The sequence below is a fragment of the Lutjanus erythropterus genome, chromosome 23, assembly GCF_056507025.1.
Source record: "Lutjanus erythropterus isolate fLutEry1 chromosome 23, fLutEry1.hap2, whole genome shotgun sequence".
NCBI lineage: Eukaryota > Metazoa > Chordata > Actinopteri > Lutjaniformes > Lutjanidae > Lutjanus > Lutjanus erythropterus.
This window is the reverse complement of record NC_139339.1, coordinates 11,798,031-11,941,268: the sequence shown is the minus strand read 5'-3', so window position 1 is coordinate 11,941,268 and position 143,238 is coordinate 11,798,031. Positions and strand designations below refer to the sequence as shown.

At 40.0% G+C, this 143,238-nt stretch overlaps 9 protein-coding genes across 10 annotated transcripts in view; 5 read left to right on the top strand and 4 right to left on the bottom strand.

Annotated features, from left to right (window-relative positions):
- The window catches only part of rell1 (RELT like 1), a 32,036-nt gene extending 9,986 nt beyond the window's left edge, over positions 1–22,050 (bottom strand). The window contains exons 1-4 of one of the 2 annotated variants that reach the window (XR_014769105.1): positions 21,844–22,050; positions 11,093–11,310; positions 5,702–5,773; positions 530–584 (exon numbers count right to left, since the gene is read on the bottom strand). Coding sequence is in view for 1 of the 2 variants with exons in the window: in XM_084712579.1 (XP_084568705.1) it covers positions 530–584; positions 5,702–5,773; positions 11,093–11,310; positions 21,844–21,872 (374 nt within the window). In the remaining variant the exon portion in view is untranslated. The remainder of the gene's footprint in view (positions 1–529; positions 585–5,701; positions 5,774–11,092; positions 11,311–21,843) is intronic. The other variant, XM_084712579.1, reaches the window with a different exon arrangement.
- A 5,146-nt stretch (positions 22,051–27,196) lies between these two features.
- Positions 27,197–54,485, top strand: per1b (period circadian clock 1b). Its single transcript, XM_084712308.1, has 20 exons — positions 27,197–27,377; positions 40,562–41,495; positions 41,590–41,834; positions 42,145–42,266; positions 43,151–43,352; positions 43,561–43,755; positions 44,833–44,911; positions 45,099–45,205; positions 45,412–45,565; positions 45,827–46,103; positions 46,320–46,428; positions 46,564–46,723; positions 46,812–46,924; positions 48,157–48,303; positions 49,043–49,441; positions 49,970–50,757; positions 51,962–52,148; positions 52,569–52,782; positions 53,115–53,265; positions 53,354–54,485. Exons 2-20 carry the CDS (start codon positions 41,074–41,076, stop codon positions 53,648–53,650), a joined length of 4,368 nt encoding a protein of 1,455 aa, XP_084568434.1. The 5' UTR covers positions 27,197–27,377; positions 40,562–41,073; the 3' UTR covers positions 53,651–54,485.
- A 2,935-nt stretch (positions 54,486–57,420) lies between these two features.
- pcolceb (procollagen C-endopeptidase enhancer b) lies at positions 57,421–67,780 on the top strand. Its single transcript, XM_084712609.1, has 9 exons — positions 57,421–57,548; positions 60,271–60,379; positions 63,445–63,703; positions 64,005–64,129; positions 65,282–65,418; positions 65,744–66,411; positions 66,553–66,633; positions 67,057–67,227; positions 67,400–67,780. Exons 1-9 carry the CDS (start codon positions 57,463–57,465, stop codon positions 67,528–67,530), a joined length of 1,767 nt encoding a protein of 588 aa, XP_084568735.1. The 5' UTR covers positions 57,421–57,462; the 3' UTR covers positions 67,531–67,780.
- Positions 67,781–75,407: 7,627 nt separating this feature from the next.
- On the bottom strand, positions 75,408–78,258 carry LOC146305690 (transmembrane protein 272-like). Its single transcript, XM_084712370.1, has 5 exons — positions 77,424–78,258; positions 76,745–76,815; positions 76,615–76,665; positions 76,291–76,473; positions 75,408–75,893 (listed from the first exon to the last, which is right to left on the bottom strand). Exons 2-5 carry the CDS (start codon positions 76,791–76,793, stop codon positions 75,703–75,705), a joined length of 474 nt encoding a protein of 157 aa, XP_084568496.1. The 5' UTR covers positions 76,794–76,815; positions 77,424–78,258; the 3' UTR covers positions 75,408–75,702.
- A 3,568-nt stretch (positions 78,259–81,826) lies between these two features.
- Positions 81,827–90,691, bottom strand: LOC146305689 (transmembrane protein 272). The gene is made up of 5 exons (XM_084711886.1): positions 90,585–90,691; positions 88,821–88,906; positions 88,656–88,706; positions 87,454–87,660; positions 81,827–82,374 (listed from the first exon to the last, which is right to left on the bottom strand). Exons 2-5 carry the CDS (start codon positions 88,882–88,884, stop codon positions 82,166–82,168), a joined length of 531 nt encoding a protein of 176 aa, XP_084568012.1. The 5' UTR covers positions 88,885–88,906; positions 90,585–90,691; the 3' UTR covers positions 81,827–82,165.
- A 2,059-nt stretch (positions 90,692–92,750) lies between these two features.
- Positions 92,751–104,698, bottom strand: LOC146305688 (calpain-5). The gene is made up of 14 exons (XM_084711885.1): positions 104,516–104,698; positions 103,704–104,014; positions 100,970–101,153; positions 98,210–98,341; positions 97,877–98,088; positions 97,252–97,444; positions 96,292–96,473; positions 95,816–95,893; positions 94,797–95,211; positions 94,597–94,719; positions 94,306–94,502; positions 93,711–93,829; positions 93,464–93,600; positions 92,751–93,366 (listed from the first exon to the last, which is right to left on the bottom strand). The coding sequence occupies exons 3-14, from the start codon at positions 101,132–101,134 to the stop codon at positions 93,190–93,192; spliced, it is 2,130 nt and encodes a 709-aa protein (XP_084568011.1). The 5' UTR covers positions 101,135–101,153; positions 103,704–104,014; positions 104,516–104,698; the 3' UTR covers positions 92,751–93,189.
- A 1,514-nt stretch (positions 104,699–106,212) lies between these two features.
- On the top strand, positions 106,213–109,058 carry cnpy4 (canopy FGF signaling regulator 4). The gene is made up of 6 exons (XM_084711966.1): positions 106,213–106,409; positions 106,572–106,698; positions 107,493–107,589; positions 107,810–107,932; positions 108,300–108,417; positions 108,703–109,058. Exons 1-6 carry the CDS (start codon positions 106,325–106,327, stop codon positions 108,834–108,836), a joined length of 684 nt encoding a protein of 227 aa, XP_084568092.1. The 5' UTR covers positions 106,213–106,324; the 3' UTR covers positions 108,837–109,058.
- A 25-nt stretch (positions 109,059–109,083) lies between these two features.
- LOC146305686 (zona pellucida sperm-binding protein 3-like) lies at positions 109,084–119,053 on the top strand. The gene is made up of 8 exons (XM_084713126.1): positions 109,084–109,807; positions 109,916–110,031; positions 110,847–110,950; positions 111,258–111,432; positions 111,633–111,750; positions 111,842–111,924; positions 112,046–112,155; positions 118,971–119,053. Exons 1-8 carry the CDS (start codon positions 109,391–109,393, stop codon positions 119,051–119,053), a joined length of 1,206 nt encoding a protein of 401 aa, XP_084569252.1. The 5' UTR covers positions 109,084–109,390.
- Positions 118,909–142,395, top strand: ntn5 (netrin 5). Its single transcript, XM_084712179.1, has 7 exons — positions 118,909–119,082; positions 130,000–131,444; positions 133,870–134,058; positions 137,184–137,333; positions 140,293–140,343; positions 141,193–141,273; positions 141,500–142,395. Exons 2-7 carry the CDS (start codon positions 130,010–130,012, stop codon positions 142,039–142,041), a joined length of 2,448 nt encoding a protein of 815 aa, XP_084568305.1. The 5' UTR covers positions 118,909–119,082; positions 130,000–130,009; the 3' UTR covers positions 142,042–142,395.
- The last annotated feature ends 843 nt before the right edge of the window (positions 142,396–143,238 follow it).

Below are 143,238 nucleotides of genomic sequence, written 5' to 3'. Positions count from 1 at the left end.
AAAAGAGTGATTGCTTGTTTTGCCTGATAAAAACACAAAGATTGTTCATTTACAGTGATATCAAACAGATGAAAGCATCAAAATCTTGAACCAGCGTACATTTTTGTTTGACTCTTTCAGCACTAATGCAGGCTGTTGTGTTTGTAACATCCCAAATATATAGAAAACTACAGTTTCTTTTCCCTATTTCCTTTTTAAGTGAAGTCACACTCAGGATATTCTGGCAAGAATCCACTAAGGAAACATGCCAGTATGCTTTAATAATCCCACAATACAGTGATATGGGGCACAGTGGCATTTCAGGAAAAGTCCCCAGCTGCTCGCCCTCAATCAAACGTTGCCAATCTGGAAAAGTATCAGAAGAGAAATGTGGCCTGATTGCCTTGTGTGTTCGTTTCCTGCCCCGGCTACTTTCCTTTCAGTCAGCGGTGACACCAACAGGCTTTACAGGAGGCTTATGCTGCCATCTGGTGTCTGAGACAGTTAATACCTCACAGCCAGGACAACAACAATACGAGAGGACACTCACCCGTCAGAGTCGATGCTGTTCTCATGAACCATGGCTTTCAGGGCATCTGAGTTTGCTGAAGAGAGAAAAGAGAAAAGAGAGAAAGTCACACACTGATACGGACAGAAGAGAGGGGCGGAGGGAGGGAGAGATAAGAGTTGTGTTGGGAATTAGCGAGGAGAACGCTCCAGTGACTTCAAAAGCACAGCGCTTATTGAAAGATGGCTACAACAGATTAACTCCTTAACACAATTAACCGGCACATCACATGCACCCACCGAACACATAATTACTGTACACAACAACCTCAGGGGAAGATGCCAAGTGAGTGAAAAACTTTTGTTGGAGCAAACAAACTTCTGCTCCTGGACAAAGTAGAATCAACGGCTCAGGCATAGATTGACACATGGTTCCTAGCAGAGCTGCATTGATCGAATAATCAATTATTCATAGATTATTAAATTACTCGCCAACTGTTTTGATCATCAATTAATCAGACTGAGTAATTTTTCCAGCAAAAAAGTAAAAATCTTCTGATATTTTCTGTTTATTTTACTCCTCCGTAACAACAATTTGAATATCTTTGGGTTAAGCTTCATGAAACACTGATCAACATTTTTCACAATTTTCTGACATTTTATAGGCAAACAAGTACCAATCAATTACTTAAGAAAATATTACTGATACTGATTAATCAACCATGAAAATAATCATTAGTTGATCTCTAATCCCTGCATAACTGATAAATGTTCATGCAAGCTCAATATCTGGTTATGCATGATACTATGTTCAAAGTATGTATGCAATTCAAAGATACTGCAGCATTTTCTGTAAACTAATTTGGCTGCAGAGGTCCAAATTTGGTTCAGTTAAGATGCTCTGACCTGCGGTTTCTCACAAAAAGTAAACACTTTGGCTGCACTGGCTGTCTGCTCCAACACCGTGAAAAACACTCTGCTTGTACGACCAGTTTATATTTTAGGAAACAGAATAGAGACAATGGTCAAAATCACATTCAATACTTTCCCATACTGCGTAGGAACCCTGTTTACATAATTTGTTCCCAGAGACAGATTTCCCTCAGGCCTGACCGTGATGCATTCACTGACACTTCCACATGAAATGAGCACACTGTGTACACAGATGAGGAATTTGTGCATACCTTCTAGGAAAGGAAGGTAGTTGTACTGAGACACAGAAATGACTCATTTAGGTGGACGTAGGAGTTTCATTTGCTGTTTTATCTAAACCTGCACGGACGTCTGACTCAAACCACTGTCCTCTTTATCACCCCGTATCATCCTCATACCATTGCAACACCGCAGGGATTTTTCACAAGAACATCCACGATGACTGTTTGTTATTTTTAGTCTGTAAGTATTATGAACCAGCAACCTTTTTGGTCATTTTAGTTGTACAAGGCTCCACTTTGAGAACTGTAGCACTGGATGAATAAATTTAAGAGTATCGTCCAAAGAAAGAAAAAAGTTTTGAGTCTTTTAAAGACCCTGAACTATGACTACAGTAATGTCATTTTCTGCAAACAGTTTATTTTTTGCATTTATTGCTTTCTCACTAGCTTCAAATAAGTGGGGCACAGATATGATTAGGAAAGAAACTATTATTGCTTTTACGATAAACCGTGATAAAGTTCCTAATGATCAGAATTACTTTTTCAGATCTCAAATTATCACTGAAACCATGTTTGATTACTTTGCTTTAAAAAACTCACAACAAAATGACATCACAAATCACATGACACCATTTCAAACTGCTGTGAGTCAAACACATATATATAAAATGGTTGTTCTGACGTCTTTTTTTATTCTTTCCTGTGCATGACGTGTGTGGACTGTGGATTGACAGGAACAGGGTGGGATGGGAGTCTTTCTTCCAGGATTGGGAGGAAGGAGTATTTTTTGTGGGAGTAGGATGACGCAGGAGCAGACGAGTGAAGTATATAATATTCTTGCAAACATAAGCTATCCTCAGAGTGGATTTTATTTTGAAGATTTTTGTGTTGTGATGCAACACGGACATCCACTGAGAACAAGTACGCTTTTATTCTGTAGATGGCAGTCTTTGCTCAGTCATAAAGACTACTACTGGTGGTGACAACTCAGCTCTGATGCTTATTTATATTGAAAACTGCTGCTGCCTGTGGAAATGTGAAATACACAGATCACTTCCTTTGTTCCAGATGATTATTTCCATGAAAAATACCTGGAAGTAGCTTTTTAGCCAGTAATGAAGCTTTCAACTTTCCTAGGTTGAATGTTGAAATGATAAAACACTGCTATCTTGAAGGCAGCAGTGAAATACACATTTTCAGTCTTATGTAATACATTTACTGACTTATATAATCAATTTTTCTAGTAGAAATGCTGAACAACGCCATGTCACCAGACTAACAATGTGAGGATGAGTCACAGTTCAACTCTACAAACACTGTTACAACCAGAGCTGTGATGATGAGTCAGCTCAAAGTTCCCCCCTCTGAGTGTGGAAAGAAAAATGAACAATGATGGACAGACACCAAGACAGCACAATGCTGCCTTCCTCTGTCATATGTTTGACATCTGGATGACATATGATGAAGGGTTTGGGCTGCCTTGGGGACCAGTACTCACTGATAAGCTGCATCTGTTTATCTATTACAATTGCAATATAATTCACAATCTGTGGGAATGATCGTTTTTGCACCACAGTTTTGAATTTCACTGAAAAAACTATTAAAATCAAGACGATGTGACATGACAGCATGCTTTCTAACATCTGGAGGCCAGGGAATCTGCAGCATGACAGTACTTCATTTTAATACTGTTTTGTCAAACATTTTTCCTTTAAAAAAAGGCAGCTTCTGCAATTTGGATATTGCACTTTGCTATATTGCAATGTGTGACTTTTCAAGTAAACTGAATAAATAACAAGACAATAAAACTGCAGGAATAAGATTTTTTGTTTGGGTTTTTTGTTGTTGTTTTTATCCTTATACTGAGCGGCACAGTTCACAATTTTCCTGATTACTTCCTTCCTTCTCCTTTCTCTTTCTTTCTTTAGTTCAACATTCAATGAGAACAGCAGACGTGATGCTTTGCTGGCAAGCCACTGATATGTCGGGGCTACTGAAGACTGGGTTTATCGATACCCCTTTCCTACAGACATGTGCTGGCTTGGCTTGACTTGGTTTGACTCGAGTATGGAGCAGTAAACAAATGCGTGAGTATAAACAGCGACGCAGGGGGGAAACTAAATTTCAAACCACAGAGATGAAACTGAGGACTGAAGACACAGTCAAAGACACTTCTGGAAACCTCTTTCTCTCTGCTCCCCTCCACACACGAGTTCAAGTCTCACAATACTCGCTTGTCCGCGGGGAAGAAGTGGGGTTGTCATGCGTTGGCCGCTGTCAGGGAGATGTCATCACAGCCCGCTTCGAGGTGGGTCGCCTTCACCTTGACCCCCACTCCAGTGAAGGTTCATCAAATCAGCGAGGCGCGGTTTGACTCAGCACGGCCAAAAGTGACAATGGATAAGACGCATATGCCTATTCAAACTGTTAACATGACCCTTACAGAGGAACCAAAAACAAAAAGGAAGGTAACATACTGCAGTGTGAGCCACAAGTTTCCTCAACTGCCTGAGACGTCTAACTTGTTTTTCAGAGGAAACAGCACCTTCAGGAAACATGCAAACATTAGTGTGTGTAGTTATAAATATTACTGCAGAGATATGTGCAGGTTTTGTTTTAACTACATGTGGTGAGTCTTAACTGTGGGTGGAAACCTTAGGTTCTGGCTTTGGCTCTGGCTTATTAACTCTTAAAATGAATGAGCTGTAGAGCCACGTTTTCAGGGTGTTTCACTGAACATCGTATCCTAAACAGCTGGCGTGGCGTACAGTAAAACTTACAGTATAATCTTCTACAGTATAATCATCTCCCTTTTCTTTCTCTTTCCTTCATATCCTTGTCCCCTCTTCTTACTCTTCTGCCTCGTTTTTTTTTTTTGCTCTATGAATAGTGGCAAAAAATAAACCAGTCACTCCAAGCTCTCCCAACACAACACACCCAAATACCTCTTTTGCATCACACAATTCTTTCCTCTAGTTTATTAAACACTTAATCTCAAATACGGAGGATGTGAGTCAATAAACTGCTTAACTGGCCTGCTGCATCATGAGAAAAAAAATTATAATTGTTTTGGACATCTCCCAAATAAAACTATTAACAGCCTGAAATAATCTAAAAGGAACACAGAACCCACCAAGCAGCGCCAAGCAAAATGTAATTCAGTAACTCTTCCAACAAACAGCAGTTCTTCTAATTCACTAAAATATCCAAGCATCCATTCTACCATTGATGCTTTAAAAGTCACATATATACTAATACGATTAACAGTTGTTGGCCTGATTTCAATAAAACTCCTGTGCCGTGGGAGTTTTATCAGCACCGAGGGAAATACTGTAATCTACACTGTCAGGAAACTAAAGCATGTGTATTCATACTACTCAACTTGATTGTATTTGACACAATACTAGTATCGATCCTTATCTCTCCTGCTGCCATTTATAAACTCAGTTGAACAAAGAAAGGCAATTACTTGGTATCATGAGGATGCTGTCTGTGTGAGGAATAAGCTCATCTAATAAGAGCTAAAACACTCCACTGACTTTCATGGGAAACTGTGATGCAACTGCCCGAGTTGTGTAAACCAGCGTCATCACTAATTCTACTTTGAATTCCTCTGCAGTGGCCAGTTTGTCCTGGTACTGAACTTCCTTGAAGATCCCCATTCCTCAGTCACACACACACACACACACACACACACACACACACACGACTACAACAACACAGAGACTGACACACACTTCCTTCCCGGATAGTGTGTGATAATGTACCTGCCAAAACAACAATGGAGTGTGAGTATTAATGAGTTCATAAAGGGAGGGCTGCTAAATGCCGAACAAGACTGAGGCTCAAACATTCAGAAAGCTTCAGTGTGAAACGGGAGTCAGTAAGAAGTGTTGAAATGTGTCCGCAGCCTCTGCACAGACGTGAAAATAGCTCTTCCTTAAATGACAGAAGCGGAAACAGAACATGTGCAATGTGTAATCAACAGTTAGCTTCATAAAAGGTGGAAAAGTAATTTAGCTCGAGTTTAATTTATGTCATTTAATACACTGGACGCATACCTTCATTCTTCATGATGTAGTGGACAATCTGTCCGACTGTGTCATTGTTTTCACTGAGGGTGTCATTCAGGTCTGGAAGATAAGAAGACAAACAGAAATACTTGCATTACTAGGTGTGTAATAAGTATTCAGGATGATAATACCCTTAAGCAGCGCTGGCGCAGAAAATGATACATGTTAAAGAAAGTCACCAGCTTGACATAAAACAGAGCGCCTGCAAATACAGACAGTAAAACAGCTAAAGGAAACTATGTAGCCTAAAAGCTTCTTTAGGTCCCAACACCCATAAATCATCATTTAAGAGCACTTGTTAATATTGCAACTCGCTGACATTAGTCCCGCAGATTTCACTGTTTAACCGAAGCAGGAATGCAAACAATGAGTTATAATGGAAACATACACACTGTTCAGACTGCAGCCATCCCATCTGAGCCACAGCAGCCTTTTCACTTTACCTCCAGCCAAACTTGTTAGCAGTGCATTTACATTTATAATGCGGGAGGGTTTGAGGAGGAGGACGTGGTCTGGTGCAGAATCAAAGTGGGGCAACAACAACGAACGTGACTCTGACTAAGCTGTTCTAAGCTGGGTTAGCTTAGTTCTTATCCCAGCTCTCTTCTTCGGGAGATGTGGTCCAGCTGGTCCGAGTCCCTGCGCTTCCTTTTCCCATGTTAATGAGTGTGTTTCTGTCATCTCTTGTGCAGATATACCTGACATATTTCACCATCCCACCGATGTTTGCTGAGATTTAAGCTAGCTTTAGCAAAGCGTCAACTGTAAAACAAATATTCTGCTCCCATGACTGAGTTATACAACACTGCTGCCTCTTTTTATTTTAACTTCTAGCAATATTTTGATTGGTCAGTGCCATGAGCCAGGAGTCTGCAGTCTTAAATTCTCTACTTTCCTCAGAGGTTTTTCTTTTTGTGGATCTGGCATCCCCATAGCTAGCCTAGAGAGACATAAGACTAGCCACTGGAAAGCTTAAATGAAAAAATACCAAGCTGTAGACATTGTCTATGATGCACATTTTAGTTGTAGTAGTCACATAGAAAACTGGGACATTTTTCTGAATTTAAGTATTGTATCAATGAGCGATATGATCAGTATGTGCACAGATCCATACTGTATAAATGTGCTTCAAGACTGTGGACTAAATAGAAACCACACACACCCCTTTGAGGCACTTCCTACAGCTTCCTGTTGATTGTTTCTTGAGTTTTTCCTCCTTTCTGATAAACCTTATAGCCTTTCAGCATCAGTAGTTATGGGAATCTCCTGGCATGCCCTGACTGATTCCTTACAGCTATCTGCACCGTGTGAAAAGCTGCTCACAGCTTCAAAACGCCGGTGAAAGAGACAAAAGCAAGACAGAGAGAGAAATAAAAGAGGAAACCTGATCACTGTGAAACAAGAGAAGACTGGAATGAGTGAATGAGTGAGTGAATGAGTGAAGCCACAGAACACACAATGTTTTTTTCTACCCCTTTGTTATGACGTATGAGAGAGAAAGGGTTGGGCACAATGAGGAAAGACGCACAGTGAGGAAAGACACAGCGAAGGACAGACAGAAGCAGGGAAAAACCCTAATGCATTTATGACGATTGTGCTGCTGGCAGGGAGCTCACATGTACTCCACAAGAGAAACAAGCTTTGCACCAATCCTTTTCCAATACCTACTCAACTTAACACACGGGGTAAACATTAACAGGATTCAATGGAGGGGTTCAGGGCTACATGGGACATAGTGGAGATGTGATACTCTGTGAGGAAAACCATCAGGACGTGCCCTGTATGATAACAGATAAGTTGGAAAGGCAGACAGCGTGGACTCTTGCCAATTTTCGCAGCAAGCCATAAACAGTTCATTCTTTCCATAAGTTTCCCATGCCTGTGACATAGCCCAGGGCAACCCAGTGAAGGCAGAGAATTCACACTTGCATGGGGGAACTACTAGAAGGAGAGGAGAGAGAAAAGAACTAACCACACCACTTTACATTGTCTGTGGAGTCGTGCCAAGTAAGGGAAAAGCAAAAAGTGACATGACAAATGCAGCAGAAGGAAAACTATGTGAGTAAAGTTCTTCCGAGAGGCCAGAAAACTCATGGTCACGCATGCACCTGGCTCAAAGCAATTAAGCACTATCTGCAGTTATCGATACCAGCTCGGGGAAATTAACACTGGCCCTGTGCAGAGAATTTTTTTGTTCCACTTCACTAAACACACCCTTAGTTGAGTCACAACATGAGCGATGTGAATGCTAAATGTCTTCCCAGTTTCTATAGGCCTCCACGCCTTACAAAGACAGACACAAGGGAGAAATATGGCTGAGATAATGCAGAGACTTAACCAGACAATCAGCCTGTTTATACCTGGTAATAACAAGCATCTTCTATCGACATATGTTCACACCTGGCATCACATCGCATCTAAAGTGACCATTTGTAATCACCGTTGTTGTAAGAAGTAAGAAGCTCATAATGTTTGTCCAAATTCAACAAATCACAACACTGGGCTATTTTTCAAGGAAGACTGAAATTGCAATTGCAATAAGTGATGCAACGAGTGGGAATGGTCATTTTGCATTATAATTCTCATTTTCACTTAAGAAAAAGAACAATTAAAAGTGTGGTTATATTATATCCGTTGGGGTCTGTACCAAACAAACATGTTTTTATTCATCTGGAGAACAAGATTTTTACGTCAGAGCATCTGTGCACTACAGTACCATTTCAACAATATTGAGATTAATTGTGCATCCTTAGTTTAATGGTAACTTCTTTTTTTTTTATTTACTTGCACTGTTGGACCTGGTTGGGCAAGTGGGTCAGAAACAGAAGTCCATTTTTACTTGCCCTCAATAAAAAAGGTTTTATTTTTTAGCAACAAAGACTTAAGTTATCAGTCACATTTAATGAATGAATGAACATAATGCTGTTGCTGAATTTATAAGAAGGCCTAAATATTTAAGAATCTGTCACATACAGTGTTTCACAGAGTCTATGAAGTTTCTCCTCACTCGACATCTCTAAAAATTGCGCGATTGTTAAAGGGCGTCTGGAGATATTGTGTTTCAAATGGAAATCAGGCAGCTGCTTTGTGTGGACTAACAGGACGTCAGTTGAGTAGGTTGCCCCGGACACATTGCGGACACACCGCTAAAACAATGTGGTCACATGGGGCCCAGACCACGTCCAAATGCGGTCGGATCTCAGAGTGTCCGCAATGCGTCCTGACGGCATTCACACCCACGCTTAGAGCTGTCCACTTGGAGATCGGATCACATAAGCCATGTTAATATCAGGCATAAACACACTCAGTGATAAGATCATTTTCAATATCACCATGTGATTGACTTATATACATGGTTAAGAGGTTGGTGATTTCAAAGGAGATTAATGACATTGAACACCACTTCTTAAATAAAATAATAAGCTTTGACATAATGTATGTAGATTTTTAGTCTGCTTTAATTTAAGAAATACTGAGAAACATGCTACTGGTTTGGGGCAAAGAAAGGAGCATTCACATCCCAACAGTCTTTTCTTATCAACATCTGTCCACACCTACAGTACCGGACAGATACCAAACTCATTAGATTCAGGAATGTAATACAGGCCTGTAAGTATTAGAGGGCAGGTGGGACAATCTAGTGATTTTACTGCATGACAGCTGACCTTGAATCTCACCACTGCATGGCAGGAAAATGGAAAAAAACTCAAGCAGACCTCTGACCACTGACTAATTTGGAAAACAACCTTAACAGAAATCACTTCTTCTGCTTTTATTTTTTCCGTTGACAGAAAATGAAACAGCATCACAGTCACATGACTAACTGCAGAGAGAACTTGGCCTGACACTGAACATCATTAATGTTTAACTTTATTGGAATTTTTCAATTCACTTGCTGCTCACTGATGAGAAGCAAAGAGGTAGACAAGGTGGAAAAGACAAGAATTTTAAGATTTTCATTCATACAGATCCCAAATTTCATGCATTTTTTCTGCACTGGACCTCTGATTTATCTACATTCTGTCATTACCTCTTGATATCGAAATCTTTTCATATTTAAAGCACTCATCTCAAGAAATATTGGACGCTTTCATCGAGAGGCAGCCAAAGGAAATGCAGAGTACCCATTTGTCGCTGTTCACCATGAACATTCATAAACAAAGAAAAAAATCTGCATTTTCTGACAGCTAATAATTTTATCAAGATGGCTAGCAATTGCATTAAAGGAAACATCAGAGAGATTTAGCATTACATGTTTGAGCCTCAGTCAGACCCAGACTCAGATGAGGAGTCTGCTGTGACCAAAACTGCTGACTTAATACAGACGTATCAGAACGGTGAGTGTAGTTGGCATCTTTTATTTCTTTATGTTGTTTGTTAGCTTGGTAGCTCATAACTGGCAGTGGCTGACACAGCTAATGCTAACTGTCCCTCTCTGTGCTCTGCACTGGAGATTTCAGGTTTGTTTGCTGAGTATATTTGAATCTTATATTTTAAGTGCACAGACATCCCCCCTTCAAACTTTGCAGAGATACAAGTCAGTATAGTCGAGGTCAGATATTTTAGGGGACGTAAACATAAGAAAAACACATTTTTGAGTGAAGACGATCTTTAAATATTGTGAAGTTTACACAGTACACCTCAAGCTCTTCATCAAGGTAACCAACTTGTCCTGCTGTTGTGTGGAGAATGACACATGTTGTGCGCTGCCTGGAACCAGATGATTGATTAACCACTTTATCATAGTTTGTCTGGCTGCACTGTTAACAAATACACCAACTGTTCTTTTGTATTTTCTGACAAAGGAGCTGCTTTGCTGATATGGTGATACCACTGGGATTGAAATCTTTGCTTAAAATAAACCTGCAACATGTAAAGGCATAAGAACACGCTGAATTAACAGCCTGACGCAATATGGTCATGATCTGCTATTAACTGAAAAGTTATAATCTTTTAAGAGAGACTGGCGATCGCTTGGGCAAGCCTTGGCTTTGAAGAAAAAAAGACATGATAAGATATAATGCTTCAATGTGACAGTGGCCATGCAATTTTGCAAAAGAGAAATCATAAACATGCATCTATATATTGACCAGATATTGTATCTTCTGCGTACCAGCAATTTGTCTGTTCTTTTCTGTCAAATGATTTCCACTTCCCTCACTTATCCTAGCTAATCTCTTCTCTATCTTGAATCAATAATAGGTCTGGTTGAGTAATGATCTCGGGTGTGTATTCTGTATATACTGTACATAGTATGTAGATGCAATAAAAACATAAAGCTGATATCAGACACTCTGTGCCAGACAATGGGTCTGCAATGACACAATGACACATAGCTCATCAAGTTCATCCATCCCTCATTTATTCAGATTTCCTCACCTCCAAACCGCTCAAGATCCTTTTCTTCTTCCTCACACTCCTCCTCCTCACCATCCTGGGGATCAGTGGTGCAGCGATAGCCCTTCCTCTTCAACACGTGGCAGATCACCACTCCCAGAAGGCCCAGGAGGAAGAAAACAGGCACTAGGACGAAGGCGGTGTAGTCTGCTTTGTTCAAACCTGGTCCAACTTCAGCTTTTCCAGTACCTGTGGTCTGATTCGCTGGAGGGTGGAGAGGGAAAAAAAAAAAAAGTAATTATTTTAAATATTGTTGCAACAGGACACAGCAAATCAAACCAACGGATTGTCATTACAACGCCCTAGATGGCAACCTGATACCCACAGTGAGTGTGTGAGCACACTCGAGACCCGGGCGGAGCAGCTGAGGGGATTTAAATGCTATCAGCTGCAACAGGACAGAGCTTTCATGTTCCCGTCCTGGATCAATCGAGTCTGTTGTCGTCTCTGCCCTCTAACTGTTCAATCAGGCACAAGCTGTCCCTGCTTTCACAGCTTTGAGGACTCATTTGGAGGAGGCACAGAAAGTGAAAGTGCAAGACAAATCAAAAACTCCAAATCTAAGGGAAGGCTGTGCAAAGGCAGTTTTACAAGTGTCCTGTTAGGCCTGTTCAGTATACCGGTTCGTACCAAAAACCGGTCTTTATTTTCATTATGATATTAATTTTTACATATACTGCAATACCGGTGAATAGCCCAAACAATGTCCGGAACGTGCACGGCGGGAAAGTGTTTCAGCAGGGACCCATTTCCCTGCTGCACACCAACACCACAGGCGTGCTTGCTTGAGCGTGTGCTCTAGGGATGTTTCTGGCGACAAAATTCCCTGTCGATTAAACGCAAAATTTAATTTAGACTAGTCTAACACTAAGAAAACACTCAGAAAGCTGTTAAAATTTAGCAGAATTTATTAATCTATAATGTGAAACACTGTCCGAAAAAAAATAGTGTAGTTCTCCAGTCGAGTGAATATAAATCAGCTTATTCTGATATGATTAAAAAAAAAAAAGGGATATGAAAATTTTGTCATACCGCCCAGCCCTATGTCCTGTAAACTGCTGGCAGTAGTCAAGGAGGGCAATCAGTGTTTTCTCTCACGTTATAATTTTTGCATTAGGCCACTTAGTGAAACACTTGGACTCCTGATCTAAAAATTAACATTCAATTTTGGGGAAAAAAGGGACAGGAGCAGTGCATTTAAGCCTGCTTCAACACAGGGTTGGTGATATGTGGTCTTTTACTGCAAGTGATTGCAGTAAAAAGAGAAGAGAGAAGAGACCATAAACCTTATCACTCTAGTTCTAGCAGCGTTTCCCTCTCCCACCTGCCCACCGGACTTTAGACCAATCAGCACGCTACAAGATTCCCTGGGAAGGTGAAAGGTGATCGAAGCAGCTCCTGAGTTTTAGGGCTGACAATAAAATGTATTCTCCTCACTGATTTATTGTTTAGTCTGATATGTGAAGACAGTAAAAATCAAAGATGCACCAACTGATTGGCCGATGACCAGAATCAACTGGTTTTCTATCTGCCATGACCACTCACTGGCCGATCAGTGTCAGATATGTCCAGTTCTGTGCTGGTCAAATTAACATGCATGCTCTGTGGTGTTCACACAGACAGCATTACTACGGCAGAGCTACTACACTGAGTTGTGATGAGAATAGTTGAAACCAGAGAGCAGTCGGTGACCCTCAGAGAAACAGAGAAAGTAAAAGAGGAAAAATGCTGCCGTTTTTCTTCCTCCCTGTCACATATTCTACAGATATAGATGATGAAAATGTAATGAAAGGTGTCATGTTGCTGGTGTGATATCGATATGACCATCAACATATCACTTTCACTGTCTATTTTTGCTGAGAACTGCACATCACATGGAAAAAAAGAGGCAAGATGCTGGATCTCGAGATGGAGCGTCGCTGCAGCCCTGCATGAGCCCGCTGCCAACAACAGGATAAAGAGAAGAGTATGGCAAAGAAGAGAGGGAGAAACACAGGAGAGAGCATGAAGAGAGGGCAATAAAATGTGAGAGAGGACAAGAGAGGACGGGAGAAGAAAGGTCAGAAAAAAGAAAAAGGTTGACAGGCAGAGAGAAGAGAGGAAGAGAGAACAAATTACCTGGAACACTTTTGGAGAAAATTAAGAACATATTTAATGTTTTATTATGAACATACAATTTAATGTTCCATTTAAAGAGAGTCAGTGTTTGTACATGCCGTCAATTACAGCTCTTAGGAAGAAAGCAAATTGGGCAAATTTGGAACCGGCAGGTCTGACTTTTAAAAAATTGGAAAGTGGAATCAGAGAATTACAACTGGTGCATCTCCAGTGAAAATGCCAATCAGCTTTCTGGAGACCAACTAACATCCTCATATTCGTTGTTTTGTCTAACCGACTGTCTAAAAACCAAAGATAATCAGTTTGCTATTATATATGAAAAAGAAACACAGAAAACCCTCCCTTTGGAGAAGCTGTAACCAACAAATGTTTGGCCAATGAAACGATTAATCGATTACCAAAATACCTGTGATTTCAGCCCATAATTCTGCAGTATTTGTATTTCACAAGACTGAACGCTCTTATTACATTTTGGACCTAATGTCTTCAAAGTGATCAGGTCAGAAAGTCAAAGGGTAGACCGTGACCTGTGGTCAGCTATAGGCGAAAGCTCCCCTGGCTCCTGCTGTTGGCGCACCACGTGAGGCATTCCAGCATGACACACAAGAGGTCTTTTGTCTGTTTCCTGTTCACATCAGTGTGTGTTTGTGTGTGTGTGTGTGTGTGAGAGAGAGAGAGAGAGAGAGAGAGAGAGAGAGAGAGAGAGAGAGAGAGAGAGAGAGAGAGAGAGAGAGAGAGAGAGAGTGAGACACACACACACACACACACACACACACACAGTGTAGATCACAGTTTGAACAGAATCTCAATCATATCACAAATCACATGTTCATGGCAGCTTTACATGAACCACAGCTCAGTGTGTGTATAGACATGTATCTGCATACCTAACCCTTTGCCTCCTGATGCACACAGGCATTTGAGCTCTCCCATTGTCCCAGTTCCCTGGTGCATCAGACTGAACACACTGATAAAGACCATTGTCCGCTCACTGACCATCCTGTGACCGACTGTTGTGTGTCTGCGTGCTTATATCCACCACACTAGTAGGCTGTCGAAGCACAGTCTGACACCTCTCCAAAAGACTCACAAGTAATCATGGGCCAATTGTATTAAAAGCATTGAAAAACAGAGACTGGAGGCTGGCAAATGGGTTGAATAGAGTCCTTGAGGAGGATTTAGAGTTGAGTCATAAAATCTCCTAGCAACCGCAGCTGGTGCCATGATGAAAGTCCTCAGAGGGACAGCCAAAAAATACAGCTCTCTGAGACACGTACAGTTCACAGGTCCAGTAGCTGTAACTAGCAAATGTTTGACATTTTTGCTTGAAAAAATGTTGCAGGCTTTCAGCCCGTTTTGGATCTGTATGAATAGGATACTTTTTTTTCTCTGGCAGATTTTTTTCCTTACCTGTACAAAGTCAAAGCAACTTTTGGGCTTTGGTAAACTTTGATTAGATGTGCCACAGTTATATCTGTGTGTGTGTGTGTGTGTGTGTGTGTGTGTGTGTGTGTGTGTGTGTGTGTGTGTGTGTGTGTGTGTGTGTGTGTGTGTGTGTGTTGAGCACCAAAACGAGAACTGAAACTTTAACTTTAAACCAGAACTTTAGTTATCCCAAGGGAAACAGTTGTACAGCTGTTGCAGTACGAAGTAGAAAAGAGTACAAAACTATAAAATATCAATAAAGGTATAAATATGTTCAAAAAGAGGGTATTTATTTCTGCCATGACGTTTGATTAGTAAATGTTTGACCCTTGGAAATGAATAAATATACTCTGGGAAAACAAGAAAAATGTAATATAAGATTATATATAGGATAAAATGTACAATATACAGAGAAATAAAACCAAAGAAAAAGCAAGTTTGGCATTTTTACTTGAAATTTTGCATAAATTATTGTTGCTGTTATGAAAACACTTAACTCTGCTGTCTCTGGGAAATTTGGCTTGTTTTGTTAAATTAACAAACTATTCAGGTATCATTCTGACACCAGTATCAGGCCTAGATATAAAAGGTCCATTGAAATGAACCAGAGAAGTAAAGCAACTGTGTTTATTTTGTCACCAGGATCAGAATATGACTAAATAACATACTGTGTTTCACACATGGTTGAAAAATCCCATGATTCTCTGGATTTTGAGATTTGTTTCAAACTGCCCCTGGCTACACGGACAACATATCCAATAGCTGTACTGAGCCATGTAACAGGTACATGCCAAATTCAACTGGACACTTAAAACTATGTCAGAACTGAACAGGGTTGGTCCTCTGCCAAACTCACTCGCAACATCTCCGAAAAGAGGTATCCCCAGAAGTATTTTCTGTCTAAAGCGTCAAATGCTTCAATTGATTCATCCTTTGGAGCTGAATAGGTCAGCATTACCGTTCCACTAGTTTAATTTCCTGCACTTTTATGAGGATTTATGCTGCGAGAAGTTCTGTCTGCCTGAAGGTTATTGACATCCCTGCTGCAACAGCCTCTTTCACGAAATGATGTAAAATCAATCTCTGCAAAAACACAGGTGGGATAGTGCTTTGCGATAGAAAAATACCTGAAAAAAATAACCACAAAAACTGAGCTGTGAGACAGTTTAGCAGTGCGTTCTTTGCTCTAGTGTCTTAATCATTATCTTCTCTTCCCTTTTCCTTACCTTGCACACAGATTTGTACATGTGAAGCACCCAGAGCTTATCAGTGGTTAGTGCTGGCATGTCAGAAAAGAGGATGTTAACATTACTTTGTGCTGATATCAGCAGAAAAGACCTCATGACACAAGGAACATTGTGTGTTTATTAACTTGAATTCTATTTTCTGTTTCATAATTTCCAACCAGTGAGTCACTTCATGGCAAGTGTGGCATTAAATAGTCATAGTCTGACCAAAATCTTTTAGAACAAGAACTAAGAAGCATTTTTTTTCTTCTCTGTGACATATGCTGCCATTCAGACAATGTCTTTTTCAGGGATGTCCCTGCTTATTTCAGCGAGACAATGCCAAGACACATTCTGCGTGTGTTACAACAGCGTGGCTTCACAGTAAAAGGTTCAGATACTTGACGGGCCTTCCTGCAGTCCAGATCTGTCTCAAATTGAAAATGTGTTGCGCAAAATACAACAACAGACTGTTGAGCAACCAAAGTCAAATATGAAGCAAGAAGAAGAATTTTGCTTTCAAGGCTTCAACAATTACTGTCCTCAGTTTTTAAACGCTGACTGAGTGTTGTTATTGATGTATCACAGTAGTAAACATGCCCCTGTCCTAACTATGTTTTAAAACATGCTACAGGCATCAAATTCAGGATGAGTGTTTATTTATGAAAAACAATTACGTTGATCAGTTGCACTGAATGTTGCATTTAATAGTCCTAGTATGAACAAATCCTTTAAAACAGGACCTCAGAAGCAGTTTTTCTTATCTGTGACTGACCTCTCAGCTACATTCAGTCAGTAATCTGATCCTTAACTAGATGTAACTGCATTATTCTCCTCCATTTCAGTTTAGGATGGAGAGAGAAAGGAAATGGGAACTGTTCGACGTCTCCTTATTGGCAGCTGTTTGGTTAGTTGATAACATCTCAACCACTTTACAACATTGCTTATCTCCACAATCTTTGGCCACCAAAAACACCACTTTATCTGATAGTGTGCTTTCATTCTCTGAGAATCTCCTGTCAATTTAATCCAGGAGGTGCAGAACAGAAAGCCCAGAGGAACTCAACAGTTACTCCAAAGCTCAAATCTTGTTTTGCTTATCAGGGAAGCCTCAAGACATAAAGTGTTAGTCACTAAAAACTTAATGAGTAACTGTAAAAAAAAAAAAAGCCGCATAGCTGCCAATTCAGAATATTAATCTCAACTGTTCAGAAAGTTGTTTGATTACAACAACATACTAGAATGAGAAGTTGTGGCCTGCAGCTCAACAGTGAATGTTAATGGTTTTAAAGGCTCTGACAGTCCGTGGTTTAGCCATTTCCTTATACGCAGGAAAACATGCTTAGCTAAAAAAGCAAATCTAAGACCGACTCACCTTTAACTAACTACATTTCATTTCAGATTCACGAGACAGCTCTGTCATTTGAACTCTCTGTCCTTTATCCATTTAGTCACTAAGTGAGCTCGCTCATCAGTGGAGATGAAACCTCTCAAAACCACTACTTCATTTGCAGACATCCTGTACATGTAGCTCTGACAATGCCAAGGTCTCAGACAGCTCATTATGCCGAATCTTCTCCCTGTGCTTTCTGCCATGTCTGCATTTATACAGCCCTGTAAGTTAGGAAGTATGTGTTATTGTGCAAAAAGTTGAAAAGACGAATTTTAATGCTGCATACTAATCAGTGGAAAATTCAAATTTCTCTCAAAGAATGAGACAACAACTGCCTCCTTTTTGTGAAGCAGAGATTCAGATTCAAACAAATAACACAGGAATAAATCAATTGCACTGTCTAAATTGAAAGACTGTCACATGCAGGTTGCTATAGTGCAAGGTAAGGGACAAAATTAAGACTACTGAGAAGGTGACAACCATTAGCCAAGTCAACCAAAGTAGTAACTCATGCATCTAACCTATTTATTATTCTAACCATTTTTTGTCTCCAATCTACCAATAAAATACAAAAGAAGAACGTGACCAACCAAATCAGTTGATAACCTAGCAAGCCTCAGCATGCTAGTAATTAGCCTTGGGAGCTAACAAACCAGCCAGGTCGGAGGGATGAGTTAAGACTGAGTTAAGATTCTCAGCAATCTTAATTTTGTCCCTTACTGTGTATTCACATTACCAGCGACACAGCTATACAACGGCCACACGTGGTTAGATGCATTGTCGCCAAGCACTAAGAAAAATTGAGGCCAGTTCAACTTTGATTTGTAGCACGTCACGCCGGACACAAAGCCACAAGTGGCGGATGTCAGTTTCTGGCTTCATGTCACTGGCTTCCATGGAAAATTACTTTTAGCCTGATGCTGCATCACCAGTAGTCCAAATATACCCTTCCTCTGTGCCATAGGTTGCAAGTTACATCTGACAGTTGTATTTTCAAAAAATCAATTAATATTTGGTTTAAAAAAATATCAGGAAATGGTGAAAATACCTTGAATAAGGTGATCTTTGAATTGCTAAATGAAGAAAATCAGCAAATTGGAAGTAGGGGATGTATTTTTGCTTTAAAATTACTTTAGATTATCAGCATTGTTGTCAATCAATTCTTAATTAAATTAATGACTTATCAATGAATCATCAAAGTGCTGCAGCTCTCACCACATGTGCAACAAGAACAGCAGCTTAATTACCAAGTAAACACAGCAGCAGAGGATCTTTTTACTGTGGCGTGTTTCAAAATGAAGCTTAATACAAGCGATGGCATGGCGCCAGGGCTTTCACCAGCCACGTAACCTCATTCATACCTCTGTGGTTTGGAGAAACATCACTTTAGCTCGAACATGTGTCGAACTGATTATTTGCAAATGCCTTCTTTGAAGAGCCGACTGTGAGCTGTGATAACAAGACAGGAAGGTGGACGCAGCTAACCAAAACTCCCACTCTCCCAGATGGCATTTAACTACTCATCTTCATTTATAAGCATCTTAAATGCACAAAGCTGCCAGCAGGTTCATTTTGAATCATTTTGGAGGTGTGAAATAATGTTTGGCATTGAGTCTTACTGTGAGCGTTAGATAAATAAAAAAGGACCGTCAGTTCACAATCTATACCTGTATGTACATGCATGTCACCACCCAGCAATAAATGTAAATATGGGTCGTAATAACCTGATGCACAGACAACCTATGAACAGGCTGATTGATCAAGTTGGTTAAAAAGTCCCATCTTTTAAGGTTTCAATGTAATGGCTTATTTTGGATAAAATCTTAAACAATCAAAAAGAGAAGATTCATGTGAAACATGGCTTTCTGTTTGTTTTTTATATTTCTGCACTATTTTGTGTTTTATATGACGATAAATATTATTATAGTTATAGTTGTAGTTCTTGTATGGACATGATTGTAAGTTTTCCTTCAGATATTGTTTAATTTGAAGGATTTTAACAGGCCCGAGGAAGTGAAAGTATTCAGGATTTTAAACTAAAAAAAAAAAAAGTTAGACAGGAGTCAGCTAAATAAACCACACAAGTATTTTTTTTTTATTTCTTTTCCAATTCATTTAATTATCTTGTGACCCTTTACATTTATCTTGGGACAACTTGGGGGGTCCTGACCCCAAGTTAGCAAACCACTGACCTCAACCACGATAAGTTCCTCAGCCTGCAAGTAAGTGTCAAGCTCCACTGGAAGGCGCTCAGCCTACATACTCTGCAGCTGTTACATGAAGCCCTGATGAATACAGCTGAATCTAACTAAGACATACAGTATGGTATGCTGGTTCGGTGCCCGCACATGACATGCATTCTTAATTCCAACCCAAGATACTGCATGACTTGGTCTAATTGAATGAGGATGACGATTCAGCCTTGGCCTTTGCAAGCCACAGACTCCTGTGGACTCTCCATGGAAAATGGAAACAGGCCCGGCATGTTAAAGGTTGGGAAGAAAAACGAAGCGTCGGCTGGAACTAACAGAGAACGTACAGTACTCTTCTGTGACACATAAGTGTCCTTTGCAGTATTTCAAAATATCCACAGCTCTTACTAAAGGCTTCAACAGACTGTGTAAGTTACTGTGAAACATTCATCCTGGCAAATAACCTGTTCAAACATGCACTTCATTCTGAATTGACAAAGATATCAGAGATCATGTTTGCTGAACATGTTTAGTGCTACTTCAATATTATTACACCTGAGCAGTTAGTCCCTCCCATCTATGTACTTAAGGCAACATTTTAAAGATGTCATTCCAAGAAAATAACACATTTCTACATTTTTAGACAGACATGCTGTTTCTCCATCTCAGAAATTACAGCTGTGCCTTAAAATGTACCTCACAGATACTGAGACTCAGTAATTAGTCAATTTGGTCTGAGAGGAAAATAAGGTTTGCTCTCTGAACAATGTCATGAGGTTTGGCGGTTAGGTTTTACATGTTTACAACCGAGAAATGAGTAAAAGTGCACAGTGAACTCTGGTGCACTGTAAAATATAGTCTGCAGCAAAAATCTCTCAGATAATTCATTAGTCTAAAGTCTTGGAGAAAAGGAGTAATTGGTTATAGACAGTCGGGGGTGACACAGGAGTTGATTTTCACTCCTGTCCCATCCCACTCCCACTAAAATACTCCTGTCCTGTCCCAGTTCCAGAATAATGACTCCCATCCCATCCCGTTCCCTTCAATCCACAGTCCATTATGTTTCATGTACTGATCAAGTCAGCCACCTCAGCAGACAGGAGAGAATAAAGATAAGATAGAAAACAATAGATGGCCATAGGATTCCTGAAAATGTCAGCCTCTAATGGAAAAGCATGAGTGCAGCATTACTCTGAGACAGCACTAAATGTGGGCTTTAACTTTGTTAGGTCAGTAATGAAAAACAGTTCACTAAAATGGGCTGACATCCCTTCATACTTCTGAATATTATAGACACGTTTCACTCTAGGGCTTCAGCTAACGATTATTTCATTATTCATTAATCTGTCAATCGATTTCTTAATTAATAGGTTAACTGTTTGCAGAGCTACAATGGTTAATCAATTATTAATGTCTTATTAAATTAATTGCCAACTATTTTGATAATCGACTGATCAATTCGAGTCATTTTTTAAGCAAAAAAGGTCAAAATTCTTTGATTCCAGCTCCAATGTTTATATTTTTTAGTTTGTTTACTCCTCTATAACAGCTAACTGAATACTTTGAGTTGTGAGGAAAAACGAGGCATTTGAGGACATCATTTTAGGTTTTGGGGAACACTTATTGACATTTTTCACCATTTTCTGACATTTTAAAAAAAACAACTATTAATCAGCTAATTAAGAAAATAATCAACAGAGTAATCAACTATGAAAATAAAGATTGTTTGGTCCATAACATGTAAGTAAATAGAGACAATATTTATTACTGTTTCCCAAAGCCTAATGTAACATCCCTAAATGTCTTGTTTTGTCCACAATCTGTAGATATTCAATTGATACAGAACTGGAAAACATTCACATTTGAGAAGCTAAAATCAGAGAATTTGGATATTTTTATCTTAGTTTACTGTCAAGATAGAGTAATATAATTATTAGCTATAAGTCATTAAGCATATTTATAAGGAAGGATTCATGTGTCTGCTGTGCTATACTGAGTTTACAGTTACATTTTAAGGCAGGTTGTCAGTTTCTTTGACATTATCTTCTTGGATTATAAATGCACAATATGTTTTTCCTTCCTTGTACACATTAACTGCATGATATCTTAAAATTTGGCACACAGTAAAAGTGCAGTTTCCTCCTGAAACTTTGCCTTCAGTTTATGCTAGCTGAGCTAACGTTAGTAGGTTTCAATAACTGCTTGGCATCAATACACTGGCGCCATCATAACTTAATAAAGACGAGCTGTTTTAAAATTAGAGCAAACTTTCCTGAGGAGCGGATGACAAGATGTTGACGACTCTGACAGTGCAGCATTAGTTACTACACGCTTTGGTTTTCACACCACAGAAGAAAAAAAGAAAAGGTTGTGAACTTACGGGTGACGACGGTTGGATGATCAGCCATTGATGGACAGGACCACTGCTGGCTGCTGCTTCTTACAGGCGGCCGTTGAAGGCTCTGGTCACCACCAACTGCGGTCAAACTAAACTAAAGGAGGGACTTCTTACCAACATCAACGTATTTCCTAATTCCCGAAGAGCGGATACGCCCTAATCTTAAAGTGGTACTCCCTCCAACAGAGAGCAGCACGCGCAAACAACTCCGCTGACTGCCTGTATACTCTTTGACACACAGCAGAGAGAGCAAGAGCGTTCACTCCCTCACACTTCCGCCTTCGTTTATCGTCGACTGCGTTTTCGTGTACCGTGTTTAAAAATTGACTTCAAATAACTTTAAATGAACAAATAAACTTTAAAACTATAAAACTTTAAAAATTCTTTATAACAGACAATATTAATCGGCATAAAGTGCAATTTTGCCCCTTTCAATACCGCATTTCAAACACAATCAGATAATTGATTTCTATTTAATTTATTTTTTATTTAATAAACATTTATTTTGTTATTGCCCCTCCTCATCTGTGTTTCAGAGTGATAATAGAGAAACTTGTTGACAACAAGACTGGATTCCCAAAGGGTGGGTTGGGGCCCGCTGGTGGGACACGAAGGCCTTGCAGATGGGCCTTGAGAGGTCATGAAAAATAAATAAGTTTCAATTTTATAAATTTTGAATTATTATAAAATATTAAAATATAATAATACAATACTATATAATGTAATATATTATAATACAATATAAGTTCAGTATATACTCATTCAATTATTATATTGTTTACACCTATTCAGTGTTTACAGTAATGTTGATATTCTTACACCTGCTGTGTGCGATCATCGTAAGCTAATGTTCTGTTATAGAGTTACACCGCTAGTCTGCACTGTTGCAGTGTTTTTGTAGTGCTGTTATTTTGGGGTGGACAACAGGGAGGGGGCAGATTAAGAGTTTTATTTATTTATCTGACCTAGTTTAACAGGTGTTACAGTGTATTTGGTGACACACCCGTCACATTAGCACAGAGTGTATCTTATATTTCGTAACTGGTACGATTAGTCTCATGTGTTGATCAGCGAAGATTTTTTAAATTTCAGATTGGCCCATGTCATTCTAAAGTTTGGGAACGGCTGTTCTGCATGCACGAAGAATACACTTTTGAGCTTTATCACAGATCTTATCATTATAGTTGGTAAATTTCACATTTCACATAAAGTAAAGTTCATTAAACTCTCTCCCACACTTTAACATATTTTTAGGTGGATTAACTTTGTCATCATGACGAACAAAAAGCGTGAACATATTGTCATATTCCAGTGTAGCTCCTGTATACTTGATAACTGTCTGCCCTTTGATGTTCAACAAAGACGTATTGAAAAAAAAAATACTGATTACATGTACATGAGTATCCTGTTGTGAGGCTTATCCTGGTTTTGTTCATATTCAGGATATGACGTTTGGAACATGAGAAACCTGGTTATTCATTTCCCCGTACACCTCATTCTGAAAGTATCGAGGTTTATGATTATCTGTGTGTGGTGGAATCTTGATCTCTCACCTTCTCGACCACAGAAACCCGAATAAGGTGTTTACGTGCCACAGTATCCTGATTTCTATAGAGTACTTCAGGTAGCACATTCAGGATATGACGTTTACATGCACAAAACATAACCATGTAAACACACTCATTGATTAAAAAGGATGGTTTCAGCAGTGTTGGAAAGTAACATTTACGTTGCACTCAAGCACAGTTTTGAGTTACTAATCAACTACTTTACATGAGTATTTAACTTTTCCTGTGGTGGAGGAAGTACTTAGATAATTTACTTAAGTACAATTAGACTACTAATACCACACTGCACTGTAAAAATGATACAGGAATTTTGTACTTTGCTACAGAACTCTGCTGGTAATCGTGAGTACATAAACATTCACTGTACAATTCCTACATATCACTACATAACCACTACTTACACAAGGAGGTTTCATGTAGTGATTCAGCTGTACTTTTTAATGAGGGCAGAGACTGGCCTTTTACCATAACTGCAACCTATCTTTATATTTAGACAAACACACATACCCATGATGCACCAGTATTAACAAGAAGTCATTTACTGGAACAGTTTTTTTCTTAAATTGAAAATTAAACATTTGCACAACAACAACAAGGTGTAGTCCTAAACAGCAATACACACCATTTAATGCTCAGGATAGATTAGATAAGAAATATGTCACATCAGATAAAATCAAAATATAGCAAATAATAAATAATGGGGAATAAAAATAATACTAATTAATAAAAGAAACCTGTACTATTCCACGGTTGCTCTAGAGGTGATCAAATATTTTCAGTTCTTCGTCAGTTCCGTTTCCCTTTCATTAGTTAACACAGAAAATGGCCTCCATTTCCCTCTATTTTGACACGTGGATGAAAAAGTATTAAGTGGTGTAGTATCAAATCACACTTAAAGTCCTATAATAATATAGAAAACTGTTTTATTCTTCCTACAGCTCGACACCTGCTTCCACTGACAGTAATTTGCAGACGAGCTGCACAAACATCACAATTAAATATGAAACCACAGCAAGACTTAGGTGATAATCTTGTTAAAAAACAAACAAAACTGCTTATATACAAATTAATCAAGCTTGGGAACTCGTGGATATAATAATTAAGACAACAAATCTAATTTTAAAGTCTAATTGCATCTTCAGTTATGATTTCATGGCTGGTTGTATTAGCTCAGTCCTGCATATCAGTGTTTTCCCTCCTATGGAATCATTATTTTGCAATGCTGCCCTCTGTTGGACACATTTTAATCTACAGTCCTCATATTAGCAGCATGCAGATTTTGGTATGTGCAAAGTTGGTTGTGCAAATGTTCATTAAAGGGTTTTAAAAATCTTTGACCTCTATGCAAGTCACCTATGTTCAAAGCATTCATGTCATGTATACTTACACAGGGGTAGGGTTTTTCCACAAGCATGACATACAGTAAATGTACGTCACGCCTGTGGAAAAACCCTAATGTGTGTCTGAACTGAAAAAGGCAACCTAATCATTTAATTTAGATCATTTTAAAGTAGTTAACGCCACAGAGCAGTAAACAGGTCTGACTGCCTGCAACAAGATGTGGACATGAGCACCTGCCAGTAGCTGGTGCCAAACACTCACAACAGACTATTGGCCAGATGGCTGAGTGCAGCTCAGCCAATGAAATGCTGTGAATTCACATTAATAACTAACCAGTCACAGAGCAGCTGCAGTCTGCCTGTCAGATGCAAGCATCATCAGAATAGACACTAACTTTTCAAAACATGTGCAGTCAAATGTTCTGCTGTTGTTGCCAATGTTTTGTTTTGCACTCAGTGTTAATATAAAAAGTTTCACTGAAAAATGTTTAATATTATGCTACACAGTAATGCTATGTTAAAACTGACACAATTCTGCAGCTCTATGCTTTATATCATTTCTGGATTGTGTAAAATATTTTTGAATGGGGTGTCCAAGAGGTGGCACTGAAAAGGACCAGGTAGTTATACATACATATATGAATGAATATTATTTAGTATATTTTACATTTTAAATGTAATTTCTATATACTTCATGTCATTGTTTGCTATTGCCTAATGAACATACTGTATAAGTAACGTGCTATATACATTGTTTACTGTATTCTCATGATGACAGTGATGTTTTCCAAAATAATTTCTACTTTGTTTTACTGTTCACCTGCACTGCGGTATAGTAATTATACTCCAATTCAAGATAACAGTGTGTTTTGGAAGTATTTGGTTATTTACACACTGGCATGTGCCCTACATCTGCACTGTTTACAGCCTCTCGTCAGCCACCCCGTCTGCCGCGTGCCTTCGGAGAGGGCAAGCAGATCGAATGACGTCACCATGTGGGAGCACGTTGAAATGTGCATGCCTGGGTCCTACCGCAGCCGTAAGTATGAAGGAAGACGCGCAGAAGAAATAGTCTTGTACAGTGCTTTGCATGGGTAAACAGAGTCAACAAAATGAGGATTTTTTAAAATCTTTTTTTGCAATATGCATCTAGTAAAAATTAAGTAGACTGTGATTGGTTTCAGTTTGCCACTTAGGCCCAAATTATCGACAAAACTTTCTGTTATCTGTATAACTTTGAGGGGATGATAAGAGCAATGTTTTATGTCCTTGTGCTAAATTTAATATAAAACAAAACTACAATGACACAAAGGTACCCTGTAAGAAAAATGGATTTAACTTGAAAGTTAAAATAGAAGGCTCTGGGGGGAGTTTTAACTCTCAAACAATGCATGCTGGGAAGTCTACTAATATGCTGATCATGTTTCTTCAGACACTTCATTTAATGAGGCGATTGAATTCTATACAGTACATTCATTCAACTCATCATTCCAAGCCAAAAGACTAAGTTAGAAGTGTTGTGAAAGTAAATAAAGTTTGATTAGCTTGAACAAATGAACTTGCATGTTTATGTTAAATTATTGAGAAAAGATTAGTTGATCACGATAAATTCCTATACGATTTTTTACTTAAAACAAACTCAAGCTCCTCTTACGAGCATTGCCATTTTCAGTGGAATCTGGAGGTTTCAGCTGCATCTCACAGTCTTCATCAGTTGGTCAAAGTTAGATATAAAATCTAAATTAAAGAAAATAAATCAATAATGAATAACAATAGTTTCACAAAAGAAAAAAAACTAAACTTAATGTGCACTTATTAGACTCTTCCAGCTTTTTTAGCTTATCTCATGGCCATCATAATCATCATAATCATCATAATCATCTTTTTTCAAATTCTCCTGTGCAAAGAGCAAGGTGATAATCAGAAAAAGAAAACTTACTTATAATTATAAATATAACATATCATCAGATTACATGTATTATTATTATTATTATTATTATTATTATTATTATTATTATTATTATTAATAATAATAATAATAATAATAATAATAATAATAATAATAATATACATTGTTCATATTCCGCAACAGCTGTTCTTTGAGCAAACTGTTGATGGGAAATGTAATAACTTTCCACACTACATCATCCCAACACTAAATGTCATTGCCATTCTCTTACACGTATTACGGTCAACCCAAGTAGGCCACATCGAGTGTGGGCACGGGCTACGCCCTCTAATGTTCCCGTCTGTTTGGAAATGAACAGGACCAGTCAGCAACGTGACCACCGAGCCCCGTGCAGCTAGCCCCGCCCCTTCCAGCCAACCAGAACGCGTCGGGGCGTGTTTGGGCGGGGACATTGCCTCATCCTGTCCAATCAGGGTGGCTCGATTCTACATTACTTGCCAGACCATGTACCGGCACGTGTATCCCTGCGTGTAAACTACTGTTGGGGGACGGACGAAAATGTCCTGAGAACAAATACGAACGGCAAAGTAAAGCAGAGACAGTCGACGCTAACAGGATTTTTGCTATTCATTTCAGAGTTTTTGCGTACCCCATCGCGGAATATCAAAGCTGTTCGTGTTCTTGAAGCATATCGAAAGGTAAGATGATCGGGTTTAGGTTGTTATCGTGTCTGTGGCCGTTGATTTCTAAGGTTAGCTAGCCTAGCATGCTAGTTTTGGCTATCACTGCGCCAGTGAGTAAAATGCAGACACCCATTATTTCGCGGTCTCACAATATTGCCATAATATAACCCTAACATTAGCTATAAACTAGCTATTAGCTATAAACTAATTATTACAATTGTGTGTAACAACCCTTTAGATGTCGTTTCATGCAAACGACCACTGTCATTATTAGAAGACGCATTGATTGACGTTAATTGGGGTGTAAGTCAACACTTTCATCCAGATTTCCAGACGTATTTTTCTTGAACTAGCTCAGTGAACTTGTAAGTTTTTGTTTCTGATGGGTGGACATGCATGTGGACATTGCACAATTTAGTATCAGTGCCCCACTGTGATAGGTTACTGTGCAGTATTTACGTTATGCTTGTTAACGATTACGTGAAACATGTTTTGAAATGTGTCTTTTGCCATCAAATTAACCATCTATTACTTGATTAAAAGTGTAATCGTCATATTGTTACATTATTAATGTTTGCTTGTCAAGCCCATGGTCACCCCATTTCTGATGTTTAACGCTTATGTTAAATTATTTGGTCAAACTTTTTGCTATTGTTCACTGAGCTATTAAAGCCACAGCAAATGTTTTACAATTTGTTGTAAGTACACCTGTTTAAACTGTAATTACATATAGCTGTAAAGGAATTCTTGTCGAGGCAGGTTTGCACAGATTGTGGACATCTAGCTGATCAAACGATTGCCTCATCATTGACAACTGTTGCCTTGTGCTGCTGCACATCACGAAAACAAGCTGCATCCCAGCATCCCTCTGTCATATCACCACTGATAGAGTCTCACAATGTAAAAAAAGACAAAACGAAGCATCACTCCACCCTAGCAAAACCTGCCTAAGACATGTCAAGTCAAGCTATTTTTATTCATATTGCACAAAATCATTACAGAAATGATCATAGGGTACTTTTCATATGGAGCTGGTTTAGACTGTGCCTCACAGTATTATAACATATTTATAAATGCCTATGGAGACCTTTTCTAGTGTGTTCTCAGTCAGCCAATTTGAATTAGGGCTGGGCGATATGGACAAAATAAACTATCACATTTTTTTTTTTTTACCAAATACCTCATATCAATATTTATTGACTTGCAACAATCATAAATAAAGTGGATATAATGAATAAATGGGTAAACGCAAATAACAGACCAGGAAGAACAGTCTAGTAAGTTTAGAAAATTAGATAACTTTACTCTAATGCAGCCTATAAAACCAGAAAAAGACAACATTTACCATATCGCAATGTGACAATAGGCAAAATCTAAGATGATAGCAAGTTAAATATCATGCTATAAGTATAATACCAATATATTGCCCAGCCCTAAAGGGACTTCTAGTTTTTAACAAGAAGCTCCTCCTAATCTGTCCATAATATACTTGTTGAGGGTGGGTTTGGACAAATTGTATGTGTCTAGCCAATCAATGATAGCTCATGATTGACAACAGTTGCAATCCACCCTGTTCTTTGCTTTGTGCTTTCTGCAATAGCTGCACATCGCCAAGAAAATAGTTTAATATCTTAATTCTTTTTTACCCTTTGCTCAGATGGACAAGAGAGTTGCCAGATTTACTTGCCTACCACAGCATTTTACTTGTCTGGGGCAAGTGGGCAAGCCTTTCTGTTGAGCCATGTCAGTTATGCCTTTGTGGACTTTTTAAGTGGGTTCTCTGAAAGAAAGAAAAGAAAAATTGCATTGCAATTATTTTAATAATATTTCCATAATTTCTTCCCCAGTCAACCACTTTGAATGTATGTATTTTACATATAGTGAGTGGCAACCATGTTGTGGCATTTATATACAGAATGATATATGTTCTGTGTGGTATATTTCCTGCTTTACTGTAAATGTTCAAGACCGTGTGGCACAACCAGCCATCAGTAACTTCAGAAATGTGCCGAAATCTGCACAGATGAAAATTTGCAGATCCTCACAGATATCTCACTCTATTGACAGGGTTAGTACACGTCTTTATAAAGCCTTAACTGTCTTAAACTCACATTGACATAGTCTTAAATTCTATCTGGGAAGTTTTCCAATATTTCTTTTTTGAATGCTGTATGCATGGTATAAAATTGACTCCAAGCTAGAATGCCTGTATGTTAAAATTTACATTTAATTTGTGTTGATATCAATGGCTTTTAGCATAGAAATTGCCTTTGCACCTCAATATAGACTAATTTCAGACTACTTTCATATTTTATTTTTAGCTTTATTGCAAAACTGGCCTAAAATTTAATTATATTGTGGTTGTAAAAAGTCTTACATTCAACTTGTTGATGCATGTCAGCATCCTGATTGAGTGCCTGAGTATGCAAAACAGCTGCATGTAAACAAAAACTTCCCAAAAGGCATGTGCTCAAAGAAACCTTCCCCTCTTCTTATGTGTGAGCTGTTCAACAGTCTCTGAAGGAGTTGTGGGCGGGCACCATAAAGATGACTCCTCCAACTAATATGCATAAGCACATCAGATTTGTCAGTTTTGACACTAATTTCACATGGATGACAGAGGGGGTGAGATGACAGGCAGTGGTAAAGGTGATGACCACATGTTTATCACCCCAGTGTGTGACCACAGTGACTCAACACAGGAGACAAGACAAGTAAACATACAGGCCATACTTTCCTTCACATTGTTACTTATAAATGAGTGGACAGATTCACCAGCGGTGTCTCAGAGCAGCGGTACACTGTTCTCTCGTATTTGGGTTCTTGACCATCGTTAGTGTCTTCACTGGCCTCAAAAAGTCACAGAGCACTTCCCACTTAATCTCTTTTCCACTATAAACTCAACTAAATTGCCTTAAAATGATGAAAACCAAAAGCCTAAGGCTAAAGCTATGGATTTGTGGATAATAATTTGGTAGTATAGAGAGTGTGTGCATCATCCATGTTCTCAGATGTCAATAAAACAATCAGGGCTACCTAACTAACCACAGGCTGCTGGGAAATAGCTCACTGGTGGCTCTTAAACATGCCTAAAGTGGTAATGGTTTCTATTGTTGATGTTAATGAGGGTTGTCTTGCACTTAAAAATTATTACCAGTAATCCCAGGTGTGATTATAGGATTTAACATAAAAAGTGGTTACTGTGGTGACTGTTTTAAGTGTTTCTCATTTAGTTTCAATCACATGCAACTGCACAGGGGTTGTTCATCAAAGCTACGTACACAACTCATGTTTGTAGCATGAATTGTCGTTACTGTGATTTAATACACTAATGGAATATCTGGTGTTAATTTTACAGTGTATCAGCATATTATTCTGCACTGAGTTTTGCTGGCAGGCTCACCAGATTGCATTCTTTATTACATTGAGCGGATGTTATTAAACGTTTCATAAGGGTAGAAAAGTTGGCTTACTCTTATATAGTGGATAATAAACAATAAAGTTAAGCTAGTCTAACTTGAGGCTTGAGACTGATAGACGCCATCCATCTTTTGTTGTCATACCACAGTTATCTACACTTTCTCCCTGTGTAAACTTCTTGACTTTGTTTGATGAAAAGACTTGTGAAGGCCAATTTGTCTCCATAGCTTGATATATTTACTACAGGAGAAGGGGGCGGGACATAACAAAGAGAGGGATTACTCAAAAGCATGAAGTTTGTAACTAGTTATGAATGTTATGAAGTTATGACACACATAAGCAAACAAGTCCATCTGCAAGAAGACTGGCTATTTCTATAAACTTAGTGTTACTGTACTTAATGTTGGCCACTGTGTTGTTTTCTGCTTGAAATTAGATGAAGCAATTTACAACCTGTGTTTACATATTCTCAGACAAAGTTACACTGAGTAGTACATTAGTCAGTTGAAAAGAAGCAGGATATTTTACTCAAATGGAAAGTTCACCCCAAAATGTAGTATCTATTGGAACTACTTTAGAATCTACCAGAACAACTTTCTTTCTAGTAGAAAGGAAGAAGCACTGGTTTTCAATATTTCAAATATTTTTCTTTAGGCACTTTGAGCACCACAAGCCATCTCTATGGCCAATCTCCAAAACTCTTCAACTCAGACCAAAAAGTCTAGATGGATATTTAGCACTGCAGGCCAGGGTATTTTGGCCTGAAATGTCCCTTTACAATCATTTATTTTTGCTGTTATATTTTGTGGTTGTGGCGATGGAAACATTAACGCTTTTGTCCACAGGGGCCTCCAAAGGAGGAATAGGCAGTTTTATTTGATACAAGGGGCAGGAGTCTTTAAAAAGTTTTACTGGTTAGATTTAGGAATGGTTACAGTTTTGTTTTTCATTACATAATCATAATATAGGGGTGTCACAATTTCGCCATGCCTACTTGCAGCATCTGGTACTTGTCCAAAGATAAAAACAGCATTTCAAAGACGACACATCATAGTTTACCGGCTGTTTTATCACACTTGATACGATATAGACTTTTTAATGAAGAAATTAAAAATGTAATTGACAGTTTTCCCGGCATAAATCCAGTGATCTGTTGATTTTTGTAAATCAAGAATCAATAGTCCAATAACGGCAAGGAGCCCCTCCTCCTGCACCACACACTGAGAACTGCACACCTCAGCATTTATAAAAATAAAATCCCCCATAAAATTGCTCAAGATTGTTTGACAGTCCAGATGACAGTGGCTGACTGCCAGTTTTGGGACAGTGTTCCAAAGCATATCAACTAGATGTCATATTTTTCATAATGTTTAACTATATAGTTGGCAACAGTCATATCTTAATGTTCATGGCAGAGATTTAGGGTTTATGTGATTTCTAACACTATGTAGCAATTTTGCATTTCATCATGTGGTCCGGACACAGCACAGAATGTGTTTTTTTTTAATAAACATTTGTACTTTATTTTTACTTAATTTCTTGTCATGTCATTGAGCCATTATCTTAGTGGACGATGGAGGAATCACTGATTTGTTGACAGAGACAGGCTGGAGGGGGAAAAAGACTCACTGTCTCACTTTCCCCTTAAACATTAAATATCGACGTTTGAACAGTTTGACAGGTCTGCATTAACATGTCTAAAAACAATCAGATCCGTGTTATATATTTAGTTGACTTCACAACATCAAACTATGTCATTTGTTATCATGATATGAGAGACACCTATTCATGACCAACTGTTCACAGCCAACTCTATCAGGATGCTCTTAATTTTAATTTTGTTAGGCCTACTAATTATTAAGGTAATATTCCTATCTATATCAGTGGCTAAAAACACAACAGAACTGTTGGATCAGCACATGCTCAGTTTTATGTATGCCAGCAAGTGGAGCATAATGCCAATTAGGGCTGCACAGTTTAAGTGAAATATTATCAAAATTTCAAGATGGCTAAGTGCCAAGAAGCCGCAATGTTTTGATAATGGAAAAATGTGTGACCAAACAGCATTTATAATGAAGTACTGTTGTGCTGCCAAGATTATCTGGCTTACAAATCTCACTTTCCTGATGTAAGAAAAACTTGTCACATCATCATGATTTTGGTAGTTCTTTTTACCATCAAAACAAATATTGCGTAACAGAAGTTATTATTCTCTCTAGTCGTGAATCATATCACTATCGCAGTATCTGCCAAAATCAATGATTGAAATATGATTTTTTGGCCATGCCATACAGCCCTAATACAAATTTTAAGGACACATTTGCTACTAATCGTATGTCTGGCCAGTCTGATCTAGTGATATATTAGGCCCATTATAACTAGAACCACAAAGGAGCAATTTGTCAGAAATCTGTGTTATTCATGATGCATGTGCCATGCAAAGTTCTTGCGGCTGCCCCTTGAACTCAGTGTCTTTAGTTTGCTGGCACCATAAGAACTTTTTAAAAAATAATTTCTGCTCAGGATAAACAGGTATAGAATAGATTTTCCTGCTTTAGATAACTGGATAGTTCCTACTTCCTTAACAAACATGCGAACATACTGGATGTCACATGTACCATTATGAAACACAACAACGGAATCTTTTTTGTACTTGGGTAGTTTCAGCCAAAACAATGATCATTTGCCTCACTAAACGAGCCTCCTGCCATCTATTGACAACAGAATACCTCAGTGGTTGACACAATAAGCTGATTGTTACAGCAGCCAGATGCAGTGATACAGAGAACGTTGGCCAATATTGTGCATGAAATGCATCATGGAAATGAGGTTATAAAATCACAAAAAAAGCAGGAATCCTGAAAGTACCAGTAGTTGGATAGGACTGTTTGTAATGTGATCACATGCCAGTGTGAGTAAACATCTGAACTTCATAATCCAAGTTGTGTTAAAACCTATGTTACAATAACCTAGTTGGCACATTATGAACAAAGTGGTTCAGTGAGCAAAGAGGAAGGTCAAAGCATATTCAGTCTACATGTACTGATTACTTACAGACTCTTACTTGATTTAAGGTTGACTTATTTCACAATCTGAAAGTTTTGTTTTTTTTAATCACACTTTTTGTTGGGCCTTGGTATCAGTACTTTAGTACTTTTAAGCAAGGCGCTGACATAAGTAACCCAGCATTGAAACTCCTCCAGTCAAATGATACTTACATTCAATCCTGTTTGTATCCAGTTCTAGAAAAATACAGATTAGTCAGTCACTGTATGCGTTCTTTGATTTAATGCCACATGTGATTGGCCCATTACTGCAGAAGCTACAACCCAGAGTCCGGTGTGGGGAAGTCAAGTGGGGTGTATTTGACGGAGCTGACAATTTTAATAAATGTGTTAACAATTTGAATTTTGAATTGTAAAATGTATTTGTGTAAAAATGATTTGGATGGGGAGGCATGGTGGCATTTTACGCGACAGAATGCTTCCATCTACATGATGGGTATTAAAGTAGACAGAAAGGTATTAAATGAGGTACTCTATTGGTATCGGTATCACTTTAAGGGTACTGGTGTTGAAATTTGAATGATAGCCAGCCTGGCTAGCTGGTGCAAGGTTTTATCTGAGTTGCCTGGTCTAGATGACGTCAGTGAAAGTTGAATCCCGACCCTTGGCAGAGATTGTACTATGTACAACTCAGGGTTTTTTTTCCTGAGGTATTCAACAATCCTCTCACTAAACCATTCCACAGAAATTAATTTCACACACTTAGTTTTATTTGAAAAAAGACATTTATCAGGCACTGGACTATGGCTATTTCACATAGTGCTACAGATAAATGTTTTTTCCCAGGAGGGCAAAGTAATGACCCACTCCACTCTGTCTTCGTTGGTTAGGTTAGTTAGGTTTAGGCATGGGAAGTGATTGGTCAGGGCAGCCACTCCCAAACTTAAGAATGCCAAGGCCCAACACGAAATCTGAAAATCTTTTGGGGCCCATCTAAACTCTGATCACAACTCTGATCAACACACAAGACAAGAGGTATAAGATACATTCTGGTGTTAATGTGACAGGTTGCCAAATATGGTTTAACACCTGTTAAACTAAATGAAGAATATCACATAATTTGAATCTCATAGTTTTGTTTTCTTAGTTCTGATTATTTTTTAAGTTTTAAAAGTGGTAATTTTATATTTTTGAGATTGAAACCTTTTATTTATTTAATTTTCAAGGCCTTTCAAGGCCCACTTGCAGGGCCTTCATAGCCCACCAGTGGGCTTCAGCCCACAGTCTGGAAATCACTGGGTTAGGATTTTGGTAAGAATATCAGTGTAAGCCAATCAGAGGCAGAATAGGGTGTGTCATGCCCTCCTGGAAAAAAAGATTGTTGTTTTAACAAAATTTTTAACACATTTTGAGAGGAATAAATATTTTTGTGTGCACAGAGGAAGTTTGTTAAAAATTTCAGTTCTATATAGACTGAAAAAGAACAGAAACTTAGAAAGAAAAATATAAATAGATATAATTTGTATATCTGTATAAGTTAGTTTATCATAATGTAATAACTTAATGTACTGTTATGTAATTCCTACTACTCTTAAGAGTCGTGTGGCTGTTGTACTGTGGAGGTAGGCCTCTGTATTTTACCCCCACCACCACCCAACCGCTGCTGAGGCAGAGCGCGTGTCTCTTTGTCTCAAACGTACATTATGTACACTGGCCGCTCTCACTCAGACGCTGGTCGGGAATCAGCTCGTACATCTGTACACCGCCCTCCGTACCCAAAAAGACAAACCTGGAGGCGGAGCTGAGACCAGTGTCTGGCAGGCTGTATACGGCAGACCCCTGTCTGTCGCAGCCAGCAGACCAGCTGATGGCGAGCCCTCTGATTGGTCAGGAGAGCCGACCAATCAGGAGCGGGCGAGGCTTGCGGAAAACACTGCCGCGGACACGTGCCGTATGTACACAGCAGAACAAGGCGGGACAGAGCTGCTGCTGCTGCTGTACAGAAACTGACCGCCCTGTCATACAGTGGACACTGAACAGGGACGTATCGAGCTGCAGCGTGTCTTTCCTATACGAGCAGAGCGGTGAAGACATTGAAACGGTACTACTTTTTAACGTTATTGAATAGTGATATAAACATGTCGTGATGCATTCAGCGAGCGGTACGCAGCGGGTTCTAACAGAGGAGAAGTTGACACATGTTCACGCACGGAGCCACGCCACACCTTCTCCTGCAGCCTCCACCTGCACTCTGCAGTAGGGAAGTGTTTTTTGTCATTTTGAGTTCGTTTCAGGTGACCTGTTGTGTACAAGCAGTGTCTGTCATGTGTACGTGCAGCCTGTACTGTATGTATGTACTGTACAGTAAATATTGTAGCTGTGTTTTTGATTGAATTTGCTTGTGTAGTGGTACTGTGCCATTGTAGTGTTGGAGATTGTTTAACACAATGGTATATTATGCTATTATAAAGAAAAATGAGCAGGAAATTGTGATGTGCTTATAATGTAAGAAGCACTTATTTTGCGGACAATTTGTTAGAGCATTTATACAGACAATTTTGGTTGCAGGGCTTACTGCAGGTACTAGAAATCATTGAAAACACATTTTAATGGGATGTTTGCTAGGTTTGAAAAGTGTTTGGATTTTGGATAAAGTTCTTGAAACTGCTTGAAAATTCAATTGCATTACTCATAATAAATCACTACATGACTGAAAAGTTTGCTTTTTAGGTTAAGAAATAAAATTAGACAGATACTGCCTCTAGGGCCCAACCAATACTGGATTTTTGAGGCTGATACTGATGTAGTAAAACAAATATGATAATAATACATAGACTGAGATACTTTATATGGAATATACAGAATATAGAATTAACACACATTTTGAAATTGTTCCTCAAATCTAGGTAATGCTTGTGACAAAGATAGTGAGGCGGGATATTTTACAGTTTAACAACAAACTTAATGTCCAAAATGATATCAGGGCCCTGAAACAGTAAACAGTGCCTGCTATTTTTAATTATTATAGATAACTGTGAATAAAAAAAACACATATAGATAAGAATATACGTATATATTAAACCTGAATTTAAGAAAACTGATCAAACATTCAGAAAAAGCTGACTACAAAGCTAACAAACACCACAGTCTGCATGATATTCTGTGAAAAATAGTTTTCATATCAGCAAATATCAGACAACATATAGATTTATATAGCTGTGATAGGCTAATATTGGGCTGATAATATTGGCCACTTGATATATCGGTCAGGCTCCAATTGCCCTAGCCTCCTTTGATTTGTCACCCTCCTATAGAATGCTAACATGAAACTAAATTTGATTGTTTATAGCGCAGTAACATCTGATTTAATGTGATGAAGAAGTGAAATAATCTTTTGAGTGTATGTATAAGTATACCAATCACACGGCTGTAAGATGTTGGAGAAACTTGAAAATACACCTCAAAAGTGCTTGAATTTGACTTTGGAGGAGTAGGAAGGCCTGTTTGTGGCCTGCGCTCCCTGCATATGTTATTACAACACATTATACACCTAGACGGTCACATTCAATTACATTGATCGCAGCTAGGGCTGCAATAATGATTAGTTTCATTATCAATTAATAATTCATTATTTAAAAGACATCAGTTCATTGTATAGTCTCAAATATATCAGAAAATACTGGACAATACAGTACCTATTACCAGACCAAGGTGATGTCTGCATTGCATTGCATTCAATGGTTGATGAAGATATTGAGAGGATGGCAGCTGATATATAATGACACTATCAAAAGAAAGATGGATCATGTATAATTCCCTTATTTCATGCATATTACAATTGATTATACATGCTTATTCTAGCCAATTGTTTGTTTTTTAGATGTAATTTTTAATTTAGTGAATACAAAAATACATGAGGTTATTCTGTGGTTTAAATAATGTGATGGTATGTCAGAAGCAGTGTCATTCAACTAAATTATTTCATAAATTATAGCATATTATATTAAACTCTAGCCAGTAATGGCTTTAAATTAGATTTGCTGTTATTTATGACAATGAAACGACAATGGTGGCCAAGGAAAAGAGGTAAAGGTTTGAAGCAGGGTTTATGAGAGTTATACTACTTTGCTCAAAACTAACTTTTTCACCACTTGCTCTACACTCACAAGAGGGAGTGCTAACATCTTTCCTCAGTAGCCACACTTACAAAGCTGCCAGTAGAAATGTTTGCAGACATTTTTTGCTTATCGGCTTTGTGAGTCTAGGCATCGGTCAATGCTCATTATTTTCTCATATGGTCTCTAGCTAACAGAAGAGGGTTGCTCATACACACAAGTGAGATGTTGTCATAAAATCTACAAAATCAGTGTGCAGTTTTTTTTCAATTCCGATCTGATCCCTACTTGTGGATACCTGCCGATACTGATACTTTATGGCATAAGTGTTATCTTATGTTGACATAAGACAACACAATATAACCACATCCAAAATCTAAGATGATATCTAGTCTTATATCACAATACAAAATATCAATATATTTTCCAACCCAACCAAAATAGGAAACATAACCTTGAATTCAGTAATAATCTTGGCTTCAGTTGAAGTATATGGGAGAATACTGAGCAAATATTTGCAGGAAAGAAGTATAATTAAATGTACCCCACTCCAGTCAAGTGACATGGCAATCGGGCAGTAGACAGAGACCCGGGTCTTTGTGATGGTGGGCGATTGTTTTGTCTCTGTGTCACCCTGACACACAGGCTCATGATTCACTTGGTGTTTTTCATAATTTGTGCAACATGGGGCAGTTGACAGTGATGCAGGTCAGAAAGTGACATGAAATGTGACAGAAATTATAACAAACATATTCAAAGTAGCATGCATGTTGGACATAAGACAGCATTGTCCGTCTCCCACACGAAGATAGACTCTATGTTGCATAATCAGAGACTGGTCTCACCGAGTGCATTTCCTGTGAATAATTTGAGCGGGTGGGTGACTACCAATGTTACCTCAGAGTCATGGGCTCAAACCTGACCTGGCCAGTTCAGGCATGGCTGGCAGCATGGCGTTTATGTTCTGTGTGGGTTTCATCCCTGTGCTCTGGTCTCCTCCCACGGTCCAAAGACATGCATGTCTTGATGACCTGGAAACTGAACTGCCTGTAGGAGGGAGTATGAGCATTAAAGTTGTGTCTGTCTTTGTTTTAGCCCAACTTGTTGCCAAATGCATGCTGGCAAAGCAACTAACCTACTAGTCAGTTGAAAGAATATTAGTTGCCAACTATTGTAAGTAAAAATGTCAAATATTTTCTGGTTCCAGCTCCTTAAATGTAAGAATCTGGTGCTTTTCTTTGATAGTAAATGAAGAGCCTTTGGGCTGTGGACTGTTGGTTGGACAAAAGAAACAATCTGAAGACATCACATTGGGGTCTGGGAAGTTAATCAATAGTGAAAATAATCGTTAGTTGTAGCTCTATAGTGCATGCTGGGTACAGCAGCAGTACAGGAAATTGATTGAATTTGGGGATGCACCGTTTTAAACAAATGGTCCACTACTGTTGGCATATCAAGTGGGTGGGTGGACCCGGATCCAGGTATTCTAGTAGCCTGAGCACAGTTTCCCCACCACCTCCACCCACAGCCATGTGTGTCTTTGCCATCACCCATGGAAGTATGCATCGATGCCAGCCTGCCTCAACGCCCACTTACACCCTGCTTGCATATTTCCATATAGTAATTGCTCCCCCCCCGCCCAGTTCGGCCACAGCACACACAGCTTGTCATGTGCAAGTGTGCATCATCCATCTGACCAAACATAATGCTGATTAGCAGGGAGGCGGCAGCGTCACATGAATTTGTTGAATTCAGATACCTGCATCTGTTTACCTGTTTGCATTCCAAGCTGTTACGTTTGCTTCAGTTATTTAGATGTGATGAGTAACATTTGTCATTAGCTGTTATCCTCTTGCTGGTGGCCACTCTGAAACTGTCCACTCAGCCATTATTGGGTTTCTTGCGTCAAGACAGGAGGCTGAGATGTGTCTGAACATAGCTAAACCTGTCCTGAACAAATTCTGCATCAAAAGCATCAGTGCACACCTGAGGGACTCAGGTAAAGAGGGTTGTGGGGCAGCTAGGTGCATAAAATTGGAAGGATTGACGCTTGAGGACTGGTCTGTCTTCTTCTGGTTGCGTCTTCAGGGCTTAAAGGATTATGAGGTGTCTCCCTCACCCTGGGAATAAATAGCACCAGACTTTCACTTGCGTAGGTGGTGACCATTTATATACTTAGGGATGCAAACCTTAATTTATAGTAACCCTCTGATGGAGAGCTTTGTCCTGTTCTCTGGGTGTTCTGTTTGTTTTGATCGTCCTCTGGTTAAAATGGGACTCAGCTATGACGACCAACTAATATCCCATGTAATCAGAGCATGTTCACCTGTTCTATATTCAGATGCAGGCATACGCACTTGCAGATTATTGTCAATCTGTGCTCAAGATGAGGTGATTGTTTTCTCTAGATAATCTGGGTGAAATGCGAACAGCTGGCCACTCAAATACCACACACACTTCTGACAAACAAACACAAGCCTGCACCACGAGGCAGGGAAAACATCTCATGGCCATGGAAATGATAAACTGTTGATAAGTGTTCTTTTTTTGTTTTTTCATAGCTGTAGTCCTTGGGAGATTCTGGCTAGATGATGACAAGGGTTTTAATATTCTTCCCTCTTTTTCTCTGTCCATCTTTCATCTTTATCTGTCCTCTCAGGTGGCCTTTAACACTTAGAGCAACACATCTCCAAAGAGGCGAGAAGACCAGATACAGAGTGAAGAGATTGTTGGGGTTTTTTTGCTCTCACTGAGAGCTGTTTTTCTCACTCTCTCTCACAATCTCTCATCCCATCTGTTGGAGCACTTATGCCAAGGCTGTTTCATAAGCAGAAAATCATCTCTTGTCGGTGTTATTTTGATTGACACTTTTTTCTTCAAGATAATTGCTGTCTTTTTGGAAAGGCAGCTGTTGCTTTTTAGTTATTTGCAACATTTACAGCTAAAATCTGCGCTGTTTAAAACCCTCATAGTAGGGCTCACAGCCCAAAGCTCTTTAATTTAACACTTTTTGCAAGAGAAACAATGAATTTCTCTCCTTAGTTCTTTTAACAAACAGACAGCAGCTATGATTCACCTGTATATACATAGTAGCCCCACTTAAATCAGAGTTGTTCCTGTTTTCACCTCGGCTGACACCTTAAAGCTGTACTAGCCTCATCCTACTCTAGTATGAGTTATGACAACCCTAAATCAACGCCCAGCAGCAGCACTCGGGGGCGAGTGGCAAGGGCCGATGAGAAAGACAATGAGCAGGAAGTGGAGTCAGAAGGGTTAAACTCTCCAAAAGGCAGCAGCAATCAGCCAGGTGCTAATGTTGCTGCTCAGGAGCAAGGGAGTGGATCCGGATCCGGCGGCGGCTCGTCTCCCAGTGGAGGGTCGGGATCTGGGAGCTCGTCCGGAGACAGAAGGGGGCCCAACTCCGACGATATGGACGGACTCTCCAGCTGGAACGACTCCGGCGAGAGGGAAAGTGAGGGCGGCATGGAGAGGGAGAGCGGGTCACGTGGGCGCCAGTCCACACACAGCTCCCACAGCTCATCTAATGGAAAGGACTCGGGCATGTTGCTGGAAACCACAGAGAGCAACAAGAGGTAAAGAAAGTTTGATTATGGACGGAGTTACAAATTGTTCTGCTCTAGTTTGACATCTCTTTATCTGTAACCTTCATTGCTCCTCCTGTCTTAGCTCAAACTCCTCTCCTCCCAGCGGCTCGCTGGCCTACAGCCTGCTGTCAACCAGCTCGGAGCACGACCCGCCCTCCACCTCCGGCTGCAGCAGCGACCAGTCAGCGAGGGTCCAAACCCAGAAGGAGCTCATGAAGGCTATAAAGGAGCTGAAGCTGCGCCTGCCAACTGACCGCAAAGCCAAGGGACACTCCAGCACTCTAAATGCACTTAAATATGCACTTCAGTGTGTCAAACAAGTCCGAGGTGAGGGGCTGTGTTGTCTGTCATTTTTTAACAGTAGACTAGGTATCCAGTTACCTTCAGTCATGATAGCATCATGACGCCAGCAGCCACTGGGCAGCAAACTGAAAGACAGAGAGAGACGTGTTAACTAAACTCTCCTTTACAGATTTTATATTTAATACATGTTAAAAAACCTTTAGAACAATGCAAACATTTCATCATTTTGTGAATCCCTCTTCCCTCCATTCTTTCTCCTAACATTTCCCCTTCTGTGAGCCCTGAATGTATCATAATATTCATATCCTTGCTTATGTATTATTTATGTTTCCAGCCAACAAAGAGTACTACCATCAGTGGAGTGTCGAGGAGTGTCACGGCTGCAGTCTGGATTTGTCTGCCTTCACTATTGAGGAGCTTGACAACATCACCTCAGAATACACCCTCAAAAACACTGTAAGTTTACACAGTTATGCACTTATTCCTGTCTCACGTTCTTTTTTATTGAAACTACCTCAAACTGTCGTAGTTTTGGTGTTTAAGAAAACTTTTCAGACAAGTATCTTATTACTGCGGTTAGTGAGCCATAGACATTATCATTTTATTACTTTTTTAACCCTCAGGCATAAAATGTACCTGAATGCAAAGGAACATTGGTTCAGGGGCCTTAAACGCCACAAAGATTTACAAGGAACTCACAAAACATTGATCCTGATTAATCGATGCTGCGTTCATTTTGCTGCCAGCTCCGTGGTGATAAACTGGAAAATATTTTATCCATCAGAATCAGAAATAATTAACCACAGGACTCCTCTACAGTACACTTAATCTTAGCCACATCTTTGCAACTTTTAGTTAAAAAGCCTCTTGCACAGTGTGATACTAATTATTTCCTTGTACATCTTTCAAAATAATGGATTTAATTAACCGTTCATGAAGGGAAAAACACTGCAGAGGGAGTACAGATGCCAATATATTTTCTTCTGCTCCTGCTTTTAGTGAATAAAGCAGCTGGTTTGAATGTGCCCCCTGGCTTAAAATGGAAAGAATACAGATAATTAAGATTGAGATATGAAATTTAGAGATTTAATCCACCTGATTTGGTTGTTAGAAAAAGGAGAGTAAATAAACATTGAAAGACGCAGGCCTAGCTTTTAAAAAGCTAATTTTTACAAGAAACATGTGCTTGACTTGTGTTCAGAAACCACTTTCTTCACACTTCATTAATTCATTAAAAAGAAGACACTACTACGCTGCCAAATTCAACCGTGCTCATAGAAAGATGTCACTGACAGGTTGTTGGAGATGTCTCACTAAATGTCTCTGCCTTCCCCCTTCAGGACACTTTTTCAATGGCCGTGTCATTCTTGTCGGGGAAGGTTGTGTACGTATCACCTCAGGGCTCGTCCCTGCTGCGCTGTAAGCCCGAGTGTCTCCAGGGGACAGTGTTTTCTGAGCTTTTGGCCCCGCAAGACGTCAGCACTTTCTACAGCGGCACCGCACCCTGCCGCCTGCCACCCTGGGCCTCCTGCATCGGATCAGGTGAGCTGAGGTGGAGTGAGACGGGGAAAGGGGCAAGAAAAAATGCGGAGGTTTGTTATGAGACTGTATTAAAGAAAGTGAGATCTCATCTGATGTAAAGCCAGGATGATGACAGATTTAAATGATGTGCGACAGAAAAATCAGGAAAATGTGTTGTCCTCGTATTGTTTCCTGCACCAACTCTTTCTCTGACCCTCTTTCACCACAGCGTCTCCTCCTGTCGACTGCACTCAGGAGAAGTCCATGTTTTGTCGAATCAGTGCTGATCGGTCGCAGGGCGGCGAAATGCGCTACTACCCCTTTCGCCTCACACCCTACCAGCTCACCATCAGAGACTCAGATGCTGCTGAGCCACAGCCCTGCTGCCTGCTCATCGCGGAGAGGGTCCACTCTGGATACGAGGGTATTTGTCATTTTATTGCCTCTGTGTCTATATGAGAAGATAAAGAGGGTTGGTTTACTGTTTGTGTGACATGAAGCTCAAACCAAACCATATAATGCTCTACATATTTCATATTTTATGACATTTATTCAACTTTTCTGCCCCATTCATATTATTTTCAACTGTTCATATTCCTTCAGCTCCTTGCATATACAAATTAAAGCAAGCAATGCAGTTTGGCCCCCAGCCATTAGTGAAGCAGTTTATTTCTGAGCTTCGATTCATACGCTTTTGAACACTTTTTTCACACTTAAAGACAGAAACTCAATTCAGTTTATAATTTTCCACATCTTTAATATGTTAGAACGTTTCAGCAAACCTTCAAATAGTCAACATCTCATACACTCTTGCTTTTGTTCAACTTTTCAAGCCAGCAATGCAGTTTAGCATCAGCTCTTTAACAGCCAGCATTCACACCTACAGTTTCTTCAGAAATTGTCCTCTCTAGTTTTATTTTGGTTTAGTTTATTTGACGTTATAAGAAAGACAATAATCACACATACAAATCTAAAAATGTCAAAGATAACACAAACATCATTAAGTTTGAAAAAGGTGAAGCCACTAAGCTACTTTTTGTCTTAATCTCAACAGCAGATGGTTATTAGTAACACAGAGAAAAGATGATGAAGACGGTGCTGATATAAAGCAGCTCCTCGACACGTTTTTGTTGTGGCTGTGCAGCATTGATAATGTTATGTCAGCGTAACCCGGGCATCACAACTACAGTAGTTTTCTGATAAATTGAGTGTCATCTTAGCTGGATTATTCTTCTCCAGTTTAATCATTTTCATCTTGTTTTGACTAAAAATCTGATTTGACGTATAGTACTTAAAATTATGTGTGAGGATGACAGAGACAGGATACATGCTTGAAATATCATATTCCTCTGAATATGGATTATATCATAAAGACCACAGGACTGGATGGCTTTCAGAAATGCAGATAAAACTTTAATATATATACAGCACGTCTGTTGGAACTTATGAAACAACCTGTCCTCAGATCATGTTTTCAGCTGTTGTCTCTGTGTCGTCTCAGCTCCTCGTATCCCTCCAGACAAGAGGATCTTCACCACCAGTCACACTCCCAGCTGCCTCTTCCAGGAAGTTGACGAGAGGTCAGTTACCCAACCTCAGTACAATGTGTTGCCTTTTGGTCACAGTGTTTATGCCTTTTCAGTAGTTATTACAGATATTCTCTCATGATTTTACAACTAATTGAGTTGTAAACTGATCTGTTTGCTGCTCCAGAACAACAAACAGACTATTGCTGTCTAACTGTGTGTAAATATGTTGTGTTTGCAGGGCAGTGCCATTGTTGGGCTACCTGCCTCAGGACTTGGTGGGAACCCCCACCCTGCTCTACATCCACCCTGAAGACAGACCCATGATGGTGGCCATACATGAGAAGAGTGAGTTAGCACCAAACTGTCTGAACATACTGCAACTGCATATGTCCTGTGCTGGAAATTGGGCTTTTTTACTTTTTTTGTACTATTAAGTCAGATCTCCTATTGAAATGATTGTATTTTGATACAGAGAATTGTTCATATCTTCCATATAAATGTATTTATGTCTTAACTTTCTCATGCATGTCTGCACTATTGCCTCTCTTCAGTCTTTCAGTTTGCAGGGCAGCCGTTTGAGTATTCTCCTTTGAGGATGTGCGCCCGCAGCGGGGAATATCTGACCATCGACACCAGCTGGTCTTCCTTTGTCAACCCCTGGAGCCGCAAGGTGGCGTTCATCGTAGGGCGCCACAAAGTCAGAACGTAAGATTATCAATTTACTCACTGAGAGCATTGATTTGCAATTATAAGAAAGGAGTGAAATGTTTTTTTGTGAATGAGAGGAAATGTGATGTGTAAATAAATAGATTTCTGTGGTTAGGCTAGAGAGGTACAAGAAAAATGAAGGAATAATATAGTAGATATGGAGTAAAAAAATACAAGCCTGAGCACAAGTATGGTTTCATTTTGTGTAACAGTCCTCTAATCTAAAGCCTGAGCTCTAACATTATCCCCCATCTCCAGAAGCCCTCTGAACGAAGACGTGTTCACGACCCCGCCAGGCTGCGAGAGTCGTGTCACCACGCCCGATGTCGTCCAACTGAGCGAGCAGATCCACCGGATCCTGGTGCAGCCGGTGCACAGCGGCGGCTCTCAGGGCTACAGCTCACTCGGGTCTAGTGGCTCGCGAGGCTCCCGCCGGTCACACCAACAGCACCTCAGTGCCTCCGCTGCCTCGTCCAGCGACAGCAATGGGCCCGCCATGGATGAGGCTGCCGCTGCAGTCGCTTTGCACAAACCAGTGAGTTTGAACATCCAGTGGTTTAGAAGATTTGTAGCAGAGGAGCAGCAGAGGAAAATAAAAATACTTATTCCCTACAATGTAACATAATTGATCATGTTTTAAATGTGACCTTTTCCATTGTCAGACTTTAGATCTCTACTATCTTGCTGTTTCAACATGAGGAAAATGGCAAAGTAGCACAAGACTCACAGCCATGTCTGTTTATTTTCCCAGATGACGTTCCAGCAGATCTGCAAAGACGTTCACATGGTCAAGACTAATGGACAGCAGGTGTTTATCGAGTCTCGCAACCGGCCACCACCTAGAAAAAACACAAGCACAGGTAAAATAAAAAGACAGTTACATAATATTGTATAGATAGTGTCTAAGTCAAATAACAATGAGTGATTGGAGGAAAAAAATGCTGATGTGAACTTACAGAGATTCCATTTTATCTTCCTCTCTACTTTTCATCCAGGCCCCACAAACATGAGAGCCATCACCACTGACCCAATCAGAGGTTTGATAGCTACCCTGACCAAACCACCCAAAGCTTTGGTCCCTGCTCCACTTGTACAGAAGGAGGCCCCGACTGGCTACTCCTACCAACAGATCAACTGTCTGGACAGCATCATAAGGTGTGTGTGCGTGCTTGTGTGCATGCGTGCCTAGAGCCAGTATGTCTCTTCATTGCTTCGTTATTACTTCATCCGTTACTCTCCACAGGTACTTAGACAGCTGCAACATTCCTAACACAGTCAAAAGGAAGTGCGGCTCCTCCTCCTGCACCTCCACATCTGATGACGACAAACAGCAGGAGGCCAGTGGCAACAACAAAGGTACATTTTCATAATTACCTACAACTGGTTCGTTTTCATTATGTAGGTAATAATGGAGGTTATAATGTAGGTAATTAGGTTGCTGTTACGCAGACATCTCTGATCCACTTATGTTAGTCTCACATCATCCCCTTTTTGCCAATGTGTTTTTGCCAAAAAAGATTCTGCTAGAAAAATCTTATTCATGTTGTTGAGTATGTTTTTTTTGTAGCATCTTTGATTTGTCTCATGAAGGGTTTCTGCAGGTCCTTAAAAAGCCTAAAATCCGAAACTGAATAATAAAAATATACAGAGATATCATCTCATAAGGGAAACTTTTAAAAGCATCAGAGTTGCGTAGAAAGTTGTGCAGACATAAAGCCACCGTAAAAAGTCACCACGACCAAAAACACCTGCCATAACCAATTATTGTTCTGTATTCACATCGGGAGCATCACCAAAGTCCAGCTCCAGCGTGATCTACTCTGTACTAAGAGCATTAAGTCCTGCAACTCTGTTTAAATCTTCACCAACAGTAAAGGCAAAGGTATTGAATTTACACGCAGTGGATAATCATCAGTCATATAAAAGCAATAAAGACTAAGGTGAGGGTCCGGTCATGGTGGCAGCAGGCTAAACAGGTATTCCAGACGTCCCTCTCCCCAGCAACGCTTTCTAGCTCCCCCTGGGGGATCCCGAGGCGTTCACAGACCAGATGAGACATGCAATCCACGTTCCATTTTGTACTTGTGAACAAGACCCGAGATACTTACACTCCTTCAGAGGTGCTGACTCTCATCTCGGCTGCAGATCGCCTGTGTGTGTGCTGAAGGTCACAGTCTCATAAAGCCAACAGAACCACATCATCTGCAAAAAAGCAAAGATGCAGTTCTGAGGTTCTCAAACCAGACACTCTCCTCAATCTGGCTGCAACTTGAGATTCTGACCATGAATATCACAAACAGGATCGGAGACAAGGGAGCAACTGGTATGAGTCCAGCACCCACTACATCACCACTGACATCACTAAAACCTTCATATCTTTTTGCCAGTACAGGTGTGATATAGGTCTTAAATTGTATTCATTATGGTCTGAAAAAGTCTTAAACCTCATGTGGTAAAATCTGCAGAAACCCTGTATGAGAGCCTACAGCTCCTAGATCACCGATCAGCCTGCTTGTTCATGTGTTTGCATGTGCTTTTCTACACAATCATTACTGAAATTGAAATGGTTGAACTTGTTGTCTCTGCAGGTGGTTCAGTTAGCCTCGTAGGTGAACCACCTCCTCTGCCCCCCCTGACCATGGCCACAAAGGCAGAGAGTGTAGCCTCAGTCACGTCCCAGTGTAGCTTCAGCAGCACCATCGTGCATGTGGGAGACAAGAAGCCTCCTGAGTCAGGTGGGAACCATCAAATCTCATACTTTCTGAACCCTGCTACTCAGCAGCTTGTTTCTCTGAAGTGACAAACTAGTCGAGTCTTTGCATGTCTTAAATTTCATTGAAAGGCCTTCAATATGATTAAAGTAAAGCCTCAAAATTCTTTTCTTTTGTTGACCAGTAACGCTGTGATATTGTTTTATTTTTACCTTCCTTGATTATTTTGCAAAGAAACTGACCATTAAGTGTTTTTACTACTTCAAAAGTGTTAAGAGTATCTTACAGAAACCTGCAGCCGCATGATAAAACTGCAGATTGCAGGTAATCTGATTTATGCCTTTGTTTCTCATCTTGGTTTATCCTGGAATTTTTCTCTTTTTAACCCTTTTTTTTTTTTTTGCATTTCCCAAATTTTCCTTTTTCTTTTTTGCCTGTTTAAAGTGAGACTATAGGATTGCAGGATTTATTAAAAAAAATGAAAATGTAGTGTAACAGTAGCTTAAATAGAGAAGAGTCTGCAAACTCACACAGTAGCGTCTTTCTACTATTGTCTATATTAAGTTTGATAACATTAGCTAGCATTCGCTCCTCGTCATCCTTGACTACATAAGACAGTAGCAACAAAATCTAGAGTGCATTTTATTGTTTATTAATTTAACTTTTCATTTCTCAGATGAAGAATCTGTCGTTTCTTCTTTCTAAAGTTTCATCATCTCACTTTAATACTTTAACACCTCTCCATGTTTTTTCTCTATCACAGACATTGTCATGGAGGAGGCTCCTACAACTCCCACGCTCGCTCCCCCCACAACCACCCCGACTCGTCCCACCGGTGGTCCGACGCCTCCCGCCAACACGGCCGTCACCCCTCCTCCTCCTCCCTCCTCTCTTCCTCCCCCTCCCCCTCCCCCTCCCCCTCCCCCTCCTCCTCCAACTCAAGCCGCTCAGCCAGAGAGGGACAGCCGGAGAAGTGGAAGTGTAGGAGGAAGTGGAGGAGGCCGCATGGGTCTGACAAAGGAGGTGCTGTCCGCCCACACCCAGCAGGAGGAGCAGGCTTTCCTTGACCGCTTCAAGGACCTCAGCAAGCTGCGCGTCTTCGATCAGACGGCATCCTCAACTCTACGCTGCCACACCCCAGCTGGCAACCCACTGTCACGAGGTAGAGCCACACTGCTCCCACCAATATAAATATACTCACACAGTAATGCATATGCATTACACAATTAGACAGGGTTGCACCAACAAAGATTAATTTAACCTCTAAGTTTTAATCACAGTTTAGCAAAAAAAATGGTGCAAAAATGAAGCAATGAATGTTGCACAATTCAAAACTTCTCAGTTCAATGCATCCAAGTTTATTGATGTAAAAGCGAAAAAAATTAAAATGTTACATTATTTGCTAGCTGTCTAAAAAGTTAGGCAATGCTAGTAAATTTTAAAGGAACATGGTTTAAAGTTTTAGTGCAATAGAATTAAATTTAATCTAAATTTAGAGGGTTTTTTATTTTAAGATAGTTTTAACATTTGGAGTAACATTATTTAAAGTTCAACTATGATATGATCAGGTTTAAATATTAATCCTTGTTGGTCCAACCCAGCCTTAGACTATAAAATGTCCAAAAATCTAAAACATGGCAGCAAAGTTTATTCCAAACAACTTAATAAAGTGTTTCCTTCTGTTTCCCAGGCGTGCGTTGTTCTCGGGATTACCCGGCCGCAGGAAGCAGCACCGGTCACAGACGTGGTCGTGGCGGTAAGAGACTGAAGCACCAGGAGTCATCTGACCAGCACAGCTCTCTGGGCCCGAGCGGGAGCCGGCGTGACCCCAGAACCAGCACAGCTCCCATGCCCCTCAACCTGCCTCTCGGACCCCCAACAAACTCCTCCTCCTGGCCATCTGTGGGCTCCCAGGCCAGCATTCCCGCTGCGCCTTTTGCTCCCGGTATGCTTCCGATCTATCCTGTTTACCCACCGCTCGCACAGCCCTTCCCCCAACCGGTCCCAGATCCAACACGTTTCCCCCCTACCCAGATGGTGCCTCCCATGATGGCCCTCGTCCTGCCCAACTACATGTTTCCCCAGATAGGAGCACCCATCCCTCAGCCGGGCACCGCCCCTGGACACTTCTACAATCCTAACTTCACATACCCTGCCGCCACTCCAGCCACTGTCCCCACTATCTCCAACCCCGTACCCATCCCAGCCACCGGCGCCCCGTCTCGTAGCAGCACGCCACAGTCCTACAGTCAGACCCCCGCTGACAGGGAGGGAGCAGAGTCCCCCCTCTTCCAGTCCCGATGCTCCTCCCCTCTCAACCTGCTGCAGCTGGAGGAGTCGCCAAGCAACCGGTTAGAGGTGGCCACAGCGCTGGCAGCATCACAGCAAGCCACGCCTTCTGTGCAGGGCGGCGCGGCTGGGGGACAGAGCTCAGCCAATCAGGGGAGCTCTGATGATACGTCCAAGGAGAATGAGAATGTAAGTAATTCAGACTTTCAGGAAAAGCTTTGAAAACAATTTTGTCATTAAAAACTTGTATTTTTCCTCAATCTGAGCTCTGCTTTTGATGCACTTGACAACTAATTCAATCATAGAGAAAAAAGGTTCTTATTTAAGACTCAGTATTAGAATTGTTCTGTTCCCACCTAACTGACAGAAATGTTCAATAATAAAGGTAAAATTGTGGTTCCAATCCCTCAAGGCGCAATTCTGGGCTCTTTACTATTCTCGATTTAATATTTTATCAGGCCCCTTACACATACAGAGCTGAGATTACAAACTTCTTCAAACTAAATGATTCCAAGTCAGAAATCCATTTGCTTACCCAATATTATCTCTGCTGTCCAGTAAAATCCTGCTGACCTAACATCTAACATGAAGCCCTCTGCCTGTTTTCTTCATCTGAGGACTCTTTCAAGAACTAAACCATTTGTCTGGGACCTTGAATAAAATCATCCACGCTTTTATTTAATCGAAAAAGCTATCTTTTGCCTCCAACCTGTCCAAAATGCAGCCGCTAGGCTTTTAGTCAGCTCCAAAAAAAAAACAAGACCACATCATTCCACTCCCCGCTTCTTTTCACTGCAGGGTTCAACATTAATATTTTTTTTAACTTGCCTGGTCGGGCAAGTGGATAAGAAATCTACTTGCTTGAAGCCAGTTTTTACTTGTCTCTGTTTAAATTGTTTTATTTTTTGGTGGTTATTGAATAATAACAGACTTAAGTTAATTGTCATGTTTAATCTAAGGCTGCAGTGTCTGTAAAATGCCTGAAAATAGTGAAAAATGTCTTCAGATATCTTGTTTTGTCAAAAATATTCATCTTCTCTATCATCATATTTGATAAGGGCCCCTCATTTATGAAACTCCTTACTTGAAGATATCAGGCTTACAATTTAAGTGTTTTCAATCTCATCTGTAATGTATTCTTATAGAAAAGCCCTCTTAAAGTGAACATTTTACATTTTGTTTCTTCTTTTTCTATTTGTATCTATTGCACTATTCCACAAGTCTAACCATTTATATTTCTATATAAATGCCCTTTACAACCAGGCCTTCTTTTAATATTTGAATGTTTTAATTGTTTGCAAGACTCTTTGTTAGTATGTTTTCAAAGGTGCTACATAAATAAAAGTTATTTATTTTATGGAAGTTTTTTTTTTGGCTCCTTTTCGTCCATTAGGGTGAGACTAATGAGTCCAACCAGGATGCCATGTCCACCTCCAGTGACCTGCTGGACCTGCTGCTGCAGGAAGACTCCCGCTCAGGCACCGGCTCAGCTGCCTCTGGTTCAGGATCCTCAGGCACGAGGTCCTCCGGTTCAGGCTCCGGCTCCAACGGCTGCAGCTCCTCCGGCACCAGCGGCACCAGTTAGTAGATTTTTTGAAATTTAGGTAGTAATTTTGAGAGTTACAGGTCGCCCTGACTGTGGTTTTAAATCAAAGTCACAATGCTTTTGTTACACCGAGTCCCTCCAGGATGATAAGTGTCAAGAGGCAATTTTCCGTGAGAATAATCTTGCTTTTCTTTTATTACATTTCCTTGATAGAAAATGAAATAAATCACATTCTATAAATAGTGAATGAAAAATAAAATGAAAATGAAAGATAACTCCCTAACATACAAATTTTAATGCCACTACCTCTGCTAAGCAACCAAAAAACTGGATAGTGACTTCTATCAACTTATTTCAATACAACTTTGACAAAGAGTGATAACAGAATATACACTTTCATATCTGACAAGTCTGCTAACAGTTCATCCTCTCCTGTCTCTTCTTTGTCCTCCAGGCAGCAGCCAGGGCAGCCACACCAGCAAGTACTTCGGCAGCATCGACTCATCGGAGAACGATCACTCCCGCAAACAGCCAGCAGGGGGCAGCAGCAGTGCAGGAGGAGACGGTGGCGAGGAGCAGTTCATCAAATGTGTCCTGCAGGACCCCATCTGGCTGCTGATGGCCAACACTGACGACAAGGTCATGATGACCTATCAGCTGCCTGTCAGGTAAAACACAGGGCAGAATGTCACTAGACAACACAGACTCACTGTGATGATTTTTGTTATATCATGTTTTGCTTTGCCTTTAAGTATTTGTCTTATTAGTTACATTAGACAGTCAATTTGGAGTGATGGGAGTGACAAAAAAAGTATTATTATATAATAAAATAATGTAGAATTATACATTCTAGAGGGGGAAACATGGGTGAATGAAATGAATTCAGAGTGTGAACATAACTCTTTGCACCCACCATCCAACAGTCATTCGACAGCCTGTTGGTTGAACCAGCTAAACAGCAGGTTTTCATTGACCCTTTTCCGATGTGCCCATGTAACAGGGACAAGGAGACCGTGCTGCGAGAGGACCGTGAGGCCTTGAGGAGCATGCAGAAACACCAGCCACGCTTCACTGAGGAGCAGAAAAGAGAGCTGAGCCAGGTTCACCCCTGGATCCGCACAGGACGCCTGCCCCGAGCCATCAACATCTCTGTAAGTACACCGCAAGTCAACCTTGAGACGTGGAAGCGTTTCAATTCAGTACATATAGAAATAGAATTAAATCATCTGTTTCTCTCAGGGATGTACAGGCTGCAAGTCTCCCCCCTTTGTGCCTCCCACCGCTCCATTCGATGTGGAGATCCATGAGATGGAGCTGTGCAACGTGCTGAAAGCTCAGGAGGAGGGCGCCGGCGAGGGGAAGAAAAACCCCGCAGAGATGGCCATGGATGAAGCTCACCCAGAGGACGAGGAAGAGGAAGACGAGGAGGAGGAGAAAGAAACCAAAACACAAGACGGCAACCAAGACATGCCTGCAGAGGAGCAAACGGCGAGCTCAGAGGACGCTGGGAAAGAAAAGTCTCACATGACTCACTAAGAAGGTGGCCAAAGATAAAGAATAATGACCTTTCTGCGCTGATATGCAGAAGACGTGCACCCTCCAAGACTTTCTGTGCCCTAAACATCGTTACACAGGGTGTAAAGTTGTTAAAAATGGGATTTTCTGGTGACGTAATGGTGCATATCAATCGAGACGACTTCCATTTCCTGTCTGACAGGTCAGGCAGGACACTTGGCCCAGTTAATTCTTCATCAGCACTTTGATGACAGCACACCAGGCATGTTTTACGACTGCATATTAATGCCTTGGACACCACGGGACGTTCACACTCAGTTTTAGAGAGTGAATTAGTGCTTTTACCTTCACTTGTTCTTGTAGTTCTCGGCCTATTTATTTAACTTGTAAGATAATCAGAGAGGACTAAGGTGAATGTGTTACAAAAAAAAAAAAAAAAGGCGCCTTTATATAAAGATGGATGTTCTTCTTCACCACAGTGTCCTCCTCGACGTTTTCATCTCTCCTGTTCAGGGTTCAGCTCATGAAGAAAGAAGGGAGTTAAAAATCTGTAACTTTTCTTCTTGTTGAATGTTTCCTAGGTCGTTTCCTAGATCCTGCTTCTCTCAAAGACTCAATTTTTGCTTGTTTTTTTTTTTAATGTATAAAGTTTGTCCAGACTAAAGAAAAAGATACTTTCACCCAATAGACAAAATGTACAGTGAGAAGATCCAGGTTTATTTTGTAAAGCGTTGTGTATATTTTTATACTTTCAATCCACTGCAAATAGAGACAAGATAAATGCCCGAAAGAGTGTTTGCACTGTAAAAATCAAGGATTGAAATCTTGTCAGACAGAAAAAAAAAAAAAAAAACAATCACAGCAATCTGATTCCAAAAAAGTTGGGACATTGTGTAAAACGTAAATAGAAACAGGATGCAATGATTTGCAAAACTTTGACCTGCGTCTCTGAAAAAGACTGATGTCCCTTTAAGACCCAATCATGGTACTATCACCTGTGAAATGTTGCAAACAGGTGTTTTTAAAAACATGTTGCAGGAATTCAGAAAGAGTGTATATCTATTTAAAAATAAAGAAAAGAAAGTTTATCAGTTTTAACTTTAAATATTTTGTCTATGTACAGAATTCAATGGAATACAAGTCAAAAAGTATTTGCAAATCATTGAATTTTGTTTTTATTTACATTTTACACAACATTCCAGCATCTTTGGAAGTGGGGTTGTACGTGCTTTACTTGAGCGACAGGGGCACAGTGGCAATCGCCAAGAGATTGACAAGGACTTTTCAAGGTTTTCTTCAGCCGGGCATTAGTTCTCGCAAACATCACAGACAGTATTTAGCACCCTAAGGAGCTGCGAAGCCTTCAGCGGAGGGAAAACTTTTGTATTTCGCTCATGATGGTTAGTGGATTTTTGAAAGAGGTGGACGTAACTCTAAAAAGTCTTGAGAGTTTGGAGAGTGTTTACTATCTTTTTTCCTCTCTGTCCCTTTCTCTCTTTCTCTGTGGCACTGTTCTGGTCATGTGATATCCTATGCTTTATGGCGTCAGTGGTGTCTGCAACAGTTTCTTAATATTTTTGTGAAATTCTTTGTACAAAAAAAGACAATAAAACAACTTGAAAAGCCTTTAAATGTGAGGTCTGATTTTCTTTTCCTCTCCTGCAGTTAGTTTTATGATTACATCTCTTTGCAGGCTATTTTTGTCAACGGGTGTTTTGCAACAGTTGGCCTGGATACGCAGAAGTGTCCGGAATGAACTGGAAGCAGAGAGCAGATCGGGGCAGTGACTTTCTTTACTGAACCACAGTCTCCTTCTATTCAGCTGCGGTTTCCACCCAGAGTGGTCACCGCAGCTTAAAAAAGACAAAAGGCATGCCCTCGTTTACACAAACACAAGCCGCCAAGTTGACTTCATTGCACATTATAACAATGACGACAATGATTGTAATGTACAAGACCCGATGTTAATAAACTGGCTCAAAATAATGGTTTAAGTCACATTACGAGTATTTTTTTTAAAGTAATGATGGTCCTTTCCCAGCCAAAGCAAAATGCATTTTGCTGTAGAATTCAGCATATGTCAAGTCTTCCATATTTACTTTTATAAGTTGGTTGAGCCTACTGTATTTTTCATTCTTTGCTGTATTTAACCTTCACCAACTACTTGTTTTTTCCACCACTGAGAATTCTGTGGAAAGGAATTTAATCTTCATAATAACCTTGCAGAGTAAATCGCATGTGTGTGTCCAGGTAGGTTTCAAAAATAGCAGTCTACAGCCAGGCTGTACTTTGACACAGCAGTGCAATAAGCTAATGTCAGTATGTTAGCATTCTCACAATGACAATGTGCTGATTAGCACTAATCAACTAGCACAGCTGAGGCTAACTGGAAGGTTTAACACTACCTACAAAGACCAGTGTCGGACAATCAGACTTTAGAGCCCAAACAATATTGTATTTCTGGGGTAGTAAAAAAACTTAAGATAGATATGTTGACATTTTCCATTAAATCTATACATAAACACATTTTTTAATCCCTGAAATATGGTTATCAAACACCTGTGATGTAGACGTGTATATAATGGAGGCAAGGTATTTCACAGCTTAACGATAAACTTTGTCCAAAATGAGGAGCACAAGGACGTTAGCACAATATTGTAAACCTGTTATGAATTCTGAAATAATCTGACAAGTCATTAAAAGCTCTTTGCTGTCATTTATGCTGACATTGATACATTACATTCCCCTAAAATATTTAGATTTAATTTTGTTTTTATTTATACATTTGAAATAACTAACAAAATCATTCTCTCCGCTTTGATCAAATTTGGTGTCACAAGAGGAGACGTCGGAAATCAAAGTGTGCAGAAAATAGAGGGGACGTGAACGTAGGCCGGCATATTTCCATCCTATAGTTGTCGCAACTTTTCATGCAAAACTGCAAATGAAAGAATGTGAGTTTCTGTTATTTCCCTACAGTGTCTCTGCCTTTTCCTCTTGTTTGTGTTTATGAAGGAGATTCATAAAGTCTTGGAGATAACAAAAATATTTAGTGAACAAGGAAAGAAGACAAAATCAACAAAATCGGAGCAATGCTGGCAGAATCCTCTAAAACACTACTGGTGGGGGGGGGCATGCAACCGTGTGGAGGATGGATCAAAACTGGCGCAGAAGTGGAATCAACTGGTGAGTACAAACTTTGGCCCGCTGGTGGCGCTAGAGGAAAAGCCAGAGGATCACCCAAGTCTTTAGGACTCATCCTCTGGGGACCACGAATGTCTGCACAGAATTTCATGGCGACCCAGCCAATGATTGTTGAGATATTTCTGACATTTCCAAACATACAGTAGAGGCCTTGCTGCTAGCCCAGCTAACAAAAGTCCGGCTTATAGCTGGAGGTTCAGAAAAGAGGTTATTATGCACACATGCAACAGTGGCACTCTGTCCATTAGCATGCACACCTGCAGAAACATACATGTTCCATATATTCCATTACTCTACCTGTTAAACAACAACAACACAGAGCTGGAACATAACAAGCACACTGTACTCTGAGCTGGATATACATTTCTTTTGGCTGCAGGTCAGCGTACAGTGTAAATTAATGTTTTTCTTGTTAACCTGCAGTGTCAAACAGCCTTCTGTCCTCTCAACATCACATTCATTCACCTTTCCCTTTCTTCTCAACCATCACTTCCACCTCCCTCCTCTCTCCACTCCCCTTCTGAACCCTGCGTCTCTCCACGCCTCTCCTCTGGTTCTCCCTCCTTCCTCCAGCCTCTCCTTCTCTTCCTCCTCCTCTCCCGTCTTTCCTGATCTTGGAGGACAGCAGGATGGAGGACAGGGTGTGGACTGTGTGCCTTCTTCTCATTGTGACACTGGGATGGACTGAGGCTCAGAGTCAGACCAACTACACAAGGTAAACTGCATCTGTCCAAGAGAGATTTTATAAAACTTCAGGTACGCGTGGTCAACTCTATGGCCATCAATGTCCCTCTTGTGCATCTGTTTTCTCCTCTACATCCTGCATGTGCACATGTGGCATGCCCTTTTCAAGCCCACATCTGTTTAGATTAACTACTATGTGTTTCCTCCTCTCCTGGTTGCAGTATTATGATTACAGAAAAGTGCAGTAGAAATGGATGGTTGGCGTCCCATAAACACACAAAATGACAGCATGTTGTAAATGATGCAGTGATTCAACAGGGCAAATGTACAGAAGCCTGATGTTTTTGTCAAAAGTGGCCATAAATTCAGATTTTTACCCTCTTAAATCACACATTTAATTTTCGATATGCTGTGTTTTTTGTTTAACTGTGTGTGCACTGCTGTAGCAAACCTCCACAGGGTGTAAATTGAACACAAGACAAACAAATGCCTGTGGGCAGTTCAGCCCCAGAGGGTCAGACGGGAGGGACTGCACCACAACTTGGATTTTTTTTGTCCCTGTAGTACTGCAGCAGACATACAACACATGCCTGGAGGACAAAAATGGACTTCTGGTTCTCTGTAAAAAGAATCACACTGGAATTTAGTGGAACCAGCTAATCTTTTCTCAACAAGTTGAAGTGTAAATTTTATTCATTCAAGGAAATTAAACTTCAAATGTCTAGTATTTTGCAGAACACTTCAAAACTTATAAACATGAGTTCTTCTAACTTGAAATGTTAAAACTGAATGAATGTACTGTACAGAGTGAAATCAACAAAAAGATTTCCCAGCATGCATTGCTTGGAATTCAAAACTCCACTCAGTACACAAAGAAAACACGATGAGAACTTCCTGTGTGTCTCTAATAAGCCTTTAAGATTCCATGAAACATCTATCAGTGTGTTTGCTGCTTATGCGTTTCCCATACACCCGCCATGCAGCTAACGGGGTGATCGCTCGCAGGGAGAGCGTTCCTATTAGCTCACTCTTCCCGTACTGAGAACTCCCAGTGAACATGGTCAGACCAGGACCAAAACAACCTCTGAGACCAACAGAGACTAGTTTGATGACAGGAAATAGGCTACAATACTAAGCTTTTTTTTTTTTCTTTTGCTGGGTTTGGCTCCTGGCACTGTGGGGTTGAGTCACTGCTAACTGAGCTAACAGGAGTTAGTGGTTAGCTAAGCTACATTAGCAACATCAGTACTGTATTCCCCGTTAGTCTCGAAGGCTGTGTTTCATTCTGGTGACCAGCTGTGTTCACTGGGAGGCTGCTGATCCCACTAACAGCTAACAGTTACAGTTAGTGACTTTAGCAACATCTAAAGCCATGTTCTCCATAAGGAAAGTCTGTAATTAAACAACCAAGAGTTGAAGCTGATGCACTGGAGGACATCAGAGGGGAAACCAGATCTATTCTCCATAAAATATGATCCAGTTTCACCCACATCTGTAAATACAGTGATAAAGTTGTGCTTTTGTACAGTGAGGCCTGCTCCCCAGAAACACACCAGTCCGCTCAGATGTATTCTCCTTCCATGCTCCACTGCATCATAAGGAAAAAAGTGCTCCGTAGGATGCAAATTTAGTAAAACCCGCAGTGCAGGATGAGTCAGCAACATTTTCTAATCCTTTTCCAGAAAAACAAACTCTGAAATACCATTAAAAATATCCAAAAACATCTACAAAACCATTTTTTGCCACTGGGCCAGATACTGGCATATAGGTGACGTTAGTGCAGTACATGATAACACTTTACATCAATTTTGACCTCATGGGAAAATGAAAAAGGTTTGAATTTAGTCTCTACCCATTAACATTTACAATAAATTCATAAGGAGCAGTTTCACATGTTGTCTTTGTGTCAATCCTGGAACAAAGTAGCTCCATCAGCAGCAGCTGAAGCTGTAATTTCTTTGTTTAAAATGTTTGTCGGTGTGACTGAAGAGTTGTTGGTTCAACTTAAAATCTTATGCTTATTGATCATGCCTTCATGAAACATTACATCAACTTGTCTTTTCTAATTCAGTCAATTCAGGCAGCCCAGCTGAAACAAACTTTGTTTTTACAGTGCTGATGGTCACAAAAAGACATTAAAATTGATTAATCTTGACCTTTTTCCACAAGGAACAAGCACAAAAACAACAAAAGCTGAAGTGAAGTTTGAAAGAGGAAACAAACTGACCAGATGCCTGAGCAGCCAACATCTAAATTAGCGAGTCTGGGGCCCCGGCCACTGCTGCAAAATTAAAAGTCGGGGCTGGCCCTGCTTTGATCTGTGTTTATCTGAGTGTGAAAGAGTGGGTGTGTGGCACCAAACTGCATGTGTGAGCCCCGCTGACGTGCAGAGTTTGAAAGTGCCTGTCTGCTAAAGTATGTGTTACGTGTACCGACAACTTTCTTGTGGTACAGTGAGGAGAAAGCTCAAAGCGCATATACACTGGATACTGTATGTTGACAGTCTTCCTGGTTTGGTTCGACCGACTTTTATGAAAAAAACACAAACCAGGAGAGCTCAGCGGGAACCTCCCCGGACTCGAGGAACAGAGACAGACTGTGCCACTGTGGTTTTCGGCGTGTATGTAAAAATGTGTGCGTTTGTGCGTGTGCTGGGGCTCTGCCTCAATACTCTCAGTATAGCTGTGATTTCTTCCAGCGCAGAACGTAAAGTTAAACTGCAGTTGACCGGTGGTTGTGTTTTACTCTTTCAGGCCCGTCTTCCACTGTGGAGGACACCTGGTCACAGACTCGGGTATCGTGGCCAGTGAAGGATTTCCCAGTCCCTATAAACCCAACAGTAAATGCACCTGGTACATCACAGTGAGTCATTTTAAATCAGTTCCTCACAATCTTCTTTTCTTTGTCTTGTGAAAAATAAATGAGATTCTTATTTTTGAGCTTACTGGTGTCTCATCTCTTTCTCCTCAACGAAACTGAGGAGGAAAAAGGACCAAAACAAAATAAAAGCAGGAGATCCTTTGCTGAACTCATAGGTGACTCAGACGTTTCTCTTTGATGACCATAAGGAGCGACAAGACTTTAATTTGACCACTGAGACAAATTTAAGATCTCATTCAAGACAACCGAGTTTTCTTTTAAATCTCACTGTTATCTCAAGAGCTGATTATTTAATTTATTAAAATTTAGGATCAGTGCAGTTTTAAGATCTTCAATTGTGCTCCAAATAGTCTCAGACGGAGACCAGACAAAGGCTGTTTTATTTAAGTGTTTTATTTAAGAAGTATGAGAAAATGGTCAGAGTCTCATATTTGTCTTCAGCTGAGCTCGTTTGTTTCGGAGGCACAGGCTGGACAAAGACAAGATCTTATTTTGAACTTTTCCTTTCCTCTGGGGTGGCGTCTGTTACCACACATGTTGTTTTTCATCCTGTGTCGCAAAGAGCATGCACTGCTGAGGTACACATGCCAAAGAAACTGATCTGTTTGTCACAGTTAGGCATGTTTTTTTGCTTACTTTTGGCGCTGTGCACCTGGAACAATTTGGGGTTGGACGCTGGACATTTCAACTGAAATTCCAGCCTCCAGCATTGTCTGGAACACAGCTTCAGTCCACAGACCATTGCTCTGTGTTGTCCTTTGTGCCCGTCTGCTAGTAGCAGCATGGATTCTGCTCGGCCACTCTGATGTACTTCTGTCACTCTGGATTTGATAACGCTGTTATTTGTGGTGTTCCAAGTGATGCAAAAGACACTTTGAAATCTGATTTGAGTGTTCAGCCTGAGACACATCTGTAGAAATCTGATTAGAGGCACACTTCAAACTGCATTTTGTCTGTTTTTTTTAGCCATCCAGCCTTTCTAAAAATCAATCTGGGTATGCCAAAAAACAGATTTGGGCTGGCAGCCTGAACAAACCCTTCTGCTCTGCACGGCCGTGGCACAGCTACACAGGTGGTCATTTTGGCAAATTAGACCTCTTTGCCTCCTCTCGGGACTGTGTGGGAGTGTACAGACATGTGTATGAAGTTTGCTGACTTCATGTAATGAATTTACCCCACAATTTAATCAGTGTGGCTGCCATGAAAAAAATTACAGCTCTGTTCACCTTCAACCAATCAACTGTTGGTGATACACAGACTTTTTTTTACAGCAGCTTTTTGACATGAAATAGTGGAGTAAACACAGGTGTTACCAATGATACTAATTAAAGTTCTGCTACTCTCAGGTCAAACTGATCAGGGTGCTGCTATTGACTCACTAAATTGACTAGGATCTTATATAATCTTGTATAACTGCTAACACCTGTGTTGACCGTGCTATTTTATATCAGTATGTCTGTTGTGAACAAAAGTTGATTAGTTTAAAATCTCAATTTACTGCTCATGATAAAAACAGTGGCAGAAGTAGGGAATATTTGTAAAGGCAGCAAAATAAATTAATAATGTTAATTATGCAGGCAGCAATGAAGTTATACAGCAGCTCGGCATCATATCAAATGTTTGCTAACGTTAGCCATTAGCTACAGGTTGTAGCAGAACAAATAAGGTTGTATTGCCAAAACCGCTGACTGTATTGAATTGAGCAATGTTGCATTTTATTGCTAACAAGTTCAGCTTTTGATCTGTAAAAGAATAAGTTTTGTCTTTAAGATGTTTCATGGTGTTGTTTTTAGGGGGCATGAATGATAATGGTCTGGGAGACATGTGGGCTGTGTTCAGTTCCAGTTTTACTTCTCAGGGTTTCTTTTGAAGCACTGAACATCCAGAAAGGTGTATCATGACTAAAAAGTTATCTTTTCAGGACAGGTTCACTTTCACATGCAGTTTCCCTCTTTCTTTCTTCTTAAGTAGCTTTAGAGTTGTAAGAATCATCTTATTCCACATGGTCTTGGCCATTAATCAGCAACAGATTCAAGCTAAATGACTTCTTGTACCAAAGGGCAATAGGAGGGGGGGGGGGGGGGGGGCAAGAGACAACAAGTAAACCCTGCTGTCTCACAGCAAGCTGCCAAAAACTCTTCTAATATAGACTTGGGCCTCAACTGGAACCTACCATCTGCACAGGTAATCACAGGGTGAGCTGGACAGATCCAAAGCTCTCAAACAGTGCAGGGTAACAAACAAAACATTAATTTAAAATTAAGTGTGTCTGCTGCTAATCACAGTTATTTACAGGCACACAAACACAGTCATGAGTGCACCAACTTTATCAGGACATCATTTAATGCAGAAGAGTTTTACCCATCCTCCTACAACTTGACGGTGTCCTGCCACTGAGACCTAATCACACACACCTGTTTTCACTTTCACTAATTAGGTGGATCTGCACTAACGTCACACAGCAGGGCAACAAAAATGATCCCTTTAACATTCTAACTTAAATAAGGTTTTACTCACTCACTTGTATAACTAAACTGATAAATTAACTGATTATTTCAAACTTTGGACTCAAATTTATTATTGAACACACAAAAAACGTTGGGAAAGGGACAGGAACAGGCTTTTTCAAACATGATTCCATGTATTGTAATACTGCATTATTACACCATATATAAAAGTATTTGATGCTGGTGTTTTGTGCATTATTTTTTTTATATTTCTCCCAAAAAACACTCTGACATATAGTGGTGCTTGTGGACTCTTTAAGATATTTATTAGAAATTAAAGGGCAACTCCATCTACATTCTTTTCTGGGTTTTTCAAATGGAAACACATTTTTGCACCATGTGATCACAGACTTCTGTATAAAGAGATTTAGCATGTTGCAATGGTATCGGTAATATTAATACTGAATCATAATCTCTCACATAATCTGTGGTCACATGAGGATTAAACTGCTCAAAAAAGTAAATTGTTTTATTACATTTATTCCTGTAACTACTTTCTCTTGTAGTCTTTCTTCAAAACAACACCTGTCGCCCCTGCAGGTCCCAGAGGGTCATGTGGTCATGCTGTCTTTCCGCCTCTTCGACATGGAGGCTGACCCCACATGTCGGTACGACTACCTGGACGTCTACAACGGTCACACGCGCCTGGTGCAGAAGCTGGGACGTTTCTGTGGGACATTTCGTCCCGGCGCCCTCATCTCCACCTCCAACACCATGATGTTAGATATGGTGTCAGATGAGGCCACTGGAGGACGAGGCTTCCTGGCGGCCTTCAGCGCGGGGAAGCCGCATATGGAAGGTGTGGACGTGTAATCCCACAAATAGAAACATACAGACTAAGATAAAAAAAAAGTTGTGTTCAAGAGGTTTTGATAAATGGCAGGACTGTTTTTTGAAAATCACTCAATTTAGGTGATTTGTTTATGCTACAAACTGTTGGGTTTATGATTTTATTTCCCTAGAAATCCTCCGTTTTGCATCCAAACATAGCATATATTTTTCTTTTTTCCTCAAATAGAGTAACAAGGCAAAAAAAAAAAAAAAAAAAACATCTCGCATTTCATTTCTGTCTGACTGGTCATTTTATTTTATTCCCACAGAGAACCAGTTCTGTGGAGGACGGCTGACCAAATCGCAGGGCTCTGTCAAGACGCCCAACTGGCCCAACTCTAATTACCCGGCAGGCATCAGCTGCTCCTGGCACATCTCCGTAGAACCAAGCAATGTAAGCCAACTGTGTTGGACTTTGAATGTCTTACCAGGCAGATCCCTAAAACACTCCCTTTTAAACTCAGAGAGTGACGTGTCATAAGTTCAATATAAATGTAATGTTATGTTTAATCTGTTATCCACTAGTATCATTTTTCTGCAGTGACATCCTTATATTAGTGTTTTCCAGCTATCTATCTATCTATCTATCTATCTATCTACAAAAAATTAACAATGAATACTCTTTGGTCTTTTATACATATCTATGTTTTTGGGGGCTTAACTGGCCGAACGTTAGCTCAGCTGTAAAAATCATATTGGTGTTAGCTAACCTCGTTAACGGTTATCGAACGTGCTGATCAAGGTGATCATAAATGCACAAATGAACGGAAAATATTATAAACAATATGGCAAAGCTAACTACGAAAAGTGAAGTAACTATAATTTCAGGATTAAAAAGCACTATATTGATCACTGGGGCGTAACGATACTGTAGAGATGACAGGAAGTAAAGACTGCAGTGCAGTGTGCATGTAGAGAAAAGGGTTAAAAAAAAGAGTGGGAAATCCTGCAGAGGCTTGAAGCTTTGATGCAACTACCACAAATACGCCCCAAAACAGTTCTATCCTTGTTTTTTGTCAGATGGAAAAATATCTACTGTTATCCGTATATTTTGAATTTTAGTATTCAAGTTTAAGTTCCACTTAAAGTGCAGTGCAATGTTGCATAATACAGTGTTGAATAAGGCTAGTTGATGCAGGAGGAGAGTAAGGAATGAAAATAGTAGTGAAGGGGCCCATCACAAGGAAATGTTCAACCTCAGGTCCCTAATATAGCGTACGTGTGTGTGTGTGTGTGTGTGTGTGTGTGTGTGTGAGACAGCGGCCTTGTGACGAAGTTCAAATGAAAGACTTCATTGAGCGCCTGAAGGTGTGTTCATGTATGCCAAGAGATTGAACGTAAGGAAAGAGGGAAGGAAGCTAGAGCGAGGGAGAGAGTAAAAGCCCTTCTGTATTTCACAAGTCTGTCCCTTCTCCTCCTCCACCACCACCGCTACGTATGTCTGCTCTGCTCTGAGAAATAAAGCAGCTCACATCATTCATTCCCCATCATTAATTTCATAGTTTGTGTTGGCATGTTTGTGTGCTTATTGACACCTCTTCCCCAGGTGATCGAGGTGAAGTTTGTGAAGCTGGACTTGGAGCCTGACACGTACTGTCGCTACGACTACGTGGCATTGTTTAACGGGGGAGAGAGGGATAACTCACGGCGGATTGGGAAGTTCTGCGGAGACAGGCCACCAGGGTGAGATTACTGATCGGAAATGTGTATTAAAAGAGGCAAAACACTTGTTAAAAGTTGCTTTTTCAAGGACTTTTCTGCATTTTTACATATGGTTTTGTCAACAAGTGAACCCTTGACTTGTATGTGATGCTTCTTTCTTGTGCACTTTGTACAAACTAATTATGTTATGGTTAACATCTAGGTAGGTTTAAGGACAGGTTAGGAAAAGATCATGGTTTGGGTTAAAATGATCACTCTCCTGGCCAAGAGTTTCTTTCTAGACACAATCTTCACATATCTCCTTCTCCTGTCCTTCCCACATTTTGTTCTGTCTCTTTTAATGTAGAACTATAGTGACAAATGGGAACGAGCTCCTTGTCCAGTTTGTCTCTGACCTCAGCGTGACCTCAGACGGCTTCATGGCCCACTACTCCAGCGTGCCTCGTGGGTCTCGGTCACCCACTGCTGGGGGAGACTTCATTTACGGACCTCAGACTACATCCATGCCTCAAAAAGCAGTCGTGAAGCCAACCAAACCAACCAAACCCACCAAACCCACCAAACCTGCCAAACCTGCCAAACCAACCCCCAAACCTAGACCCGGACTCCAGCCTAAACCCACCACAAAACCAACCAAGAGACCACTTGTTAAGAAACCTCCACCTCCACCACGCAAACCTATTGCCAAGCCTGCAGTCAAGCCCACGCCTAAACCCAAACCAGCTAAACCCACACCTAAAGCACCTGTGAAAAAGCCTGCACCCAAACCTGGAGCTAAACCTACACCTAAACCTAAGGTTATTAAACCAACGCTCAAACCAAGCACTAAGGTTAAACCTACACGAAAGCCTGCACTGAAGACCAAACCCACCTTAAAACCTCGTGTCAAACCAGTGAAGCCAACCCCTAAGACTGGAATTAAACCGACAGCCAAGCCAAAGATTAAGCCTAAAGTGACTCCCAGACCTGGAGTGAGCAAGACAGTGACGAAGAAGCCTGTTGTGAGCAAGAAACGTGAGTGGAGGAAATTCATTTGGAATTGATTTCAAAACCCACAGTTTGCTTTCTCGTAACTATATGTGCAAACTTGAATCAAGAAGCAAATTAATGTGCTTAGTGTGTGTTTGTGTTCATTGCCACGTGTGTTTTCTTCAGCTTTACCACTGAACCCACTGTGTACACAGCCCTGTAAGAGGACAGGAACTCTCCAATCCAGCTTCTGCCCGCACGACTTTGGTGAGCTACAACAGCTGCCCTCTAATCTTTATCAAACTTGCTCTCCTTCTATTTTCAGATTTCTCTTTCCAAAATGAAATAGTAATGTACTATTTCACCCCTTAACTCTTTTTCACTCTCTGTAGACTCGTTTCCATCCAAATGTGTTGCAATTTTTATCTGAAAAATATGGCATTTAATTTTAATTTAGGTTTGGTTATTAATTTGAAGAAGGTCTCCACATCACAGATGTGATGCTTTTGTCGGCCAACATTTTTCATGTATGTCTCCAGTGGAGGAGAAGTTTCTTTGCTTTTATTTCTAACTTTTATATCTCAGCCAAGCTTAAGTGTAAGTGTGTATGTATTTTGGTGTAATTCTTCAGAGGAACATTTTTCATCCTTATCTCCCTTCCTTGCATTCTTAATTTTCTCTCTCTTTCAGTGATTACGGGTAAGATCACATCTTTAGCTCCTGGTCCGAGGGGCTCGGCGACAGCTGATGTGTCCCTAATCAAGGCATATAAGACGGGACGCCTGAACATCACCAAATCAGGACCTGTCATGTCGATCACGCTGACCTCCACCTGCAAGAGATGCCCCGGACTAACCAAAGGTACAGTGCAACTTTCTTTACATATAACCTGTCATTGCATCTTACATACACACATTTTGTTAGTACTATCATATTACTGACAGTATTATATCTGAAACTTGATGTTAATCATGCAGCTCCTCTGCTTTTCAGTATATTTTCATACATTTTTCTCGCTCTGTTTCTTTTCCAGGCCAGAACTACGTATTGATGGGAAAAGTGGACGCGCAGGGCAACGGCCTTCTCAGCCCGTCCAGCTTCACGCTCCTCTATAAGCCCATCCACGCCAAAGCGCTGGCCAGCCTCGCAAGCAAACAGTGCTGACACCACAGCTCAGCCAACCAATCAGATTGACCGTCCTGACCGTCTCTCTGATAACATGTAACTTTACATAAAGTGTGAAAATATTATGAGTAATATCCAAACATAATTTTTTATGCAATATTGTCATGAAAAATCATTTTAAAAGTGCAAACATACAACACTGAGTATTATATTTTGTATTTTGTATGTAAATTATAATATTGCTGTGATAAAAGATGGATATCAAATAAACCATATAATGTTGGTGCTTCAGATTATTTTTAATATTACATAATGGCATTTGACTTTACTTTAACATTACATATGTTATTTATATCCACATGGAAAAACACAAAACACCATCCATTAAAGTGTGATCTTTTATTAAGTTGTTTTTAGGCGTCGTCATCTGATGCTACGTTCACCAACCCAAGACATCGACAGCAGAAACCGCAAACAAAAAACAGGCCTGCTGCGATGTAGGTTACGGTGGTTGTCCAGAAAGCAAACAGGTAGAGTGTCCTGTCACAGTAAGGATCCACATTGGTTATTTTCATATCGTAGTTGGGTGGATAGATTGAGTAGATCCACACATTACCTACAAAAGAGAACAAACAGCAAACACTGTGTTTATCTTCATTTTTCATTATTTTGTAAAATTGTATCACCAACAGAAAATGGACATTGAAGTATTGCTTTGGAAGAATTGTGTTATTTATGTCCAAAGTAAACAGCAGTGGACCAACGACAGACCCCTGTGGCATCCCGTTCCCGATGGTAAGATAACTCGACTGAATACAATCAGCAACAACAGTCTGAGTTCTCTCTGTTAGTAAAAGTGGAACCAATTGACTCTTCGTTAAGCCCCACCTCCAAGCAGCAACTGTCCAATCATTGCTCTTGTCCCGGCTGACTTCCATGATCGCGGCCCGGCTGGTCTGGCTGGGTGACCTGTCTCAAAGAATTGAGTCCCTGTGCTTCCTTTTTCCACGTTACTGAGTGTATTTCTGTCATCTATCATGCAGTTATACCTACCATATTTCACCATCCAACAATTGTATACTGAGATGTAAGCTAGCTTTAGCCTCAGTCTTTTAGCATTAACATTATATCATGGACGCAGCTGTTGGGTAACTTTATCATTTTCACAGGGTTCTTGTTTTAAAATGTGTCACACCCCTAAAATTCATGAATATGCACTGCCAAGAAAATGACAGTGACAACCGAGCAACATGGTGGAATCAAACACAGCTGCAGCCCGAAGGAGAGTCACAAGTAACTTCAGTGAGGGAAAGTAATATTTTATCAGTATGAACTTACCGGTGATGAACCAGCAAAATAAGAAGAGAAGGCACACAGTTTTCAAGGCCAGACGTAAAGGCTTGAGGTTGATGAGGTCGAGCAGGAAGTAGAAATTAACTAACAGCACTTGATAAAATCCCATTACCTCCAAGTAGAAGGGGATGTAGGGCTGCTTTGGGCAGTCATCGTGGTAAATTACACCTGTTCGACAAACAGAAAAAGATTGGGCTGAACTTTAGGAAAATGTGTATCAAATGATGCACAAGACTTCTAAGGTATTTGATCAAGTTGCACAGCAGAAGTAGGAGAAAACCAGAAATAATTTTCTCCAGAAAATATCCAAATATCCAATTAGCTAATGTTTTTGTTTTTTTTGTTTTTTTTTTTTGCTGAAGTTTGTTGGTTCTGGCTTATTTAACCACACATCATATTTTGTTGTATTTGAAGAAAACAGTATTGGATTTTTGATATAGAAATAGAAAGAAATTGATTTTAGGGGAGTTGCATATGGCCACTGTTCATTTCATCTTGACAGGACAGGAATAAACAGGTTTTATATTGGTCTTGCCTGCAGCCAAACCCTGGTATCTTAGTCCTCTGTCACAGAGGAACAATATTTAATGATTAACTTAAAGAATCAGCAACTGTGTGGAATTAATGTTGCACTGGGTGACATGTTCCTTCATTACAATGAACATGGTAGTTTATTTTGGGATAATCCCACATACGCCTGCTGCTGACTTTGAGAGCCACTGACAGGGGAAGTCAGAAAGTACAGACAAATGCTTTGCTAGCTTTGCTAGTTACGATCTGAACCTTCATAAAGTAATCGCTCATAGTCACTTACCCAGTATGAACTTAGCGGTGGCCCAAATGCTGCAAGCGATCCTGAAGTAAACTGTAGAAAGACAGACAGAACATATTTTAAAGTCATCACAGACATTGTCTCTGTAAAGGATGATTCAACAATGGCCACAAGCGTGCTACCTACCACACTGTCTCACCTTTATCTGTCAGTCTGAACACCTCTGGCATTTTCAGTGAAGGCGAGTCAGAATTTAGAAGGAACAGCTTGCAAAATTTCTCTAGCAGAAAAATAATTTAAATTTATGAACAATATCAAAATATAATTTTGAGCTATGAGTATAACACAGCTCTGCCTTTCTGCATATCCTGGAAATGATTTAATAATTTAAATGAAATATGTGCTTGAATAATAAGCAGATGTGTTATACCTGTCTGTGTGTCCGGCGGGCTGTACGTCCCTGATGACTGGGAAAGTAAAAAACTTAATGTTAATGTGTGTTGCTTAATCGTCACACCTATAAATCTCATGAGGTGAATGCGTTTGTGTGTGTGTGTGTGTGTGTGTGTGTGTGTGTGTGTGTGTGTGTGTTGACTTCCTAGTCCAAAGTCCTGTTGTCGATGCTTCATTGCAGTCTCTTCTTCATTACAGTGGTGGGAAAGAGGGTGACTGGAGACAAAGAAACATAATTTTGCATTTATTTGTTTTTTTTTAAATGTGCTTTTAAGAGAAATACATCATATAGAAAAGAGTTGAGCCAGTGCTTTTATCAGTTAATATCAGGTCAGGAGTGAAATGAAGACAAAGTATCCAGACATGCATTTTGAGTCTAAATGATGAGGCAAGGGATAAGATATACTTTGTCTGTGGAAACGACTAATTATGTACCAAACGTGAAAGTCTGGAAAAAATGAGTAGTGAATGATCTTTTCTATTAGTCAATCATTTACACTCTTTATTTAATGTTGTTGTCTTGGATGATATAAATGTCATGAAATCTGATATGGGCGTGCCACATCAATGTAGTGTAATTTGATAAAGGTGGGCGGGGCTGACGAAGGCCACATTGAGACAGAGTCAGGCGTTGCAATGAAAACACCAGTCATCTCGTTTGACTGAATGGTGGTAGTGTGTTTAGGCTGCAGCGGCGGGGGCTGCAGGGGATGCCCCCACCAGCGCTGTGGAGAGAGACCTGGCTACACAAGAGTAATGTTGGAGAAACGCAAACTGATGTCATGCTGCGGTGGCCAATCACATAAGCCGATGATCAGACTTCTCCAGAGTGAAGTATGGCTGAAACCAGGTGCTGTCCAGGCAGAGTTCATGGACCAAACGATGATACTCTCCCAGTTGTGTCTTTGTTTTCGTGCTTCCAGCTTCAACATCTGGGTCTGTCTTGCAGTTTATGCTGCAAAACACCAACACCATCTGAGAGTCCATTTGTTTGTGTGTGAGAGAGAGAGAGTGTGTTCATTTGTTTCACAGTGGTTATGCTTTAAGCCCAATTAAACACTCCCATTTACTTTCAATACAACCCTGTGGCTGGTGTGGGAGTCGGACACGGACGTAGGGTTGACTTCAGGGTTCAAGTGTCACACCACCCCAGCATCACCTGCCAGGGAGCGGCAGCATTCATATCTGTAGTGTGTTGTGGTTTTATGATACTGGAAGCTGTATATTTTAATTACGCTGCACATTTAAAGATCAGCTAAGGACAAGGGTTGAAAATTAGCTATAGTAGCTATAAACTCTCTGTGCAACAAATCAGTTTCATGCTCTACATTGGAACTATGTTACCCAGCCGGCTGGGGCACTGGGGAGTTTGTGGCTGGGGCAGGACCTTTCTGTGTGGAGTTTGCATGTTCTACTTGTGTCTGCGTGGGTTCTCTTTGGGTACTCCGGCTTCCTCCCACAGTCCAAAGACATGCAGCATAATAGGTTAATTGATAACTCTAAAATGCCCACAGATATGAATGTGAGTGGTTGTCTGTCTCTATGTGTTAGTGCTACGATGAACTGGCAGCTTGTCCAGGATGTACCCCGCATCTCGCCCAATGTCAGCTGGAATAGGCTCCAGCCATCCCAGAACCCTTCAAGGATAAGCGGTTACAGACAATAAATGAATTAATAATACTGGAAATCTCAATGCAGAGTTGCAGTGAAAAGACAAGACAGATGCAACCGAGTCTGAAAAAAGAGAGAGCAGCAACTTGCTTAAAAGTTGTTTTAATCTGCATCAAAATAAGTTTCTCATTATTTTAAAATACAGAGTCATTGTTTATCATCATTATTCACAGAAAAATTCCAGGGATTAATTCTGCTACACAAAACTGGGCATTTTTATTTACTTTCTTGGAACCTTTGTTTTTTTTCCCTCTGAAAAATAATGTGCTTTCTTCAGTCCTCTAAAATAATCAAATAAAATCATTTGAACAGAAAGAATACTCAAGTGATGAAGTCTGAAACAAGGAGTGGATAACTTGTTTTTAGAAAGTCACACACCTAAAAGTATTGCACTACCAAAAGCTTTTATCTGTTAGGATCATAGAGGTGCATTATGAGGACATCTAGTGGTTTGTTAATATTATTACAGTGTATTCAGAAAGAGTAGAAATATTATGTAATAGTAATATCCAAAGTAATATCCAAAAATATGAGCCCAGGACTACAAGGAGCTACAGTAGAACCTTCCTGGCCTGATAGAGCCCCAGAATGGTAACATGCTTTGTTGGATGACCAAAACCAAGTGACTAGACACCCACAAATTTCCCCTGTCCAAATCCACATAACAGGAAGAAATTCTGTTCCACAGCAAGTTAAGGATGGGACCTTACAACACTGGACAGACATGCACCTGAACCTGATGCTGCACCTTTGGCCTCTTACCAACGAGACCAAGAGATCAGGTTCACGGCTCCTCTGCAGCCGAGCTGGATGGCATTCAGTCACCTTTGGCCCCACCAGGATGAGTGCAAATCCTGAGCCAGACAACATGTGGAGAGACACACGAGACTCTGAGCCATTGTTTTTGCCTTACCATGATGAGTAGAAGCTGAATAGCTCTTGCCACAACAGCTGGCACGTGCTGCAGGAAGTACTTAGAGCTAGCCTTGCCACATTTGGAGGAAATGTTGACTGGCGCTCCGTCTTGTTGCCAATCGAGTGCCAAGCCAGGAAGCGTGGGTGGAGGGCTGCAGAGGGAGCGATATCAGTCTGCATACAGCTCAATCTCACTCTCTTCAGCACTACATCCATACCTCCCGTCTATGGCTGTAAGAAAAATGGGTTCATTAGGGTTTTATAGAAAATATCAAGGTTATTTTTTGAGGATATCAGGGGAACAGGGGTTTTGAAAGTTGAAGACTGTAGGCCTCTGCTCACACAAAGCTTGAAAAAAGCAACTCCACAACCCTCATTATTTTTTCATGCTATTTCTCGGGATCACAGGTTATTTTTGTGAGAGAACAAGTTTTGTTATCTCGAGATAACAAGATAATCAACCTGTTATGAGAAAAATAAAAGATCTGGGGCCTGTGCTATGAAGCAGGATTTACGGTCAGCCGCATAACTTTCAGGATTAACTCTGTATTTTCAGTCCTACGGTGGTGGTTCACTTCTCACTGTGGTACATCACTGAAGCAGGTTATGGTTAGATACAAGATAAGGGATCATCTCAGATAAAACCACCACCCACTGACCAAGATCCCATGGAACTTGTTGCACAGATCATGAGAGATAGGAGAGAAAAGTTATTTTACTTTTGTCTTTTATACTGATATCCACCCACAACAGAAACTGACTGAAGCATTAAAACCTTGCATTTAAGATATGGAAGTAAACCTACTGACCACTTTGAATGACGTTTTTGTATTTAATTTATATTTGAGCCCCAGTTTACACTGTGTTCTGACAGGCTAGTGCATTATCCTAGATGCATGTATCCATGTAAAAAAAAGGGTCACTCAGAAAAATATCATTTAATACGTTTGATCATGTTTCTGCAGATCAGATGACACACAGATGATCAGTAAACATTTTAAATGATGTATTTCACTCCCAAGTCTGTTTGACAGCAGCAGGGCTGCAGCTGAAAGAACAAAACTGTCTCACAAACAATAAGAATCTAAGCAGCACATTCATTTAATTGACAGCTGTAATTATAATCAGACCTATTTGTGTCTTATTAATGAAGTAGTGATATTAGAAGGCCCTGTGTCCAAAATGTTACTCTGAAAACACCCAGCTGAGAGCGCAAGAGAGCAGCTTTGGTGGCGCAGTGTTATTTCCACCGTTACAGCTTGGCTCAAAGTTGCAACAGAGGAGAGAAGCTAACTCAGCCCCTAGACTTCATGCAAACGTTGTGGTGGTGAGATTAAACACAAAGCCCAGTGACTCAGTTAAGCAACCAGCATGCTGGCAGCCCACCTAGACAGTCCATGCAAGTGTCCCCGAGACAAATGCTGTGACCACACTAGTCCCAGATGAGCCCTCATTTACTACAGCTTGACACAAAGTTGCAACAAAGGATGCATGAGTGCTGAAATAAGAATTCAAACCCAAACTAAAATGGTGAGATGGCCATGAGGAATGGTGGCAGCAGCCCAGCTAGATAGAGAGAGAGTCTGGGGAGAGCAGCCCTTTTTATGCCCTCTGGCTCCTCCCAGCTCTCAGGTGCAACCAGTCCCACTAACGACCTACCCAGTCTCTGGTTAAACAAAAACAAGACACATGGGTGGGCCATCACACCACTAAGAACACCATTAATTTAAAAAATTCACTTTGTTAGGTTTAGTTAAGCCAGATCACCAAAAAATACCCTGAGTATGTTGAATCTGCTTCATAGTTCAGGCTCCAGGAGTGTGTGCCAGCATGCATAGATAAGATGGGATCTTCACTCTACATAGCAGTGGATTTAAGCTGAAAATGTGAGACCAAGGAGTTCAAGTTGAATAAAAAGACACTATGACTGTATGTTCTGTCTTCATTCATGCAGCACAAACCCTGACAGCAAAGACACAGCTGTGGCTCTTCTGCTTACTAAGTGTCACACAAAATTGAATCACAAGGTGGAGCAGTGGACTAACCAGTTCTCACTCATTTCAATACTCTCTCTTCATCCTACATTGCAGCATTGTCTTTCCTTTCTCCGCTTGGGCTCCTATGTCACTGTGTCAAATGCACGAGGAGTGAATAGTTTGTTCAACATGTTAAACTAACTGATCAAAGCAGCGGTAGACAAGCAACTGTTCTGCATGGGAAAGTTTTGTAAAATGGTCAGGTGACTTTTGAGAGAGAGTGGTATTTGGGTCATGTATCAGCGGTTTCCTGTCAGAAAAGCCTGTCTTACTGCAAGGTTAAACTGTGAAAATATTCTAAATATAGCACCTATTTAAGTGGGTAAGATCTTTTTTTTTCTGCTCACCCTGTCAACAGCAACACATTGCTTAGCTTCATGCCAGTTCCATTTTCTGCACAGCCTGTAGAATTAGTACATCATACAAATCCACTTCAAATAATCTGAACTATACCGATAAGTACGATTTTGAATGCAGGATTTGTCACTAAGAAAGGACTGTCTGAAATGTGTCAATTGCATCAGCATGTTGAAACTGTCAAATGTGTTGTCAGACTTTCAGAGATTTCCTGTAATTACAAAACTTGACTTTAGATTTCATTTTATTTAGTTCTTGCGTGTTTGCTTGTGTTAAGGCAACATTCAACCAACACAAGAAGTCTGGCATGTTTTATTAAATAAGAAAAGGGAGGGTTGAAGGTATGTTATTTTGGACAGTAGCCCTTAAAATAACATTTTGCCTACGTCACTCATTTTGTAATCTGACAGACTTTCTGGGAAAATGTGCAACTTTATTAGGCAAAAATGTTCATAGTCAATATGAATTTCAAGAGAGCACATACAAATATCTCTGTGACAAAAGATGCATAACAATGAACAATGCAGTGCAGCTGCCTGAGGATTTCCAGTATTATTTGTCTCAAAATATCTGGTGACAAACTCGAGGTAAAATGTAATCAAACCCACATGAAAACACAGATGATTATTCTTATGTTTACTGTCATTAAAGCCACTAAACGCCGCTTGCATGTTGGGTTTCTGTATCATAATTATCTCGACATACGAGCCACTTGACGCAGGTGGAGAGAAGGACGATACCAAGCAGGATGTAGTGCACGTTGGTGCTCCAGAAGGCAAACAGGTAGACAGTCCTGTTGCATCCATTGTAGTCTGGTTCATAGATGGAGTAAATCCACGCGTTACCTTGAGGAAAAAAAGAGGCCAGACGTTAATCAGTATTCTGTTGTGTAACAGCACATCAGTGTGGCACTGGGACAAAGCATCCACTTCAGCCAGTAAACTCTGTGTTATGAAACAACATTAGGAACACTGGTGTGCATTGAGAGTCGTGTTTCTGGCCATCTGGTGGAGTTTAGGTCTAATTTCACTCTCCTTTTAGCTCTGTTTTGGTCTCCATCACCTCCAAAGGGATGTATGTAATGCTACGTTCACTGGCAGGTAGCATGAGTTCATCAGAGTTGTTTAGCCAGAAACAGCTGCATCTGGAAATTACACAGATGTACTGAAACCGTTTCAGCAGAATGGCCGTAACGCATTGATTGTGCATCGGTTCGACCACCGCCCTCGTCTTTCAGCTTACCGGCAATAAACCAGCAGAAGAAGAAGAGAGAGACGAAACACGCCCAGATCTTGCTTTGATTCCCGAAGCCGCCGGCGCAGGGCAGGATGGTGAGCGCAGCGAGCAGCAGGGTGATGACTCCACTCACCAGCAGGTAGATGGGGATGTAGGGCTGAATGGGGCAGTCAAACTGGTACTTTGCTCCTGTGGGACAAAGTCCAAGCTGTGCATCACTTCACCTGCCTCATTATTAACAATGATCACTGTACTGATTGAAACCCGGTGCCAATGAAGCACAACAAGGGTGTGTCATATTTTAAATAACCAAATAAACAAGTCACTTACCAATCACTAGCTGAGCAAATGGCAGGGTACACGAAAACACCTTGACAAGTACTGAAGGAAGACAGACAGAACAATTGGTGATGAAGTTAATTTAATATCTGTGTGACTTTTGCATATCGCTGTCTCTCACCTATTACTGCACATGGAGGTCTGGGGATGCGGCTGTTACCCTCTGACATTTTCTGTTACGGTAAGTCTGACCTAAAAAGACAAGAGACAGACACATCAGATGTCTCATCCACAGCGGGAAAACAGTTCAGTCAATGTTTAGTGTTGATTTACTGGACATCTACCAAACCACCATCACACATCTCAACCTTGAAAAACTTAGATACTCAAATAGAGGCTCAGTAAAGTCTGAAAGCCTTTCCTCTCTTATTTTGAACAAAACTTTATATCCAAACTTTGAGCATGAAGTTTTCCCTGAACTTCTGTCCCCCAGAATGTCTGTCCCCTCTTATTTGATCATTTCCTGTGCATGCATGTGTATTTGTGTGTTGAGCTCAGTCTGCCTTGTTGTTTGTCGTGACACATACTGTGATGAGTGAATGTTAGAAAAGTTCAGTAAAAACATTTCAAAATAATCCTTCTTTTAACAACATGCAAGAACATCAAGAAAAGTAACATGAAACTGATTTAATAACTAAACAAGCTCAAAAAAGAAAAGTTTCTGCAGGAAAAGCTGAAAATTCATGAAACAAATGCACACTAAACTAATATTATTTAAGCTTAAAGAAAAAGGCAGTAAATTCTGCACATTTAGAAATGATAAATTATAACCTATAATATTCAGATAAGTCATATTTTACCTTTATGGGTGTATGAGTATCTCCTCGGTGTATCTCCTCTGTGATGGCTAGAAAGGAAGCTACTTGTCATATACAGCTGTAGTTCACGCCTCCTGTGATTCACAGTGTGTGTGTGTGTGTGTGTGTGTGGGTGCGTGTGTGTGTGGGTGTGTGTGTGTGGGTGGATGGTTGTGGCCTCAGCGTCCTAATTCAACATCGTTTCGGGGCTCTCACACCTTTATTTACAGGACAGCTGAAGATGTGACAGGAAATGTTACCTGCCTGCTAATGTAATTCACCTTTTTTCTTTATCCTTGAAAGTACAATCCAAAAATTTGGGACTGTGTAGGGGAGTGTGGGTTAAGGGGTAAGTTAAGCCACTGGGAAAGTTGCCTCTGTATCATTTTGAAGCTGCACTGACTTGTGAGGTTGACCGGGGTCATTTCCACCCTGCGTCCTGTACACCTTCTCTCGCATTGCGTAAACTTTGGCAACAGCAACAAACGCGTAACGTTTTATTGCGCAAAGTCACATACCATCAATTCTATCGCTGATTTTGGTGAAGGCGTTTCGTGGAGAAAATGTTCTCTGGTTTTTCCCTCTGATGTTCTGCCCTGCCTCGCCTTTGTGATTTACAGAATTTCCTAATCAACAGTGAAGTAACCACCAGCAGCAGCAGCAGCAGCAGCAGCAGCAGTAGTAATAGTAGTGTGACCTCATGTAGCTGTTTGTTTCCTCTTATTTCTGTTTTCCTGCTGGGTCTGGTTGTCCTGTTTCTGTTTGTTAGGGATTAATTTCGATGTTGCTTTAGGGTGGAGGGGAGAACCTGTTTCTCTTGATCTATCTGGGTTTGACAGGTGGCTATTTTCTAGGCTTTTTGATTAATGGTCACCTTTTCCACTGCTTGTTTCAATTAAATGAATTTTTTTTTTTTTTTTTTTGCAACTGTCAGCTCGGTCGTAACAAGTTTCTGTTCATCTCTATTTAATTTATTAAATTTTATTATTTTATTTGTACTTATTTATATTGACATTACATGATGTTGTCTAATTCTGTTCCTTATATTTTTATATTGACTCGGCATCATGTTATCATGTTATGTCTCTGTGACCTGATGTAATATTTGGTTGGTTTTATTTTGTTTAAATCAGCTTTAAGGAAATAAATAAGACTATTTGAATGGGAACATGTATTATTGAATTACTTTCAATAATTTAAAATTGTGTTCACTTGAAAACTTGAAAAGTCTAACGATAAATTTAGCCACTGACTCGGTTCAACTTACCCATAACATGGGGCAAGTTGAGCCACTGGAGGACTTTTATTTCAAGGTCATATTTTCACTGCCCTTTGTCATATATCCACTCTTATAATTTAAATTAATAAGAGACTTCCTGAAATAAGGATAAATGTTTTCATTTGACTTCTGGCTCATTTTTCCTGGTCTAAAATCTGGCTCATCTTACCCCACTCTCCCCTAAATTTTACACCAATCAGGCATAACATAATGACCCCTGACAGGTGAAGTGAGTAACACTGATTATCTCTTCATCATGGCACCTGTGGGTGGGATATATTAGGCGGCAAGTGAACATTTTGTCCTCAAAGTTGATGTGTTAGAAGCAGGAAAAATGGGCAAGCATCAGGATTTGAGCGAGTTTGACAAGGGCCAAATTGTGATGGCTAGACGACTGAGCCAGTGTTACTGGTCTTGCAGTCCAAGGAAGGAACAGAGACCGGCGACAGAGTCATGGGCAGCCAAGGCTCATTGATGCACGTGGGGAGCGAAGGCTGGCCCGTGTGGTCCAATCCAACAGATGAGCTACTGTTGCTCAAATTGCTGAAGAAGTTAATGCTGGTTCTGATAGAAAGGTGTCAGAATACACAGTGCATCGCAGTTTGTTGCGTATGGGGCTGCATAGCCGCAGACCAGTCAGGGTGCCCATGCTGACCCCTGGTCACCTTCTGAAAGCACCAACAATGGGCACATGAGCATCAGAACTGGACCAGTGAGCAATGGAAGAAGGTGGCCTGGTGTGATGAATCACGTTTTCTTTTACATCACGTGGACGGCCAGGTATGTGTGCATCGCCTACCTGGGGAATACATGGCTCCAGGGAAGGAGACAAGCTGGCAGAGGCAGTGTGATGCTTTGGGCAATGTTCTGCTGGGAAACCTTGGGTCCTGCCATCCATGTGGATGTTATTTTGACTACCTAAGCATTATTGCAGACCATGTACACCCTTTCATGGAAATGGTATTCCCTGATGATGATGGTGGCCTCTTTTCAGCACCGTGCCACAAAGCAAAAATAGTTCAGGAATGGTTTGAGGAGCACAACGAGTTTGAGGTGTTGACTTGGCCTCCAAATTCCCCAGATCTAAATCCAATCAAGCATCTGTGGGATGTGCTGGACAAACAAGTCCGATCCACGGAGGCCCCACCTCACAACTTACAGGCCTTAAAGGATCTGCTGCTAACATCTTGGTGCCAGATACCACAGCACACCTTCAAGGGTCTAGTGGAGTCCATGCCTCGATGGGTCAGGGCTGTTTTAGGAGCAAAAGGGGGATCAACACAATATTAGGCAGGTGGTCATAATGTTATGCCTGATCGGTGTATAATATTCTATAATATTCTTTGTCTGCTGTCCAGGAGGGACTAAATGTAGGGATATCATCCAAACATACATATGTAGCTTTCTTGTCTGTGTGTGATCTCCAAACCCAGATCTGACTCAGTTGTAAGGCTTGAAACACAGTTCATTTAATAGTTCACTTGCGGGTGAATTTTAAGGCAAAACCAAATAACAAGTAGTGAATCAGGGACCTGATACTTTATGACTGTGAGACACTGTGTGGGTCATGCATATTAAAAACATTAGTGTCTGATGTGTTGTCCAGGCTGTGGAAGTCTTATAGCTGCCTTTAACTCTCATCATCTTCTGGGTCAAAGTTTCAGGACATTCAGGACATTTCTAAGGGCCTGTGACTGATGGAGATCCTAAAAAACTACAAGAACATTTGGTAATTCTTTTATATATAAAATGATTAATCTATCATCATTAATAGACAATGATAATTTGCTTCAATTGAAAAGGTTAATGTATATTTTAAGTTATTAATAACAAAGAAATAATTTACTTTGATTATCGATGAGCTAGTATATTTATTACAGAGTCGGTGGCAGTTTTTAACAGCATCCTGCGTGAACATGTGACTCCTTTACAGAGAATACATTTCCTGTTTCTATAGTTTGCACAAACCACATGTCCACAGGTTTCTTTCTATTCAACTACTGTAAGTTTAATGTTGTTATTAAAAGTTGAAAAATAAGACATCACTGTCAATTGATCAATGAAAAGGAGCATTTAAGTAAAAAATAAGTAAATCTGAAGCTAAATTAATTGACATGGAACAGACTTTTTTTTTTAAATCACTTTATCCTGTACAAATTTGAGCCCAATTCCTGGCTCAACATGGAAACAATACATCTTGTTTTGTTTTTTTTATCTTTTTGGAAAGGTAAGAGAAAATTCCTGCTAACAGAATGCACTCCAGCTTCTGCAGAGGTAGAAAAGGGCTCAACAGTTACAGACAAGATTCATAATCAATGTTAAAATCTACAGCATGAGCTTTGGATCTACTGGCACTAACAAAACAAAGGCTGGAACATACAGTAGTCTTGTTTTGCAAAGTATGAAACATGAAACTCGACTCGGTCTTAACATGATAAAGGGTTAATTTAATGCAAAAGGTTCACTCTAATGTGCTTCCTGTGCTCTCAAGGCTAAAAAGAGGAAGGTCAACCAGAGGTCAGAGGTGTCTCGAACTGCGTTGCTGTCCTTCCCAGAGATTTTAAAGCAAGTTTCAGCTTGGTTAAAGGGTGTCTGGTATTTTTTTTCAACCTCAGAACTCCATTTATCTGAATTTTCTTGTCTAAGTGCTTCATGGGAACAGCTATTTTTGAAAATTGTCCAGGATTGAGCAAGACCGCTGCAGATTCAAATTGTTATTCTAAGCGTTTCACAACATGACGGAAAGGATTGCTACAGAGATAAACCTTTTTATTAAAGATACATTTTGTTGAACGAGAAACAGCTGATGTAATGCTCACAAAACTCCCTTTACATTTTAACATCGTCATCATCATCATTTAAACTCAACAGAAACACCTTGGTTCGTCTTTCCACTGTTCGAACAATCAAAAACTCTGGGTTGGCTGAAATAAACCCTTAATTCATCGTATTAGTATTATGGATGTGGAAATATCAGGAGAGGAGCGAGAGGGAGGTCGGACATCAGAGAAGCAGCGGGGAGAAACGGTGTGTGGAGCCAGAATATTTTCACATCCAACACGGTGAATTATTTCAACCAATCAGAGCTGGCGGTTGTTGAAACAGTGAAAAGACGAACCAGGAATTTGAGTTTGAATAAAGTGTGTTTTATGGTGTTAAAATAACTGTTTCTGTACGTTTGGCGAGAGCAGTACATTGTCTGTTTCTATCTCTGTAGGAATCCATCCCATAATGTTAGCAGGCAATCTGAGCAGTGAGGCACAAAAACAAGCACGCTAGTCGTATTTTAATGGTTTGGATAAGGATTACACTGCAGCCCATTTCTCTTCTGACACCTGCTGAGGATAACCTTAAAGCTGCAATAAGAAAGTGTGACTTTGGCCTTGGTATGTGCAGCAGAAAAGACTAACAGCATCACGCGCAGCCCCACGAGCCGCATCCTGCCTCCTCGGCGGTCCGCTCGTCTCTAGACGTCGTCGTCAGGATCGGCCCGTCCACACAGGCAGAAGCAGCAGAGGGTACAGCAGCCGCCTATCAGGAACAGACCCAGCAGGATGTAGACCAGGGTGGTGATCCAGAAGGCGAACAGGTACAGCGTCCTGTCGCAGTAGGGGTCCACGTCTGTTGTGCTCTTGTCGAAGTTGGGCTTGTAAATAGAGTAGATCCACACATTACCTGGACAAGACAGGAAACCAACGAAACCCATCAGATTCACATCTACAGTTACAGATCTCAGCTTTGTAGCAGCGATGAATGAAACAGAGACAAGATATAAGATGACAGTGTTGACTGTTAAACATGAAGAGAGGCACTGATGCAACATTATCTATTTATCACGCTGATTAATGACAACTATCTAATCAAACTCACAATGTTCAATCAATCAATCAAACTTTATTTATATAGCACTTTTCATACAAACAAAACACACAGTGCTTCATACAATAACCCCCCCCCACACACACACACACACACACACACACAAACAAACATCCCACCCCCCCACTTCCTCCCACACACAGAAAACAGGAACATTAACTAAACCGAGGAAACGCTATCCCAAGTGAGGAAACACCAACTAACAACAAACAGACTAAATGTATAAATAAATAGGCAATAGATAGATAAATACATTTTAAAAAGTTTAATTCAACACCGGGCTAAAAAGGTAGGTTTTGAGTTTTTCTTTTAAAAATATCAACACTCTGCAGCCGTCAGGTCTTCTTATCTAATTTCATAATGTCCAGTGAAATATATTTCTGTGTCTTCTGCGAGCAGAACTCTTTTGCTGGTTTGCCAGTCTTCTCTATTATTTTATTTTCCATGTGTTTTATTATTTTTATTGGTCAACTGTAAGTCTTTATTATTTTATAATAAGCTTGTTTTTTTATTCTCTGTTTCCTAGGATAATTTAACTGCATTATTTGTAATTTTTAATTCTGTTGTTCATATGAATGTATCTTAAATCATTTTGTTGTTGCTTTATTATTATATTTCTGTCACTCCATTTTCATTAAATTTTCATTCTTTTATTCTAGTTTTTATTTTTATTTTATTTACGTCTGTTGTAACTGCTCATGTCTAATGTTCTGTCTTTACAATGGCTACATATTTTTGTGGCTGAAACTTTTCGTGGCCGCTTTATACAGCGTGATATTTGACTGCACGCCTAAAGGATTTTGTGCCAACTTAAAAACAGCGTGTGAAATCTTAACAGACACAGATGGACATCTAGTGGCCCGCACGTGTTACTACAACGTGTTCATTATCTAACTCAAAGTTTGGCTCAAAGTTTTCCTTCGCTGCATACAAACAAAATATGGAACTATGGACACAATTCTGAAAACATGCAGCTTTCAACAAGATGTTTTAAGTTTGACTCTGAGAAGTTGGGTTGTGAGGTAGAGCTCTATGGAAAGACAAATGAGTATCTGACACTGATACAATGATTGTGCAATATTTATATGATGTGTTCACAGTACTGTATTATCGTACAATAAAGCAACAGTCTTTATATTGTATATAACTGCGGCCTATTTAGGGGCCAAAAACTTCCCTAAAACATTACAGTTTCTCTCCATTAAATACACTCAAGACTCCAGACCACTAAACTCTCAGCATTTGTTTTCAGTCGCAAATTCTAAATCACATTTTTGCAAATGTCTGAGCACAAATCACATCACTTGGCACACTTTGTTCACCTGTAAACACTGGCCTACATAGTGCCACACCCTTATTAACCACAGCTCTTACTCGTGCCGCACCTGTTCAAACCTAACACTTCACTCATGTGTCAGAGCATAAAACAATGACAGAGGCCTCAGGTGACTTTTACCGTGCTGGCAAAGAAAAAAAGAAATTAAAAAAGCAGCATGGAGAACAGAGAGGAAGAGGAAGGCGAGCTCATATATCATATGACATCCATGCAGCTGTGGTTGACCATGCACTCAATCATATTTGCGTACTGATTTCACCAGTACACTCCCAGACAGACAGTGTAAACACTTTCTTACTGTTGTGTTCTCATTTTACTTATCAGTGCAATTACTGTGAGTTTTGACAAAACAGGAAATATTTGTGTCTCAGAACTCTGACGATGTCGCAGCAGCAACTCTACTGTCAGACCGTGGTGCGCCAACAAAGATGAATTTAATCTAAGTTATAATGTCTTAATCAGAATTTAGCAAAAACAAGTTTAAAACAAGACCTGCAAGCAGGTTTTAATGGGGTCCTGGCGGGTTGCGAAAGAGACATTTCAACAACAGAAGATGAGATGCTGATTACTTGAAAGATTAATGTTATGAAACATTATGGCTCTATGTCGAGCTGTTTTTGAGATAACGGTTAAAACCAGATGTTACAACATTTCCTTTAAGTAAATGAGTGTTATTATACATGCCTGAGTAAAGGAGGAGGGGATCCACAATCTATCTGCTACTGCTACATTATCTAGTTGGGGGATTTGAACCTGTGGCCTTATGGTTAACGTGCATTCAGGAGAACACAGCTGCCCCTGACATCAGCTGATACTAAACATTAACTTAGTTCTGCAGACAATTAATAAAGCGCAGTAAATAATTTAATGCTCTGTAACACACAGAAATTTAACTGTTCGAGGCACAACTCTATCACACAACAACCTGCTTTCCTTGAGTGTATTGTGAAATATTTTTGTGAAATATGATCAAAGGTTACATGAAAAAAAGTGCGTATCGTACAAATTACAGCAAGATATTAAATATCACTGTGGTCGTACAGTTTGACTGATCAGCAATTATTACCACATTTCATTGGCTCATAAATCCAAACGGATTGACAAATCAAAATTTCTTTGATAGCCTTAGATCAGCAAAGTCTGTAGATGATGCTGACTCATTTTCAAGACGAGTGACCCAACGGTCTTAGTTGTTCCTGAAAATAGGATTTTGATAAAACTGAGGAGAAAATCACATAAGTTGACATTTTAAAAGCGGAAGACTAATTGAGAAAAGATGCAGATGAATCGACCAGTTAAAATGGCAAAATAATTTTGAGTCTAGGCTAACCCGTTTTCAGAATAATTGCAAAAAACGTAAATGTGTGGAACGGGTGGAATTTGCAACCCACTTGCCAATTTTGGTGAAATTTTGTCTTATGGTTTTTGCTGCATTTTAATGAAGAAAAATAAGAAGGAAGATACAACAGCTCTCTGTGGCACAATTAAAAACTAATCTCAGTTTAGTAAATCCCAAATTAAAATGAACAAATGATATATTTGAGTGCTGGACCTAATAAGTATAGAAAACTGTATTCCTTAATGTTGTATTGTTTGCTAGCTAGAACAGGTGAAAAGCTATAGCTATAAAGTAGCTGTTTGAGTTTCATAGTGAGATCATTTCCTGATTTTCTCTCTATCTTAATATGACCCGAGTCTTTCACATGAGCTAAATCATCAAGTCTGTGGGTCGGAGGAAGTTTTTATCATCATGAGTCAAAATATGACTCCTTTACAGAAATGTATGTCCTGTTCCCACAAAGTTCCCACATATCACATGTCCACGTTTCTTCCTCTTAAACTGATTCTTCAGATGACCAAATTGAACATGTCTTTTATTGTATAATATAATTCATGGAATATTCAGGTACAAAACTTTTACCATTGAAAGTCCAAACAAATCACGGCACTAGACGCCATTAAATCATAGAGTAATCATTGTCTAGCACATGATGGGGCATAAAAACAGAGAACGCAAGATCCACACACCAAAAGAGCTCCCGTATGACAATTTATTAGCGAGAAGTTTCGAGCTCTATGCTCTTCCTCAGAGTGCATGATGGGGAACATAACCTTAATTAAAATAAATAAAAAATAAATTTGAGTGCTGGACATAATAAATATAAAAGATAAGTAAAAACTGTTCTGTATTCCTTAAAAGTGGCCTAGTTTATTAGCTAGCTATACAAATTACATCCTTCACTAGATAGATAAAAAGTTAATAAAACATTACATTGTTTGCTAGGCCGCTAAAAGGTTCATAAGACATTATACTGTTTGCTAGCTAGCTACAAAGTTGGCCAAATAAATGTTATATTGTTTGCTAGCTCACTAAAAGGTTAGTAAGACATTACATTGTTTGCTAGCTAGCTTGGTGCAACCCAACCTCAGTTTACAATCTGACTCTGGGAAGCTGGGTTGTTAGTTACTGTAAACTGGAGCTCATTGGAAATGCACAGATGTGGACTGTATCCCATACTGATAACGATGACTGTGTCATGCAATATTTATATGATATCAAAGTATTGTATTACAGCACAACACACCAACAGTCTTTATACTGTGTGTAACATACATTTTTAACCTGTTTAGGGACAAAAAGTAAACTTAAATCATCTGAAAACATCTGAAAAGGGGAACAAATATACACAGTTTTCTACATTTGAATATGTAGCATAGCTACAAAATAATAAGATTGTTTTTTAAAAGGTTTTTAAAATTAGATCAGCTTCACTATAGACTTAAGATAACTGAGATTCCTTACGCGGAAAAAGATGGCCCCCTTTTACTTTTCTGAAAAGTACATCACTGTCTAAATCATAAATGTTCAGACAAGCTTAATAAATGGTTATTTGTGATGCTGTGTATATGTGCAATTCAAAGACATTGGTGCATTTTATCTCAAACTAATTTGGTAACGGATATCCGGCTTTGGAACAGATAACACTTGTGGCAGTGCTGTTTTGTAGGCTGTGATGTGTGCAGATGTAGCGTTCCGTTGCACGCCAAACCTCTTATCTTGCTTTCAACACCATCAGCCTCACCGCGGCTTCTCATGCAGTGGCTAAGATTTTGGCTGCATTTCCTGCCTGCTCCAAACACCATGAAAAACATTCTGTATGATCAATCTACTTATAGAAGTTAGGAATTTTATTTTTTTTTATAAAACAGAATAGTTTCGTTCCATCCAGACCTTTTTTCCTCCTATGTAGGAACCCTGTAAAACTGTATGATCATGTTGGAGGCTGCAGTTTGTGGTGCTGCTGAACTGTATTGCTTCATACTGCGAGGTGTTAATATTTAATCTCACTGATGTGAAGTCAGGATGGTGGTTTGACTGTTGGCCAGAACTCTGTTCGAGGTTTCCCAAAACCACAATTTAAACAAACACCTGCCAACCACAGTCAAAAAGTTTCTTAGCTGTGGAATAACGTCAAATACACTAAATGTCTCCTGCACTGTCTTCAGTCGTGCCTGATTCATCAGCTGTTAAAACTCACCAGCAATAAACCAGCAGAAGAGGAACAAAGATGTCAACGAGTTCCAGGCGGCGCAGACTGGACTGAGCGGGTTGGACTCGCCGTCTTTCGGCTTTTGGGCGCATGGCAGGCAGGAGAGCAGCGCCAGCACCAGCCCGAACACTCCCGCCACGATCAGATAGATGGGGATGTAGCGCTGCCGCGGACAGTCGTGCAGATGGACCGCACCTGGGGTGAAGACAGGAGATTAATCAAGCCACATTTTAGCAATATTAAATGCACAGTTTGGATCATGTGAAGTTGTGTGAGGTGTTTATTGATAGTTTATTACCGACAGTATATAGCAAGGAGAGGCAGAGAAGAATGGAAGCTAAGCAATGAACTGCTGTGGGCGGGGTCAGCAGCAAAAGGTATTTCAGCCATTTAAAAAAGGTCAAACTAAAAAAATCAATATCAGTTTAAGTGTATGCTACATTTTAAATATTTTCACTGCTTTACTTTGCCATCAGACAGCCTTTTCAATAAGGAAACAGCCGTTATATAAGCCAAATGCCACTCTCTCCAAACCAACCAAACTCCATTGGCAAAATCAATAATTTTACCTCACAGAACACAGGAGCTGCTGGTCTGCTGCCGCCTTGATCTGTTAGTTTGTTTCTGTTATTAGGTGACTTCAGTGTTTTAAAAGGTCAGTTCAGTCTCACCGAAGTCACACAATAACTCAGAGAAACGAACAGATTGAGGCAGCGATAGACCGGCAACTCCTGTGTTCTGAAAGGTAAAAATGACTGATTTTGCCAATGGAGTTTGGTGAGTTCTGAGAGAGCAATATTTAGTTCTTATAACAGTGGATTCCCACTGGAAAGGTCTCTCTAACAGCAAAGTAAAACAGAGAGAATACACTAAATATACCTTACACTTAAACTAATATTGATACATATATATATATTCTTAGGTAGACCTTTTTCAAACCCTGTCCACGGCAGTACATTGCTTAGCTTCCATGCGAATATTCTTTTCTGCTTCTCCAAACCAACCGGCATCCACTGTGGCTAATACACTGACTACCTCATCAACTTCCACATTAAATAATCGGATCTATCCCTTTAAGGAAATAGTTTATCCACAAGTTTAATAAAATTCGTGAAACCACTGCTTTAATGCTGCAGGAATTTCATTCAAACATTTAGAAAAATGTATGTAGATGTGTGTCAGTCACTCACCAATTGCGATCTGAGCGATGGGCATGACACAAAGAAATATCTTTGAACATGCTGTGAGAAGAAAGAACAGGTTTAGATGCATGCACACATACTTTCAGCATATTTTCTGTCAATAACCAAACTATGACAGGACTGTGTTTGATGCTGAGCGTCAGCTGTGCTCACCTAGTATCGGTGCTGAGGGTTGAGGAGGGTCACGGATGTTTCGAATAAGCCCAGTGCTCGACATTATGGCTAATGAGGACTCTAACCTACAGAGGAAGATAAAAAAAAACAGAGAAAGGAATGTAGGTTTCATTGTAACATCGTCTACATTGTTAAAGAACAAAACTCTGCACGCTGAAAGCTGACAGTGACGTTTCACGAAGACAAAGAAAAGGTTTTAAGTGTTAAAAGATGAGATGACAACAGCTACCTTTATCCTGTGTCCTTCTGAGGCAATATCTGATTTACCTTTTCTACTGGGAGGATCATTTTATCCAGCTGACGTAAATTTAACCGTGCTAAATGGACATATGATGTCTGAAATCAATCTCAGACCTGAATCAAATCAAAATCGTTTCATGATATCGGCAGATATCATATCATTGTTTAAATATCATTCACATAAAATTGTCCAGATATAATATTGTATTGTGCTGAAATTTACACTTTACACCAGTGTCGCTGGACTTAAGCACTGTCATCATTAAGTTAGCAAATTTGGTGGACAACTCTGCAGTGAAATGTGGAAGTGTGTATAGCTGAGGAGAAGAGGAGGTTTTACTTTGACGGACCAGATTAAGTCATCTGCCTTCACTGCAAACATGTGAATTTGGTGTTCAAGGAACTTCATGTTAAACGCCATCATTATGAGACCAATAACAAATCCTACGACAAGTTCAGGGCTTTTAAGGTGCGGCTCTCAACCAAATCTCAGTCACTGAACCTTTGAGAACCCCAGATATTTTAAGTGCAAAAATGCAGAGCACAAGTTCCTTGAGCCTCAGGTGACATCTTCAAATTGCTGACGGGCCTTTTGTCTAACCATGTAGTTCAAAACTTCTAAATATTTGATGGTCAATTGGTAGAAAACAGGCAAACTGGCAAAGCCTTAAACAGTAAACATTTTGCTGTGTTTACTCAATTGACAGGAGGGTGATTAGATTTAGACTAAATATTCATTTTTGGGTGTACTATCCCTTTAGGAACCACAAATGACGCACAAACACCTCGTCCATGCATGTGAACGCTCATGAATGTGACTTAACCACAATCCACCCCAGCAGCCTAAAGTCAATTGAATTATGAGTGTCCAGCACAGACTGAAAACAGGATTACAGTGAGAGACAGAAGACACAATGTCCACAAACCAGCCTGCATCACTGCTGCTTTAACAAAGATACTCTGTGAATTACAGCCAAGAGGTTTGACTGCATTCCCAGCAAAGCCAGTTTGTCCAATATGACAAGAATAGCAACAACAAGTGAAAACCTGTGCACTGCATGTTAAAAACAGACAACACGAGGAAATACAGGCACGAAATTAAAGAAAACTGTGGTCTGGTCACATTGTAAATGATTTATGGTTAAATAAGCCCACATTTCGCAATTTAAAAGTTTTTTTAAGCAGAAGCAGATAAAAAACAGTCTTAAAGCACTTTCCACTCGATTAAAATTCAAAAGCAACACTGTTAACAGTGTGTAAACCTTGAACAAAACCTGACTCAAACGTTAAACAAATGCTGTCAAACCACAAGCGATAACAAACTTGAGATCTCGCTTTTTACTTTCTGTTTTATTTTTTTATTTTTTTTTTTACAGGATCCCCGCCTCGCCCCTTGACCACGCAGCCACAAAGTCAACTTCTGCTGTCTGATAACAGGCTTCGTCTACAAATTAAAACGGAATAAAGTGGTGTAAAGTCTTGTTTTAATGCTCCAACACGTACCTTCAGTTTGCTTCCCCTGTTCCGCTCTGTTTCTGACACTCAGCCGCGCCTTCACATGCCAAGCCTCCGCCTCTCGGGAGCGCGCACGCTCAGAGAGACGTTCACGCGGTCAGCTGATTCCCATAATGAAAAGTCCAGATGTCGTAATTCAACGGTGTAGGAAAAGTAAACGTCACTGCATTCAAAATCTTACTTCAGTAAAAGTGAAAATGTATTACCCTCAAAGTAAAAAAAAGTAAAGTTCTCATTTTGCAGAATATCATTGACGCATTAAACGCTTTATTTTTTCCAGTTAGTAAATGTGGGACTTCTGCAGAGTAGCTTCAATGAATATGCAAAGTAATTTAAGTCATAAAATAAATGTAGTAGTAAATAAGTGGAGTAAATAAAATACAGTGTTTGAATTGTAGTGGAGATATACAGTAGCAGACAATGCAAAATACTCAAGTAAATTACTTCAAAATGTAAAATGCTATAGTTTGTGTCATATATTGTTCTTGTTCCTGTATTTTTAATGTGTTTATTTATTGTTGAGTGTGTGTTTTGAAATTGTAAATTAGTTTAAGATATAAATGCTCTGGGTTATGCTATATTTGTCCCTACACAAATGAATATTAAATACATAAAATAAATGAAAAAGTAATGTACTCTGACACATTATAGCTCTAAATTTTTGTTACTTACTCTTTTAGAATTAGCATTATATCATATGCAACCATTAAATAGCTTTACATATTAAACTGTGTCAGATAAACATGTACAAAGTCAGCTTGAGACAGACTTCTCAGTTTACTCTGGGAGTTTAACCATTAACTAAGGAGGGCGGGGCTTATTGAAGAAACAATCTGTCAACAAATAGTTTCATTTTCAGTTTTCATACTCATTAAATCTATTGATAGATAGTCTGTTCATGGAGATAAAATACTTGTGTTGTACTTTGCAAAGCACTTTTTTGACCATGTGTTTTTGGCAAAAAGAAAGAAAAAAATACTCAAACAGTGATTGAAACTAAATGTTAATAAAACAATCAAACATTATAAAGTGTTGAGTGTGTACAACTGCCTGGAAACTACATTTGAAACTTAAAACATACCCAGCAGCTGCCTGTTTGACTTCTTTGGAACAAAAATAAAATAAAATAGAATAAAAGCTGTGGATGAACGAACAGAGGTTTAAAAGTCACAGGCCTAAATGTTAGAAAGCGGCATTAAATGCAGATAAATTAGCTGGATACACAGAAACACTTCAAACAGCTAACGGTAGTTTAACTTTACTCTCAAAGAGGCACTCAGTTCTAACTGGCTCTGGCTCATAATAAACAAATGCTGTCAAATGAGGACTGATAGAGAAGTGGCCATTAATCTTTAGTTTGTGTAGTTTGCATTGGTAGGTGTGGCTTAGAGTAGCTGTGGCCGCATACAGTACTGCCTGCACAGTATTTTCAGTATCAGTACAGTATCAGCTGCAGTCTGTGACAGCGTGTCTCAATAAACAAAGAAGATATGAAAAATATCTTTTTAAAGAAAGTATACAAGCAATATGTTTTTGCTCTTTTATTGTCTGTTGTCTCAGACATCCACTCTCACAAGACTTCACTTCAATAGTGCACATTTTCTGATGATTGATCTTACTCTTGTCTAATCACATAAAGATATGAGGAAATCTGAAGTCGGCAAAACATGTGCAGGGATGCAAATCTGTTGTACTGCAGCAAATCTGTGTTCCCCCAAAGGGAAAATGTGGCACTTTTCTCTGTGATTGATGCATTCTCCACCTCGACCTCCTCTTGTTTGCAAAATGTAAACTGTCACCTAACGTTCCCCTTCGAAGATCTACAGTGGCCATGACACCAGCCCATGGCTGGTTTGTCCATTCTGGTGTCTCCCCTGCAGAGACATGGTGGTTTAACATGGAGGACTCAGTGGAAGAGAACCAACACCCTCTGTGGATATAAATGGCTCAATCTACGGTAACGAAAGCAAAACAATTCTTATTTTCAGGTGATTATACACGAATGAAAACATACTTCTGAATTTTATATTCCGTTTCTGCTACATTCTGCCAAAAGATTCATGTAAATCTTACCCACTGAACCTTTTATCAGTTGTATATTTTGCTATAATAAAAAAAAACACTCACACAATGTTGATTATTTAATTATAAGAAAATGTTTTCAAAACACAAATGCAAATGAATATTAACGACATAAATTATAGTAAAAATTATATGACAATTTTTAACGAAAGCAACAACAACAGCAAGAAAACACATGACAACGACAATGCTGATAAAACAATAAATATATTAACACACAAAACACTTATTTTGGCAGCAGTTTCAGTTTTTTTTTGTAGACAGACTGCTGAACTCACCTGCATGTCTGACCAGCAGATCACCACAAAACATCTTTTAAATAACAGAAACTTTATTACTCTGAACAGTCACTACGCTGAGACAACATCTGCTCAGTTTTTACAGTACATCTATAAATGCAAAATCAGTCACTTGAACTGCAGCACCTTTGTTTGTCCATCACTTTCCACCTGAGTGGAAAGCAGTTGCCATGCAGCTTGATAGTTGCCAGGGTAACGACCAGACCATGCTGTCACAAGTCTGTGAGGCAGACGCTGGAGGACGTCTCCACGTAGACGCACGGCCGATACCCCGAGTGGGACCGGCCGCCTCGCAGGTCGATCACGTGGCTCCGGCTCCTCTCGGGATCGGCCGTCTGGAGTCGAACTGTGCCGAGCACCGAGTCCCACAGCAGACCTCGGCTCCACACCTGCACACAGCGAGACGCAGACGAGGACTGAGCGTGTGTGTGTGTGCGTATAGTGAGAGTGTGTGTGAGAGTGTATATGCATATGAGTGTGTCAGACCTCAACAGAGATGTGTGTGTCGGGGTATCTCCTGTAGAAGATGGTTCTGAGGTTGAACTCAGGGTTTCCATCCGCCTTGAAAACTCGTGTCCTGATGGTGTCGTTCTCACAGCGCACAATGGCGTAAACATCTGGAGCTGGAGAATTTATTTGGTAAGGAAGCTACATATGTGTTTCCTCAGGTGTGTTTTTCTTTCTTCTTCAAACTGTAAAATCAGAGGAGACGTGGTGTTGTGCTGTAAGTCACCTGTCTGTTTGGGAGAGCTGAGTCCTGACGCCCTGCGGAGGTGGACTGTGGTCACCACAGAGGGTTGAGGTAGAAAACACTGGAAGACGGAGGGAGACGGCAAATCCTCCCTCAGTTCCCTACACAGACAAAGAAAGAAAAAAACTAAATAAATCACCTGAACTTTGGCATGCAGGCTGAGGAATAGATCAGTAAGATTGCAGAATAAAAAACATGATTTTATGAGGCACAAAAACATGATTTAGGAAAATAAACAAAAGTGGAGCAAATGAACCCTTTATTATTATTATTAGGTTTTTCTTGTGTATTTTTTCCTCATTTATGTGTTATTTATTATCTTTCCTAGCATTTTTGTTAATTGTTCTCTCAGTAAAATATACACATATTGCAAGAGTATATAACACTACAAACACTAACAAACCTAATGAATCAGTTTCCACTTGGTCATTTTAATAGAAAGCTCATAAACACAAGATATCAGACACATCATCACAGAACTATACATGCAGTTTGATTGAAAACTGAGCGCAGAATTTTGACAAGGATCTCACATTATGTTGAGCTCATATTTTTACAAATTTTATGAGCGCCACACCTGAGTCTGACGTGGGAATGGGAGAAGAGTCGTAGTAGGAAGCGTCCTGTGGCGCCTGGCAGGAAGGTGGTCGGCAGCACGACATATCGACCTGGAGCCAGAGTTCCCCTCAGGGTCACGCTGCGGGAGTCCATGTAGACGGAGCTGGCCGCCTGCTCCACCACGCACTGCACCCGGCTGCAGCGGTTCACCTCCACCTGCAGGGCCCCAGCAAGGCAGGGAGGAAGGAAATTAAGTTGCTGTGCAAAATGGAAAGGTGTGTGTTCACATTTTGGTCCATGAACTCCTCACCTTCAGCACCTCAAAACCGATTGGCAGGTTTTCTCCGCCTCCATCTTTCCTCCGTATCCTCCTGTCCTCCTGCTGCAGACAGATCAGCACCTCCTCCTCTTTGCCTCTCAACTCAAACATGAACTATGAAGAAAAGAAAGAAAAATGGTCAAAGTTCTCGCACTCATCAAAATATTTAAGACTTTCCGCCTCAGTGTTACCTGTGGATTGTGCAGGAAAGTGTCTCTGTGATTGATGCATCCTCCACATCGACTCCTCTTATCCATGTGAGCCTCCCATCCTCCCTCCTCTCCACCTTCATCTTCCTGTGTCTTTTTTTTCACAGCCTTATCTCGCTTGCACCTTCCTCCCTCTTGACTCTCCCCGAGTCTGGCCTCCTTCCGGTTTCCTCTCTGCTTGGTCCCTCCAGGTTTGGCATTGTTCCTCCCCAGGCTCAGCGTGTGGTTGCTGTGGAGGACGGTGGGTGGAGGCGTTCCCGGGGAAGCGGGAGCCGGAGCCCACTCCCCGTAGCGGTGCACCTCCCTCCAGTGAGAGCTCGGCCACAGCAGAGCCCTCTCCACCAGCCAGCACACCACCACGTCTGTGAAGTAGTGACAGAAATCCTCGAAATCCATCCTGAGGAAACAAGTTAGCATCAGAATAACCAATGAGATATATGCATATAAATCATGCTACTTTAATTTATTATTCTATGAGGACAACAGGGAAAGTAGCAACTTTATTGGAAGGTATTGAAATTCCAAATTCTCCTGATGTCTGTCAGTCATAAAAAAGAAATATTCTTGTAATAATGATTTAATATCTCAAATTAACAATTTAGTATCACACAATAATGATTTAGGACCACAAAACAATGACTTAATATCTAAAAATAATGACTTAGTACCACAAAATAATCTGACAGTTTCTCAAAATAACTAAATTATCTCAGAGTAATGGCTTAGTATCTCAGAACAAGTAGTTAATTAGCATTTCAAAATAATATACATAATATCTCAACTTAATTATCCAAAAAATAATGAGTTAGTATCTAACAATGTTTGAGTATGTAATAAAAGTAATAAAAGTAGAGTAATAACTTTATCAAAATAATGAGTTGGTACCATTATTTTGAGAATGTTTCTCATTATAATTCCTTTTTTTCATCACTTTGGCAGAAATAGGCTTCCATATGAAGAATAATTTGGACCCAAACAAGTAATAAAAAATGAAAATCTACCAGAACTCCCCAACATCTCGTACAACCAGACCCATCTTCTCCCTCTCTGCACGGCTCATCTGCTGCCACTGCCGCGACCTACAGGGGGCGTGAACGCACAATAATGTCAAAAGCAGCAGGGAAAAAAAACACAGTGCTGCAAGGTTCAACACACTGGAAATGACATATGAAAAATACAAGTAGTGTTTTAACTTCTGGAAACATTTATGGGTCCATTTTGACCATTTTCAGAGTTTCTCAGACTCTCATAATGTAAATGGCAGATGTCGCCTCGTAAAACAATTCCAAAACTATTGTGAAATGTCAGAAATTGTCCAGAAAAAGTTGCAGTGGCACTATAAAATGTTGTAAAACACACTGACACTGTTAAATGTCAGCAGAGGCTTTATTCCCACAGCTCCAGCAAAATCTATGATGTACTCAGCAGTCAAACATGTGGCAGATGAAGCCAGTTACAGAGTTCAGAGTACCCTCACCCCTGACTCCAGGCACCCGTCCAGTCTGTGGTCCCCCACGGGTTCCTCATGCGCACCATGAAGAGTCGGGACATCTCGCCCGTCTGCAGCAGCCTCACCTTCCTCACCGCTGTGATCCCATAGGCGTGTCCTCGCACCAGACCACAGTCCATCACTGACTCCACTGTCTCCCCCTCTGCTGGCTGAGAAATGTCACATATACTGAAACTGAATGCATTAACACCAACAAAGACTAATTTAATCTACAAGTAAGATTAGTTCAAATCAGAGTTCAGCAAAACTAAGTTTAAAATGAAAATCCAAATTTAAAATTTAGCAGAGCTCTGCTGCAGAATTAAAATCTCTTGTTTAGTAAATCCAAGTTTATTGATTTGATTTATTGAGTTAAACCAAACCTTAGGTTTAATTAATATGGAGTTTATTATTAAAATTAAAATTATTTTTTTAAAAAGTAAGCAAATTCAAGTGCTGATGGGACCCAGTAAGTATAAAAGAGGAGAGGAAACTTCTGACATGACATTGTTTGCTATCTCGCTAAAATTTAACAAAACATTGCTTTGTTTGCTAGCTAATATTGGCTAATAGGTTAACAAAATGTTACATTGTCTGCAAGCTAAATTTAGCTAAAAAAATTACAAAATGTTACACTGTTTGCTAGCTATCATTAGCTAGAAAGCTTTTAAAAAATATTGCACTGTTTGCTAGCTAATGTTAGCTAATGAGTTAGACTGTTTGCTTGCTAACTAAAAAGTTAGTTAGCCTAGTTAGCATGGTCTCATGGCTCAGCAGAGATGCTCTAATGTCCTCCTTAAGAAAAACTTGTTGGCCACATACTGTAGAGCAACTTGATTAAAACATGATTTAATTAGGTTTAAAAAAAAAAAAAGAATCCTTGCTGGTGCAACCCAGCCATTATACATGTCTTTTTATTTAAGATAACTCAGGGATACTGGGTCCTACCCGTATGGAGCAGGTGATGAGGGCTTTGCGTTCGTGGGCCTTGGCCAGCGTCTGGAAGAACACCCTCCTCTGGTCGCTGTGCAGGCTGAGGGCCTCACGATCCAGGCTGAGGGGCTCCGAAACCCCACCAGTGAAGTCGATCAGTGCCTCCGTGGTGTTTCCTCCCTCCAGGGCCTCATAGCAGCCGTTTAGCCTAGAGAGAAATCAGATAGACCGACTAAGTGATTAACGGCTGTGCTCCTCTTCTCCCTTTTCCATCTGTGTTTGTTTTTCAAGAGCAACAAGAGATAAAATAACATTTGACTGTTTGCTGCTTAGTGCATGTCTAATTAAACTGCATCTATTTTCAGTAGTGGTAGTATATGTGGTTATGTTGTTATTAGCAGTTTCTCAGATGTTAGATGGCAGATAGTTACAGTATGGTTATTTTAGGAAAAGACTGGTCATAGTAAATAAAGTAGGGTAAGACAACTAAAACTTCTGCTTCACGTTTCACACCCATGCACAATCCCAACGTCCACACTTTGCTTTCTGCCTGATTACTCAGGATGCATTACTTCCTGAGTTGGCACAGGACATAAATTGCGAGGTCTAGAAGAAGACCTCGGTCCTGCAGAGCCCTTACTTGGCGTAGGCCTTCTCCAACAGGGCGCTCCAAAACTCTCGTGGTGTGGCTGAGCGGCAGAAGAGCAGCACTCCATCGGCGCTGACAGGCAGTCGGTCGTCCACAACTACATCCATCCAACGGCCGAGTCTCCAGAACCGGAAATGGAAGATTCCCGCGTACAGGTCGGGATGCTTTGGATTCCACTCCTGGTCCACATGGTCGGGGATCACCTGGGAGAAGGTGAACGGATGAAGAGATGAGGGAATGAAAAGAGCACAAAAAGAAGAAGGCAACAAAGAAAGGATGACAGGCGGCAAAGAGAAAAGGTACAAAGGAACACAAATACACCACCTTCTTCCACAGAGATGGCTCAGATGCTAAGCAGGAAATTGCAGCCACCATCCAGCAGTTACCCAGACTGCCTTGGTGCAAGTCACGAGTGCTGATGCCATCAACAAACAGACGGGGATCCTTACATATCTCCTGGAGAAAGATCAGACAGAAAACAGAGACTACATTAACTGACTTCATGGCCACTCGGGGGCAGCAACAGCTGCTTATTTACACATTGGAAGCAACATTCGCATTTTCATCTTCACACTTCAGCTCTATTTTGCTCTATTTTGCTATTTCAAAGATCGTATCTTTTTTACAAACAGACATTCAATATGACTGTCTTACACATGAGTGAAACAAACAAGTGAACACAAGGTCCAGCTTATGTTATGAAGCATAAGTCTAATTTCCTAAACTAATTTTCAAATAGCAATCACATTAAATGAGATTGCTATTTTCCAGATCCTTTACAACTGACTAAAATTCCCCCATACCAATCAGCCCGTCTAATTGACCCCTCAAGTCCCGCCCCTTTTTGCTCTGTACTCCAATAATAGTTGAGCTTGCATTTTGCTAACATTAGCTAGAATGTCAAATCAAAAATCATAAATAAACACTTATTACTATACTGGACTGCAGTTGAGATCTGAGGAAGATTAGATGTTAGATTAGTGTTTGCAGCAGTCAGTATCATCACAGAGTTTTATGAGTCCTGTGAGCTGATTCAGTCAGAGTGTCAGAGCACTGCTGAGGAGACAGATCCTGTCTGTGTGGACCTGTTGATCTCAGTTTGGACAGGGTCACGTAACAGTAGAAGTGCTGCTGGACACCCACCCACACACACACACACATGCACGAAGGGAAAACACCCACCCGGTGGTCATAACCTCTGAGTGTAACTCTAGACAAGATGTGAACCTTCCTTGAGATGATATCAAGTTTATAACACGTATGAGGCCACACAGTGAAGTGGACAGTAAAGTGGACGTTATTGACTGAGTGGATGTAGTTTCTGTGTGTGTGTGTGTGTCAGCAGAGAGAGGCGACAGATGTCACTCTATCATGCGACTCCCCGTTGATACACGCTTAAAATACCTGAGTGGGGCATTAGGAACACAATACCGTTAACCCTTTCTGTTCAGCCCTGAATCAGCGGATTAATCAGGCAGCAGGGTTTCACATTAACAGCTCTGAAGGTGTTCGACCCACATACTGAGAGAACTTTATGAACTACCGATCAAACTACACACACATTTCTGACTTTTTAACTGATTTTATTCAGTACAGTAGTAGTAGATTAAGTGGTGAATTCAGGGGATCTGCAGGTCTCGAAGAGTCTTAAAAAGCACTGAAATAAGTTTCCCACAAAATAAGTGGAAAGTGTTAAACAATTATAATATTTCTTTTCACCTGCTGTAGACAGTAACATTATTTCTAACTTATTTTAACTTAAGTCATTTTAACAGATTCATTTACTAAAAGTTGTTGTTATGAACAGCTAAGAAGTCCTGACGTGTACTTAGGCATGACTGTCCCAGCTTTCCATCATTCTCTGACTGATATCTCCATGAAAAAGATATTAAATTTCATTAAACATGGCATTAAACAGGTCTCAAAAGTCTTTAATTTCTAAGATTTATTTTGGTTTCAGCTTTTGGGAAAACAATTTGGTGGTTTTGATTTGACATCTCTAATTTTATACAAGTTTGTGTGTAATCTTTGACAGAAAAGACGCCTCCAAACCTGAGAAAAATGACCAGAAGACATTTGAAAAACAGCTGCCATCTAATATGACAAAAAGTACTTATTTTTATTATTTTGTAGTCTCTATTATGCATTTCTACTAAAATAAAACTTATTTTCTTGACTTAACATCGTTATAACTTGTGTTTTAATTGTTCAATCCATCCATGTCCCGTTAATTAATTAATTTTCTTGGAATTGATGTTATGAACAGCTGGGAAACACTGACAAAAATGTGATATACATTAATTTGTTTAATAAATAACTGTCGGCTTTGTTGAACTGACTGGTTTTCCATGGCTGATTGATGGCTATGACTGTGAATAAGGTCAAATTTGAACATTTGGAAAACAACTGTATTTCCAGTCTCTCTCCAGTCATTTACTTGTTTTTGAATTTGCCAATAAATATATTCTTGACTTTTTATTGTGGTATTATTGTACCTTGAGTTTTTGATATTGCTACATCCCTAATTTCAATTAAATACTTTTAAAAACTTTTATTGTTGATTGTCTCGTAACACTTTTTGTTTATTTGTGCACAATCTTTATCCTAACACGTCCTTTCACTGTTAAAGATATATTTCTTTGGCATAGATACTGGACAATAAATAATTTGACCTTGACTTTAACCTCCTCTTTCATCACAGCCATTAAAAGACACATGGTTTTCAGTAACCACAATAAACACCTCTACTTATATGCAGCTACACCCAACTCAACACCGTCTAAAAACACCTGGACTATTTAAATTGACTGCTGCTTTTTCTAAACTGTATACACACACACACAAACAGCAATAGAGCGGTCCATCAGCAGCACGCGCCACTCGCTCCCTGAGGGCTCAGCTTTCAGTGCCTGACGCCTCTCCTATAATAGAAAGTGCTTTAATTAACCCAATCTGATGGAAATGAAACATGCTGACCGGGCCACTCCTTTTAGATGTGTGAGGAGAGGAGATATATTTGTAAAATAACTCTTTGTTGTTGTGTGAACTGGTTTGAACCAATAAAATCTATTTATTGTTGCTCACCCTCGGCCTCTTCCAGGTCACGCCGGGCGGCGGCTCTCTCTTGTAGAAGAGGGACTGGGCGGCGGCGGGGAACAGGGGGTCCTTGAAGAGCGCGCCTCGACGCAGGCAGGACCGTCTGAGCTTGTGAAAACTCTGACCCTGGAAACTGTGCACTCGCTCGGGCATCGCGGCTGCAGAGGAGATGCTTCAGAGGAGAAGAGAAGAATTAATTAACAGTTCATATGGAAGTGGCCAAACTCTAAAATATATATTAAAGTTATTTCAAGTTATAACAGCAATGTTCCAAAATCTGACAGTGGAATTACAGTTGAGATTAACAAGTGGACAAAACAACGTCTGTGAGCTGTAATAAGAAAATTTTAGGTTGCATCTCCTCTGACAAATACTCAAATATCTTTCACAGTTGCTCTGCTAACCTTCGGAGGAACCCAGGAACATTATTTTGACTTTTATTATCACTTCTAGCTAAAATGGGTTTGTGTTTTTGCTCACAATAAACATGAAAAGTATTTACCCACGAGTGCAGATCTTTTATCTGTTTTTGGAACATTATTTTACCCCTCCAAAAAAGTCCCTGTTTTGGGGGGTAGAACTTTCCAAAGGCACAGGAACTTTGGTGGTGGGGCTTGTGGCACAGAAAATTTCTGATTGGTCAAGTACGCAACATTTCATTTAAATCACCATCATCGCAGTCGTGTAGTTAAAATTACGTGTAAAAACAGCCATCGTTTTTTCACACATCAGTAGGCTAATTTACCTCATCTCCAGGGGACAACAATAGGCTTTTGGTTCCTTGAAAAGTAGTTCCTGGGACTAAAGATTCCAGGTACTCTGGGTGGAAACGCAGCTTTAGAGACACAAAGGCAACTGTTGCACTATGGTTAACACTGCAGGCTACAAAACTCACATACAGAACCCTTCAAATCTAATTCAAGTGCCCATTGTCGAAATTTAAAAAGTGAACATTAACAGTGACCAATTTCACATCAGTGAAAGTGTTTTTAAAAAGTCACAACTCTACACCCATACTGTACATGGGCTTGCTCAGTCGCACACCCTGAGACATCTAAACCTGTGATCCAGGAACACACACACAACTCCTATTTTATGTTCTGTGCCTGTTTATCCCTCTTATATCTGATATTTGATATTTTACGTATTCATACAGATCATCTTTAATACTGAATAGCCGACATTTATTAGATACCACGGCACATTAATTTTGCTTTTGTGTACAACAGCATCTGTGGACATCTTAAAGATTACATGGTGCCTGGCAGGGTCAGTGTGTGTGTGTGTGTGTGTGTGTGTGTGTGTGTGTGTTGGGTGGATAGTGTGAGGACAGCAGTAAGGTAATAGTACCGTTTTAGTCATCAGTGATATGAACTGCTGGGGTCAGCTGAGTGTGTGTGCATGTGAGCATCAACTGCTGTGTGCGTGTGTGAGGCAAGAGTATGCCAGGTGCAGTGTGTGTGTGTGTGTGTGTGTGTGTGTGTGTGTGTGTGTGTGTGTGTGTGTGTGTTCACGGCAGGGTCAGTTCAGGGCCTCGCTGTGCAGAGAGGAAAAGCAGAGATGAAACCTTGCAGGTGCTGCGGTTTGCAGATGCCACGCGAGTCAGTGTCATCAATTATCAGAGAGGTTTTGTCTTTCTTGTATCAAATTTACGCTCACAGACATTTGAACAGGAAGAAAACGCTCATTCATAATCAACGGTTAATGAACAAATAAAAAATTATGACTTTTGTTGAATGGAACAACCAAAATGAGACTCAAAATTATTATTTGATCAAATCTGTCAGTTCATGTGATCACCTAAAACCAAACAGACCACCAATTATGAATAACTCACATCTGAGTCATATATTAATTGACATTTCTGCTGTATTTGGATGTAACTGTCCAGAAATGTCTTTGGTGGGATGTTTTTCTATTTGTTATTTTAATTTGGTTCAGTTTCAGCAAACTTTCAGAATTACACGATGTTGCAGAGAGTCTAATGATATTTAATGATAATTAAAATTTGAAACGAGCGTCTAGAATTTTATCATGAAACCTGCGATCATTTCATCCCTACTGCAATGTAAAGGTTGTTTGAAGTGTCCGAAACAGATAGCAAAGTTACCTATTTGCAATTATTCCTCATGCGAAGAGAAGCCAAATTGCATTTCTCCAACATTTCAAATTTAATTGCTCATCTTTTTATATCACATCATTCTGTTTACTGTGTGATGATTCAGCTTTGATGTGTCCGTCTTTGTCATTATGCTGCGAGGCAAATTTGCATGGAGGACAATAAAGACTGAACTGAACAACTAAAACATGTACAAACAATCTTCACAGTCTTGAAGCACTGGACATTCACAGCTATAATTAGAGACATTTTCTTATAAAATATAAGCTTTAATACTCGAGCATGTACAAACACGTCTGATCTAAACATCCTCTGACAGCAGCAGATAATATTAGACACTTAGATAAATGATTGTCCAGAGTCAGTCTGTGTATTAAAAGAGCATCAGTCATCAGTTTGAGATCTGAATGCTGCCACACTTTCATCACAGATCAAATCATTGGTGAAATAGTTGTTATAGCAAATGTTTTATTTTATTTGAAACAACTAAATGTGTTTTGATCCTGTGTAAATGTCAAATCAAAAGATTTCCAGATTTCCTAACAGCTTTTCCTCAGCACACTAAATATAGACATTAGTGAGTATAAAGTGTAATTCTTTTACCTTAAAGTAAGACTTGAAGTTTATCCACTTGTGTCCTTAAGATGAATCTATTCAGTGAGCTCAGGCAGTGGATCCAGCACCATGAGTCCTCCTTTGGTCATTCAGGGAGTCCAGCAAATCTTTCAGATCAATCATTCATGCTCTGATGCAACAAACATCCGGCATTTGTCTCTCGTTCTTATTTGTCCCCGTCACGGTCAGCTGATAAAAGCCGACTGACACTTTCTTCTTCTGTCCCCTGAGTGAGTCAGGAGAAGCGTTTGATTCATCTTCAGCAGCTACTTAACTCAGAGATTTGTGTTTCGCTGGACCTGGAGGAAAAAATGACATTACATCGGACAAATGTAAGATAATAAAATTCAAGAAAGAAAACCGATCCTGGAGGCTGAAAGTGCAGCTTCATCAGAGGGATGACACCATCTCTTATGACTATCCTGTGTGTGTGTGTGTGTGTGTGTGTGTGTGTGTGTGTGTGTGTATACGTAACAGGCTCTAGTGTTGATGCAGAGCGTGTGTGTCCATGTGCATACAGGCGTGACACACAGAGCCGGGTGTCACTCCAGGAGTGTAACTTTATCTGCCTCCTCACAGACAATAGACAGACAGTCACCTCGCCAAGTGACATAACACACAACTGTATCAGAGGAAGACGCACACATGTCAAATGCTACAATTACTCTTGAGTTTCAGACACTTAAGATGCTCTGACGCTGCCTGTGTGCAAACTGCTGCTGCAGGAGAACATAAACAAACCTGTTTTCTTGTGTGTGTGTGTGTGTGTGTGTGTGTGTGTGTTTCTGTGTGTGTCTCACTTGCTCTGGTGCTCCTCTGTGTTCTCCTCCTCCCTCCTCGTGTCCCTCTCTCCTCTGTCCTCATACTAACATAGCCAAAACACGGTGTCCTCTCTTCTCGTTTTCTGTCTTATCTTTTTGGTGTCCTCTCCTTTTGCCCTCTTCTCCTCTCTATCGTCTCCTCTGCAGACTCCTGGAGTATCTGTTGCTGTCGACTGTGTTGCCCCTGACACCTGAGAAACCAAGAGGCAAGCAAGCGCCTTCTATTTTAACCACCTCACTGCCAAATATCAAGATAATTATCCCCCCTTCCTTATGATCTATCTAAATGCTGATAAACTAGCAAGGCAAAAATAATAATACAACAGCTACTAGAATTAATATTAAGACACTGATAAAATAATGAGTATTTTTTCAATTAGATTGTTTTTAGTAGCACATCCAGGGACAAAAAGACAAATTTAACATCATGGAAAGCTGTTGATATGACAACATGTGAATAAAAGTAAAAGGCACAATCAAAACCTTATAGTAAAATTGATTTGCTTTTTATTGGATGGCCTTGAAAATTGGGTTGGAATCAGAAAGGCAATTTTAACCGTGTTTTATCTTATCTGTCAGAAATTAAGCATTAAGATGTGCAAAACCCTTCTCCAACTAAATGAAAATCAGTTGTGGAATTTAATATATTTCTATTTATGAAGTCAAAAAAATTGCCACCATCAGTTTAGTCTCTTTCAAATAACATCCCATATAAAATATGATGGAGAGTTTATGTTTAAATGTATTAATAGTAATATAATTACCCGTTTTTTTAAACATCCATTGCATTCCACCGGCACATGAATTACAACCCTGGAGTCAGGACCCCCTGGCTGTAAGGTAACTGTTAACAAATATCCCAAAATATGGACTATATATAGTTTTTTGCTTGCTTTTATTCAAAACAAACAAACAAAACATTACTTTTGCATACCATTCTTTATATCCCAATAAAGCCACTCTCTGTCCGTTACCTCTGTGTAACAGGAAACATCTTGGATGACAAGATAATTTAATTTTCAAATATTTTGCCAAACAAACTGAGAATATCTGCTGTGGGCTGTATATGCTTCATTTAAAAGATCATTATCCCTGTGGGCTACATATTAGATATTTAGTCATTGTTGGCCAAGTTTTTTATAATTATTACATTTTAATGTTGAATATATTAGTGTGTACATTAGTGATACATGCATTTCTACAGTACAGAAATATTATATATGTAGAAAACAAATAATTCGGTTTCATATTAACATATTTTACTGCATAAGTTTACATAATATATTAGCTAAAAAGTTATATATTCGAAATAAATCCATATAGGCGATGTAAACATGTAGGCTCTGTTGTCTTTATACGTTCATACATGACCATACCCAAGAATTAATCTGAAGCCAGTAAATTTGTCTATTTGTGCGTGTTTATGCAACACTACTCAAAAATATAATAAATATACTCGAAAATAAAAAAATATATTAATAGTGAAAGGATACTCACAGGCACAGGTGTAAGGTAAGGTGAGGAAAATATGTAGAAATGTTTTTAAAATGCATTTTAAACAAGGTAACGGTAAATTATTGAGTAACTCTTCTTATGAAGTGCTAATAAGTTCGACGTTTTCTTCTATCGACAATCTTCCCTGAAATCCAACCACCGGAAATCTACTAGTCTTGTCTGGTCGAACGCGTGACGCATGCGCAGTTGCACTTTGCTGTTAGAAATGCCGATGTGGCTGCTGTGATATTAAACTTTTATTTTTTTCTGTAAGTTTAACGACAAACTGTTACAATGAAGCTTTTGGCACTGGTTTTATTTTGTGTCTTTAGTTTTGTTACAGCGGACGAAGACGAGAGGCTGCCGAATAAATGTGAAGGTAGGACGAAGAAGTGACATTAGCGAGCTGTTTGTGTGACTTTATAACAGCTGTATGGCGCGTGTTTATATGCTGTTGTGCGCTCGAGTGTCTGCCTGAGCTGCTGACATGTTAGTGACATAAATACAGATTAGTTTTTAACAAGGTTTTTCTGTCTGTCAGTGTGTAAGTTCCTGACCGTAGAGCTGCAGGAAGCTCTGGAGAAAACTGGTCGCTCCAAAGAAGTGCTGGAGGTTGGAGAAGTGCTCGACACAGGCAAGAGGAAGAGAAAGATCAAATACAACACCTCGTAAGTTCACTGTCTGTGAGGGAATATCACTTCACTATGAAGAGAAGAGAGCTGGATGAGCTCTCTGAAATGATAATCATCATCATCAGCTTCATCCTCTGTATAGCACTTTTCTGAAAGTTTACAAGTTACAGTGCTTTACATGCATTAAATCCACCCCCAGCCTCAAAAATACAGCAATTATAATAAAAGATAAAAGGTAATTACTGAGGTAAACAGGTATAACTAATACACACCAATAAACAGAGACAGTATTAAGAATATACCTTAACTTTACGTAGAAGTCTGTGCAAATTTTGTACAAAGTTTGCAAAAAGTTATGAACAATGGGGGTAAAGGGTACTACAAACAGGATGCAGTAAACATGCAGTAAATGCAGTGCTCAGTGATTCTAGTCAGTAATTTATATAAAGCCCATCTAGTGTGTTTTTAGAAAGGATTTCAAGATATTGTTTCTTATTTTCTGTGGCAGGCCGTTCCAAAGTAACATCACTGCCTCTGTTTTGTCAATTTTGGCAAAAAGAAAAAGTTGATTAGCATTCCTCATGATTAGAAACCTGAGCTCTATGTTTAATCTCTAAAAAAGTCAAGTTTATAGCCCCAACGTTGTCATCACTGAGATGAAGTCGAAGCAACATTGCAAAGATTTTTTTTATGGTTATTTTGTGTTTTTAAATTGCTATTTCTCAATTTTTAAGTCCTTAGAGTCTTGAGTACTTATATTATGTTTGTTGTTTTTAAAATGTGTGTCAAGATGGACACCTTGTCTTCTGAACCAAATGCTCTGCTTACAGGGAAACTCGACTGACTGAGGCAGTAGACAACATATGTGATCGCATCCTGCAGTATAATGTCCATGCAGAAAGACCTGGCAGCCTCCGATACGCCAAGGTGAAGTTAATCTGTTTTTTGAAGGTCCCATCTGCATTACACTGCAATGCAATGGCTTAATGCTCAAAGGTGGCACGTTTCCCATCTAGTGCATACAGTATGTTTCACATTAAAAGACTTGTATCCCCTTAAAATCTTGCTAATATTTTTTCTTTTGTCATGTGCAGACATGTCAGTTTTTTTGTAGCATACTGACATCTTGTTGGTTTGCGTATTGCAGGGCGCCAGTCAGACCATGACGACTCTTAAGAATCTGGTCGGCAAAGGGGTTAAAGTGGACTTGGGTCTGCCGTATGAGCTGTGGGACGAACCCTCTGTAGAGGTGACGGACATGAAAAAACAGGTAAGAGAATATGTGTGTGCTGTAAATGTTGAAACACAATCGAACCTTTCAGTGTTTTAATTGAAAAGGTTGCATGCTAATTTATTCATGTACATGTTGTCAGGTGCATCAGCTCTGTAGCAGTGAAGGTGCAGAAGTTTGTACACAACTTGTTTATTTTACAACCCTCAGTATAACCTAAACTAATAATTTATTATAAGTTATAAATTAGTTAAAACACATGAGGGATTTTTTTATTTGTGCTACTAACATTCTGTAGTCAACAGATGCTAGAAACCAGAAAAACCTTGTTATCACTACATAACATTAGAAGCATACATAGTGACGTCCCTACTTTTGACCACATGAATGTGTGTGTGTTGTTCAGTGTGAGACGATGCTGGAGGAGTATGAGGAGGTTGTGGAGGACTGGTACTTCCATCATCAGGATCAGAGGCTGGAGAGGTTCCTCTGTCAGAACCACGTCCTCAAGGCATCGGAGCAAGGTAGACGTCCCAAAAAAATATGATGCAGATGAGTTCTTGACATAAGAAATCAATAAACAAATAAAAATAGAATGAGAGCACAATCCCACAATTTAAAGTAATAAATGGTCATACTAAAGTCTTTTAAAAGGGCAGTAGATAAAAGTTTTATCAACAAATTCACATGTGCATATAAACTCACTGAAATCTAAACATCAAAGTTCATCTCATTCTTCTCTCTGCAGAAAATAAACCATGTAGCTCACCTCCTTAAACATGTGCGTGTGTTTTCTCTCCCTACTTCAGAATGTATAAAGGAGGTGTGGAAAGGAGACATGGGGACAAAAGGAGGGGCCAAAGAGGCAGAAAGTGACAAGACAGAAGAGGAGGGAGCCAAAGAGGAGGAGGAGGGGAAGACACATGACGCTGGAGAACTATGAGGAAAAACTAGTGAAGAGAAAACTACAGAGTTCTTAGCTTTTGGTGGGAAAACTGCAAAGAAATGATGTATTGTGACAGTTTTAGCTTTTGGCTACATGTCACATACGGTGACTCTATCTCTGGTGCCAAATCTTTACTTTACTTTATGCTGGGAGTTATCATAGTGTGAAATGATGCTTTACAAACTTTAGCACTATAAATTTCTCCTGTTATTTTTATATGAATGTCAGTCTTTTGAGAACTTTTTAAACACTCAGCTATTTGGATTACGGTTTGAAGTCTCTTACATGAATATTAGAGACCTTTTAAGTGTGATTTTATGTGTAAACTGTTACCTCTCTCCTTACTCCAACATTATGGTACATAACAGTATTTTTTACCCAAGTTTGCAGCCTTTAAATGCAATATGTACAGTTTTTTCATTGTGAATAAAATCCTTTTTATAACACTTTTGGATGCTTTTTGAATGATTGAATGAATTGAAGCCAGTCATCATGTTGCAGTTCGCTCATTAAGGATTATTAGTCTCAGGTGTGCTCCTGTTCACAGCCACATGAAGAAACATCAATGCAACACCATGAAGACTCTTATTCCTCTCTATTTTACAGTTTCTCTTTATATTCTGTCCGAATTAGAGACAATTCGATGCTACACGTATCTAACCAAACCTCTTTTTCTGTCTTTCTCTGAACTGGCCGCTCTCGAAGGGAAATTTTTGAATCAGACAGACAAACCGAACTCTCGCCCTGATGATCACGGGGTGAAGATGTTTGAGGTGAAATGTCACGAGGACAGCATCGAGGTTGTGATGAAAGCTCATCTGTTTAACCCCGGCTGGCTTGTGGAGCCCAAACACTTGAGACTTGGACCTGTCAGTGCTGCCAAACAACATCACTGCACAGCCGGAGTGTCTGAAGGCGGAGAGTTCATCATCAGAGCTCCTCTGACTGACTGTGGGACTGAAGTGATGGTCAGTGAGGCTCTTAATAATCAAAATATAATGTCTGTACAGTAAACTAATGTTGCTGCTTAATGCTGCCATCTAGTGGTTTCATTTTGATAATGCTGTTATGTGTAGTTTACCCAGAGTGCTTTGCTGTACAGCAACCTGCTGCTCTACTCTCCTCCTCCATCATCACCTGGAGATATTGTGCCAATAAGAGCTGCTGTTCCAGTCCAGTGTCAATATAGAAGGTACATTTACTCTCAGAGCATCTCTAGAGCTTAATATATGTTGCTGATGCTGAGGGTAATGGGTAGAACAGCAGGCAAACTTTAAATTTTCAAAACCAAAGGTACAAGTTTTTTGTATTTTTTGGAGATAGAAGAGAGAGAACACTGAATATACTGTATAAAACAAAGAAATAAGTGTAAAACTTTAATTTTCAGCCTTAAAAGATAGATTCCCATATTTTTAATCTATTATAAAACAAAACTCAGATGACTCTTTGAACATTGAAATAGTTTCCTCATATCTGTATTTACGACAAAAGAAATACCCTCTTAAAGTGATTTTAATATAAGTGATGGGTCCAAGATCACAGGACATTACAATCCTGTAAAGGTCCAGTGTTTCCGATTTACAGGGATTTATCAGCAGAATATGAAGGACGGGGTTTAATTGGTGTATAATCATCTGAAAAATAAGAATTGCTGTGTTTTCATCACCTCAGAATGAGCTGTTTTATGGCACAGGTCCTCCTCCATGATTTTACAGTAAACCAGAACAGACAAACCAGCTCCAGAATGAGCCTTTTGTATTTTGCACAGGTGTCACGGCCACTGTATGTCCCACACACTCGGAAGGGGACTGTGAGACAAGGTGTTTACAATCTGCAAGGTGTTAACTGCTGCATATTAGACCTTTAAAGTAATGGAGCAAAGTAACCACACTTTGCAGAATTTCTACTATACATTACTACTTTTCTTCCTGTTTCTCACTAGTTTCTGGAATGGAAATACTGACTCATGTGATTATGTTGCCTGTTTGAAATCCCTCCACCTTTCAGGAGGTACGCAGTGAGCAGCAGAGCCCTGAAACCAACCTGGACTCCCCTGATCTCCACCCAGTCAACACATCTCAACCTGGACTTCCAGCTCCGGCTCATGACAGGTGAGTTTCATACATATAAAATAAAAGAATGTGGCAGGTGTTAATAAGCAAGCAGTATAGCCATAAGATTACTGATTAGTCATGAATCTAACCAAACTAAAAAACATTTCTTACCCATAATATCCAAATGCAAGACCTCATTCCTTTTATTTACAGCTCTGCCTCAAAAAAGCAAATTTAACAGACTAAATTTAAGTTAAAAGAGATGAATTTCTTAATGCATTTTGCCAAAAATAATTGCAACATTTCCCCGAATGACCCATTAAACTTAATAAATATTTGTATGCTGTGTTTCATCACCCTTCAGATGACTGGAGCAGTGACAGAAAGTCATCTGTTTACTTCCTGGGTGAAACGGTCAACATTGAGGCCTCTGTGGATCATCGTCATCGTCCTCTTCGTCTGTATATAAACAGCTGTGTGGCGACTCTGACCCATGATGTCAATTCTTACCCCAGATACCCCTTCATAGACCACCAGGGGTGAGCCCTCACATTTTTAACGTCTACAGTGGTTCCTCTAATTAATTTTAAAAATCAAAATTACTGACTTTGAACTCATTTTAGTGGCCCCCATTGCCGGTTTAAATCCTTCCACTTTAAGTATCCTGTTATTATAAAAATGCGTCCAGATTACTGATGTAAGAAGTTAGATCTGATAAGGATGTGTCTGTTCTTGCCAGATGTTTTGCAGACTCCCAGCTGCCTGGCTCCAGTTCCTGTTTCCTGCCCAGAGTGCAGGATCAGCTCCTCCAGATTCAGCTCCAACCTTTCCTCTTCCACCAGGACCACAGACACACTGTCAGTTCTCATTTCACATGTTTCAATGCATAAAATTATATCAGCAGTCTAAAGAAAACCGCCTCAGCGTGTGTTTAACTGTCTCCTGTAGATTTATGTAACATGCTACCTGGAAGCAGAGCCCATCTCAAACAAGGATCCAGTGAGAAGAGCTTGTTCTTTTATCAATGGAAGGTCGGTTTCATCATAACTTCTGCTTTATCTTCTCTTCTTTTTTCTGTGCAACAATACACATAATAAACTTTGTATTTAGTCACAAAAACATGTGACACAAATATCTTTTATCCATCATCAGGTGGAGGTCAGTGGATGGTGATGACCGTGTCTGTGAGAGCTGCAGCAGCAGCAGCGTCAAGTCCAACCACAAGAGGGCAGTGAGGAGCAAAACAAAGCAAAGACAAACTGGTGCTTCATCTAATACAATCTGTACTAGTCAAGCTTTGTTTAGTACTGAATACTGTGTGTGTGTGTGTGTGTGTGTACATAAATTAAGTATAAAATTAACTCAGATTTTCTGTCCTTCCAGAGCTGCACAAAGAAACCAGGTTGGGTCCAATCATATTTCTCCCCTGAAAGCTGACTGCAGAGGGAAAAAACATCTGTACTTCAGTGATTGAGTTTAATAAAAATGTGTTTAAGCTTCTGTGACCTGTAAGAAAAATGTCATGTAGTCTCACATCTTTTGTTTTTATGTGCAGATTACAATAATGAATTTCATTTATACATTCAGCATTTTTCAACAGTTATAAAGTGTTTTATGAGCTTGAACCAGGATTAAAACTTTTAAGGTCTGCAATGAGGCAAATAAAATCAAAATATTAAAAATATATGTACAAAAAAAATTAAGTAACACACTCAAACAAAAATTTAAATGCAACACTTTTTTGCTCCCATTTTAATAAGTTTTCTTCTTTTCACACACAAAGTTTATTTCCTTCTAATTATTAAAGTTAGTCAGCACTTCTACTTTTTCAAACAGCATGATTATTGCACAGGTGTCTGTTGTCATTTTTGACAATTTTGGGAACAAAAAATTGAGAGAAATAAATAATTTTTCCGCATAGAAAAAGTCTGAGATCTTTTACTTCAACCCATGAAAAATGGGAGAAAAACTGAAGTGTTGTGTTTTATTTTTGTTGATCTTAAAACAGATTTTTTTTTTGGAAATAAAACTGCGTGCCAGCACTATAGACCATGGAGAAGAGACACAGGACACAGACTCTGTGTAAAGTTTTGAATCTGATGATGCTCTGAGCCAAAACACGTAAGTTTGATTCCTTATGCTCCAGATGTTTCTGGAACTTTGACCTTTTATGTTGTATTTGCAGACTAAACTTGCAAGTGCACCTGAAGCATCAATGTGTTTTCTACATTGTATATACAGTATAGTGAGACTCAACTGAATGTTAGAACATGTGCACAATCAGATCTGTATCTAATAATCAATATATGAATATTTTCCAGGTGTAATTGTAACTGATAAATCACCAAAAGTGAAACTCCTGTTTTGGAGGCGTTCTTGTGCGTTTTTGAGCCTGTTTTCTCAGATGGTTAATGTGGGTTCCTGGATATAAAAAAAAGGGACGTGAACAACAAATGCTCTTTGTCTGCAGACTAATTGATGTGTCATAGAAGCTTTCATCTTTGCTGGATGCATTTTAGCCTCGCTTTGTTTTTGTAGTCACAACCTGGCTGGTGAGATCAGTCAAACGGGATGAATTTGTAACCACTAAGTCAATTATTTCTTCCATTTGTGGTTTATTTTCCAACCTTGCATGATCAAACTTTAACTATCAACATCTGTCATCACTGCTTTTTTGAAACGTATTACATGCAAATTCTTTTGATGCTAAAACACATATTTTTATCCTGTTACTCAGGCAGGTCATTGAGTGTTGACAGTGGTGATTTTAGCCTTGTGGAAGCTTCTCTTTGTACAAGGTTTCGTTTCCTGTTATTGGACAAGCTGCATTCCCTCCAATTTGTTTCTCACTGAACTGTAAAACCAAAGGATCTAGGAATGTTTTTGCATTCAGATAACTAAGTAAGAACGAAAAGTAAAGTAGTGCTTTGATTGTTGTGCAATCACTTAGTTTGTGAAGTTGGATAACAGGAAAAAGCTTACATGTTATGTGCACAGAGGTGCTGTTGCTCTTAGCTAACAAAAGTTTTAGACCCTTTGAGGCTGGGTCGCACCAACAAGGATCAAGTTTTAAAGCCTGAATGCTGAACCTACACTTGAGGAGGTTTAACTTTTAAAATAGCTGCCTAAACCTAGTGCTAAACTCGAATAATCTTATTTAAATTGATGCAACTCTTCTGTTTTTCTAGCCTGCTACAAGTTATTTGTCATCTACTTGTTCCCCTCTGAGGAAAAGGTGTTGTTATTTTATCTTAAGCAGAAGATAAACCCCTTTTTGGACATTTTACTTTAAGTGCAGCAGGTTAACTTGCGGTTTACTGTTGAGTTTTCCTTCACCGCAGAACAACAATCTGCTCCTCATCCAGCACCTGTCAACGCTCAGAGACACAAAGTGAGGGAAAGCTGGAAAAACAAAAACACTGCATTTAGATTCATGGCAACCAGGATAATTTTCCACTCTGCTTTTTTGCCAACCACGTTTCAGAGCCAAAGCCTTCAGTCAAAGTTAGTGTCTCTCTTGTTGCATTAAAACAAAAACAAATCATCATAGTTACCAGCCAGCAAATACTTTGTCCCGCCCTATTTTGTGCTAAATTTCCGTGTCAAGAGGTGATCATCTGAAGTTGATAATGAGAAGCCTGTTGCAAGGTCCAGGACAGTTCATGTCCAAAGTCTGTCCATCATTTCCTTCCTCTCCATATTGCTGTATACACTGGAGAAGGTCAGAGGGGAGGGAACATAATCTCCTTGAAGATCTACTGAGACGAAGGGGGCGGTCCTGTCAGTTTCAGGGACAGGACATGTGAGACACCTCTCCAAGTTAATAGAGGATCCTCTTACAACCTCTGAACTTTGATGTCCTGAAGTAAAATCATTACAGTAATTTATTTATCCTAATTGTTAAAGCTGTAGTACAACAACAATGTAACAGAGGAGAATATACTTTTACATAAAAAAATATATATTTGAATATAATGTAAGAAACCATTTTTGTTCTTCTGCATCCTGTGATGATGATACTGAATTAGCTTTTTACCCATAATTATAAAAGTTAAGATTTAGATTTAGAATTATGGCAAAAAAACAATGGTTTGGTTTAGGAAAACATTGTGGTTTGGGTTCAAATTACTTGTCATGGTTTCAATAATAGGAACTTGGTTAAAGATAGGGAACAGTGACTGTCTGTCGGTTGGAAACCAGAAAGAAACTGCCGTCTCCTGTGTTTGGTGCTGCCATCAAATGAGCTTGTGGTTATGACACGGGAAGTTGCACACACGATACCCTGTGCTTGAAACATAAGAATACAGCTGCTAGCTAACAGCAACATGGACACCAAAACTGTCAGCATTTAGTAGCCACTGAGGCTAATAATTTATCAAGGCGAGATGATGCAGGAAATGCAACGGCATAATGAAAAGATCAGGCCGTTGGGAGGATCAGCATTTTCCTCAGGCGTTCAAATGGGGTCTTCACATGAACAGGCAGCAAAAGTCCCATCAAACCACCTCGCCGACTTAGCTTTACTCCATATTACTACTTTGTAATCCTTTCCATCACTGTTAGCTTTACAGATGCAAACTCAGCTGTATCTGCACATGTATTTACAACGGTGTCATCAACAAATATTCAAAATTCTTCCCTGTGACCAGCGAAATATGTGAAATATAATATATAGATCTGTGTACATGTACGCAAATTGTTGATAGTGATCTTTTCCTTAAACCTAACAACGTATTTATATCCCTTTATGTTTAAACTGTAACCAGATGTTGCATATTCATTATGGCTAACTTGGCTGTATAATGAGAACTTAAAGATCTCTGTCCATATACTCAAATCAAACCTTATCCTCAGTTTTATTGAGATAAAAATAAGATTCCGTTCTTGAATAACTTTCATTCTCAAGGCTTTATAAATCAACGTCTCTGCATCCCGTCTGTATTTCACTGCTTTCCTTAATGCTGAATCTCTGTTCTTCATCATTCTCCACATATTTTCACCGCAGCAGCATAAAGATAACTTTTCCTCTTGTATTTCCTCTGACCTTTGCCAGAATCTTTCCCTGACAGGGTTAATTCCACTTGTAAATGTGCTACAGCCATAATTCATATCAACAGAGGATAGTACATCATCCCAGCTGTGTTACCAAAGGATGCATTTAAGGTTTTTTTTAAGGTTCTTTCTTTGTTCCAATAATTGACACCGTCGATACTAATAAATATAATTTATACATAAAGATATTATCTTCAGATCATCTGATTATTAAACCAAAGTACAATACCATGCTGTAACACTTTAAATATTTAAAAGCACAGCTCATCCATCAAACAGACGCCCAAGTATTGAGAAATCTGTTCTTATTCTGTCACGGTGGCTTAATGTTGACTCTTATAATTACACCTTCATGGTATTTTGTTTATTATGATTTGCGTCTCTCAGCACACTCGTAGCTGCAGGGTGTGAACTTTGGCAGCAGGGCACCTGTCAAGGACCACCTGAGGTGTTTTGCTAAGCAGTTAAACATTTTATTATATCATTTTTAGGGATGGTTTCTGTTATCACTCGGCATTTTGTTATTTAAATTGTTCACTAAATTGTACCAGTTCAGTCCCACCTCCCTCTCAGCTCTCTGAAATCTCTTGTGTCTTTGTGTTTATGCTGCCAAAGTGCAATATTGACGCATAAACGTGCTATTTCACCCCTCAATTTGCTTTATTGCACTTGTCCTGCGTCCAAGGATAGCATTTCTTAACTGCACTGCAACACACGCGCTCAGACACACATACACACAAAGCACACCTGGGGAAACATTCCTCGAGGGAAGTCATCAATCAGTTTTATGGCTTTCTCTGGGAAAGTTTCCTCCTCTCCAATCAAGCGTCTTCCCTCTCTCCCTCCCTCCCCTCCTTCCACCCTCCTCCTCCTCCTCCTCGATTCTCTTTCTTATATTTCCATCTGTATCAGTTTTGGTTCACATCTGAGAACGATCCACTCCAGCCAATTAACTTCAACCATTTTTCCTATTCCACAGAGGGATAATTGGAGCAAACTGGAGAAGTGGGATCTTTGCCTGCACGGACGATACAAGATAAGACTTTTGCAACTGGCTTTCCTCTGCGTCCTCAATTTGCCCTGCCAGTGTCAATAAAACCTGAAGCTGGAGGATCTGCACAGTTTAAAAAAAATGTCTTTAACAAGCCATGAAATGTTTAATTGTGTATTAAAATTCTACTTTTCTTTTAAAGAGGGAAAAAGTGCCCTGAAAGTTGTAAAAAATTCCACTTGTCTCTAAAAGTAGATCAACCTGTTTCAGGAACTTTTTCCACCTCAAGTGTGTTGACATTTTCTGCAGAGCTTGTAACAACAAATACAGTAAAATGGTCTATTTTCAGATAAATTATGATACTCATCTTGCCAACAAGCGGCTGTAATGTGTTACCCAGAACAGGTTGTGTTACCGGTGCTGGAAGGAGCATTCAGATCCTTTACTTCAAGCCCCTGAACACCAATTTCTTCAAGTAGCCTCGTTTTATGGGCAAGACCACAAGACTTTCTGCCAAAGTCAGAACAGTTTTGGTTATTTCAGTCGAGAGATTTTTGTGGTTATGTTTCTGTCTGGGCTCTTCTCGCTGGTTTAACAAGGGTGGGGCTCTATGAGAACAAGCTGGAGTCATGTACCTCCATGCCCCAAATGATTCATAAATTACTTTTGAATCATAAATTGGTTATAATTGTGGTGCTGCTGTCTTCCCCTACTATAACTTTTATTGTTCATCAGTCAAATATTTAACAAAAAAAAGGGTGCTTATAATTTGAAATTACATTAAACATATTTATAGATATCTTGTAAAAACTACAGTAACAAGTACAGAAATATTACCAGGTCAAGTTTTATTCATGCAGCCCAACTTCACAGATCACAAGTTGCCTCAGGGGGATTTACAGTCTGCACAGTGTGCAACACCTCCTGTCCTGTACACCCTCCAACAAGTGAGGAAAAACTCCATAAAAAAAAAAAACTTTCACAGGGAAAGAAATGGAAGAAACCTCAGGGAGAGTCAGAGAGGACGGATCTCTTTCCAAAGACAGATGATATTAAAATGCACATGGGAAGTATCAATAAAATCAGCACTAATTTGGCAAAATAATTATGTGATAGTATTATTACTAATGTATCTTGCACTCTTGATTGTAAATATTCTAACTGCACCTTATTTTATTTTACTTACTTATTTTTTACTATTTATATTACATTATATTATATTTTATGACCATGACATTGTAGCTGGTACAAGAGATGTTGCCAAACGAAATTTCATTGTACCCCTTGCAATGACAATAAAGCTTCTTAACTTAACTCTTAACTTAACATAATGCTTTAATATGAAAGCAGTAGTTTAATATTGTATTTTGATGCAGTGGGGGTAATTTTATCTGGTCGGGTAGTTTGTGTGTATTTTATTTAAAAAGGGAAAATGCACATTAACATGAGCACTTGAATCCATCCATACAATGGTAGCTCAAATTTAATTTATTTTAATCTATTTAATTATAGTGCTTGAGTAAAAGTATTTCCCACTACTAAATTGAGTTTTTTTTCTGTACAGCCAACATTACGTGAAAATCATGCATTATTGAGTCATTTATGGACAAAAAGATCCATCAGAAAAAAATAACGGCGGGTTATGATGACAAGAGAAGACGAGGCATAAATATAAGATCATCCAAAACATTTAAAATCTAAAATCAACCAACCAACAAACAAACAAACAAACTATAACAGGTTATCAGTCAGTTTGATTGATTTTGATTGATGCATTTTGCAAAGTGAGCCACTTCTGTCAGAGGTGCCGCTGTGCGTCAAGCAGGATGTGACTCCTCTGAGGTGGGAGCACTATCTTGGCTCACATCAGTTACTATAAGAAGAGAGAGACGCACCTCCCAGCTGATCCCGTTAATTTATCTCCCTCCTCCTCCTCTTCCTCCTCCTCCTCCTCCTCCTCCTCCTGCAGCAGCAGCAGTACCCGGTGTGTTGCCCCCTCTCGGCAGGTCTGTCTCCTGCTGCGCTCCTCTGCAGACGCGCTGGAGCTGCTGGATGTCCGGACACTTGCTGCGCTTCTCTTTAATGATCAGGAGGGACCGCAGGAGCAGGAGAAGTAAGGAGAAGGACAGTCAGTGGGAGGCACATGGTGAGATTTATTTCTTCCTCTTTCACGATGTTTCCTGGCTTCACCCTGTGATCTTCGAGGTGTTTGTGAGGTTTTACTTCTGCTGAAGTCGCGCGTAAAGAGAGAGTGATCTTGTAACTGTGTCACAGACGGCAAAGAAAAGGCAGAAATTCAAGGAAATTTATTTACAAAATGTAGCTTAAAAATTGCATCAGATAAGTATTCATCACCGCATTAAGTTTTCTGGTCTAAGTTATCTAATAATTTCCCAAACAGTGTGTATTTTCTTCGACATCGCTGCTCAACTTACCCTTAGAAATGCAGCCACAAGGCGTGTATCAGAATTTGTTTTTTTATTATATCTATATTTTTAAAAGCATAAGTATTTGGTTATTTACGTTTAGGGTACTGTATTTGACTAATATTAGTGCGTAAACTTGTTAAACCACAGCTGGATGGGCTTTCTGCTTTATGTTTTATACATTTTCCCTACAACTCATGCATGAATCCAAACGATGACCATTTTACTTTAAAAAACTACTACATTTTTTTTATACCTCTCAACTCTCATACATACATTTCTTATATCTCTTTAATTTTAATAACTTTTTTTTAAACAAAAGGTTTCTGCATGTTGACGCTTGGACAATCGCACCTTTATTATAATATAATTGTAAGAAATTGTAGGCAATATAATAACCAGTCATCTGTTGTGGATTAAATGAAAATGAAAAAGTGAAATGTGAACATAACTCGTCAATAACACGATTTTTAAATATTTGGACTTAGAACAAAAACAAAGACAAATGTTATTAAGTCCAAACACATAGAAAACTAATTATCAACATTAAAAAAAGAAAGAAAGAAAATAAATCTGAATTAAGTTGTTTTGATCAAACCGTGATAACCCAACACTGTAAATATTATTGTTCCTCTCTGGGAGATAAAGCTAATTGACTGCAGCCAATCTCCGCCTAACAAGTGCAATTAGCCCTACAGAATGGAGGTAATTAGTCTCCGGGTTTCACTGTTAACTCTGTGCCAAAATAATCATCAGACTAAATATGATAAACATTTGTGTTTAATGAACCGAGGCGAGCGAGTCATTATTCTGAGGTTCATTAAACGCAACGCCCGCACAGTCTGCGTGTGACTGCGGGCTGTTTTCCTTTTAAGGTCCGTCTGTAGTTAATTAGTTTCCTTAAAATCCCTCTGCGGCGTTTCTATCCATGAGAAAATATACCGTATTTGCTTTAATAGACGTATAAGGCATATTGCTCCTTTATAGGGGTGTAAATTTCTCTGTCATGCAGGTTTACAGTCGGGGCCTTGTGGGTCAAAATTAATTAAAACAGGCTGTTCTTTATTTATCTTAATGATCTGATAACCGATTTAAAAATAAATTAAATTAAAGTAACAATAATTATGGGTTATTTTATATTGTTTCTATTTGATTTTTGTGTTTTTGTTTCACCACCTGCTCCTCTTAATTAACCCCTTGTACTCAGTGGTAGAATGTAACTACATACATTTACTTAAGAACAATACTTAAGTAAAGTCCAAGTACCTGTAATTTGTACTTAAGTATTTATATTTAATGCTACTTTACTGGGGAGACTAAGGATGGTATGAACAATTTTTGCCTGACCGTTAGTAGTTTGTGCTAAATCTCTCAAGCTTTAATACATGGTGCCTATATTTGTCTACCACAAGAAAAAATAAAGAGTTAATGTTAAATACTTAGAGTTACATTGTTACACCCTACCCCAAAACTGGGGATAGATGTAACAATAAGAGGTAATTTGCTGATTTAGGATCCACATTATCCAATTCATGACAACTTTATAGAGTAATAAATAATAAAGTCATGATTTGACCAAAAAACACTTGTGTGTGGACTGTATTCCTGAACGTGTCAGTGGTCAGCGGTCAGTGTTTTGGTTGTAAAATCTACAGTGTCGCTCACAGAGACATGACACTTCTCCTGAGAGATTAAAAAAAGACACATGAGTGTTTCATACCAATGATTTCACCACAGAACTTTTCTGATTGGTAAAACTGACAGTGTTAAAACTAACCTGGCGGTGTAACACTCCCTGGTCTCCCCTTCTTCAGTACAAAGTAGATCCACTTGTACCGAAGTATTTAGAAATATTGCATATTTTTGCTTTAGTTTCTTATTACTTCTCAAATTAGCCTGCAGTTTTTCATGAGCTTCCTGTCCAGTGAAAACCACAAAGCTACAAATTTTTTGTTATTTATTTATTTTCTGAGAAACTAAAGGATGAATTGTTCCTTTATGGGCTGAGAAAATTCTCCTGCTTCCTCTTAAGCTACATAGCCTATATAAAAACGCTCTTGCATCAGCTGGAAAATCCATCGTCACAAAGCTGAAAACAGGGCTGCTTTTCTGACACCGTGAAAAGTTGACTTTTTAGAGATACGTCCTTCTCAAAGGACAGCGACACCAGAAACATACGATGATCTTGTAGAATTTGATGAACTTTAAAAAGCTTAAACTACTTGTTCTAACTGTAAAAAGTTAGTATCAGGACTGCCTTAAAATTTTAACCTGACTGAAGACAAGATGAGGTTATTTTATAAATAAAAATACATTTTTTTCTAGTCAAATAAACTTGATATCAATTCAGTTGTAACTGACAGAAACATGTTCAATAAGGCTAAGATATTATGTTGAACCAAGAAGAGACATTACAGAAATTCCTTTTTGCTTTTCTCATTTTAAAAAGTAATTTCGTCATTTGGCACAAAATAACTTTCAGCTGCAGCTGCTTCTGTTGGTTCACAGTGTTTTCATTACTGTGAAAACAAACAACCATGACTTATAATAAACTGTATTAGACACACAGCAAATTTCCATCATATGTGTTTTCTTCAAACTATATATAAAAAAGAAAGTCTCAGGAGGGTTTTAACTCTCACACAATGCATGCTGGGAAGTCTGCTAATATGCTGATCATGTTTCTTTAGAAACTTAATGTAAAGAGTTGATTGAACTCAGTGCAGTATGTTCGTTCAACTCATCATTTCAAGTCAAAAGACTTTACATTAGTTCTGAGGATAAATAATAGAAATTTGGGTTTAATTCACTTGAATAAATAAACGTGTATATTTATGTTAAGTTAATGAGAAAAAATTAGTTCATGCCACCAATTTCCCGTATGATTCTTTTGTACTGTGCTGTACATCGAACTACCCAGCAGTATATAAAGTAGTTAAAAAAATGCAAAATCATAAACTTCAGCAGTAAAATGTAACATACACATTCATGCAGCATTAATATCATTCCAAAAAAACCCCACCAAATAATAGTAAAACACAGAAAAAGACCATTTTACTGCAGTGACTACTTTCACTTTTTTTTTCTATTTTCCTTTATTGAAATAGGACAGGTGATGATAGAAAATGGAGGAGAGAGTGAAGAGAAAACACGCAGCGAGGGGCCAAAATCAAACCCATGGTCGCTGCTGACGGCTCAGCCTCAGCACATGGGACGCCTGCTCTACTGAGGCGCCACAGTACTTTAACTTTTGGTACTTTACACTGTAAAATTAAACTATTTTGTTTAACTTGGAGTTAGTATCAGGGCTACTGTAAAATTTTAAGTTGACTGAATTTGAAAAGACACATTGAGGTAATGTAATGATTCAAAACAAATAAACTTTTATAGTGAAATAAAGTTTATATTAATTCAGTTGTACTTGAGTAAACATGTTCAATAAGCTGAAGAAATTAGGTTGAACCAACAACTCCTCAGTCACACTGAAGAAGGGTCAGGAGAGTTATAATTTAGAACAATGCATGCTGGGAAGTCTGTTAATATCCTGATCGTGATTCTTTACAAACTTAATTTAATGAGTTGGTTCATTCATTCAACTCATCGTTTCACATTTAAAGACTTCAAGTTAGAAAAACTTATGTTTATATGTTCTGAAGAGTTCTGAAAATACATACCAACATTTTAAGTTTAATTAACTTGTATTTACATTAAATTAGTGACATTAGATCAGCTGATTCTACTAAAATCATGTGCGATTTTTTTTTTTACCGTACTACATTTACTGAAGTAAAGTTCTGAATGCAGGATTTTAACTTGTAGTGAAGTATTTTCACAGTGTGGTATTAGTACTTTTATTTAATTAAATGATCTCGATTCGTCTTCCAACACTGCCTGTGTGAAACTGTGTGAATTTAATTAACACAATTACAACCAGAGGTCTTATAGTTTTATTTCCATCATGCCCGGGGTTGACTTTGGCGTGACTGCAACATGGAATCACAATGATTTCATCTCCATCTGTTTTTCAATATCAACATGTGAAGCCGGAGCTGCTGGCGAGCGTCCTGCCAACTTGTATGAGGCTGAAAAGAGGGGGGGAGAATTGACAGGAAACTCGCTTTCAAATATCAAGTGGGTAACATGTGTTTTTTTAATTCAAAAATGCTGAGCTCACGGGTCAATGCAGAGGCAGAGGCACCCTCCGTGTGTCTGTGGAGGTACAGTTGGCCCCTGGGGGCCCCCGCACATGCACCGGATTGGCAGTTTGTTGGAGGTGCAAACGTGAAGGACAGCGGCCTTTAGCTAAAGATACAAGCAGTGATAATCCATTTTGTGCTGTCTGTTGCTTCCAGCTCCGGGGCTGCCCCACTAAAATTAGATTATTACACCTAAAACAGAGCTCCTGGAATCTGCTCCGTGTGGAATAACACACACATGGGCTTCAACTGTGCAGGCAGGAATGCAGTTTGAGAAGACAGACCGCATACGTAGCCCTTCTCTTCTCACCCGAAGCCCATGCAGTGTTGTATTTCTGACCGGCTGAGGACAATTGCAAATTAACAAAGGTGTCAGTGTGGTAACATGCCCCAACAGGTGCCTTGGTGCAGCTTCAAACATGTCGGCCATAAGAGAGGGCTTATATAATTGATCATATTTATTTAAAGGCTCCGTGTCTTGGAGCAGAGCTGCAATGTAGAACCCTGGGAAATCTTCCCAGCGACTATCAGCCTGATACAAAACTGTCTCCCGTGTTTATTTGTGCAAAACCGCAGTTTAGTCTTTTGAAACTCATCACCGCCGAGTAGCAAAGCTATTTGAATTTAACATATTTGCCTCCGTCTCGCTGGCCGGAGCTGCTGCCCATGACGAGGAATGTTAAAATGTGTGAGACAGGCCAAATCCAGCTCATCTGCTCACCAGAACAGCTCCAGATAGACGCAGACTGACAAGACCACAGCTCTAAAGTGTGAACAGACCAGAGAGAGTTAACAGGTAGCAGGAGAGAATACCACACACACCAGATGTTTCTACGCCTTATCTTCATGAATTAAAGGTGGGATAGGCAGTTTATTTTTGGCGTAATTGAGCTAAAGTTCAATAATAACCTTTAATAATAATGTGATTCATGTGGTCTGAGAGTAAACTAAACTTCTGCTTCTCCTCTTGGCTGTTTTCACTCTTTAGAAAATCTGTCTTGTGACAGGAAACGCTGACCAATCACAAATCGGTAAAATAGGGATCTCAGGATTTCATGACCTGTGCCATTTCTGTAGAGCTCACAGGTTTTCTCCCAGTTTGGTTGATTCTGCCGTGCTGTAGTTGAATAAGGACAAGAGCAAGAGACTTACTGTTTTATCATTCAGTTTATTTAAATTGCTTGTGTCCATTAATTAATGTTTCATGTCACCAATGTGCCTCTAAAATTGTTTAACCAAAACTAAAACTGAAAAAAGATGCACACTTTTATTAATTATTAATGACTTATCAATTAATTGATTGTTAAAATGTTTAGGGAAATGCACGAAATTTGCAACCTCAGACTCAATAACCATCTTTCTCCAGAATCACTTACTGTACCTTTAAAGTTTCCTGTTTAATCATAATAAATTTGTTAAGTTTGTTGCAACAGAATAAATCTCAACAAATGTAAATTTGTGGGTCATCCGAAATCCCATGTTGCTCGTCCTTAAAGTAAAATATTTATCACTTTCTTATGTTCCTTGCCCTTTCCACTTTAAAGTCGCCTTCAAAAAGACAACAAAATGTACGTAGTGCACATGTAAATAAGATATAGAAATAAGATAAGATCATCCTTTATAATCCCACAGTGGTACAGCAGCAAAGTGGATGGCAAGAAGCATCAATAAAAAAAGCAATAAATAATAAGTAAGTAATTAAGTAAAGTATAAACAACAGAAAATAGAACAGAACAGTATAAACAACATAAACATGAAACAGACTCAATATTTACACCACTGCACAGAAGAGATATTGATGTTGCACAGTTTGAACTGATATTACCCCTGAGTGTAATATTGATGTTCTCACTTAGTTTACATTAATATTGCATTGAATTTGTCAGTTTTGTTGGGTGTGATTTTCTGGGAGCAGTAATGACTGTAAATAGACGTAACCCAAAAACAGCAATTAGCAGAGCAAAACAAATAGACCCAGAGTTAGGAGACCGCAGAACAGCATAGCTATGAACACATTCAAATAAAAGATATCTGATTCCTGATTTATTACCACATGGAGTCACGTTTCCCCCGATAACTTCACCACACTCTTAAATATACAGCGCTAGTCAGTATAATACTGAGTTTGAGGGAGTGAATACTTGCAAACAAGTGTTTTGTACAAAAAAATATGAAAACTTTCTTTGCAATGGTTCAAAACAAATAATTTTTTCTAGTCAAATAAACTTGATATTGATTTAGTTACACTTGAGATATTTAAGATTTTAGATTGAACCAACAACTCTTCAGTAATACTGATCAAACTTTAAGTTTTAACAACTTAACTTAACTAACAACTAAAATGCACAATTGCGTATTGTGAATATGCAAGTCTGCGCACCAATCCAATCCAAAATAATTTATTAACCCTGAAACAGGAACCCGCCACAGCAGCACCTTTCTTTTTTTAAAACGCACTGGTATTGGTTTGATACTCAGTACTGGCCGATACATAAAGTTCAGGTATCGGGAAAGGAAAAATGGTATCGGAAATTCTCTACATTTCTGTGTCTATCAGCGTCAAAGAAGCCACACTGAATCTACTTTAATTCAATGTTGAAAGAAAATAAAAAACATGAAAACCTCCAGTGTGGAGTGAATAGTTTTAATAGGAAATGCATATGCATAAATTGTTGTTACTTCAGCCTTTACCAAACCTCCAGTTCCCTCAGACCCATTTCAGCACGATGAAGAATAGAAGTAGAATTACATGAGGAAAAAATAAATGGAGACTGGGGAGCACGAACATGAGCGTTGGGTCTCCTCGCTCTCCTCTGTTCGACTATGCTGTAAACATGCCCCCAGGTTGTCAGCAAGTATTTTTCCAGCCCCTTGCCAGCCAAGCATAGCTGCTTCTAAAGATCACCCGCCGGAGATGTTGATCTCATCTTACCACTATTTGGCTGTATAAGCTTTTTGAAAGGCAGAGATTGCTGCCAAGTCATTTCAAAACCTTTTCACTGAAACGTAAAGTCCACAAAATTGAGGCATATTTTGTATTTTTTTGAAGAGTTTTGTCATTTAGACCTGAGAAAGAAAAGGGGGTCTTTTTTTTGAACATGTGCTTTTATAATAAGTCTTCTCATCGAACAGCACTTTACAGGCCACGCCGCTCATCTTCAACATGTTCTTCCGACACCCCGGCCGTGTGAATTTATGGAAAGCAGCGGAGAAAAACCGTTGAAACCATATCCGGTGGGTTACGGTGGCGGTGCCAGACAGATGATCTGGTTTCGGAAGAAGAGAGAGTCTGGATTTGGCCTGGAGGGGCGCATTAGAAACCTCAGGGGCCTCTCTCAGATGAGCATCCATTTATCAAAGTGGTTGTAATGGGCCCGTGTTTAATTAGTCATGTAATGTGACAAAGACAAGAGCAAGTGCATGTCACGGGAATGTTAAACAACCGCCCCTTTCTCTTCTGGCCTCGTGGGTTTCGCTCGTCCCAACCCTGAACCCCCCCACCCGCCTACGCTCGCTCGTCATTCCTCATCCAGAATGAATTCTTCCAGCACTTCTCTGAATCCTCCGATAACCCTGCTCTTAATCCCTTTAACACTGTCCTCTCCTCTGATACGGCCAGGACACTGACACCGTATGAAACCAGAGACCTAATTAATCATCCGATCAACTGTAAGTCCTGCTTTTTATCAGTGCGTTCAGGTTCCCGTGGGGCATGTCTCGACACGTCAGGAATGACCAACCGAGGCATTCTGGACCCCAGGAATGTGGCTTGGTGGCACCAGGGTCACAGTCGCGCCGCTCATCGCCGCACCGTTTGCTTGTCGCGTTTCCTGTAGCAACACCACAAAACATGGTCGCCTGATACGCCTGATCTTGGCTTTTGTCTCCGAACAGGTTTGGTCAATCCGCTTTCGAGCACGTCTCTGCTTTTGGAGGTCAGGAGCGGAGCAGTTTGTCCGAGGCAGCCGAGGGAGTGCCATGGCCTCCTCAGAGCTGTGTGGTCCCCGAGGGAAGCCTCATATTTCGGTCGTTGGCTAATTGAGCAGGATGACGAGGCCGGAGAGGCTCTCAGCCCCGTCCTCTCCTATGGGTTTGGTTTATGCAGCCCTGCTGACTTTGCTGTCAGTGTCAAACGCTTGTTAGGACATCATCAATCTCGCAGCAGTTAAGAATATTCCCAGAACAGAATGAAGGGGGCAGGTGATAGATGGGGCAGGGAGACAGAAGAGCAGAGGGAAAGTTCCTTGAAAATGTGGAAGGAAGATACCCATTGAGCTCCAACTGAGGTTTCAACATTGATTTCTCATTGAAAACTGGTTGAAATTCAGTCTGAAGATTTAAGAACTCTTTTCACTCTTTTTTCAACTGGCTCAATGCAGTTACAATGTCAACATGCCACAAAACACAAATGTGTTTAATCATTTTGATGTTTGTTTGATTGTTTGATTGTTTAATGTTTGGAGTTTCTGTTTGCTCCCAGGTAAGAATTGGCACATGGCAGCTATTTGGCCATTCACACCCCTCCCTCTTAGACGTCCTATGAAGACCAGCAAAGCAATTTTACAGAGAATTAGGTTTAGGCAACACAAATAATAGGTTAATTTTGACCAACAAAAGTTTTTGGTTAGGTGTAGGAAACAAAACTACAAGACAAGTACTTAGACAACAGAACTTCTTTGTCAAGTTTAGGCAACAAAAGTGCTTAGTTAGGTTTGGCCAACAAAACTATTTGCTTTGGTTTGGCAAACAAAACAACTTAGTTAGGTGTGGACGACAAAACTACTTGATTAGGATATGGTAACAAAACAACTTGGTTTGGTTTAAGCAAAAAAACACTTTGGGCAAAGGTTTGGGCAAAAATATTACTTGGCTAGGTTTGTCCAACAACACTTGGTTAGTTTAGGCAAGAAAACTGCTTGGTTGAGTTTAGGCAACAAAGATTCTTGGTTACATTTAGGCAAAAAAAAAAAAAAAAAAACACCTCGGGTGCAAATAGCATTGACTATGGACACCTTAGCACTTATTTCTGTTATGTTGTTCATAATGTAAAATAAAAATTGTGCTTGCTGTAGCATAATGCTCATGGAAGAGTGCTAAGGCGTACTGATTACTGCTTTGACGATTCTAGCGTATATGCACCAGAACGTAGTATAAAGAGCGACAAAGAAGATTGCAGAAACAGAGCAATGTAGTGGATGAGAGGTTTAAAGACTGGGCTTTCATCCAGGCAACTGGGGTTTGATTTCTGTGTGTGGCATTTTTTTTCTGGCTTTCAACTGAGAAATTTCTCAGTAAGGGTCCGAAGTGATGATAGGCTATTATTTGCACATTATAGACAAGGAAAAATGTCACTGTTGCAAATCCTGGCGAAATATGGTCTAAATGTGAAGACTCAATCAACATCTTCAAACAGCCAGTGAAAAACAATCATGAAAGTCTAGTCACTGATCGTTTTTTAAATGTCTTTTCAATGGAAAAACGCTCACTGCGTCATCCTCTTAAGACGGAAAGACTGAAAATGTGTCAAACCCTCTTAGCAAGAAATGACTAAAAGAAGTGCTTGTTGAGGATGTGCTTCTGGGTAAAAACAATAAATCACTTGTTCCAGAGAAAGTGCATGCATTGTTGTCCGCATGCCAAAATTAACGCTCTCGGGTATCAAATCTTGACAGAGGAATAAATTACACTCATCACCAGTTGTAACAGACGGGAAGGGATTTGTTCGCACTGCAGACGTATACAAGTCTGTGTTTGTCTTTACCGCGGAAGTATCCATGTAGGGGCTCAAGGCGAACACACATTTCGATCTATAAATCATTTCCTTCCATCCTCAAGACTAATCTCCAAGCTCCTCTCTTTCCCTCCCCGCATTTTCTTTTTTCTCATACCCTCTTTGCTGCTCAATAACACTTCACGCCGCTCCTGCCCAGGCACGTCGCTCGGCTGCAGCACTGACCGACGGTAAAGTGATTTGAAAAGGAGAGCCATAAACGTGATGGATGTGGTCCAGCTCGGGGTTTAGCCCCAGCTGTCGGGCATGTTTTTTGTCATTTCAGACAGACCCGCTGGGTGCGCGCCCTTCTTCACCCGCATTCATCCACTCTTCTCTGGGTTGAAAGGAGTTTTAAGAAGGATATGTTCTTAAGGGCTGTCAAGGTCACAGGTTCAAACCAGTGGCCGACACTACTGTGAAGATCGGAGATTACATTTTTACGGGATGAGATCTTTACTGGCATCTACCGAAAGCCAATAAGGTGCGGTTGAAGTGATGCAGTGAGCTGGTATCGTGTGTTTTCAATAAAGGCACAGGTGGTCTATCTTAGATTTTCTGCTTTGGCTTCAAATGCAAGTCATATAAATCAATCAGTTTGTGTTTTTTTTGTTTTATGATCTAACTCCCATGGTTTTCTCTTAAAAATCATCCTTTTTTTCCCTCCACAGGCTGGATGACATGATGTTCCTACCCTTTTCCCCTCCCCCCTCCACCTCTCTCTTCCCTGTTTTCCTTCTACTCCTCCTTTTCCTTCCTCAATCCCTTGTCTCTTCTTCCCTTTCCCACACCCCATTAAGCTGGACTTCACCTCATGACCCCTGCTACTACCTAGACGGCCGCCCGAGACACTGCCTGTCGGAGTTCATCAACGCTGCCTATGGCATTCCCGTCAATGCTAGCCACTCGCTACAAGGGCCTGACTATGACAGCAACGTCACCACCTTGACGGACCTCCACAACCCACACAACCTCACCTGCTGGATGGCCCACAGAGGTTCGGACACTGGAGATTGGGTCCTCACGCTACCTCTGGGCCGCCGCTTTGAGATCACCTATATAAGTTTGCAGTTCTGCCAGCAGGGGGAGCCGTCGGATCCCATCTCCATTTCCATCCAGAAGTCGATGGACTTTGGGCGCACCTGGAGGCCGATGCAGCACTACTCTAACGACTGCCTTGGGAACTTCGGGGTGCCCTCGCAGACAGTCGCCCAGACGAGACAACAAGAGACGGAGCCCCTCTGCTCTGACCCTCGTCCACTGCAGAAGCAGAGGGGCGGTATGGTACTGGCCTTCTCCACCCTGGACGGACGGCCGTCCTCACCTGATTTTGACCACAGCCACACCCTCCAAGACTGGGTGACCGCCACGGATATCCGTGTGGTCTTCCACCAGGTGTCCAAAGACGCGAAGGTGGGCAGCGTGGATAAGAAGGAAGAAGCACGATGGAGTGATGGTGCAGAAGACGACAGAGGCCTTCTGAGGTGGAGATCAGGCTACAAGCTGAACACAGATAATACACTGGCATTTTTTGACAGGGAGACAAAAAACCCTGAGTTAAGAGGGAGGAGCAAAGTGGACAAACATGGAAGGAAGGGTCATTACAAAGGGTCAGGTCAAGACGAAGATGGACACAATGTGACCAGCAAGGAAGGTAGTGATAGCTTTAACACGGACTTGCTCGCCTCCTCAAAGAAAGGCGGGAAAGGTAGAGGGCGTGGCCGCAAGAAGGAGAACAATCAGTGGCTGCCGTGCCCAGATGGCAGTTGTAATTGGACAGTTGAGGGGCGGAGCAGGAGCAACAGGGGCCGTGAACTTAGGAAGAGGAGGAACAATAATCAACTCCACGGCAGACAAAGCTCCAGGGGTCTGCAGGTGACCCCACCCGCTGCCTTTATGTCTGCAGTCCAACCTCTCCTCGCCCTCTCGGACCTGCAAGTTGGTGGCAGGTGTAAATGCAATGGACATGCTTCCAAGTGTCGCCGCGACGACGCAGGCCGGGCAGTGTGCGTGTGTGAGCATCACACAGCAGGGCCGGACTGTGATGTGTGCGAGGATTTCTACTGCGACAGACCGTGGCATCGAGCCACACCCACACACCCAAACCCCTGTGTCGGTGAGTCCTTCACTCTGTCACTGAATTAAAAACATGAACATAAACATTTTATTTATTTTTCCTTGCATTTTTTCTGCTTCCCGAACACTCATAAAAGGCAAAAATATTAATCCAAAGAAGAGAAAAATTATCCTGACTGACAACCTCCAAGTCAAGTTCCAAGTCCTAAACAAGTCATAATGTTAGTGAGTTTCCAGCTTCATTGATTTGCTAAGCCTTAGCTCACTATGTTAATATTAGCCTTGATTTACCGTTGTTTGTGCAACTTCAAATGTTCACCAAAGTTGGAGGTTGTTGTGTCTCCTCCAGCTGGAATTTTAAATCAGCATATATATATTCAGTTTTTGTTGACCATCCTGTAGGTTTTTACTAAAACAAAATTATTTTAGGTATAGTTTTGTCCAACTGGTATTCAGTAATAAATAGTTCTTTATGTTATCTTCTGCAACCTGATTGGATGCTGTCGGATTGGTTCATACAAGGTGGATCTGGGAAATTACATGTTGAATGAATAGCATTAACGCTTGTTGATACAGGAAACAAATTATGTGTGGGATTTTTTAAATAAAATACTTTCTAAACTTTGGTCTTGGAAAATGCAAGCCAAGTTGCACTTTTTTTTGCTTTGTTTTTAATTTTGTCTTTTGTCTAGTCATCAAATTTGTGACTTGAGTTCATATTTCTGCTTTAAATTCTCTCTAAGTGGATTTAGCAAAGCTGGGTAACAGAGACATGGATTAAGAACACATTCACCCTCAACTTCATCCAGAATCAGGATCAGCTTTGGCCAAGTATGTGTACACATACAAGGAATTAAATCCAGATTTTCATTGCTCTCAAAATAGTTACAAGGAAATGGACAGACAGTTGAGAAAAAGGTCAACGAAACTGAACAAATAAAAGCAAAGAGTAGACAGGATTGTACATAGTTAAGTGAAAAGTATATAGATAGATTTAAATAGATGTATATATAAGTATATATGACCAACAGGATAAGAGAAAACTCTACATACACATGAATTGTTCTGTAAATTGTAAATAATACAAATAGTGCAAAGGAAATAAATATTGAATGGACATAGAGGGAGTGGATGATTATGTACAGTATATATGGGGTGGATGATGGATGGATTTCCCATAATGCAACTGGATGGTGTCTTTCGATAGACCGTCCCTGAGTGGTAAACACCCCTATCTGTCCACACTGACATGTTGTAACACAGGCGTTCTGTAATACATTTGTAGTCTCCAAGTCCAGGTCAAGGTGACATCATCAGGGTTACTTTCTCAGACTTTGAGAGCTCCTCCAGACACACAGGAGAAATTATTCACCAGTTTTCTCAGGCAGGAGTACTATTCCCCAGGACAATTAAACTGAACTTTGTGTGTATGTACCATTAAATTGAAATCTGTTGCTGCTGAGCCAGTATAAGCCAACCCATATGGAAAAGATATAGATAAATTTTACTAGTTGTTTGTATGTTTTATCTGAGACTTGCAAGTAATATAACCAAACCAGATACATGATCCTTAGTAAATTTGCGTAATAAGAAACTGAGATAATTTGGGACATTATTACACACTATATATGACAGTCATATCATATGTGAAATATTAAACTAATGAGTTGGACAACCATTTGTGAAACTCAGATCTTGCAAGACATGTAAAATGACACAAGTCATACAAATAAAAAAAAACATTAAACAAAACAAACAAAAACTTATAATGGTATATATGCCTTTATAACTGAGACATATTTGAATAGTTAATTAAAAACTACAGACACAGAGTGCCTGGTAAGTGGTAGTTTTCAGTTTCTTTTCCATATGGGAAGTTAAATTTTTTTTTCAGCTTTGGCATGAACACTTTTTAAAATGAGCACCATGTCACCAATTGTAACTTAAGCTGACATTTTGCTTGACTTGTTATTTAATTAATGAATGTGTGTATGCAGCGATAATATGGAGAAGCTATTTTAAATGTGTAACCGATGGTGTCTGCATTGCATTAGTCAATAGTGAAGATGCCGTGACACTGGGCCCCCCCTTTATATCATTCTCCTGTGGCAGAGGAGCTGGAGTGGACGATATTATTTACATGTTGTTTACATCTGTGTCCGTCAGAATAAACAGAGACCAGGCTGCCCTGTTTGCTTTGGGGTTCAGGGCTTCAATCATGAACCGCAACGTCCCTGGTTCGAGTCTGACCAGAGGGAAGTTGCATGTCAAATCCTCATCTCTCTTTCTCTTCATTTCCTCCTGTCATCTTTCTGCTGCAGACTCTCTAATAAATCCTGCATACGTATTCCTCCCTTGTTTCCCAACCCTTGAACCTCAAAAGGACCCAATCCAAGACACTGAATGTGAGATCTTGTGATGATCATTTTCATCACTGATATATATTTTTTCTCTCCTTTGTTCAGCCTGTGAGTGTAACGGCCACTCAAACAAGTGCCGCTTCAGCATGGAGGTGTTTCAGCAGTCGGGCCGACGTAGCGGAGGTGTGTGTCAGAAGTGCCGCCACCACACGGCTGGACGCCACTGCCAATACTGCCAGAACGGATATACCCGCGACCACAGCAAGCCGATGAACCACCGCAAGGCCTGCCAACGTCAGTCACTACATGTGTGTGTGTTTACTGTGTGCAAGTTAAGGACAGGGGTAAAGTTCTCATGAAAGAGCTAGCGGAGTGCTTCTTGCTGATGTGTTTCCTGTAAAACAGGAAGTTACGGGGGGACTTGTCATGAGCATTGATTGGTATTTACAGTAGCCAATAGAAGTATGCATTGTGTCCAGTTTGCAGCTAAAGCAGTCCATGGATGTAGGAAGGAGATAGAGAGACAATGTCATGCCCCCTCCGATGGATGGGGCCTTACATCGGAAATATATATATATATATGTATATATATATATATATATATATATATATATATATATATATATATATATATATATATATATATATATATTGGAGTCAAGGTGCGAGATAGATTATTCTTTGATTCTGTTTGAATTATACCATAAATCACACGTGATGTCCACAAGGTCAAGAAAGTTGCAGTTTGCCAAAGTGTCAGACTGTGAAGTTGTATAATTGGAAAGACAACACACCCACAAGTCACATACATGATGTCATGACTTTCTCCCTCCAAAAGCTAACGTTACCCGCTGAAGCTACGATATATATTCGCACAAACTTGCTCGTTCTTTCTCTTCCTGGCTGACAAAAGGACCAAGAGTCGCTGGATAAAACACATCAGGTAAGACAGCGTCGCAGGGAACAGCGACGTTGGTGTTGATGATGTACAGTATATTGTGTGAGAGAAGAGGTGTAGTTCACTGAGCGGTTTCCCACAAAACTAAACTACGACAACCTGCAACTTTCTTGTCTTGTTATGTTTTAAATGGACAAACATCATCTGTGTAATTTGTGGCCCATAAAACAGGATCAAAAATGTATTTGTCTCTTGCTATTGTTCATATTTTTTCCCAAAGAAAAAGTTTGCCAGTCCAAGACTTGTCCCAGACCAAGAGTGAACACGGTCAGACCAGGACCAAAACAGCCTCCAGCAGACCAGCAGTGTTTGGCTCCCGGCATCCCACAACTAACCAAGCTAACAGCAGTTAGCAGTTAGTTACTTGAGCAACAAGAAAAGCTATCTTTCCCCCAGAAAACTCTGCAAATGACCTCAGTACTGTATTCCCTGGCAGTCTGTAAAGTTGTGTTCATCCCTGTCCAGCCATGTTGGCTAGGAAGCTGCAGACCTTGGTTCTGTTGCTGGCTAATGACAGGTAACATGGTTAGCTACTTTGGCAACAAGTTAGCTAAAACTATCTGTCCAGCTGTGTTATTATATGATTGAGGGCTGAAGGTGAGCGGCCAGGCATCAGAGGGGACACCAGAAAGTCCTGGAAGCTCGCCTACGCAAACATTTTTTAACTTTATGTGATAAAAACATTTATTTTTGATTTATGGGAATGTTAATGGGAAAAATTAGTGTGTTTGTTTGTGCATATGACTGTGTGAATGGTGTGTTTCTGGAAGATGAAAAGCAAATCGTAGTGTGAGCGACAGTGTTAATGTTCGACGGTCTGAATGCATGTCTCTGTGTGTGTGTTTACATGCTTACTCTGTCTCTGTCCGAGTGTTTATGGGGTGGTTACATTGTGAGAGTGGACAGCTATTCCTGTTAGCGATACGCGCACAAAAACACACACAAACCCCGCTGAGCTGCCACCTGTATCCCCCATCGTTACCACCGGTTGGCATCTGCTGCGACCCCTGACCTTTGACTGGTCACATGTCCTAAGTGACTGTGACACTGTGGCATGCTCATGTGGAAGCTCAACCACGTGCCTAATATATCCAAAGTTAATGTGCTCTCTTTGAGCTTGACACGGAGATGAAAAATACAAGCTATGATTAAACGTGCCTACATTTTATCATTTTTTATGCATGAAATAAAAGCAAACTGCAAATTCATATCTTCCACCACACAGTCTCACATCTCAGTTTTAATTTATTGATGTTATATTTCACCGAGTTACCCTTCAGAGGCCAATTACTCATTTTCTCCAGTCAGGTTGTTTGGACTTGTTGTAAGGATTTGTCTAAACACTACTGGAGTGTGAACAGAGCAGCTGAAGTGTGGCTTCCTCTCTCTATCTGTCTTCTCTCATTGGGTCTTATCCTGTGATAGTAGTGGTAAATAAAAAGCTTTGCAATGTAAACCATGGCAAATCCAATCAGTAATCATTATACAGTATCACAACTGTCAACATTAATGTTAGAAAAACTGAAAAGAAACCAGGGATAGCAATAAAATATGCTCAGGACCTTTCTGTTCTATCCCTGACAACCCCAGTTTTGATATGCTGCAAATATATTAGCGCTGTCAGTAAACCAAACCAAATAACCTCCACTGCCGATGTGACATTCAGTTGACAGCTCTATGGAGGAATTTGTCTTTGTTTGCCCAACAAGACAGCTACAAAATAGCTTTTATGGTGTTCGTAGAGGTCTTTTGTCTTTGCACAAGGACACTCTCAGGATGGATGCTGTCAAGCAGGATTAAACCTTCACCCTGCCACTGATGGATGGTCTTCTTAATCCTGTCTATTGTCAGTCACAGACGCATGTTTTTGCCTGATATATCTTCAGCTTGCTTCCTTGTTGTCACAACTCAGTGCAGTCTTCTCTTCACAGCCAAGGCAACACAACAAAATACACTTGCTTGTTTCCATCGCTGCTGCATATTCATGCAATCAGTCTTCATGACTGGCTGCTGAGAACCATCACTGGGTATCTGAACCAACCACAAGACTTTAAAGCTGCACTACTCAGTCATTTCACATATTGCTACCATAAAAATATTATGTGTAATGTGAAAGGGGTCACTCACGATGAACCCACAGAGAATTATCACCCAACTCTGTGGCTCCCCTCGGCTCTACAGAGCATCTCAGTGTCTTTCAGCTCATTGTTTTGGTTTTACACCCTGCGTCTAGGGCTGTCATGCTGATGGAATTTTCCCTGTGATTATTTAAGTTGGCTCAACAGTGTGGTATGCAGTATTAGTGCCATTCTTTTGTTTGTTTTTGCAAGTTACTTCATTTATGATAAATGAAGTAATTTGGATCTCACGTCACTGGCAACTTTACGGTCTGAGCAAGCTAGCTGCTGGATGCTGGTCATTGTCATTGTCAATTCTCTTAGCCTCTCATTCTCTGTTTCAGCGTGCCAGTGCCACCCTTTGGGAGCAGTGGGTCGCTGGTGTAACCAGACATCAGGACAGTGTCTGTGTCGAGAAGGCGTGACCGGCCTCAGGTGTAACCGCTGCGCCCCGGGATACAAACAGGGCAAGTCACCTCTGCGGCCCTGCATACGTAAGTCAACGATAAGTATTAATACTAATTTAGAATCAGAAAAACTGTAATTTACCTTTACTCTAAAGGCTCCCAGTAACAGTAGCTGAGCATTTGGTCATTAACTATGTTAATATTAACCTCGACTTACCGCTCTTTGAGCAGCTTCAGATGTTGGATGAAGATGGAAGTAAGTGTTTCTCCAACGGTAATAATCAGCCCACACATTTTGCATACCTCAATTTGTTTTTTGAAGATAACCACATAGTTTTTGTACACAAATAAAATTACTTTTGGTATCATTTGAGAAAGGTTCCTCATGGTTCCCTCCTTCTGCTTGACTGGATGCTGTCAGACTGTCAGATTATTATACTGAAAAAACTGTTAAGTCCATTGTTCTCCCTTAACTTTATCCAAGTAGGTTTGAGTTGCCTAAACTTGACAGAAGCTTTATCATGAAGGGGGCATGCACCCATCATCATCAGCTGATCAGATCAGAAAGTATGGGTTGTTAAGTTCTCTCAGCATTTGATGCATGCCACCCAGTTAAAATAAATCACAGACTCAATAGTTTGTTGTCAGTCATGACAAAGTGACCTCTTTGATTATTTCTCCTTCAACTTGATTTGCTTGTGACCTAAATGGATTAAACCTCCTATCAAGCTCTCTAAGCCTTTATCACGTACTTGCTCAATATAAAAGGGGCCGCTGCCGTCCACACTAATTTGGCCCAATCTCCCAGCGTGTCCCCTTTTCATCATCCCTAGAGACGGTTTCCATAGCAGCGTTAACATGAGCTGACCACTACAGGGAAACCTCATCTCCAGCTGATCAGCGTCAGATCAAGTGGATTGTTGCTACTCATATCTCTGCGACCAGCCAGCCGCGAACCTCAGCCATGAGCGCTAATCCACGTGTACTTCCACGGCTAATCGCAAGAGTGCCGACAACTACACAGGCACTGACGCTGTGTAAGCCCCAATCAGGTGACATAGGGAGCCAGCGGCGGCGAGCTTCACACCTGTCGCGCAGCTCAAAACGAACGCCCCCCATCACAGGGTCCAGACTCATAACTCTCCCAGTGAAAGGAGTGAGTGAAAGAAAACCTTGTTTGTTTTTACTGCCAGACCATCTCAGGCTATGTATAGCATCTCTTACCCCCACCAGCACCCCTAACACCTCTTCTCATCAGACAGACCAAAAGGCAGGCAGCAGCCGGGCTAAACTTAAAATTAAGTTCCACTGAAACTTTTTATCTACCTGAGCAACACAGGAAGTTCACTAAATTAATTATGTGTTTCTGCTGTCTTCCACTACAAAGTTGGGTTACTTTGGTAACTTTGGGTTACTTGGTAAGGTTTAGGAAAAGATTGTGTTACGACCCCCAAGTTGGGCTAGGGGATGAGGGGTGCAACATTAAATAAATTTACCCAGGGGAAAAAGGAAGGAAGGAAAACTGAGACAAAGTGATGTAAACAAAGGTTCTTTTATTAGTTAACTAATTAAATTAACAAAAGGGTTAACTTAATCTACTAAATCAAATAACAAATACATACAAGACAACAAGTGTCCATGCTAGCTAGGATGGCTGACAGACACATGGACAAAGACAAAGACAAAGACAACAAAATGCAGACCTCCATCTGCCAAATGGCCCTCTGGCCCTAACATGTGGACTACTGTCCACCAACTGGCTGCACTCTCCAGGCTTTTAAGCACCAGGTCCTGATTGCAGAGCAGCTGCACCTGATGCCAATCACTGCAATCTGCAAGGGGGGAGGGGCAGAACCTGGGCACAGGAGAGCACAGCACCACACAGACACTGTGGCACGTAACAATTGGTTTGGGTTAAAATAAGTATGTCACTTTATGTATGTGATGTAAGTTAAATACATTACATCTGTTAACTTACGGACTTATACTGAAACAAGTCTATGTTGACTTTTGATTTCACACGGGACAAAAACATTGGTCTCAGGGTAAAAGCCATACGTTTCTTTGTGCCCTCCACCCTTTTCTCTTTTCTCTCTCTTTATATTAGTTATGTCACCTTACTTTTTTATGCATGTATATGAGACATTCCTTCCCATGAACTTCTCACGGGCAGGAATGGCTTATCGCTTGCACACAAATGTGAACTTTTGGAGTTTGCTATTTTGAAAGTATAATGTTTAATGTATATAATGTACGTAGATTGATGAAACTTCCCAGCTCTGCCCTCGTTTGCCTTATATTGACTTCTTATACTGAATATGTTGCTGTCAATTTTTCTATTTATGCTTCGTGCTGTGTTTATTGTTATGCACCAACATACCACAGCAAATTCCTTGTAAAATCCTACTAGGCAATAAACCTGATGCAGATTTTGATATGCACATACTTTAAACACAGAGCACCTTCCTGTGTTTTAAAAGTGGGGGACAGTCAGCTGTGTGGGGGTGTAGGGTGTCACTGGCCCAGTTGTGTCAGAGAGGACAGGACATCGGACGAGGGGGACGGAGTGTGAACTTGGTAAAATATGGCAGCACTGTCACACGCACACACTTTTACAAGAGGCCTGGATAATGTATGTACCGATCCATCTGCAAGTTCACGGACGCACAGTCAAAGTTTATTAGACTCTGTTTAATGTTTGAGACAAAACCATACAAGAAGCGATGGTCTGACCTTATTAAATTACCGAAAGTAAAGTTTGTGTCCGTGTGTGTGTTCAAGTGAGCGTCAGAGAGTGTGTTTCTAACCCATAAAAAGGACCACACACACACGTTTTTGACACTTGCTTATCTTCTGTGCAGACATGCCCCCACGCACCGGGAGCTGTTCAAGCATAGCATACATAACACACACACACACACACACACGAAACACACACACACACACACAGTCTGCAACAACCTGACAGCTCATGGAGGTAGACATGAAGCTTCTCTGTGCATCTGTTCCTGTCACCTGTTTGAAACTGTTTATTTTATGTTTGCAGGAATTCAAGAGGTCGCACCGACACCAGTGTACCAACCTCAATACAGCATTGGTGAGTAAATTTATGGGCAGAAGTTACACTTGTCAATCAGGGCGGGGCGTTATATCAATATTATATTGATATCATGATACAACATGGCATAAAGTTTTGTCTTTTCCTGGTTTTAAAGGCTGCATTACAGCAAAGTGAAGTAAATTCTCATTGCAACAATATTGTATGGATGGCAATTTGTGTTTTTACAAAATATTAACACAATATTGATATATATTTAAAGAGGTATTTGGTATTTGCTTTTGTCCATATCACCCAGCTCCTTGAGCTTTTGGCATATCATCAGGTTTTAGATTTGGGTGTCTTTCTTTTAGCTTTTTGGGTTCATCCACTGACAGGCTTTTATTTTCTTTTGATCTTTTCGTAAATCACTTTATAGTTATAAGTTTTAAAGGTGCCAAAATAACGTACACACTCAGGAATGTGTGTGACCCAAAATTGTAAATACTCAGAACGGTTTTCACTTAACTGAAATAATGTCTTTGCCATTATAGAATATTTTATTCACTAAAACTAATATTTTTAACGATGTTGATTTCACCTCATGTTCAGCACACCAGTTTCCCTGAGTTGAAACTGTGTTGGGAGCTCCTGCACCAACTCTTCATCATGTATTTAACATGTGTAGTAGCTGACCACCCCCTCCTAGTGGCAGCTTCAGGAATGTCCCACCTGCTGTAGTCAGGATCATCTGTTAGTCACAGGATACTGTGATGACAAATAGAAGCAGCCATATTGTAATTAGGGGAAAAGACATGTGCTGATATGCTTGCTATGAAATGATACCCTCTCATTTGATGCATTCTCCCTCCGTCTCGCCCTCCCTCTCCGTGTCTCTCTCTGTTATAGCTGAGGAGTGTGTTTCATACTGCCAGCCTTCTCAGGTTAAAGTCAGGATGAACTTGGAGACGTATTGTCTCAAGGACTACGGTTGGTGTTGTGTTTTTTTTTATTTATTATCTTGTCAAAAAAAATTTTTTTTTTAAATGTTAAAACTTACTCTTTTTTTCCTGTTTTTGTAAATTTCTGATTGCTTCTACCCAAATCCATAATAAAACTGAATTTTATATTATATATATATGTATGATATGAAATTAAAGACCAAAGTTTAGCCATATAAATTGACAATATGAAAATCTGTCTCTGTCTCCCTCAGTGCTGAAGGTCCAGGTGAGAGGGATGGAGCGTTCAGGTCCCTGGTGGCAGTTCTCCATCTCTGTCCAAACAGTCTTCCGCACGGGGTCCGCCTCCCGTGTTCGCAGGGGCCCCCACTCTCTCTGGGTCCCGGACCGCGACCTGAGCTGCGGCTGCCCGGCCCTCCATGTGGGTCGGACCTACCTCCTGATCGGTGCGGAGGAGGGGGAGCGGGGCTGGGGCCCCGAGGAGAGCCGCCTGGTGGCGGACCGATCCACTCTGGCCCTCCAGTGGCGGGAACACTGGAGCCCCAAACTGAGGGGCTTCCGGGGGCAGGACAAGAGGGGCCGCTGCCCGGCGAAATCCCCCGACGACCACCAGCACCACCGTCACAGGGAGCAGACAAAGCCCCAGTCTGGGTACATCCCGCCTCACCTACTGACTGAGAAAACCTCAGAGGCCCCGCACACACACCCTCACACAGACGGCGAGGTTAAATCTACAGAGACGACCCCTTCACCAACTACACCCGCCCTGGTGTGCTCTACTCTAGGTCCTGGATGAAAAATAGAAACCACAAGGACATGTGAAAATAATATTTTTTATCCTCCGCCTCTTCGGACATTTTGCCAAAAGAGATGAACTTCAAGGAGAGGACAGTGCTCTTTTTTACAGTTTTTCCTGAATGCCTCAGGAGAAACAGGTGTGACTTTGCTTCCCTCAGCCTGGACAAACTCCACAACACACAAACACACCCTCACCCTCATCCAGTTAAGTCAATGTGATGAAAAAAAAATAGATCCTGTAAATCACTAAGTCATTACTTTGAGAAAGTTTCTCATTATAATGACTGACAGGATCTATTTTTTTAATCACATTGACAGAAATGGGCTTCCACAGACCTGTTACGTGATGCTAAAAAATGTGAAGAAACACACGAGATTCGTCATGTTTTTTGGAGTGTAAATGCAACAAAACTCATTGATAATGAAAATATTGAAAAAAAATCCACCAAATAAAATGGTGCTTTGTGAAATATTAGTTAAAAGAATTTTAGTATTTTCTACTAAAATAAGTTTTTGAAAATTAAAGTATGACTAAATGAACTGAAATGCCATGTAGTATTTCTGTCTTATAAAGATTTTTTAACGTACTGTTTGAATCATATTTATTCTCGGATTACCTTATGTAACATACAGAAATAGACACACACACACACACACACACATATACGGGGAAACTGACTTGCTAAATCAATTAAATAAAGATGGAGGACACGTCTCCACTTCCTCCAACTGCACAAAATTGAAGCCAAAATATCCTGGATATGAGCGCTGATGACATCATTTGGAGACAGAGTGTTCGCAGTAGTGACGAGCGTTGGAGCTGCGGTATCGAGTTCCCGCCCGCGTAGCCGGCCAAATCAATCGAGAGCAGAGTTCAGCTGTCAATCAATGCATAAAACCTACTTTATATATCATTAAATAACTAATTTATCCTCATTTTTATATCATTAAATAAACCTGATCAGAAAAATAAACACTTCAGCAAACATCAGCGTGGTACGAACTACCTAAAATAACAGAAACCATCTTTGGGAAACATTAGTAGTGTTCGGTTATTGTGTGTTATCTATTAAAATTTGGAGGCAGGATTTATGATCCTGCAGCCCGTCACCAGCGGCCACAGAGATGCTTTGGCTTCAGTTTTGGGGAGCTGTGATCCTTACCATTTCTAATGCATGTCTTTTGTCTGAATAAA

Excerpts from the sequence above, each read along its gene's own strand:
- per1b (XM_084712308.1), top strand. The coding sequence starts at position 41,074 with ATGAGTTATGACAACCCTAAATCAACGCCCAGCAGCAGCACTCGGGGG. Across the intron at positions 45,206-45,411 it reads GGTGGCCATACATGAGAAGA|TCTTTCAGTTTGCAGGGCAG; the intron begins GTGAGTTAGCAC and ends GCCTCTCTTCAG. Across the intron at positions 52,149-52,568 it reads CTCCGGCACCAGCGGCACCA|GCAGCAGCCAGGGCAGCCAC; the intron begins GTTAGTAGATTT and ends TTTGTCCTCCAG.
- pcolceb (XM_084712609.1), top strand. The coding sequence starts at position 57,463 with ATGGAGGACAGGGTGTGGACTGTGTGCCTTCTTCTCATTGTGACACTG. Across the intron at positions 60,380-63,444 it reads AATGCACCTGGTACATCACA|GTCCCAGAGGGTCATGTGGT; the intron begins GTGAGTCATTTT and ends TCGCCCCTGCAG. Across the intron at positions 67,228-67,399 it reads ATGCCCCGGACTAACCAAAG|GCCAGAACTACGTATTGATG; the intron begins GTACAGTGCAAC and ends TTTCTTTTCCAG.
- LOC146305690 (XM_084712370.1), bottom strand. The coding sequence starts at position 76,793 with ATGTCAGAGGGTAACAGCCGCATCCCCAGACCTCCATGTGCAGTAATA. Across the intron at positions 76,474-76,614 it reads ATTTGCTCAGCTAGTGATTG|GAGCAAAGTACCAGTTTGAC; the intron begins GTAAGTGACTTG and ends TTTGTCCCACAG. Across the intron at positions 75,894-76,290 it reads CTTCTGCTGGTTTATTGCCG|GTAACGCGTGGATTTACTCC; the intron begins GTAAGCTGAAAG and ends TTTTTCCTCAAG.
- LOC146305689 (XM_084711886.1), bottom strand. The coding sequence starts at position 88,884 with ATGTCGAGCACTGGGCTTATTCGAAACATCCGTGACCCTCCTCAACCC. Across the intron at positions 88,707-88,820 it reads ACCCTCAGCACCGATACTAG|CATGTTCAAAGATATTTCTT; the intron begins GTGAGCACAGCT and ends TTCTTCTCACAG. Across the intron at positions 87,661-88,655 it reads CATCGCTCAGATCGCAATTG|GTGCGGTCCATCTGCACGAC; the intron begins GTGAGTGACTGA and ends TCTTCACCCCAG.
- LOC146305688 (XM_084711885.1), bottom strand. The coding sequence starts at position 101,134 with ATGCCCGAGCGAGTGCACAGTTTCCAGGGTCAGAGTTTTCACAAGCTC. Across the intron at positions 95,212-95,815 it reads CGAGATGTTGGGGAGTTCTG|GATGGATTTCGAGGATTTCT; the intron begins GTAGATTTTCAT and ends TTGTTTCCTCAG. Across the intron at positions 94,503-94,596 it reads TCGGTTTTGAGGTGCTGAAG|GTGGAGGTGAACCGCTGCAG; the intron begins GTGAGGAGTTCA and ends GGGGCCCTGCAG.
- cnpy4 (XM_084711966.1), top strand. The coding sequence starts at position 106,325 with ATGAAGCTTTTGGCACTGGTTTTATTTTGTGTCTTTAGTTTTGTTACA. Across the intron at positions 107,933-108,299 it reads TGACGGACATGAAAAAACAG|TGTGAGACGATGCTGGAGGA; the intron begins GTAAGAGAATAT and ends TGTGTTGTTCAG. Across the intron at positions 108,418-108,702 it reads CCTCAAGGCATCGGAGCAAG|AATGTATAAAGGAGGTGTGG; the intron begins GTAGACGTCCCA and ends TCCCTACTTCAG.
- LOC146305686 (XM_084713126.1), top strand. The coding sequence starts at position 109,391 with ATGAAGAAACATCAATGCAACACCATGAAGACTCTTATTCCTCTCTAT. Across the intron at positions 111,751-111,841 it reads ACCAGGACCACAGACACACT|ATTTATGTAACATGCTACCT; the intron begins GTCAGTTCTCAT and ends TGTCTCCTGTAG. Across the intron at positions 111,925-112,045 it reads TGTTCTTTTATCAATGGAAG|GTGGAGGTCAGTGGATGGTG; the intron begins GTCGGTTTCATC and ends ATCCATCATCAG.
- ntn5 (XM_084712179.1), top strand. The coding sequence starts at position 130,010 with ATGATGTTCCTACCCTTTTCCCCTCCCCCCTCCACCTCTCTCTTCCCT. Across the intron at positions 134,059-137,183 it reads CCACCGCAAGGCCTGCCAAC|CGTGCCAGTGCCACCCTTTG; the intron begins GTCAGTCACTAC and ends TCTCTGTTTCAG. Across the intron at positions 141,274-141,499 it reads GTATTGTCTCAAGGACTACG|TGCTGAAGGTCCAGGTGAGA; the intron begins GTTGGTGTTGTG and ends TGTCTCCCTCAG.